This window comes from Crassostrea angulata, chromosome 1 (genome assembly GCF_025612915.1).
Source record: "Crassostrea angulata isolate pt1a10 chromosome 1, ASM2561291v2, whole genome shotgun sequence".
Classification (NCBI taxonomy): domain Eukaryota; kingdom Metazoa; phylum Mollusca; class Bivalvia; order Ostreida; family Ostreidae; genus Magallana; species Magallana angulata.
In genome coordinates, this window is record NC_069111.1 from 42,824,644 (window position 1) to 42,947,733 (window position 123,090).

At 33.4% G+C, this 123,090-nt stretch overlaps 8 protein-coding genes and 2 pseudogenes across 11 annotated transcripts; 6 read left to right on the forward strand and 4 right to left on the reverse strand.

Annotated features, from left to right (window-relative positions):
* Window positions 1-3,336: 3,336 nt before the first annotated feature.
* LOC128182056 (phosphatidylserine synthase 1-like) lies at window positions 3,337-30,306 on the reverse strand. 2 transcript variants are annotated; one of them, XM_052850682.1, is made up of 16 exons: window positions 30,175-30,306; window positions 28,858-28,929; window positions 28,550-28,688; window positions 28,207-28,456; window positions 26,986-27,077; window positions 20,887-20,931; window positions 20,438-20,556; window positions 17,980-18,138; window positions 11,778-11,929; window positions 11,504-11,563; window positions 6,584-6,778; window positions 6,102-6,167; window positions 5,740-5,839; window positions 5,149-5,211; window positions 4,904-4,962; window positions 4,602-4,739 (listed from the first exon to the last, which is right to left on the reverse strand). In XM_052850682.1, the coding sequence occupies exons 4-15, from the start codon at window positions 28,365-28,367 to the stop codon at window positions 4,948-4,950; spliced, it is 1,227 nt and encodes a 408-aa protein (XP_052706642.1). In that variant the 5' UTR covers window positions 28,368-28,456; window positions 28,550-28,688; window positions 28,858-28,929; window positions 30,175-30,306; the 3' UTR covers window positions 4,602-4,739; window positions 4,904-4,947. The 2 variants fall into 2 exon arrangements, with proteins under 2 accessions (XP_052706632.1, XP_052706642.1); XM_052850672.1 differs by lacking the exon at window positions 4,904-4,962 and having other exon boundaries at window positions 3,337-4,739; window positions 30,175-30,299.
* A 1,841-nt stretch (window positions 30,307-32,147) lies between these two features.
* LOC128188704 (uncharacterized) lies at window positions 32,148-36,034 on the forward strand. The gene is made up of 3 exons (XM_052859927.1): window positions 32,148-32,222; window positions 33,498-35,487; window positions 35,623-36,034. The coding sequence occupies exons 1-3, from the start codon at window positions 32,199-32,201 to the stop codon at window positions 35,973-35,975; spliced, it is 2,367 nt and encodes a 788-aa protein (XP_052715887.1). The 5' UTR covers window positions 32,148-32,198; the 3' UTR covers window positions 35,976-36,034.
* A 4,690-nt stretch (window positions 36,035-40,724) lies between these two features.
* Window positions 40,725-54,595, reverse strand: LOC128183790 (tetratricopeptide repeat protein 39C-like). Its single transcript, XM_052852944.1, has 14 exons — window positions 54,333-54,595; window positions 53,622-53,670; window positions 52,667-52,804; window positions 51,997-52,510; window positions 51,613-51,710; window positions 51,114-51,207; window positions 50,254-50,308; window positions 50,093-50,145; window positions 49,425-49,534; window positions 48,857-48,980; window positions 46,874-46,971; window positions 45,831-45,935; window positions 45,461-45,499; window positions 40,725-44,488 (listed from the first exon to the last, which is right to left on the reverse strand). The coding sequence occupies exons 1-14, from the start codon at window positions 54,482-54,484 to the stop codon at window positions 44,396-44,398; spliced, it is 1,722 nt and encodes a 573-aa protein (XP_052708904.1). The 5' UTR covers window positions 54,485-54,595; the 3' UTR covers window positions 40,725-44,395.
* A 387-nt stretch (window positions 54,596-54,982) lies between these two features.
* LOC128166799 (snRNA-activating protein complex subunit 5-like) lies at window positions 54,983-59,050 on the forward strand. 2 transcript variants are annotated; one of them, XM_052832186.1, is made up of 3 exons: window positions 54,983-55,144; window positions 56,981-57,295; window positions 58,216-58,355. In XM_052832186.1, the coding sequence occupies exons 1-2, from the start codon at window positions 54,994-54,996 to the stop codon at window positions 57,262-57,264; spliced, it is 435 nt and encodes a 144-aa protein (XP_052688146.1). In that variant the 5' UTR covers window positions 54,983-54,993; the 3' UTR covers window positions 57,265-57,295; window positions 58,216-58,355. The 2 variants fall into 2 exon arrangements, with proteins under 2 accessions (XP_052688146.1, XP_052688154.1); XM_052832194.1 differs by lacking the exon at window positions 54,983-55,144 and adding an exon at window positions 58,570-59,050 and having other exon boundaries at window positions 57,156-57,295; window positions 58,216-58,455.
* Window positions 59,051-64,121: 5,071 nt separating this feature from the next.
* On the forward strand, window positions 64,122-84,351 carry LOC128158892 (aquaporin-1-like). Of its 2 annotated transcripts, XM_052821878.1 has the most exons (8): window positions 64,122-64,413; window positions 68,709-68,768; window positions 75,532-75,770; window positions 78,014-78,201; window positions 79,381-79,585; window positions 80,882-80,962; window positions 81,313-81,424; window positions 83,628-84,351. In XM_052821878.1, exons 3-8 carry the CDS (start codon window positions 75,567-75,569, stop codon window positions 83,723-83,725), a joined length of 888 nt encoding a protein of 295 aa, XP_052677838.1. In that variant the 5' UTR covers window positions 64,122-64,413; window positions 68,709-68,768; window positions 75,532-75,566; the 3' UTR covers window positions 83,726-84,351. The 2 variants fall into 2 exon arrangements, with proteins under 2 accessions (XP_052677838.1, XP_052677829.1); XM_052821869.1 differs by lacking the exon at window positions 68,709-68,768 and having other exon boundaries at window positions 64,123-64,413.
* On the reverse strand, window positions 70,469-72,370 carry LOC128192500 (uncharacterized; annotated as a pseudogene).
* Window positions 84,352-88,721: 4,370 nt separating the features above from the next.
* Window positions 88,722-90,108, reverse strand: LOC128192503 (myb/SANT-like DNA-binding domain-containing protein 4; annotated as a pseudogene).
* A 1,473-nt stretch (window positions 90,109-91,581) lies between these two features.
* LOC128164686 (uncharacterized) lies at window positions 91,582-94,568 on the forward strand. The gene is made up of 4 exons (XM_052828671.1): window positions 91,582-91,643; window positions 92,083-93,377; window positions 93,494-93,728; window positions 93,958-94,568. The coding sequence occupies exons 1-4, from the start codon at window positions 91,586-91,588 to the stop codon at window positions 94,356-94,358; spliced, it is 1,989 nt and encodes a 662-aa protein (XP_052684631.1). The 5' UTR covers window positions 91,582-91,585; the 3' UTR covers window positions 94,359-94,568.
* Window positions 94,569-103,036: 8,468 nt separating this feature from the next.
* LOC128161504 (uncharacterized) lies at window positions 103,037-106,081 on the forward strand. The gene is made up of 4 exons (XM_052824798.1): window positions 103,037-103,235; window positions 103,669-104,963; window positions 105,074-105,308; window positions 105,530-106,081. Exons 1-4 carry the CDS (start codon window positions 103,178-103,180, stop codon window positions 105,928-105,930), a joined length of 1,989 nt encoding a protein of 662 aa, XP_052680758.1. The 5' UTR covers window positions 103,037-103,177; the 3' UTR covers window positions 105,931-106,081.
* Window positions 106,082-113,299: 7,218 nt separating this feature from the next.
* LOC128159351 (uncharacterized) lies at window positions 113,300-118,852 on the forward strand. Its single transcript, XM_052822415.1, has 4 exons — window positions 113,300-113,394; window positions 113,528-114,789; window positions 115,893-116,031; window positions 118,208-118,852. The coding sequence occupies exons 1-4, from the start codon at window positions 113,340-113,342 to the stop codon at window positions 118,663-118,665; spliced, it is 1,914 nt and encodes a 637-aa protein (XP_052678375.1). The 5' UTR covers window positions 113,300-113,339; the 3' UTR covers window positions 118,666-118,852.
* The last annotated feature ends 4,238 nt before the right edge of the window (window positions 118,853-123,090 follow it).

A 123,090-nucleotide genomic window follows, 5' to 3' on the forward strand; every position in this document is an offset into this window, starting at 1 on the left:
CAAGGTCTCCTGCATTAAACGTTTCGAACACTACACTTCTAAATTCATGGCTCATTTAACATTAAACCTGTCAGGTGCAACAGCATCACACGATGCATCACCCATGATATAAGTATTGTTTGGTTTCACTAAGTTTGTAGAAGATATCAGCAGTTACTTAGATGTGGCCAGGACATCTGCTCCAAACACTTTACCATCCTCCAAAAATTACCATTTGTAACTTCTGAAACTAGACATCGTTTTGATGGTGACCGTCTCGAAGGGCCGTGCTTAAATAATGAGAATTAGGATGAAAAGCATTTCAGAGGATTTTGCTTTTACTTAAACGTATGACAAAGAAATTTCCGCTTGGCATAGAACTTAAAATCCACAAGCATAGGCGTCGGAACCGGGGGGGGGGGGGGCTTAGCCCCCCCCCCCCCTCCCCACTTTTTTTGCCAATGATTGTATGGAAATCTACTATAGTCTTCACAATTAACCTAGAAACTTGGCTCAAAGTCTCTGCACATCCTTTACCAAAAAGCTAAGTTTGTGTGATTTGAGCCAAATAAGGATTAAGGAGAGTACATCTCCTCTGGACCAAGATTTTGTGTACATACATTTGAGTTTACTCTTATTCAAATTCCTGGTCCGTTTGCCCTTGACCTGAAAAAAATCATTCAAAGTCACTGCAAACCCTTTGACCTAAGGTAATCTTTTGCTGAGGTAAGAGTCATAATGGACCAGGGGGAGAGAATTTATGATAGGAACTAGAATTGTTCACATATTTTGCTTTAATCTTGACTTAGAAACTTCATTCAGTCACTGCACAGACTTTGACCAAAGGCATTCTTTGGGTGAAATATTCGCAAGTATGGTTTGAGGGTTGAAAACATATGCTCCGGACAAGAATTGTTTTTACCTTAACCTTTGACCTAAAAACTAGGTTCAATGTCACTTGACACCCTCTACCTAAAGGCACTCGTTTAGTGAAGTATAAGCCAGATTGGATAAAGGGGAGAGAAGATATGCTCCGGCCAAGTGATCTCAAAACACGGAGGGATTGACAGACTGATCACTAAAGGTCACTTTTAAAGCGTATCCCCATACGCATCATTAATCAAGGGATAAATTAAGTCCACACAAGGAGTATAATAGTATTTAAAACTAGCGGAGGTGTAAGTATTGAAAAGATCAAACAAAGAAAGACCTAAAATAAAAAGAAAAAAGAAAATTTGATCAATTCTTTTATTGTTAAAATGACAGTCCAAATAATGAATGAGGATGAATCAAGCACAATCTAACAAATGCATCATCAGTAAAGCTATGGCAAGATGTGATCACAAATGACACACTAGTACAGTACATGTAAATTATAACAGTCGTGAGTCCAGTAGTCACTGGGACAAATATTCAGTATATAAAGCTTGGGACAGTAACTGGGAGACTGACAATTATAGGACCAATGGCTGATAATTAAGTCAGATCATTTAGGCATCTGCTTGAGGTGGCCCAATACACCTTGTAGAGTCTCATAGAATAGCTCAAGTTACTTGATTATGATAGATAGCATGATGCCTAAAATGTATACAAGTGAAATAGGTGAAAAAATTCTGCACTTTTGGGATAAAAAAAATAATAATTTTTAAAAAGTTAATTCAGTAAATATGAACAAAAGCCCCAGACAGGTTCAAACTCAAAATCTACTGTTTAATACAAGCCTGATAGTGTAACCACTAAGCTATAAAGATATGTAAAGAAATCAAATGATACAAACAATTTAGTAAAAAAAATTCTTGTGACGTAGTGTCATAAAGAGTATAAGTCTTAATGTAGTGAGGTACCTTAAAATAGTTCAAACATGTACAAATTGTATGTGCCTTATATATAATATAATAAGCACAAATACAGTATAATATAAAAACACTGAATGATGAAAATACTGCTGTGTGGAGATACACATAGAAATAGCAGCTGTTTGTTAAACCAAGGGTAGTTTTGTTAATAATTTACTGTCTTTAAAAATGCATACAGTATGTAACTGATTTCTTTGTGTTATATCTTTAATCGTTGTTGCATGCATAAAAACAAAAATATGAAAAATCATTAACTTTGCACCACATTATTTTGGTCCTTTGCCAACATATTAACCTGCATATACAATCAACATGTACAGTTAACAGTTTATAAATACAGTACCCAGGAATGTTCAAAATATCGTACAAGTTCTGACAAATAATTGTGACTTCAAAATAACAAATCTCTGTCATTTATGACTTAACTGGATAATAACAAATAAAAGTTAATATAGCCCCATGATCAATCCATTTCTTATGTAAACAATACTGAACACATCATATAGAGGACTGTAGAAAACAAGTGACTACTGTACATGTATTTGGCAAAATGTACTTTGGCAAATAATAATTAGATAACTGTGCATATTAAAAATGCGATAACAAAAAAAGCCACATTCTACTGGATTATTAGCTATATAAGATCCATTTATTTGTGTGCAAGTGTTCTTGTTTACCAATTAAAATTCATTCAGTAAAAAAAGATATAAATGCTGAATAAGATATCAGAATTTTACTACATGGTCTTAGATCATTTTCTTTTGTATAAATGAATAGCAATGACCTTGACCTTCATCAAATTTAACCTTGGATCAGAGTAATGAGCATTTGAAACAAGTTTGAGCTGTCAATGTTTCTTTTGAAATAAGTGGACCAGATATGATTTTTGAATGCATGACATAATTATATGACCTTCATAAGAAGACTCCGTCAGATTTAAACAGAACAACAACAAGTCTATGGGAAAAAAAATAGACTTGCAGGAAATGTTAAAGCCAAATTCAAACAAAAGAAGCAGCATTTTAAGTGAGTATATATACATGGTAAATAAAATACAAAATTGTGACTAGAGAAAGCATTAAAACATTGTTTATAAAAAAAAAAGAGACTCTAACACCTGTTTGACAACATGACAACATCCATAATTACAGAATGCCACTAAGCTGGACATCTCTCTGCATGTGCAATATGTACCAGACTCCAATGCAAGAGAAGGGTGTTTTGTTTCCACTCAGATTATCGGATGAACTGTTCAGTTAACCTATATCAATCACATTCACAATTTTTTTTAAAGTAGAGAGTTCAACTTCTAATATGTTTTTAAAAACATTTATCAACAGTTCATTTTTGAAATAGAAAATGTCAACAACAAAATTTGAATTAAAGAAATACTCTGCACAACAAAAGATTTTATATATATATAGAAAACATCTTTTCATTCTTTGTATAACTTTTTGTTTTACAAAAAATATAAAGATTTATTTATTCAAGTCATATAAAACCAATATAAATGTAACAAAATGCAAAAAGAACTCCAAAAATTTGTTATGAGGATTACAAATCAAGAAAAACAAACAAACACATACATAAAATATTCATCAAATACTGCACAACATGTTAGATCTTTCTACACTGAGCAAACAAATGCTGTTAGAATTCCAGTAAATTTTGATTTATGTTCTAGTGCATGAAGCAAGGAACACTACAAAATGAACACAAACATATTCCATACACATCAAAATCACACACATCCAATCAAAACTCGGGGAACTGCTACAAAGAGAGAGAGAGTGAGAGAGGCCTACAAATACTAGTACACAGAAGATGAGATGGGTTATCATTTACACTGCTAAATGCTTGCACTCTCTAGTGTATAATATATATGTACATAAATAGATACTAATATAGTATCCAACACAAAAAGTTTGGTAAATAAATAACACCATATATAACAACTTTCTTTTCAGATTGGATAACTATGTTCTTTAACATACTTGGTACACCAGTTCATTCTTGTCAACAAATGGCCACTTTTTGGCATGCCTTATTAGTTGTAAATTAGTTGTAAATAAACAACACAATAAAACACTGATTATGTTCCCATTGCTCACTACTATGGTGCTTCTACATCAGTGTCCTAAAAGCAAAAGATCTTCTGTAGAATTTTCACTAGAAATACTATGTGTGTAAAGAGCTTAACACTTTAACTGTTATGTCCTTCACTGGCCCTATCATAAAATCATGATTATCAAAGAGAAGACAAAAAATGACTAGAAAAATCACATATTACACAAAGGTTCTTACAATACAAAAAGGCTTCAATTCCTCAACAAGTCAGCACCAAAAAAGCCTAATGTATATGGTACATGCATTAAAAACAATCATTAGCAGAATTATCAGTATCTATTATATTTCTACATTTCAAACAGTTCAAACCACAGTAAATCAGTCTGTTATTAGGTTAATTTAAAATATCATTACAAAATTTATAACAAAAAAGGACTTACAAACTCAGTACAGAATTATTAAATAATATCAAATATTAAAGTTATTCATATCGGTAGGTACATGTTTACTAGTACACATGCACTGAACTCTCGTACCCTCGAAATAAAAAAAATCCTGAGTCTCTCACAAATATGATCAAGAAGCTGATGTACAATATCAGAAAAAACTGTTTGATTTTGATTCTTAGTGCACATGTCCATTTCTGACCACTTTCTGATTGCGGTTCCGCAGATTGTAGGGCATTTCACTTTGCGAGAACCCATTCACTTTGGCTGTGGTGTGGGTGCCATTCTGTAAAACAGGTACAGTTCCATTGTCTATGTGGTCAGCCATTTTATTGGCTAGTCTTTCTTCCTCTTTTTCGGCTTCTGTCATAAAAAAGCCATCCTCCAGAGTCTACAACAAAGAAGTTGTAAATCTTAATTAACAGCGGACAACACGAATTAATGACTGAGGAGAGAGGAAAGGGATAAAATAGTACTTTAATGATTCACTTCCATGAAAATCCAATCAAAATCATTCTCATTTCTAGTTGAACAAAGCTAATCAATATGATTTACCTTAGACTGTCTTGAATCGAAAAATCTGCATGGCAATATCTAAATCACATGCTTTTATCCTTAATAATTAGAAACAACTATTAGAGGGCTTATGAAAACTGGCCTTACTCATGTTATTTTTTTTTTTATAATAAAACATGCAAGCAGACAGATGTAGTTTTAGCACAAGCTAAAAAATATTTTGTGAGTGAATAATTGTACATATAGATGAAGAGTCCTCTGTATAAGGACATTAGACTACTTACAGTCCATTTCCAGTTTCTGGCGTAGACTGCACAGAGGTATACACAAAGTATACTCCCCACAAACTACAAAATTAAAAGCAAAGATTAAATGTTAGATAATGTCCTGACATGAAAAGGCATATTTAAAAGGATATCTAACTTCAAAACATTATGTGGCATAAGTAACTTTTTGTAAAAAAAGAGTACTCAAATTATCCATAAACCTACAATTGTGTATTTTATAGAATGTGACATATGGAAAGACATTTAAATGAGTGCAAAATCTAAATGTTCTTTTGAATATCAAGATTTTAATGAATAGAAACAAAGTGACCAAAAAAAAATTTCCTTACAACAAACAGATGTCTTTAGGTCACTTTACTTTTAACTATCATAAACGCTTAAATTTGTAATCCAGCCATATTATGCATTGTAATAATGTTATGCAAATTTGTAATGCATATAAATACTGTTAGGATGTTAATACGAGACCAGAGGAACATTCAATAAAGCTTTTGAGTGATCTCCATTATTTTCTATTCCTGTAAAACAAATTTTTGCAAGCACATGTGACTGCCTGGTCTGCCGATCAGCCACAGATATATCATGTACCTGAATAGACAACCACATCACAATGTAAGAAACTTCTGTCTTCTTGAACAGTTCTAGTCCAAACTTCACACATATGATAGCTTCAGTGAAGGTCACAATGCTGCCAGCACAAAAAAAAAACGACGGAGATTAGTTACCGGTACATGAAATATAAATACTTCTGGCTTTTACTTGGAGAATGCTAAATTGGCTTTAAAATTATCATATATCTGCATAAATTACTATATATACAGATGCTCAGAATATTCTTAGATCTCAAATGACAAAATTATTTAGATAATTTTCTTCACTGTCCTTAATCAAACTTCTATGTAATGAGTATCATTCAAAAAGTTAGTTTCAATATCCTGATTTGTACTCACATAAATATCCAGCACTGTGTGCCCACTCGTCTACACTGGGTGTCAGTTACATACACATAAAACTGCCTAAAAGTATCATTAAAAACCTTTTATACATGATAGCTAAAGAGTAAAAATAAAAAAATGAAAATTCAACGATGAAGAAACAACTATATACAATAATTTCAGACTTCAATTTTAGCAATTCTAGTAAATGCATTTGGATGTGAAATTAGAATGCATTAAAGTCCTTAATCAGATACTGTATATAAGGAATTTTCGCCCCTTTGGCCCTTGTTGTCAACAGGCAAATCTAAGATTTGGCAAATGTCTCAAATTATCTCCCTTTAAACATAACTGTGTCTGGGCGAATTCAAGACAAGGCAAAACTGTTTGCAAGTGGAGAAGGGCGAATATTACACGAGGCAAAAATAACCCTGTATACAGTAAACCAAAAACTGATACAAGCAGCCATTAATTACTCTTTAACTGCTTCAGTTTACCTGATTGAGGGGGCAGAGATCAAGCTGATGAGGACCAGTCTCCATACATTGATCTGGTGGGAAGGAGGAACCTCAAAGATCTGCTTCAGGAAGAAGGTGTTCAGTTCAGACAACTGCCACACAATGATCAGGAGGGAGACGGCCACTACCCTCATAGTGGAGGAGTGGGGGTCCAACCAACGGACATTGTACCAGCTACAACATAACAAATATATGTAACATAGCATACGGATATTGTACCAGCTACAACATATCATATTTATATGTAATATAACTAATGGACATTGTACCAGCTACAAAATAACAAAGATATGTAACATTACAACCAGCAAGCACAAATTGCACCAAACATCACACTGCATACAAATGTAACAAGATAATCAGCCAGTGCATATTGTACAAACTATAACATATACAAATGTAAGATGGTACGACATAACGTACAAATGTTACAGGTTCACCGGCCAGCATGCAAGTTGTACCAACTACACCATTACGGTGTTTATCAACCTAGCTTCAACATTAGATACAAATGTAAAATGACTGTGGCAACCAGTTTGATAAACATTTTTTTTTTTTTTTTTTTTTTTTTTTTCTAAGTCATAATTTAAATACAATTTACGAATAAGCATGTAATAGGAATTGACAATTGTGAATATAGAGAATATAAAATGCGGTACTATGCGGTAGGACTTGCTTCTACAGTCACAGTTCTTTTTGTCCTATACCGCATAAAAGTACGAGAGCCAGGTCGCCCTCTAGTTCATTATATTCTATTACTAATAATACAACATTATTATTATTACTATTTCATATTTTACAATTTACAGCATTTCAGAAAGAGTTCTAAGTATACAGTAATCAAAATTGACAGTTTGTGCTTGCTGATTTACAAGGAAAAAGCTTGCAAGCGATGACCTTAAAAATAAAATTAGGCCTTCATTTGTGACATTGTCTTCTATCAATTTACATTTCATTTTGTATTTAAAAATTTTACATGCAATGAAGGATATTACATTGTTTAAAACTACATTGCTTTGGTTTCCATTATAAATGAAACCCAAAACAAGATGTTTCCAAGCAATATTAATTTTAAGTATAGCAGAAACCTTTTTCCAGATGTTTTTTACAAGTATACAGTCGAAAACCATATGTTTTGTATTTTCAATTTCTCGACAATACGTACAAAATTTATCAATATTTTTATTCCATTTGCTAAGGTATAGATTATTTGGCAACAGATTGTGCAATAATTTAAAATTAAATTCAGCAATGCTTTTATCATTAATTTTTACAATTTTTTCATCATATATTTTTCGCCAACACAATGAGTTTATGTCGCTAAATTCATTTTTCCATTTACTCTCCATGATAGGTTTTTTGGATTTGTCATCAAGTAGTATTTTATAGAAGAAGCCAGATTTCGTTTTACCGATATCTTTTATTTCTCCTTGTAATTTAAAATGAAATTCATTTTGGATATTTATATATCTCCTCCTGCTTGTATCATTATGTATTTTAGAGTGAAAAACGTTTTTTAGTGTTAGATATTCACAAAGATAATTTCTTTTCGATTTTAATATAGTAGCTATTTCATTGAGCGATTTAAAACCATTATCATTCACAAGGTCTTTCACATAACGAAAGCCGCTTTCGAACCAGTTCTGAAAATATAAAACTTTTCCCTTGTATTTAAAGTTTACGTTAAACCAAATATTCTGCCGTAATATTTCTTCCACAGTATCAATGCTTTTTGGATTTTTGCATTCATTAAATGCAGTAAATACCTCTTTGTAGAATTGTGGCAGTCCTTTCAGACTATTAAAATCAGAAGTGTTTGTTACATTTGATTCTAGAATATATTCGATTTTCATCTTATGATTTGCTAGACATGCATTTAAAAATTTACTTAAATTACTCTTATTTTGTGTAAGTTTTGAAATCCAAGCTGCTTTAGTAGCTTTAATTTTGATTTCTGGGTCAATTATTCCTATACCCCCCTCTTTTATCTCGCGAATTAATGTGTGCCTTTTGATGCGTTCACGATTGCTCCATAAAAATGAAAAAATTAGTTTATTTAATTTTTTAAAGTAATCATTTCCCGGATTTTCTAAAACCGTTGCAGTGAAAACGATTTTTGATAGAATAATCGAGTTTACAATTTGACATTTACCGAAGATGGTAAGCTTTCGACATCTCCACGAATCCAGTATCTTTTCAAATTCCTTTAATTTACATATCCAATTTTTTTCGTTACATATATTTTTGTTCAGTCCAACATATATACCTAAGCATTTTAAAGTATCTTTATTTATTCTTACTTGATATACGTGTGTTTGGCGATCTAATCTTTCTCTAAGAGGTCCTAAAATGATGCATTCCGTTTTAGTCATATTTAAATTTGTGCCCGACATTTTGCCAAATTTTTTTAAAATGTTTAGCGCATTTTCCAATGATAATTGATCTTCCAATGTAAATGTACTATCATCAGCATGTTGTATACATTTAATTTCTTTTTCTAACGAACTAATTTTGAACCCTTTTATATCTCCACAATTCTGTATTTTTAGATTCAATATTTCCATTACGAATAAAAATAATAAGGCTGATACTGGACAACCCTGTCTTATTCCACGTTCCATTCTACATTTCCGTGACAGCCAGCCATTATTTTTTACATAAAAACATGGGTTTTTATAAAGTATTTGTATCCATTTTATAAAGTTCGGCCCGAAATTGAATTTTTGTAGTGTTTTAAATAGGAAGTTCCATTCAACCGAATCGAAGGCTTTTTGAAAATCAGCGAAAAGTAATATGCCATCTTTGTTATTATTTTCACAGTACTCTAGAATATCTAATATAAGTCTAGAATTATTACCTATAAATCTACCTTTGATATACCCTGTTTGGTTTTCATTTATTATATTATCCATTACTTTTTGTAGTCTTTTAGCAAAGACACAAGCTATGATCTTGTAATCTATATTAGTTAAACTGATCGGTCTGTAGTTTTCTATTTTTTCTAGAGAACCCTTTTTATATATAAGTGATAAAATTGAGCATTTTTGTGTTGTGGAAAGTTCACATTCTTCGAAAGAATGCTTCAGAGCATTGTAAAAATATGTTTTTAAGTGTTTCCAAAACATTTTATAAAATTCTACTGGTATACCGTCATTGCCTGGAGATTTATTTTGTTTCATATTGTAAACTGCCTCGGCACATTCTTTTAAAGTGGGAAAAATTTCAATTATTTCTTTTTCTTTATCTGATATTTTGTTTTCAGGATTTATTTCACTTAAGTAGTTTTCAATATGCGCATCTGGGACGCGTCTGCTCGAATAGAGATCATCATAAAATATGTAAAGTTGTTTCAAGATTTCATCCGTTTTAGTGTATATATGTCCATTATTATCTACCTTATTGATTACATTATGAGATTGGTGTTTATTTTCAAGCCTAAGAAAGTAGGACGTATTTCTTTCCCCTTCATCGATCCACTTTGCTCTCGATCTGATCTGTGCGCCTTTCGCTTTATGTTTGTATAATTCGTCTAACTCGTTTTCTAATTCTCTCTTCTTTTTGACATTAATTTGTGCATAATCAGAACTTTCAATTTTTTCAATTTCCTTTTCAATCGATTGAATTTTATTTCTTATTGTTTTACCTTTTTGTTTACAAAAATTTATACTTAAATTTCTTATCTGTATCTTAATTAAATCCCATTTGATATGCGGATTGATCTCATTTTCTATTTCATCTTGTACCAGCTACAACATAACAAATATATGTAACATAGCATACGGATATTGTACCAGCTACAACATATCATATTTATATGTAATATAACTAACGGACATTGTACCAGCTACAAAATAACAAAGATATGTAACATTACAACCAGCAAGCACAAATTGCACCAAACATCACACTGCATACAAATGTAACAAGATAATCAGCCAGTGCATATTGTACAAACTATAACATATACAAATGTAAGATGGTACGACATAACGTACAAATGTTACAGGTTCACCGGCCAGCATGCAAGTTGTACCAACTACACCATTACGGTGTTTATCAACCTAGCTTCAACATTAGATACAAATGTAAAATGACTGTGGCAACCAGTTTGATAAACATTTTTAATAGTTCCTGCAGAGTTCTATTGGTGGTAAGCACTTGTAAACACAACAATTACGGAAGTTTTCATGGGTTCACAAATCAAAATACTTTTTCAGAGGGGAGCGGGGTTGGACATGAAATTGTCTACATCACTTTTTTTTTCAAACAAAATAAAGTGCAAAAAATGGACAATGAGTTACAAAATAACAAAGATATTTTTTCAGAGGGGAGCGGGGTTGGACATGAAATTGTCTACATCACTTTTTTTTTCAAACAAAATAAAGTGCAAAAAATGGACAATGAGTTATGGCAACAGAATTTCTTGCCATTTCGCATATAAAAACACATTCCCTAAAAAAGCTACGAAAGTGCAAGTTGTGCATGTCAAAGAGCACTGAACTCATAATTAATCATGCCATTGCAGCACTAAAGCATGTTTAACCATTAAAACTGACACATTTATAAATTTTCCTGTTCCATCTTAATGAATTCAAGGTTCAAAAACGTGCACTTAACGTGACACATTAGCTCCACATTTTACATATCAGCATTTCTCTGACTTTAATACATTGGAGAGGTTTCACTAATGAGGGTGTTGGGTACAGTTTTGAGTAAATTTCATGCAGAATTAAAGGGTTTTGATCATAATAATAACTTATTGTTACTTCATAATTGTGTATGTAAACAAAAATGTAATCTTAGAATTCAATATAAAATCAAGCATAAAGTAAACAAAAATATGGGGGATCCACATTTAATCTTAGTGGATCACATCCTCTTTTTGTTGGAAAATATTACCTGACAGGGGTAAACTGTAGAACAGCTCGTCTGATTTTCCCAGTTGTAGAGTGAATGTCTCTAAAATATCAAATTAAAAAACTCATTGATTTATAAAATTCATGTAAACATGTGTAAAAAATAGTTTTTTTTATTTGATTATTGTCAAGAGAAAAATTAGAAAGTTTAGGTGTTGAGGCAGAGGAATATTCAATGTATAGATAATATTAACCACCAATCCTGTATAAATGCTAGTGGATTTTTCTGTTTATGATATTAGTGTCCTTTAACTCACTTGATGCTTTCCCAGTGGTAGTTGCGCATCTCCAGTTTGCGACAGACATACATTCCCAGCCAGATTCCTAAACCATTACAGATCAGGACATCCAAAACCCAGGCATCCCACCAACACTCCGCAAAATTAGGCAGCAAGTGCGAAAACGCCATCTACAATATATACACACACACACATACAGTCATCATTCTAACATAGAATACTGTATACAGGGTTATTTTCGCCCTGTGTTACTTTCCCCCTCCTTCACTTGGAAACAGTTTGCTCAGTCTTGAATTTGCCGAGACACAGTTGTTTAAAGAGAAATAATTTGAAACATTAGAAATCGCCTAGTCTTAAATTCGCCCACTGACAGGGAAGGCGAAAGGGGCGAAAATAAAACGGGGGCAAAAATTTCCCTATATACAGTAAATTAGAAGTTCTGACCATACTGATTTTATTAAAAAGCATTTTTTTTGTAGTTTTCATTACGTGTTTAACACAATACATTGCATTACTGGTATTTGATTGCTGCAGATTTGTAGCCCTATGGCCTGTCAACCAGGATTTTTGTTTATATTAATATTTTGAGCTACAGATCAACAGCTATAACAACTAGCTGGTACATTTGATGAGATATAGGGGGATGAGTTTATTCATACATGTACTATGTATAGGGTGCTTTAATTGTATTTAATGCCAGATTCTGACAAGGAGACCTACATGTACCGGTACTACTCAATAACTTCCTGTAATTCATGATGAAGTGGTTAGTATCATAGTTAAACCTGTCTAACCCGAACAAGTATCGTCAAAATGCCACCAACCACACATTAAACAGGAACACCACTAATAAATAGCCAAATGCCACATAAGTCTTCCCATTTCCATATATCCATATTATTCCATATTACATTAATATCTGTACATGGGTATATACACTTTTTGTTAATTTTGTTTCCTGTTAGCCAACTGGAGCTCTTACTTATCAGTATTTCTTATGTTGTCTTATTGTTTACATTTTAATTTGTTCTTTTTACATTCATTTTCTTTTATCATGTAATGCACTGATCTGTGCAGTTGAAGATACTTCTACCTAACATTGTATACCGGTGTTATATAGTGCCTTTTCCCCCTAGCCATCTTTCCCCCCGGAAAAATGGCTATATAGCAGTTCTTCCCCCCGGAAAAATGGCTATATAGCAGTTTTTCCCCCACGGAAAGCTGACTATATAGTGGGATTTCCCCCTTTTTATAGCCAGATTACCCCCACGGAAAACCTACTATATAGTGGATTTTCCCCTATTTTTACTTTCCGGCCATGTTTATTGCGGACCATTCGTGACAATAATTTGCAATAACTGATATGATATTAATTTCTTACAAAAAAGGATAATTATGGCATTTATTAATACAAAGAATAAAATACATGGTTTTTCAACCACAAATATGAACTAAGGCATGCGCCTTCATAACATGCATGTGTCATCATCGTTTATTTCACCTGTTCTCACACCTTTTTGGAACGCCTTTTACACGGATTTCGGAATGCCTTGAATCTTTTTCATCTAATCGATGCTTATCTACAGTTTTGACTTCGTCGTTATGAACACGTGAGAACACATTTGAGTGAAAATACGCCGGTTTGGAAATTTAATTTTCCAATGTATTACCATCAATGTATAAGCTTCTCCCAGGGAACTAACTGACCAATCTTGACTTAATTTTGTAGAGGAAGGGAATAAAAAATGGAGATGTATTACTCCCTTCGTCCAAAAGGCTATCAATTTTAAATTAATACAGTTAGAATTGACGATCTTAAAAACAATTATATATTTCTTCTTCTAAATATCAAACGGGAGACAAGATGCAATAATATGATGAGAAACTGAAATGTTTTAGTTTTACTTTGATTGATGGGGTTCTAAATCGTGGTTAAGGGGTATTTTAATTATGTATTAAAAGCATGTGTAAAGTTAGTGTTTACCACTTCGTTTTAAAGTTACGCATATTCATATTTTAAGCACATTTCTACGAAACACGAGATATTATGATGTAAACATTTAAAAAAAACAATGAAATGTCTTCACAACCAGAACAATGTCGGTATCTTTGCTGGTTACTTTGGAAAATGTGAAATGGAGCCTGAACTAACTTTATGTTTATATTGTCACTCACTATTTGCTAATTTTTCCACTCTTAAGTTTACAACGGGATTTATAAATATACAATTTTGAAAACGATGCTATATAAATCAAGATATACGATTCAATTACCTAAAAAATTATACTATTTGTTTCATATTTTTGCAATAAAGATTTACTTGTGTACCATATTATTTCTTCGAACAATTAAACAAGTCTTTAGGGTGATTAAAAAAACAAAACAAAAACAAAAAAACAACAAACACATGTACATATATTGTGATGAGCTGACTTTTTTTTTAAAATATAAGCTTGTTCTTCTAATCAACTAACAAGTAAAAAAGTCGTATATGCGCTGAGGTTGGTTATTTATTTTTGATTTTCGGTTTCTCCTTTTATGAATAAAAGTTCATTGATTTATTTATCTAATTATTTATTATATCGTTAGTCATCATGAATTGATTAAATGTTTGAATTGATTAAATGTTTTGAAGAATAATGAATTTTACCCGCGTACCTTTTTAAAAAATTTTGTTCGTAAATTAAAAAAAAAGCAGCAGAATTAAACGTTTTGATAAAGAAATATATGAGTGATTGTGTATTTTTACTTTTAAATGACCGTAAAAAGATGTTCATGTGGTCATCTATAGTTTTTGAGATATGGGGCCCTAAAAGTACATATTCTTTATAATTGGATTTCAAACATCGGGCTTGAAAACAACAAAGGCTCCTACCCTGCATGGGGGCTTAAATTTTCGGTGTCATCTACTAGTGGTATACCACTATCACTGTGAAAATATGGTTAATTGGTCATCTCTAGAATTTGATATTCGGGTCCCTACTTATAGAACACTATTCAATCATTATAATGGTGTTTTAATCATCGGGCCCTTCAAGTGGTAAACCACTGCCACTATAAAAATATGGTGATATGGTCATCTCTAGTTTATGAGACATTGGACCCTAAAGAATATGCACTATAATTATTATAATAGAATTTTAAAAATCGGGCTTTGAAACATCGGAAACAAAATTTCTCTAAAACAGAGAAATTTTCACAAACAGACAAACAGTCTGATAAATTTATCAAGAAATTCTTAAAACATTCTCGTTTAATACAATTTCAATACACAGAATTATGCATATAAATGTATAACTTGTAAAACTTTTTTCATTAGATTACCTAAATTAAGTTCTATGTGTAATTCCATTACACACATGTTCAACTTTCAGCATTGTCTATAAAAATAATAAATCGGCAAAAAACGAAACTTAACCTGTACAGATGAATGCAGATATACATGTAAGCAACCTGGGAGTGTAGAAACATTGATTTTAATCCTTACTGGATTTCCATAAATGTTTTTTATAAAATCTGAACCAAAAACGTGAGGGAGAAACCCTACTATGGGGGAAAAGCTACTATATAGTAGCTTTCCCCCCCGGGGGGAAATGCTACTATATAGTAGCTTTTCCGGGGGGAAAAGCTACTATGGGGGAAAAACTGCTATACAACACCGGTAGTTGCATATATGTGATTATATTATTAAAACAAGCAAAGGCTTGCAGAGTTTTCTTTAACTCTGACTTTTGTCTTGGTTTATGAAGAGTCCTTTAAATAGTACATGTACATAATATACCTGGTAATTCAAGCTAGATAATTTACAGGTTGATATTTAACTTACTGAAATCCTACTCATCTGTATTCCTACATCAACATCCCTCAATTCCCCACCCCCTAAATCTTCTTTCCCATCTTCTTCCCATAAGACATGCAGGATTTCATAAGTTTTTAAGAATTATCCTAAATCAGACTGGGGATCTACATCTTTTAATTTATTAGGTTTCCAATTTTACGTTGAACATTCTGAAATTGTTGATATTAATTTTTATATTTTTATCTTTTATAATTTTTTGAATAAAAATGAGGCTATTCCAACCTCAATCAGCAAGTGGGAGGCAGAGCTTATGCCATATGGAGTAGACACAATATCAGTGCAAGATGTTTTTAAAATTTGTTATAAAACCACTAGTGATTCTTCTGCCCAGTGGTTACAATTTCGAATTTTGCATAGAATTGTTCATGTTTGAAACAACCTTAAGAAAATTAACATTAAAACTTCTGATTGTTGTGGTTTTTGTATGGAAAATGTTGAAACAATAATACATGTTTTCATTGCTTGTGATAAAGTATAAACACTCTGGAGTGATTTAAGTCTTCATATATACAGAGAGACCACTGAAAGAGTTGGTTTTAATGTTTCGAATGTTATTCTTGGTGAGCTACCATTGTCAAACAATAACAGGGTTATAAACTTCATAATTCTATATGTTAAACAATATAATTTTATATCCTTAATGCAAAATAAAATGCCAAATTTTCTTGGATTACTCAGTCATTTAAGAATAAAAGATCATGTAGAAAAATATGCTGCTATCCAAAATCAAAAGCTGCGAAATTTTGAAAAATTGTGGCTTACATGGAAAAACATTTTAGATTAGTTTAGGAAATTATGATTATTACTATTCGTATTATTATTTGCTTTTTGTTTTTTTGTTTTTTATTTTTTGGGGCTTTTTTTGGAAGCAAAGTAACCATTTACCACTAATATTGAAAAATGTATGTAAATATACTTGTGTGTGAGTGAGTATGCATGTGTATAAAATTTATAAAAACTGAATTTATTAATGTCAACATTAGTATGTATGGAACAAAAACAATAAATTATAAAAAAGAAAAAAAAAGAAAAAAAGAATTATCCTAACTTTTTTTTAAGGAGAGCATGCATTTTGGCGCACAGGCAGAACTACAATTGAGGCCTTTATATCACAGGGGGTGTCTAGCAAGATGCTCCACTCTGCGAATGGTCAATGACCATTCCCTTCCTTATTCCTCATTTAAAGTTAACATCATGACATTATATGACCTTGAACTATAGACTCAATCACTGCTAATTAATTATATAACACAGAACTATTTTGGGTGGACACAGATATGTATAGAACCTGGATATAGATTAATCAATGTTACTCCTTTCCCACTTCCATCCGCCTTCTCCCTACCCAGCCAGCCACAGGGACAGACTGTATGTAACGTTGATGGATGCAGCACCTGTGGTCAAGTGGCATCTATACATCACTGTTATACCCGCTGACAATTACATAGCCACCTTACCGGTCAATGATGGACAATCATTGACAGACACAGTGAGAGACGTCAACAAGACAGTGTCGTACAACATGTGGTAAGTGTTACAGGAATGATGGGCACCCAAGGTACCACCATAACCAGGTAATGTACACCACAGGTGGGTTGTTTTTCAACTAGGTTAAACACAGGGGAGCTTCCTGTGTTATTATGAGTTTCTGGCATTGTTATATCTTGACGTGCGTTCTCTGTGTGATATTTAAAATATAGAACAGTATATTTCCAGGACTGTCAGCAATGTAATTTCCCTTTAGATTTAAGCTAATCTGTCATCCTTTTAATATGTCAAGATATTTGACAAAAGTGTCTTTCCTGACATTAGGATATGCAGAAACGTTGACATCTGCATAACAATTAAATGACTGTTTATTTATAGAAACACTTAAGACACAATTATGAAACAAAAATTTCAAGAGCTTAAATGCAGTCTTCAAAATGATATTGTATAACAGCAGAGATATTTAGATCCTTAAGTCCCATTATTACGCCAATATGTGCCAATGATGTTTATAATACTATCCATGGCATACGAGATTATATCTTTGCTTGTTCTTGCTTTATATTTTGCGATGCTTTAAGTTTTGAATGAGTAAAAAGACTCAGTTTTTGTTAGTTATACATATATATATGTGTGTCTTGTATATCCTTTGTTTACTCAATAAATGACCTTTTTACCTTTGTTGGTGAGTTGTAGTATTTTTTTTTTTGGGGGGGGGGGGCATGCTGACATAAATAATATTGTATAACAGCAGAGATATTTAAACCCATGATAAGGAAGAAATTATGACTTTTGACAGGAGAATTAAGATAAAATAGTGGTGGGACTGAATCATCTTTTAAGAGCTAATTAAAAGAACCAGGGTGACCATACCTCAGTTATTTCCCATGTTATGCTGATGGTCCACAAAATGCCGTGGTGGCGGATCAGCAGAGCCTTGAAGAACCACCCCAGGAGGTGGGCTGCCGCAAAGCAGTCAAACAGGCTGTAGAACCGTGCCCAGTCCATCGTTGAACAGTTCACCGCATACTCCTACAAATCAAATCATCGGGTATACTCTTCAAACAGTTATCTAATATGGTTAATTACACATTTGGACTTCCACATCTTAAACATATTGGTATCTTATATTACCATAGGTAAGTAGGAAGTCCCTACCACTACTAGCTGTTTATTTTTTTTTTATACACATAACAGTATTTGACTTTTTCTCTGTCTTGAATCTGAAAACCTCAACAGTTTTACTTGGTTTAATAAGTTTTAGAAAACTACTGAGTTTGACTGTATATGTCATATATGAATGCATACAATCATGATGACAGGTAGTTGTATAGCATACAACAAATTCTTGAGGATCTTATACAGAATTCTATCAAATAAACAATGGGGAAAAGTTGTCCAGATGAATTGTGCTCTACATATTGTGAACAAACATATGCTACTCATTCTATATAATGACAGAATACAGATGTCTGTGTAATAATATGTGGCCCAGATTTTATCCCATCAAAATTACAAAAGCTAGGATCTTTTCCATTTCCCCCAAAATTGTAGAGAACTGTAGAGATATGGTATATTGTATTATCAATAAATTGTACAATTTAAAATACATTTCATCCTGATATAAATTATCCTATAATATATGTATATAAATACTAGCAGGCTATAAACTTGACACCCCCCCCCCCCCCCCCTCCATTAAGGTTGAAATAGATTGCATCGATAAAACATGCACCCAGAGGAAACCAGCTAGTTTACCAGTGCAAACACAATGAGATACAAGTAAACCCAGCAAGGGGCCCTTGTAACAAAGAGATCAGTTCCTTTTGATTGATTAATGGTCAATTCTACACGACTGCAGCTGGGTACACAGGAATGAACTCTGTATAAAACAGCAGTCTACACAGAGAGACTGAGGGCAGCAGATTGATTCATCAATGATTCATCCCTGAAGATGACGTCCCATTCCTGACAGATACATTGGACAGGGGATTACAAAAAACTTCATCAAGTCTATTCCAATGTGACTATCTTACTGAGCTAACCTGGGCTACCTCAAATCAGATGTAATCACAATTTCCTTATTAAATATTCATTTCTGATTTACAATTTATTCAATTTACATAGAAGGCCAAAATACTATACATGGGAGTCAAATGTTGTCAATCAAGGTATAACCAAGATTACTTTCCTTGACATAATATAGTCACAGCTTCATGTGACTTAACACCACAGAAAGCTTCCCTGTTCAAACATCCAGTCACAGCATGATCAATCAAACCAACTAAGGGGACTGAGAGAAATTCCACAAGCTATCCAACATGGCTATATTTAGCCATTCATTTCAACAAGCTTCCTGCAGCCAATTGCAGATGTTATAATTACCATATTTTTCCTTTCTGTTGTATTTTTTTTTAGAATTGAAAAAAATATTTAGTTTGCATTTATGAATATCCTTAAGTTTTCATACAGTTATGAAGGATCAGAAAATATCATTTTAGACCAACAGCAAGTGTGTGTGGTATTATGGTAAAAGTTTGGAGATCTCTCTCTCTCTCTCTCTCCAACCCTCCATCGTGTGTTAATTTATTGATTCCAAATAGTAAGATGTTCCACTACTTGCTGTTTTGGTCTGCCTTTTAGAGGACTAGATCAATACCCACTGTATCTGGATGCTGAAATCTGACACCACCAATAGTTACATGGATGTATTGGACCATAAGCCTTTAAATCCTACATCTGCAACCTTCAGTCTGTTCTAGGCCACTATGCTAAAACTAGCTCAATAATTAAAAAGATTTGACCTTTTTCACTTAATTAAAAGTTCTTGTAGACATAATGCTTTATAGGTGCCCAGCTCCTTTATTTGATGCAAATTACATGCCTTCTTTGTTTTATTTTATTCATCACTTGTCCTGGGTTATTAATAATTGCAAAAAAGGCAACCTTTTACATGTAGATTTGGTTTTAATGAAGAAAAAAAATCACAAATAAAGGAAGCTTCAATGATTTTGTTATATATTATAATATATCAGTGTAACATACTATGTATGAAAATGACAGACATCTGGTAAACTTTTGGAAAAATACAGTCAAACTTCAATATTCAAAACTCAATATCACTGAGAAAAAAACTTGTTAATAAGGGTAATAGATAAAAAAGAAAACTGAGGTAAAAACGCATAAAGAAACTGTAGCTTAGGACTTTCAAATAAAAACTGTAGCACAGGACTTTCAAATCACTTCAATAAACCCATTGTATTCTACCGGTAGATATCAATGTTTAAGATAGCAGAGTTTGAATGAAGAAGACCAGAGTAGATATCGTTACCTTGTCCTCTGGAGACACACCCTTCAGATCAGGGAAAATCCATTCTATCATCAGGCGAACATCTTTCCGATTTTGAAACAGCAGAAAAACTAAGACCATGAAGTATAACACACTTAGTCCTGAAAAGGAAATAACAATGCATACATATTGACATCATTCCAAAACATTTTAACTCTTGACAAAGTCTTGTTAATATCTTGTTCAAAAGTAATTAATAAATTCAATTCATTCACGTGCTTTGTTTGTTTTTTGGTGGGGGAGGGGGTGTAGGAGAAATCACCGTAAAATAGTTACTCAATTGTTCTTATAAAGAGTGTATCTCTGATTAAACATATAAAAAACAGGCAAATAAAATTATGCTGTGGAACAAACAAAAAGTTTTTTCTCTCCATTAAAAAAGAAATGAATAAACAAGGGAAGTAATGATGACTGATAGTTGGATACTCTACCAAACACTATCCTCCATATTCCCGGGTGAGGGCGGGTGAAAGGACCTGGAAACGAATGTAAAGATAAATAATCATCAACGCAAAATCTCATCAATAACAGCATCAACAAAAGTTTAATATATACTTCTAGATTTTCATATAATATTTTGAACCCCGCGATATATTGAACCCGGGTTCAAAATATCGCTGCGATATATTGAACCCCCCCATAAAATATTAAACCCAGGTTCAATATTTTATGGCCGCGATATTTTGAACCCCCCTCTACTTTTCATTGGTATTGGAGAGGGGGTTCAAAATATTATGGCTGCGATATATTGAACCCCCTACTTATTTCCAATTCCCATTGGAGAGGGGGTTCAAAATATTATGGCTGCGATATATTGAACCCCCAACATTTTTCCAATTCCTATTGGAGAGGGGGTTCAAAATATTATGGCCGCGATATTTTGAACCCCCCTCTATTTTTCATTGGTATTGGAGAGGGGGTTCAAAATATTATGGCCGCAATATTTTGAACCCCCCTCTATTTTTCATTGGTATTGGAGAGGGGGTTCAAAATATTATGGCTGCGATATATTGAACCCCCAACCTTTTTCCAATTCCTATTGGAGAGGGGGTTCAAAATATTATGGCCGCGATATTTTGAACCCCCCTCTATTTTTCATTGGTATTGGAGAGGGGGTTCATAATATTATGGCCGCAATATTTTGAACCCCCTACTTATTTCTAATTCCCATTGGAGAGGGGGTTCAAAATATTATTTCTACTGATCAATTCATTTGTGACCGCATCGGACATGGACTTGGAAGAGTACCATGATAAGAAGGGTTTTCAATATATCGCAGCCATAATATTATGAACCCCCTCTCCAATGGGAATTGGAAATAGGTATGGGGTTCAAAATATCGCTGCCATAATATTTTGAACCCCCTCTCCAAAGGGAATTGGAAATAAGTAGGGGGTTCAATATATCGCTGCCATAATATTTTGAACCCCCTCTCCAATACCAATGAAAAATAGAGGGGGGTTCAAAATATCGCGGCCATAATATTTTGAACCCCCTCTCCAATGGGAATTGGAAATAGGTAGGGGGTTCAAAATATCGCAGCCATAATATTTTGAACCCCCTCTCCAATGGGAATTGGAAATAAGTAGGGGGTTCAAAATATTGCAGCCATAATATTTTGAACCCCCTCTCCAATAGCAAAAAAAAATAGAGGGGGGTTCAAAATATCGCGGCCATAATATTTTAACCCCCTCTCCAATGGGAATTGAAAATAGGTAGGGGGTTCAAAATATCGCAGCCATAATATTTTGAACCCTCTCTCCAATGGGAATTGGAAATAAGTAGGGGGTTCAAAATATCGCAGTCATAATATTTTGAACCCCCTCTCCAATAGCAAAAAAAAATAGAGGGGGATTCAAAATATCACGGCCATAATATTTTGAACCCCCTCTCCAATGGGAATTGGAAATAAGTAGGGGGTTCAAAATATCGCAGCCATAATATTTTGAACCCCCTCTCCAATAGCAAAAAAAAATAGAGGGGGATTCAAAATATCGCGGCCATAATATTTTGAGCCCCTCGGCAATGGGAAAAGGAAATAGGTAGGGGGTTCAAAATATCGCAGCCATAATATTTTGAACCCCATCTCCAATGGGAATTGGAAATAAGTAGGGGGTTCAAAATATCGCAGCCATAATATTTTGAACCCCCTCTCCAATAGCAAAAAAAAATAGAGGGGGATTCAAAATATCGCGGCCATAATATTTTGAACCCCCTCTCCAATGGGAGTTGGAAATAGGTAGGGGGTTCAAAATATCGCAGCCATAATATTTTGAACCCCCTCTCCAATGGGAATTGGAAATAAGTAGGGGGTTCAAAATATCGCAGCCATAATATTTTGAACCCCCTCTCCAATGGGAATTGGAAATAGGTAGGGGGTTCAAAATATCGCAGCCATAATATTTTGAACCCCCTCTCCAATGGGAATTGGAAATAGGTAGGGGGTTCAATATATCGCGGCCATAATATTTTGAACCCCCTCTCCAATGGGAATTGGAAATAGGTAGGGGGTTCAATATATCGCAGCCATAATATTTTGAACCCCCTCTCCAAAGGAAATTGGAAACAGTAGGGGGTTCAATATATCACAGCCATAATATTTTGAACCCCCTCTCCAAAAGCAATGAAAATTCGATAGGGTTTCAAAATATCGCGGCCATAATATTTTGAACCCAGGGTTCAATATTTTATGGGGGGGGTTCAATATATCGCAGCGATATTTTGAACCCGGGTTCATAATATCGCATAATATATTGAACCCGGGTTCAATATTTGGCGGTATCAAAATATTATATGACACCTGTCACACCGGCAGCTACAAAATGCATTATTAGTACTTTGTAAACTTTCATTATTATTTTTTAAAAACCATGCAACAGTGACAGTGACTTATTTTTCTTTCTTCTTTCCACTTGCACTGTGTCACAGAGGTGAGAATTAGATTATACATACAAAGGTACCCATAAAATTCACATGACAATAACCATGAACCTAGATTATTTTCTCTGTGAATGATGTTTGAACTGCTTTTCTTCCTACTTGACAAAAACCAGCACTAATTCTTGTATAAATTGAACAGAAGAGCCAAAGAGAATAATAATATCTGCATCCTGCTGTTTTTTGATAAGGCAGTTGCAATATGTAGTGTCTCACTTTCTGGCACAAATCTTATCAAGTGCACATGCACTTAATATACAATATACCTATAAGCAAGTAAAAATGTGTACACAGGTTTTGATATTTTTTAGGTTTGGTTATTTTTTTTTACCTGTATATGTTTTTATGGGGGTAATATATTTTTTACCCTGCAAATTTTAGCTAACATTTTTTTTTGTTGGTAATAAATGAACTAAAATGTAAGATTGTTAGTAATTAAGCTTAATCATTGAGGCTATAAAATAGAAAATTTTTTACGGTTATCCAATGTTTCACACAAAATGCTCATGGAGAAAAAAGTTGTACTCTGTAACATACATGTATATAATCATAAAAAAGGAAAAATCATTGTAGGCTTGCCATAATTGTAAGGTATATATTCATTTATTTACTCGATCAAGCTATTTCCCTCTTTCAACATATTCCCAAAAATATTTCCTTTCTGAACACATAAAAGTGCAAACCTTTTAAAAATATGAACTCTTCACTATTTCCCTTTGGTTTTCAGAAAAAAATTCTTTTATTGTATCCAGTTTAGTCAAATTTCATTTTTGTCATTTGCCAAGGTATATAGTCTTTTTGTTTATCTTACAAAAGGAAAAGTTATCCTCTCTCTCTCTCAGAGAGAGAGAGAGAGAGAGAGAGAAAGAGAGAAAGAGAAAAGAGATTGAGAGACATCTTCGCTAGCCAAGGGTTTAGATCCACTCTGCTCCTCTACAACTGTTGTAGAGGAGCAGAGTGGATCATAAACCCTTGGCTAGCGAAGATGAGTGAGAGACAGAAATGGGTGAATGAATATTTCTAGGGCCTGTACACATGATAAGGTTTGCCTTACAAGTCTAAACCTTACGTTTTTTCAAGCCTTACGTCTCTAGTGTACACACACTTAGGCAAACCTTACATGATTATAATCATCATTTCCAAAATCTCCATTTTTTTGTTGTTTTTAAACATTACAAAAATGGAGGACAATATCATTACTGTAGCAGAGTTATTTTATTGGCTACAGCAATTAATTAATCAAACTAATTAAAAAGAGGAAAAGTGTTAACAGACGCTTATGGTCATATGGAGAGCTGTGCACACAATATACTGCTGCATGAATTGTGCCTAAAAGACCCTAGCACCTTTAACAATTTTGTATGGATGGACTAGCAATGCTTTGCAGAGTTAACAAGTCTTTTAACTCCTAGCAGTCACATAGCATGTGGTCACTTAAATCTACCTACATGTCCGATTTGATATACTAGTAAATAGATTGACATTAGGGTAAATGATTTTCATTGGCTACAATACAAAGGTCAGCTAAGTCTTGTATTAGGAAATAGAGCAGTGCTCTATTACTAAGTTTGACTTGTAAGGCTACCAAAAACATGTATTAAGGGTGTACATACGGCAAGCCAAGAACTTAAGTTGTAAGACTTGTAAGGCAAGCCTTATTGTGTGTACCGGCCCTTAGAGAGTCCTGTCGCTTTTCCCTTTGTGATTTTGTATCCAGTGTAAAGTATTGTACAGAACCAGTTTATTGAAAAACAATTATACATCATAAATTCTTCTTACCTCTGAACTGATTGATAAAATAGATAATCATATATAAACAAGAGGCCCATGGGGCCAGATCGCTCACATGAGCAACAATGGTTGCACGATTATGTAGAGATCGTACAGAATTACCAATAGAATGTATAGTATTTAAATAATATAATATGTTGTTAGTGCATCAGATTTTGCTCATTTTGCACGATAAACAATTAATTGTCTAATTTACTGATGTCTTTATTTGATTCGATACGTAAAAATTCCAAAATACAGGCAATATTTCCCCTCAAGTTAAAAAGCATAAATGAAATTCAAAACAATGTAAAACCACAGTCACGAGTGAAAATGTCAACGCATTGAAAGATTTAACCTCAATTCACTTCACGAAATTGGCACAAATATGTTTAGCATATCATGTTTCAAGTATCCCTTCGCACGTAAACTGTTGCACAACAAGCAAATTCATCTTTGTCAGTTTGACCCGTTTGTCATGCGTCAACATTCAAACATGGCTGCTTTATACAAAGAACTTTTGTTTTCAATATTGAATACCGAACCTGAAGTTATAAACTGATTGACTGTTTATTACTCAAATTTAAAACAGAATTCGCCGATAATTTTTGCAATTAATAATTTCCTTTCCAAAAGGATTATTCATGCAAAATTATGTTGAATTTGACACAGTAGTTTTTGAGAAGAAGATTTTTTAAAATGCGACCCCCTTTTTCTACAGTTTCGAGGTTTTCTCCCCTTTGAATAAAGATCGGTCTTTCATTTCTGCAATTTATAATCACCTTTCTATGGGGATGCTTTGTGCCAAATTTGGTTGAAATTGGCCCAGTGGTTTTAGAGAAGAAGTTCAAAATTTGAAAAGTTTACAGATGGACAACGGACAAAATGTGATCAGAATAGCTCACTTGAGCTAAAAAACTGCTACAACCATTGTCATTGATAGCCATTAACAGCTAACTGTGTCCCAGCAGCCAATAAGTGTTATAATTATTATTAAGGAGGTGGGTTCATTATTTACGCTTGACACAGCAGTCAAAATTGAACCTGACCCAGTAGCCAAACTCACACTAAAAAGGAAATAATGGTATCCCAAGATTTACCATCACTCCAATTTGTCTCCAAGTTTAGTTTAAATAATATTTAATTAAGGCACATTCTACATAAAGGTGAACTTTGTTAAAACTTTGACTTCTTCATACAAGTCAAATTCAGCATCTAAAGCATATCGCTGGTATTGTTTCTTCATAAATTCATCATTCCATGCATGAATACTTGGAAATGAGACCTGCATGATTTCTGATCTATTCATTCATTCTGAGACCTCAAGCATGTTCTGTATAAAACACCTCCATATGCATTATCCATGCAAATATGGTCTATGAAAGTTGATCTACATGCCTTAACTATAATTTACTTGTCCAGAAAATGAACCAAAAGTAATATAATTTAAAAGCAATTGTACATTGCTAGTATAATGTATCTTTTAGATGTATCATCTATCAAAGACCTGCTCCAAATATTTAAAACTGAAATAAATATACCAACATAGAAAGCAAGTCTGATGAAATGTACATTGTATAAAAAAATTATAAATACCAGCCCTTCCGTGTGAAATGGTTGATATACGCTTAAAAATGGTTAGAATTAATAAATACATACCAGTATATTATTGATTTCACATTTTGCTTTGGTTGGTAAATTTATCTATTAACATTCTCTCTCTCTCTCTCTCTCTCTCTCTCTCTCTCTCTCTCTCTCTCTCTCTCATCCAATATGCATAATATGACTTATGGGTTTTAAAGTTGATTAACTTGAGGTCTTACCATTGGGGAAAGCTAGCACACTGACAACAAGAAAGAAGAAAATGATCCAGCAGAGGCCAATCCATAAGTTGTTATCTTTATCATCATCATTCCTGAAATATTCAAGACAATCAATATTGAAGTCATCAGGGCACCATTGTACCTTGAAATGGACACTCTCCTCAGCATCAATCACAATGCTGCCAATTATCAATAGTTCCCTTGAGTCACATTATCTCAAAATATATTTTCATAAATTGTTGTGTGATATATATGTATATAACACACACATATATATATATATATATATATATATATATATATATATATATATATATATATATATATATATATATATATATATATATATATATATATATATATATATATATATATATATATATATATATATATATATATATATATATATATATATATATATATATATATATATATAATATGGAACATACTATTGTAGGTCTGTCTCATGAACATAACAATTATAACCTTTTTAGCATTTTTGAAATTATTAAACAAAAAAAAACCCCAAAACAGAACAAATATGCTGTTTGGGTCAATAAACATAGTCAAAATTATTTTCTTTTATCTAAGAGATTGTGATACAAGTTTATCAGATTGCATTGAATGCATACATCCTGTATGACGTTGACTAACATACTAGGTATTAAAACTGGTATAAAAGAAAAATGAAGGATAACTTGTTCTATATTAAATTATGCTGGTAAGATATATAATATTGATTGGTTTTCAAGATTGCTATAAATATACTTTGTTCTCAATGCAAACCCTTAACTTATCATGAAAGATATTATAATTTATATATCTTTGCCTCAGGTCATTGTAACTTTGTACACTGTAAAACCACATGCAGTGACCGTTCGATAGTTTGATCTATTTGCTCTTTAGAAAACAACATCTCTTTTTAAAATTAAAATAAGAATTGAACATTTTTTTTCGTTCATGATACAGAAGCAGTCAACAGTTAAATAATCGATGTGACTTTCAAATTACGCGTATTATTAGAATCTTACGTAACAACAATCTGCGCTTTCATAAACCTTATACTAGGAAATTTTATGAAGTATTTAAACAAACCAGAGTAAAAATTATAAAATTCCATATCTAAAGATCGAAATTCATTAACATAAATAAAATGTCATCGACATCCTAGTCACGTGTAGAATATAAACAAAATGTAGGAGCAGCCGACACAAGACTTACCTTGTGAACGCTGAATAAAGTAGTCCTAAAACACAAACAGATAACAGAGTCAGTGTATGAGGCTTGTAAAAGAATGCCAGAGATACATCGTCCACAGATTTCTCGTTTATAGAACGAAAATGTTCCATTTCTTCAGCAAGGTCATTTCTTCGTCCATCCATATTGCAGGAGAGGTGTGTTTTCAATTTGAAATATTTGGAATTCCGAGCCCGATGTGCAACTTGACTTCATGATGGTAGAAGTTCGATCCCTATTCACAAGAAATTAAATACTGTATTATGGACTAAAAAAACAGAATGACAAAAAGATCATATCAGATAAGCTATCAGTTACTATATCTTACAATTCTGATCTAAGTCCATCAGCTAAACGAATCCTCTTCCTTCTGCGCCGGATCAGTACTCTTAAGTACACAAAAGCTTATGCACTATACAATGAATATATAGGTTCACTCCGTCGATCGATGATCCTCATTGGCACCACTTATTGAGGTACAAGGAAATAGGATAAGTAATTATACATAGAAAAACTCATTCTCTCTAAAGTCGACAAACCGCGGGTAAGTTAATCATTGGATAAATTTATAACCATTTCTCGTTCTTACCAAAAATCGTGGAACACTTTTCAGCTTATAATTAAAGAAAAACGAACCTTTACTGGGATGTCTTTTCTTGGGTGACATAAATAATGCAACTTCAGTGTTTTGGAACGGTAAATTCTCCTCTGAAAAATTTAAATCAAAGCTAAAGATTGCAAATCGTTAAATTAGTATGCACAAACACGTGTCTACACAGTCTCTACCACCGACACCCCATAGATCCCCTCAAACTGCACGGCTTTATGCATGTATATATACTTAATACTAAACTTAACATGTGAAGACACGTGTAGAACTCGAATCTCCAGCAAGTCCATCGTGTACATGTTCATAATTCTGCGTGCAATTTCCTAATGCATTAGCTGCAGAACTGTAGCTCTCCGGGAAAAAAAATTATTGACAGACAACATTTTTTTTCCGGAGAGCTACAGTTCTGCAGCTACTAATGCATGTTATGTGAATTTAAATTTTGACTATAGAGAATTAAAAATACATATACAAGCAGCAGATATACTTACGTGTTATAAAAAAAATTGTCCTTGAATTTCACCAAATGCACGTAATGTCGTTTTATACAATAAAGACGAGAGTTCCGTTTGGTTATGTCAACAATTAAATTTCAAATCTAGATGGAATTTCTGCATGAGTGAAATGTTTTACATGCATGTGTACTACTGTAAGCTAGGTTCCATGCACGTTAATACAAAGACAGTATTCTAATTAAGTACAGTATATTAGATTGCTCCCTAACATTTACTTTTTCCATCAAATTCATCAAAATATGCATATTACGTGTTCATGGTTTAGAATAAATCCAGAGAGCTTAGCTATAATACAAAACCTAATTAATTTGCAGGCTGACCTAAATCAAATACCTGTTCCCATGACCCATGTTCTAATTATGGCATTCGTTTATTAAGAGAGGCACGCACTCTATTCTAGTGACAGAAGGGAACCAATAACGAAGCAGGAGAACGTTGCACCCCCCCCCCCCCCTCCATCCCCTCATCGCGAGAAATTCTCTGTATGATACACGTATAATAAACTAGTATCTTACATGCATTGCAATTCTTGTAATATACCTGGTATAACATCACGTTTGGACTTTAAAGGCAGTTTAATTAAATCTCTGTGATATAGCTTTAATAATTTTCCCCATTGCTCTTTACTAAAACTAGAGATAATTAGGGAAGTTATAAATAATTGCAGTAAAATCTCTTCCTACAGTTGGTACTATCTTAATTATAGAAAACTAACAATGATAGCTTGCATACAAAAATTCTATCCCCCTAATCTAAAAAAACAAAAACAAAACATACGTAAATCATGTTTTAGTTGAATTTACTTTAACAGGACTTACATGTACTTACATTACGCCTTGGGACACATACGACATGTATAGCAACTACATCAGCTTTGGTCTTGTCTCTATATGGTGACAAAGGCAGAAGATAATCCCTGCCCGGCTATCCAGATACACCTAGTTGACGACCACGTTGACCCGGCGAGGAAAAATCCGGATGTTGTGGACAGGACATTAGATCTCTGCTGTATTTGCCATATATGGAACGTTGTATAATAGTAACGTTATAAACGATACACAAGAGAGAGAGAGAGAGAGAGAGAGAGAGAGAGAGAGAGAGAGAGAGAGAGAGAGAGAGAGAGAGAGAGAGAGAGAGAGATGAGTGAATGAATATTTTCAGGGCCTGTACACACGATAAGAGAGAGAGAGCTCCCATGTATTTGTCCAATTTGAAAGTGAATGACTACATTGAGCTTACATGCAAAATGTATAGGCTATAGCACTGATTTGCAAAAAAAGCAGCCGCATTTGATTTTTTTCCCTTTAAAATTTGTAGAGATGAATGTATGTTTGATCTTCGAAATAGCATAGGAAATAAAGCAACATCATGCAGCATGCGTGAGGACAAGTTTTATCGTAATAGTAACACAATATAAAAGCATGCCATCATATTATCACCTCTATCATATGGATATTTCGAACGCGGAGAACACTGCCGAACACGGAGCAGTAGCTATTTACCACAAAAAAGGGATGGTTTTTAAATTTCCTTTAAACTCTCCTATATAAAATTACCACTTAAACGCAATTAAAAAGTTTACAAATCTGTCGAAATCATTGATCTACAATGTATTTAATTTTCCAGTGATCATCTTAAATATATTTATTAAATTATAAGCGTTTTAACGGAACACGATCGATTGATTATGACAGATTTGGATTCTTTTTACAAATACAAGTGCAGAAAAGTCATTACAAGGTCATGCCCAATACACCGTCAGGCCGAAAAAAAATATAGTTACCCCAAAATTACTCTTTTGCAACTGATTTTAATAAAGTTTTGCCATATGTTTGTGTGTAGATACATATCAAATACATACGTCACAAACAACTGAAAGACTTTTAAATGCCCAACCCTTTTATTCTATTAAATTAATGAAGAAAAGGTGCGACAAAGATGTGGCACTGTTTAATTGGACCAATATGATAATTCGAAGGCATCTTGATCCTTTATGATACATAAGATTAACAAAATTGGAAAAATGATAAATTTCATCAGAACATTTTTGCGTACAATGGAATACATAAAGTAAACAGTTTTTGTAAAATAATGTTTATAAGTTGAATTTGATTTCAACCTCTAGATACTTTTCTATACAAAATTCTTAGTGGAGATTTATCAACCAATTTTTTTTTTCTTTTCTTTTTTTTTGGGGGGGGGGGGGTGGTCATTTTAAAGGAACAATATGATTTTTGCAATAGAAAATTCTGACATGAAAAATGCAATTCATTTATTTGAAATAAACATACAATTTAAAATAAAAAAACACAAACTCGACAGAAAGAAAATAAAAATGGGGGAAAAAGAAATGAGAGAAAAGTACGAAAAAAGAAAAAAATTTTGTTCACTCATAGTTACATGTATAAAGCTTCTCCTTTTCCGAATTCTACGTCGAGAGTAGAATGTATGCATAAAATCAAATACTTTATGAACCAATTTCCTGTTTCAAAATATGTTTGCAGAATATATATGTACAATTTTTTAAACCATGCTTTGGTTTTTTTATGTGTGTGATTATCTATAAAAAAAATAATTAACAGAACTTAAAATATTTAAATCTTTCTTAAATGAAATGCCATCCAGTCCATTTGTAGTTACATGTATATATAGGGATTATATATAACCATAAGACGCGGAAAATATGGGCCCAGAAGGTTTCTATCCCCTCTCTATGACCTTCGGGACGAAAATAGACAGTGTGAAAATACAGTGGCGAAACTCTGCGCAACCGTTTGTAATTGAACTTATTTAGGAGAAATGATTCCTACCCGAGACCCAGTGTGGTGTTCGCGCCCATTCCGTCAACAGTCATGTGGAAAGCTTTACATTCAAAGGTATACTCCATATATATTTCAAATCAGAGTTAATTATCAGTATCTAAGTTTTATATTTATAAAATTATTTTTGACAATGATATAGTCATGATATATCTGAATATTTGTCGGTAAAATTTTTAAAATTAGCGTTATTTTTTTTATATGATCTGCATAGATGGAAATTGATGTATTACATAAAAGTTATAATAAAATTTTAATTGTAAGTATAATGAACAGTAATATATACAAACATCATGGGTCGGTGTCTTCAAAAATATACGATGAAGTCAGTCTAAAAAACGGCAATGCAATATGTTGATTATCAACATATGATAGTCAATGAAATAAATGAAATATATCTTGTATTGATCTTATTTACATGCATTTATAAATATCACATTTTCAAACTCTTTCCAATATCTTATGAACTTTCATATAAGCCGATTTGTTCTAAACAACAATGTATTTTGATCTCCGATTTGCAAATACGTATACAGTACAATTAACAAATTCTTTTGAAAAATCTTTAATTTATCTAATATATATACAACGATTAATACTAATTTTCCAAATTTTTTTCATTTTTTTTTTTATCAAATTCCATAAGTCAATTTGCTACATGTACCTGTTTATAATTGCAATTTTTTTTTAGATTGTACAGGTATCAACATTATGCACACAGAATATTTTCGTGACGTCACGTATTGTGTCTATACACATATTCGCAACATCACATTTAAAATGTATACAATTGCTCATTCTTGACTTTGTGTTAAACATTTTACCAGAATAGTATTATCTGCTTAAGGTGGTATGGGACATCTGTCGATATGAATGTTGATTAAAGTACTAGTACATTATAAATGATAGACTTTCATCGGTTTAGAATTAAACAAAAAAAAAGCTTTAAAAATATTTGGAGAGGTAAAAATTGTAAAACCCCGAGCGGAAATCGGACTTACGGCTAACAGAATCGTAGTAAACCAACTAACCGACTGCGCTACGCTGTTAGGTGACAATATCGGGAAAGAAACTACTTACATGTATAAAATTACACTTCATTTTATTGTTTATTTTGATAAACAGTATGTCACAACATGCTAGTGTCCCATACCACCTTTATTTTTTTCAAAATGAAAAATGTCTATTCTGTTGACAAAAATCTAAAACATTCATATTTTATTCAGCTATTTAGTGTTTCAAACGATTAAAATTAGACCATTTCAATGCTGTAAACTAAATAAATGTTGAAATAAGTTGCATATTTCATAGTTTGTTTTCTTTTTTTTCCAGATACTAAAGGTTTTGTGGACCCTACTCATATGTAACTCTTTTATACCTTGTCGGTCACAGGACGTTTTTTCACCAACAGCTTTTACCCAAGGTCTATCTTCTTTCAATACTGGTTTTTCAAACTTTGGTAATGCTATAAATGGATTTTCTACTGGAACAGGAGGTGCGGACGGAGCTTTCTTAGCCAGTGGCGGAGTTCCCACGATCGGAGGACCCGGAACGGGTGGGGGTTTCACTTTCGGGGCTGGAGCCGGTCCAGGTTTCTTTGACGGCGGCGCTGGAGCCGTAGGCGCGGGTGGTGGCGTGCCTGTTGTCGGCGGGGGCACTGGCGGTTTTACTGGAGCCGGTGCAACACCATTCACTTTTGGAGGAACCGGTTTTGGGGCTCCTGGCGGAGTAACATTTGGTGGCGGAGGAGGCGCTGGATTTGTTGGTGGTGGCGGTGGGATACCTGTCGCCGGTGGAGGGGTCGGGTTTGGAGGACCAGGAGTCGGATTTGGAGGACAAGTGGGCGGAGTTGGAGGAGGACCAGCGTTTGGTGACGGAGGAGTCGGATTTATAGGAGACGGATTTGGAGGGCCAGGGGGCGGATTTGGCGGCGGCGGAGGACCAGGGTTTGGTGATGGAGGAGGCGGATTTGGCGGCGGCGGAGGACCAGTGTTTGGTGATGGAGGAGGTGGATTTGGCGGCGGAGGACCAGGGTTTGGCGATGGAGGAGGCGGATTTGGCGGCGGAGGACCAGGGTTTGGTGACGGAGGAGGCGGATTTGGCGGCGGAGGGCCAGCGTTTGGTGACGGAGGAGATGGATTTGGAGGGGGCGGAGGAGTAACAATTATAAACGGTGGTGCAGGAGGAATACTAGGAGGTGGCGGAGGAATACCAATCGCTCTTGGAGGTGGAGGAGGACTCGGGGGAACGGGTGGAGTTACAATTGTGGACGGCGGAACAGGAGTTGGAGGATTGGGTGTAACTGGACCTGGAGGTGTCACAATGCTGGGCGGAGGAGGAACAGGACTTGGAACTGGGGGGGCCTTTGTTGGACCAGATCCTTTAGGTCCTGGCAGTGGAGTTTTTGTTGGTCCTGGAACAGGTACAGGAACTGGTGGGGCTATTACTCTTGGAGGAGGAGTAAGTGGTGGTCTTCCATTCGGTAGCTTTGTTGGCCCAGAACCAGCAATTCCGACAACAGGATTTGGTGGAACGACAGTAATAACTTCCCCTGTCTCAGTTTCTCCTGCTGTGCCATCTATAGGACTATACCCTGGAGGGGGTGGTATTAGTGGTGGACTTGGAGGTTTAGATGGTGGATTTGGTGGATTTGGCAGTGGTGGGGTTGGTGGTTTTGGTGGTATAGATGGAGGACTTGATGTATTTGGCGGCGGGGGTCTAAGCGGTGGTGGTGGATTTGGCAGTTTTGGTGGTGGCGGACTTGGGGATGGCGGTTTTGGCAGCGGCGGACTTGGGAGTGGCGGTTTTGGCAGCGGCGGACTTGGGAGTGGCGGCGGACTTGGCGGCGGCGGTTTTGGCAGCAACGGACTTGGGGGTGGCGGACTTGGCGGCGGCGGACTTGGCGGCGGCGGTTTTAGCAGCGGCGGACTTGGGGGTGGCGGTCTTGGCGGCGGTGGACTTGGTGGTGGTGGTGGACTTGGAGGATTTGGCAGCGGCGGACTTGGGGGTGGCGGTCTTGGCGGCGGTGGACTTGGAGGATTTGGCAGCGGCGGACTTGGGGGTGGCGGTCTTGGCGGCGGTGGACTTGGAGGATTTGGCAGCGGCGGACTTGGGGGTGGCGGTCTTGGCGGCGGTGGACTTGGGGGATTTGGCAGTGGCTTTGGTGGAAGTGGTTTTGGAAGTTTAGGGGGTGGAGGTCTAGGGGGATGGGGATTACAAGGAGGATTAGGCAGTGCATATGGTTTTGGAGGAAGTGGAAGCTGGTGGTCTTCATTTTCACAAAGTGGCATATTCCCATGGGCATTAGCAGCAGGAACTATCGGTAGGAGCTTTGAAAAATTAATAAATGGAATATAATCATACAACTCAGGAAATATTAGAAAAAAGGATAATAATTTGTATACATTATAAGTTTATATGCGATCATAATATAAATAGATCTGTTTACTAATTTCAGCTCTAGCATCATCGTTGAATGGGGGAGGAGGAGGGCTTTTTGGGTTTTTTGGCGGAGGTAGTAGCAGTGGGAGCAGCGGTGGGACCGTGGCAGCGGCTTCCGGTTCTGGTACCGGTTTCGGCTTTGTGGCTCCTACAACACCAGCTACAAGCAGTCTTTGTCCAACTCGTAAAAATCCAACGGCATGTTCATGGTGTTACGCAGCTGCTAAAACAAAAACGGCTTGTGACGCAGTTGCGACCGGAAAGAACGGCACGGATGATCCCCAGAACACTACTACGGACGCTTCAGGGGACGACTGTCTGTGGTATAGTGACACAAACGTATGTCTGAACGACGAGGGAGCGGCTTAATAGACTCGTGTTATTTGTTATAATTCGTAAAATTGAATTGATAAAGCTATTAAAATGCGTTTTTTTTGTTGTTTTCTGAATTGCACCCGAAACACTCACCACGTCGATAAATGTTAGACCATGTTATTAGCACCGGGTCATTGTTAAAAAATGTTCATTTTCACAAGTGTATGCTTACTGTTGTTTCTGAAGTTGAAGTGTCTTCATTTCTCTTATAACCTCTTTTGAATTTACAGTGATTATATTGAAAATTTACGTCATTCAAATGTAAACTTCCGTTGCTTTCGATAAGTTTGCCGAGTACTAGTATCTATTACATTTCGACACAATGCGTTTGTTACATTAAAAGTTTGGACTTTATCAAGTTAAACTTATCTATAACAGACTGTTATAGATAAGTTTAACTTGATAAAGTCTAAACTTTTAATGTCTGTTATAGATAAGTTTAACTTGATAAAGTCTAAACTTTTAATGTAACACGTTTATTCTGCGGCACACAGATGTAGTCAGACGATAGGGATAAATTATTTGATCATTTTCAAACCTACAGTACAGCTCACGAGTATCCCGACAAAAACACCGACCACCGTGTTTGAAAGTCCACGCTGATCGTGGAAGTGTCGGTACCTTTGATCTATTGTGCTCTGTTACGGCCACGAAACGAGAAAAAACACGGTGCGACACGGTGCAACGCGATGCAACACGGACAGTAACACGGTGTAACACGCGGTATTTACCTGTGAAAAAAGGGGGATTTAGGAATAAAACTTGTAAAGTATAAAATATTTATTGATGCACGTAAGAGAATTAAAGAAAAAGACACACAAAAAAATAGAAATAAATAAATAAAATTTTTAGGCACGCAATTTTCAGACGTATGCAATTGTTACGGTTGATTTTTGTTGAACAAGAACAAAAAAAAAAATCGATATCGCCCACATAAAGGTTTGATCAATTAAAACACTAACACTTTCTTTTCCTTTTTAAAATTCAAATACACGGTTCCATACGTTTTTGTTTCAGTCCGTTTTTAAACGTAGTAGTAATCGTAGTTACTGTAGTTTGGCAGTTTCAATAGTGCATACAATCATAACTGTGATCTTCTCTCACTTATACTCTATTCAACGATAACAAATCTAACGGGTGGTTGAAAACAACTGTACTTTCTCTAAATATATAATTATACGGCTTTATATTTCATATATTTTCAAATTTACTTTCTTTTAGACATGTGTGATGCACTTGTCCATGTAGTACCGCACAGTACATATTCATAGCGCTTAGAGTCCAAGGATCGGTACTTGATAAATTTTTTTATTTCATCTTTATAAGCAACTTGGGTTTAGAAATTATTTGTGTTCCAAGAAACTACTCAGTATGGCAATAATTACTGTTTGATTGTTTAATGATCGTCATATGAGAGAGAGAGAGAGAGAGAGAGAGAGAGAGAGAGAGAGAGAGAGAGAGATACCGGTATGAGTTTAATTTTAAGTACATTTTACTTGTAATTCAGTTTAATAAGTTAGATTTATAGTTTCCATTATATTGAACCCTTTTCCCTAAAATTGTGATAGAATCTATGCAGGCAGAGTCCACGTGCTATCCCTGTCAATCAAATCAGCCCGCGAGATAGACCACGTGCTCCTTCCATGATAAGGAAAAAATGTCGTTCTATTGTTTTTTTTAAGTCCGCAAAATAGAAAAATGTTTAGCAATGAAGTATTTAGTGTTTGAAATGTTTAGTTTCTTCCTTCTTATATTGCATGTATGGAGTTGGAATATAGCATTGTAGAATCTCTCTCTCTCTCTCTCTCTCTCTCTCTCTCTCTCTCTCTCTCTCTCTCTCTCTCTCTCTCTCTCAGTGTGTACTTTTGTGCAATCATTTTTGAATTATAAGAGTTCTATTTGTATAAATTTAATTCATTTATTTTAGATCCATAATTTTAATAACGATTTTAACACAATGACTAAAAGTTTGTAAAGTACACGATGTAATAAGATTTTTCGTTAAAATTTCGACGCTATTTCACATCACACATATTAGATTGATTATAAAGTAAATAAAGTTGTGTTAACTGTTTAAAATGCTTGCAAAAAGTTACCGGTATTATCTCATTCATCTTTATAATCAATCAAGTTTTTTCGTACATACATGTATGTGTACCCGGTAAATAATTTCTTATCGCAAGTTAATACTTTGTGAAATTCCCGCATTTATAGAGTTGCTGAATTGTTCTCCGGATCCACGCGCCGATAGTCTTACGTGTAGTTGTTTGTGTACATATCTACAGACAATTTTTTTGTTTGTTAGAGATTAGAAAAAATCATGGAACTAACAAAGTAGAAAAAAGATATATTCAGACCATACACACGACGGGTTGTGATGAGTTACCAAACAGGTGTCCGTGGAAAGGTGTGAATAACGGCATCTCGAGTACACCTGTTCAGACGTTCAAATATACACACAGTTAGTTTTAAATTACAATGACACCTAACAAGACAGACAATAACACCTGTTGTGTATAGTACCCAAGATGAAAGACAATGTTGTGTATCTGATCAGCTTCCGTTCAGGTGTATCGCACGAGTGATTTTTCATGTGAAATCACGAGGCCATTACCCGCTATACGGAAATAAAGTTGAAAGTTATTTTGTGAAATGCGGGTATATTTTTAGTACCTGTACAATGCTTGAATATAATTCAACAAGAGTTTGTACATGTATTTATCTATAATCTATAATGTAAAAGTGATTTTTTGTTTATTTATTGCTACATAAATAGCTGAAGTCCAAATTATTCGAGTCACCGGTAACTACAGCACATCAACGTGTTTTTAAAAACACATGATCTGAAATGTTTTCATTTTTCATTTTTAATTGGTTTATATTAAGACTGTAAATTAATTAATAAATCAGAAAGTTTTCAGATAATAGAAAATAAGACGTTTAAGCTCCCGACATTTTAATCGGATGGTCAGTTACAACATCACGTGTGTTTAGAAAAAAAAACACGATTAAATTGATTTGAATTTTGATTATATATCAACTGATTATTAAATATATTTGGTGAATTTATTTCAATTTATTTAAGAACAAATGAATTAAAAGGCACCCATTTACGTCGAGTTTTCAGATCACAAAAACTTAACTTCACGTTGACAGCCCCGACAATTTTCTAGGTCCATGCAACGTAAGTCGATATTTTTTTTTAAATATGAAAAGGATCTATATGTTTCAAACCTTGTTTAGCCATAATTTATTTATTTCTAAACATACGCTATTTCTATCAAAGTCTCAGGTAACTATATCCACGGAGTAACACAGTGGCCACGGAGTTACACAGGCGGCCACGGTGCGACACGGTGCTTTTTCTTGAATTATCCAATACACATACACGGTGTCACACCGTGTGCACGGTGCGACACAGACCGTTTTCCACCGTGTTTTTTACACGGTGGGTGTCGGGATACTCGTGAGCTGTACTGTAGCTTGTCAAAAATCGTTGGAAATAGTGTGAACCGTGGACCCCCTATAAATCCACGACGAGTGTCGTAACTTTACTTTTTTATGTCACCCGAGTCATAGAGGCTATTGTCTTCGTCCGTAGTCGTATGTCGTCGCCGTGCATTAAGAATCTTTACTTCTTGAAAACTACTAGGCCAATTGTTACGATGTTTGGCATCTCTATGGTAAAAAGAATCAAAATTGTGAAATTCATGGCTATACCACCCCCAGGGTATCACAGGTTGGACCAAATATTAAAAAAGCCAAATTTTTAAAAATCTTCTTCTCTATTCCCACAAATGTGGGGAAAAACTAAATGCATGATTATGATGTCCATTATGATATCAAAATTGTGAAATTCTTGACCCCCTGGGTCAGGGGCGCAGGCCCTAGGGCGGGGCCAATATGACCATACAGTAAAAATGTATTAAATCTAAAAAGAAAAAACTTCTCTACTCTCATACATGTTTTTTTAAACTTATTGCTTTGTTTTGATGTCCATGAAATCCTGTACCTAAATTGTGAAATTCATAGCACCTTGGTCATTAATTCAAGCCCTGGGGGAGGACCAATATGGGCATGTAGTAAAAACATATTAAACCTGAAACAATCTTCTTCTCTACTCCCATACTAGTATACGCTGTGTCCATGAAGTCCCCTACCTAAACTGTGAAATTTATTACCTCTGGATCAGGCGTTCAGGCCCTAAGGAGTGGCCAATATGGCCGAATAGTGATAATGTATTAATATTTTTTCTTTACTATCACAATCATGAGAGATAAAGTGGTGCACTGTTACAATGTTCTGATGTTAAATTGTGAAATTCACTACCCAGGACATGGGGCAGCAGTTGATGCTTTTTAAATGGGGAGGGGGGGGGACGTCACATTGAAAACTATTTGGTATATTGTCTCTTGGCAATATTAAATTAAATATAATTATGTTATATATAGGAAATCTACTTTAATATCCTGATATATACAATGTAATAAGATTGACCACTAAAGGCCTGCAGGTCTCTTATTACCAAACATTTTTGTCCCTGAAGATAAGGTATCGATAATCCAACTCTTAAACCCCAAATCCCCCTTTTTATGAATGAATATTTTTCAAACATCAGAAAATAAAAGCAGGGTAACAGAGGAGTCTCAGATTATGGTTTAGACTTTTACTTGGTAGATGTAAATATAGAAAATTGAACGTCGCAGATTTCCAATGCAAACATAGGGGGAAATATACACTGAATGTAAATATTGTTACAATTTATTACATACTTAGTAATAAATACAGGTTTTTTGCATTTGTGATACAGATGACATTACAAAACTCGTATCAGCCCCCGGGGCTGATACAGGTTATCAGCCGATACAGATCCGTATCACACCCCTTGCGGAATTCCTCTGTCTTCTTTCGCTCCGGCATTTGTGCATGTATACAAACGAAAAATAAAACAAACATTTGTTACAGCAGAGACATAAATAATATTATTAATGTCTCGATCTGGTTACAGTCGACATTTGTAAAATTTATTTTATACATGCACAGACTACTTTCAAATGATATTTAAAATCACATTTGTTTAAGTTGATGTTTTTTTCTTCAAAATTTTATTACTAAGTATGTAATAAACATATTAACAGATACCCTTTTTCCATATCACAGCCTGTATCAGCCCTTGACCAATATCAACCCGAGGGCCGAAGGAGTCTGGGGCTAACACTGGCTGTGATATAGAAAAGGGTATGCATTATTCTCTATATTGCAATTAGTCCAAAGAATCCCAATTACAAAGAACACAATGTACCTTAATTGTATTATTTTGTGAAAAAAGTGATTCTTTGAGTAATACGTGAAATTAAAAGATATCATTAGAACAATAATTTATTTTTTCTTGATAAACCTGATTCTTCTTTTTTCTTTTCTTCAAACCAAGTAAATGCATAATGAAATACAATATTATAACTTTGAAAACAAAAAACCCTACAACAGGCACGTAGCATCGGGGGGTGGGGGGAGGAAGGGCCCCCTCACCTTTTAACAGCAATCACTTTTCTTATATTTATTTATAGGAAAACTAAATTTTGAGATGTTCTTCCCCTTTTTTGAGAGTAAATAACTTTTTTGGAAAGATAATGAAAACACTGCTACCCTCAATTTGATGATTGGCAGCAAATTAGTTTCTTGGGTTCAAGATTACCGATGAGCCTGTCCCCTCTCAGCTTTCAAACTTGTTACGTGCCTGAACAATGAATCAAAAAGAATGAAAGACAAACATGTATATGACTCTTAAATTTACAAACAAAATTTTCAAATGAAGTTTCCTATATAATATGATTTAAAAAGGTTTATGCATGACTTGATCTCATATTCCATTCATTTCTTTAATTATTAAAATTTGTATAAATTAAAAAATTCATAGATCAAGAAAAAAATCAAGAAAACTAGAGACACAACAAAGAAAAATTTCTTATAAGTAAATCTATACTTTAAAAGGTGAACATTCTGCAAATAGACCTTTAACATATAATGGTACAATTCTTAAATGAACTTGAAGAATGATAGTGTTGTAATAATAATTGCTTTAAACGATAACTAAAAAATACAGGCATAAATTTAAAGTTCATTTCTTGAGTAAAACAAAAAATCGTTTTCACTTTTATAACATCACATTTTAAAGTCTTAAATCAAAACAACATTCAGAAGCACTAACAATCTACAGCAAATAAGATTCTTTGGTTTTTGGTTCATCCTTAATCAAAACTTTATTACCCGGTAATTAAAAATCATTTTCTTTTATAAATGGTTCCTTATAGGAAAGGAAAAACTCAATTCTGATTTTGAGGTACTTTTGTGCAAATGATGATTTGCACTTTGGTGCAACAAAAATTATCTGCAATATTCATGGTATGAAATTATTTGTAATCAATTTTAAGCTTTTAAACATTAAATTACATAAACTTTGAGTGTAATTTTCAAATTCAAATATGCATACATAATTCTTAAATTCTTTTGTCTCTGATTTTTTTTTTACTGGGGAATAATGGCCTGGTTCCTATGTTCAAAATTTTAGTAGACCTTGTGGTAACAAAGCAATAAAATTATATTTTAGAATATTTAATTTTATAAAATATGAATCTGTTAGTTCATAAATTCTACAAAAATAAATAATTAGTTACCACACAACTTCTTTATATTATGCAATACAAAACTATCTAATAATGATCATAAATTATCTAAATATGAGCTCTGTTTGGCACAACTCATGATCTACTCTACAAACTCTCAACAACATATTGTATCTGTGATCAAAAAGGGGGTACACAAAAAGAATGACCATGCATGATTTCAAACTCATAAAAGAGAACACCACGATACATGAAAAGTAGGGTTTTTCTTTTTTTTTACATACAAGTAGCACTGTCATGGAGTTTTAATTTTTTTTTTTTTATCAATTTATGTATCATCGATAAAAACACTGATGAAAAAATACACAATCACATTACTGTTGATCAACAAATTCCTAACACAAATTATTATCAATCATAAGACATACCCTCAAACCTTGAAAATTAGCCGGATTTAATCATAAGTCGGTTTTGAAAAAAAGCTAGTCATAAAAAAGCATAATATTCAGCCAAAACAAGAATTTCTTATCGAGGCTTCAAAGTCAATCGATGTGCATGTGTTGATAATGTACAGTAATAAAATCACGTTGAAGTAATAACGTTAAACTTTGTGAACCTAAACCAAAATAATTTATAATTAGGCCAAATAAATTTATTTGATTGTTATTAAATACACATTGTGAAGAAATGTCTGTAATTGTATCATCATTATCAAGTTCTACAAATGATCGGTCTATTTTTAACAGTGTCAATCAGTATGCAAATCAATTACTGCAGAACGGGACATTAAGTAAATAAGTCTTAAGGTGGAATAACACACCTGGAAAAAGTCACTCAAATTAACAGGAATTTTTTTCATAATGAAAGATATAATGACAAATAATCTGTACAAATGTCAAATAAACAAAAAATTTGCAGTTTGAAGATAAAAAATGAATATCTAAAATAATTATTCCAGTAAGCAACAACAAAAGCCCCTGCGGGATTCAAACTCGGGATGTACGGATCACAAGTCCGACACTTTATCCACTCCGCTATGGAGTAAGTTACATGTTTCAGTCCATAAAATCCTTTTATTAAAAGGAAATGTCGTTTCGATCAGCGCTCAGCCATTTTGTGATGATGTGTTATTCCACCTTAAATCAAATCATAATTATTGCTTATCTTCCTGCAATCAAACAAACTGAAGTCCGACAGGAGATAGGTGCATGCTTTACCGGACACTGTTAAACAAATACTGGACAATTGAGAAGTCAATAGGTGGCTGGTTACGTAATGGTGAATTAACTGAAGAGAACTTGCTTGATACAAGGTACAATGGTCTGGGTGGATAAATATTCTAAAACATGGGGGAAAAAAATTAAATACCACATGAGCACTAGAAGAAAAAAACCAAGCACCGGTAGTTTACAATTGATCGATTATAATATATTGTTTCCATAATAAGCTGTGATTATGCCTGCATCGCTTACAGGTTTTTTGATTGGAAAATAAGCCATAATTTGAAAATAAGACGGTTTTGAAAATAAGCCTCTATTTTCTTACCAAAACTTAAAATAAGCCACTGCTTATTTTCAAGGTTTTAGGGTATTCATTTGATATGAGGTTAAGGTATTTGGCTTTCCTGAATCTGAGGGTGCAGAAAATGCAGACACCTGGGTATGATGAATGCCCTTTATTCATTAGGTGTTCCCTTTGGATTTCCTGATCTGTGTAAATGTGGCTAATGGGAGTGGAAGGGGGATGAGGTGCCAGGAGAATTCTAAAAGCTGGCTGCCTCACTTCACCAACTCATCCAACTTTGGCACTGAGTTTTAATGCTTTCAGGGCATTGTTTACTCTCACTGTCAGTCTGTTCTCAAAATCATAGTCCTTGTAATTGTCCTGCAAAAAAAAAATAATTTTTTTCTTTATATATAAAGGCTTAGAAAAACTGCTTGCTTAAAGCTGTTCACTACTCAAATAAGCTGTGGACCTTTCAGCAGAAGTATTTTGCTGTAGAGGTATTGCCTGTGTGGATATACAGGTACATCTTATTCTCGCATTATCACTGGTGTGAGATCGGTTTGTCCAGTGTGAGACAGCAGTGTGAGATTTTTCTGTCTTACACTGTGTATTACTACGCCGTTTCAAAACGTAAACAAACGTTGTCTGCTGTAGGGAAATGCAAAATGGTGCATTGAGATTATCCATTAAGTAATTGTGTTTCTTAATTAATTACAATTTATCATATTTTTGATTAAAAAACTGTTGAATGCTCTCAATTTGACTTGCACTATTTGAAGCACGCGGAGGGATAAATCGAACGTAATCTTTTGAACGTCATAACAGAAAGTTGTCAAACATCATTTTTTAAGGTAATATAATGCGAGAAAAATAATCATTCATTATATACTCGTGTGGGATAGTGAAATTCCACCTCGGGGCCAAGATTCACGGTCTAGGACTCGGCAAAGCCTCGTCCTAGACCGTGAATCTTGTCCCCTCGGTGGAATTTCACTATCCCACACTCGTAATAATGAATGATTCTATTACTCTCTCACAATGAAATTGACAATGGTTTACGCACTATTTCTAAGTCAGGAGAATACTAACATCAAATATACAGGTTAATGCACTATTTATGAACAGAAAATATACATAAAACATGATATAAATGCATAAAAAATAAGGAATACTACATGTCGGCTACAAGTTTCAGGTGTGCAATCGGGGTGTGACAAAAATGTTTATATAGCTGTGTGACAGTGCCTCTTTATGAGCGGTGTTCAGCTTTAAATATGACTGAATTGAAATCAATCAATTGGATAAGACTCTAAAAACACTTAAATTATTTTATGTCAAAATATTACTTACTTTTATCTGTTGAAGCAGTTGCTTTGCTTTTCCAGCAGTCTGAAAATTTCAATTTAATAGATGTAAAGCAATGTCTTTTTTTAAAAGAATACATTGTATACAGTATGCACTGCAATATGTTCAAAAATGTTGAACTACATTCAGTATCAAGATTTGGATAAAAATAATCACGTCTTCTTTTTTTTATAAATGTAGATTCCTTATTTTACGCAAGCACTGAATTCTGTGAGTCTGTTATTTTGAATTAAATAGTGGGAATATGAAATCATGAGCACAAACTTTGGATTAAACTTCTTCTCACCATTTAATGCAGATATTAATTCCTCATGTTCAATTAGAAATTTGCAGTACCATAGGTAGAAATAAATACCTCTGGTTTTCTCATGTAAATGGAAGCAAGCTCAAAGCTGGCAAAAGCTGAGACATGGTGGTCCTCTTTCATTCCTTGTTGCCGTGCAATAGCTTCCTCTAGAAACTGAAGAATAAAATATAGCAATATTTCCATCAGAAAGATGGCTATTAACATGAATTTAGCAATGCAACTCTACAGCCAAATGTCAAAGATGCTAAAAAAGGATTTCATGCCAACATGCAAAGTTATCAAAGATAATTTTACACAGCAAACTGAAAAACTCTGTTCCCTACCATAAATGCGCATCTTTAGATACAAGTTATAAATTCAAAATAAACTTCTGCGAAAATCCTTTTGATATATTTTTTAAAACAACACTTCTTCTACAATTTAGTAGCAAAAACACAGGTACATCCAGCAAGGCTTTTTTACATCGAAGTTACACGTGTGCTTGAAAAGCATAGGGCCACAAGCCAAGAACTTATCACCCGTCTTCCCATAAAAAACAACACACATCACAAAAATGACCTAGCTTAAGAAAGTATGCTACATTGCAGCAAAACTTCATGATCTATTATACATCTCTACTGTAGATTCCTAATTAAAGGTGAGGAATTAATATCCGCGTTAAATCGTGAAAAGCACATCTCACCTTTATTTTTTAGACACATCAGATGATAACAAATAAAAGAAACTATGATACAAATTTGCACTCATGATTTGATATTCTTGCAATTTGATGCCAAAAGGTTGAATTGCAGAATTAAGTACTGGCGTAAACTAGGAGTCTACAGTTTATGTGGTATTAAAAAACCCTCCTATTTAGAAAGCAATGAAATCTAAAAATACGTCTGGTAGAGGTAAAAAGATCATTGTGATTGTATTATGTAGTGTTGACACCAGCAATGAGAAGAATAGAGTGGGTAATACACATTTTAAAATCAAAAATTGTGTACAGGTATTTCAATATTTTCATAAAGAATATATCAAAAGGAAGTACAGAAAGTTTGAGCTGTACAGGAGACAGGTAAGGCCCTCAGCGACAGGGTTCAGACACCTACCTGTACTGCCATCTCTAGTTCTCCAAGCTCTTTATACACTGCTCCCTCTATCAGGCATTTGATATGAAAGACTTTGGGATCTGTCTGCATGTCACAAACTGAAAACAATAAAACAGCAAGCTGAATTCAAAGTTAAATTTTTCTTCCAATGGAAAGAGCAAATATAGGCTACTTTGCAAGCTTTTTAATTTATATTCACTGTATACACATGTGCATGCATGTACTTATGCATATACACGTATATACATATGCATATATATAATAAATGTATATGAGTGTATTATGAATAAAATACTTCTTATTCTAAATTTAAATTTTTCTTACCCTTTTCTACCAAAAATAAGATGGCAGAATAAGACAAATCCTTTTCTATTAAATCTTTCATTTAGTCTAGCAAAGAACTATATGAAATAAGGTCTAATTTCTGCCCTTGTATTTTATAAATTTGAGAAAAACATCATATCATATATATTTTGATAAAACATAAAACTGAATATGCTAGTTACAGAAATCTAAAAGGTTTTTAAATTCGATCATTCCTTGTGCTTCTATGACATCAGGTAAATGGGCCATTTCCTGCATTTTCTCAAAACAGGGAAATTTCCTCAGTTTTTCTTCATATTCAAGAGTAGGAGGTAAAGAGCGTAATGTTGCTCCAAACCATTTTCACATGTTATTGTTCATATTTTTTTGGCATATCATATTAAAGAATGGTGTTAGAGCAAGCATGCGCTTGATGTATCCTTTTCAAAAAACTGATAGGAAATCCGTTATTTTTGGCTAAAATACATACTTTTTGTGAAATAAGCTCATTATTGACGTATCATATTTCTTTTATGACTTCAATAAGACAATTTATCTTTATAAACCTGAACTAGATATATAATAACCTATCTTTTAGCAAATTTATAAAGCTCTATTCATAACTTTGAGATTTGGGGCATAAAAACACTTTATTCCGCACATAGTGTTTTTTACTGTTCATCTTGGAGATATGGCTGTGGGAATCTATATGTCATTTTTTAGTTCATTGTTAAATATAACTGAAAGACTGATTACTAAGTTTTTTTCATGTGTAATATGGCTATTTGGATGATTCTGTAAGTTCATTGTTCACCTGCCATATATAATTGTAGATTTATATTGTAAGCTTTCTATCTTTCAGATATGGCTGTGGAAGAATTCTGTGAGTTAACTTTATTTTTGTGGGATATTTTCCGAGTTGACTTCCTATGAGATACAATAAATTGTCTGGTGACTTAATGTTTTCTTGCAAAATATGACTGCAAGTGGGTACTATGAAGATTTTCAGTTTGCATGTACCAGTGAGATTTGACTAAAGGCTACAATTGTAGGTCAATAAGTTTCCTTCCAAATGCGAGATGTGACAGCATAGTATAAAGATGATTTTGTGTAAGTTAACAGTTTGGTATGGCTGTAGATAGATTTTATGTCTTTCAACTTCACCTGTGAAATGTGACTGTAGGATGAGTTTTATAAGTTGCGAGATGCGACTTTTTAAAGATGGATATACATGTATTATGATTTTTAAGATTTTCCTTTGTAATTGTGAGATATATGACAGTGTAAAGCTGATCTAATTTGCATGTTAACTTTTCACCTGTGAGATTTGATTTGGATGTTAACTTTTTACCAGTGAGGTACCATACTCTGTATGGCTATAAGATGATTTGTGTTCCTTGTTTATATTTTGCTTACTGTAAACGAACTTTTATTTGCAACAACTTAATTTCTCTATTCAACAGACATAAACTGGTTCAAAGCAACTCATTAGCAAGCCGTATCAACATCAGTTTTATTACAACAACCATATGACAATAATTGGCTCGCAGCGAGAAATGATTGCGAAGACGAGGCTGAAGATGAGGCTCTCGTGAACCTCGCAAAATTTTTTGCAAACAAATAAAAGTTGTTTTACAGTATATGACAGTATAAAGATGAAGTTGTGATCTAGCCATTTACCTGTAAGGTAAGGCTGCAGCTCCTCAGCAGTACAGGTGGGTAGGGCATGCCACAGAAAGATAAGCTCCAAACACAGCAGGCGACAGTATTCCTGACTGGGGGCAGCCTTCTTCATCTTCTCTGCCTGTTGGACAAGAAACAGTTCAAATTGGAAGGAACACATACCGGTACTGTCAGAATGCTTTATCTTTACCTCTATGTCTTTTTTCTCAATTGTGAGATGTTTTACTTTCAAAAAAACATTTTTTTAAGGAAAGATGAAATAAATCCATCTTTGTTCCAAATTTAAACTAATCTTAATTTGTTTCAAAATACAGTCATACAAAGCAGGATTAAAAATATTACTTGATTAGATTGTATAGATGGTCCTTGCCCATTTAGATAACTTAAAACATGAAAAGAATTAAAGGTTTTCCATAAAGATTATATTTCATATACATGTACTTGAACATATCTTCAAAATTAAAAACTACAGTAGCATTGAATAATAGGAAATACTTTGCTATTATCAAATACTTCTCTTGACAAAACTATAAGTGTTATAAGCCATTTATTCTTAAGAACTTACCCTTCTAGACACATAAGCCTCGATTTGATTATTTTTCTTCTTCAGCAGTCCGGGCACTTCCTTCAAAATCTCATAGCCCCCTTTCACGTCTCCCAGGGCTCCAAGGGACACTGTTTACAAAGAATAAGAAAACTCAACTTAACATGTAAAAATCTAAGTAAAATATATATTATTCAGGTTACTTGCTTCTATTTAAGTCGAATTTGAAACTTAAAATTGTACTTATTTCCATTGAATATTTATGTTTTCTCTTCATTTGTCACAGCTACATGTGGTCTTAATTATGCTCATATGTTATTATGAAACGTGAAAAGTGTTTGGGGTACCAGGTACATGTGATACTATCTAAAAATTATTTGTCTATATCCATGTACAATCATAACCAATAAAGTATTTGAATTTGAGCATGCCATCCCTCAGAATATAAGGTGTGCATTGGATGTTCAGGATTTTATCATTTAGATATTTCCATCATGCTAAAATATCATTGTTTAATTTCTTTGAAAAAAAAACTAACAATATACACTGTACATGTAGTAAAATATTTGAGTTTTTAAAAGTTTCTTTTCAAAATAGGTACTGGTATTTTAAAGCTACACATAGCAGTTTGTCAAAGAACATCATCAGTAGAGTTAAGAGGAAATATGTACAGGTATCAGTTTACACACCTCCCATAAGATAGGTATAGTAACACTTGGACCATTTGGTTTCTTCTTTCAACCTGTAATACAAGGGATAAAAGAGAATCAATGATAAGAAGTATACCAAGTGTTACATAACTGTGACAGTTATTGGTCGTTAACACCTGCCGCAAGTGTGTGGATCTTACCTGGTGAAAGCCTGTAAACTTTCTCTCCATTGTAGCTTCATCAGATTGACCCAGCCTATTACAAAAAGAAGATATAAAAATTTATATACAATGTACACAACATAGAACCCCTTTTCATTGATTTACAGTTGTTCATTGCATGTATCCACATATATTTACATCCACTAAGTAAGATTCAATCCCTCTATTTCTTACAGAAATGGATTGTAATTATTAGTTCTGTTGAAACTGACAGAAGTGAAATCTACATGCTCAGTTTATCAATTGGTTGAAAACTTTGACATCTTGAAAACTGATTTCTCGAATACAATGGATATGTCGAGGCGATATTTAAGTCCCAACCACCTATTTTTATAGTATTTTACCCTCGATATCTCGAATATTTGGATTTCTGGAAGTTTTACAACAGCCCCATCTAGTTTGAGATAACGAAGTTTGACTATACATACACATTCAGGGTAGCCCTCATTACTCAGGAACTACTTGACTGCATGACAACTAAACATATGTACCAAAAGATCTTATTTACAGTAAACAAGTAATAAAAGAGAAATCAGTTCTACCTGTATCTACCTGTTACCAATAAATGTTACCTAATCTAACAATTAAGCATTAAGCCTTTATAAGCACTATGTCCTGTACTTCAATTAGAGTTGAGATGAATTATTAAATGTTCTATTTTTATTATTCTTAAATTTTTTTTCCATCCAAAAAAAAAGGAAAAACCCTATATTCTACCGCCATTTAAAAATTTAATTTAGTTTTTGCCTTCCAAAGCTTAATGATACATTTTCATAAGCCTTCTATGTAATTATACAGTACAAAAATGCACTGACTTTTACTTCGGTACGGTACATTACCGAGTTCATATTGGCACATGAGTTCCACTTCTCGCTGCCCCTTTGCTGCCTCTAATGCTTTCTGGTAGAACTCCAAAGATTTGTCAGTTTGTTTCTGTTCATACAAAATAATCCGTAACAGAATAAACACTTCAGCTTTAAAATGACTGACTTTTTTGTTTTATGTGTACAGGCACATGTAGTAATGCAATAATTCTAGAACAAAACCTTTAAAAGTTTACATACCGATAACTTATAATTTATATATACATTCAAATGTGTATATGTACACATCTGGTATACACTGGTAGGTTTTTTTCTCATTGTGGAATAGTGAATCTCAAATGCAAAATCGGAATCACCATGTAAAATTCCTAACATATATAACTTCATTAAATTTTTACTATCCCCCACATGTATTTAGTCTTGCAATATCAATCGAAATGCGGATTAAGAAGGTACATGTAACAATAATCTATATCATTTAAAACATGGATTAAGAAGGTTACAATAATCTTACTCTTAGTCTGTGGATCCTTCCTCGGAAGAACAGGAATAAAGGTGACTGTTGGAACTCCGCCTCCTTCTCCTCAATTATCCTCTCTGCATCAGTAGTACCTACAACAAAGTTAGTGTCCTTCATTAAAACTGCTCATGGCAGATTTGATAAAGAAATTAATATTACTGTGAAATAGCTAGATATAGTTCCTTGAAAAGCAATGGAAATGAAGCAATAATAAAGTCACTGTAAATTATTTTAAGGTCAAGAAATAAAGCTATCATTTTTATGCTTAATTTAATTTATATACTTCAAACACTAAACTTGTTGTAAATATTAAGTAAAAAAATCATCTTTGCTATGAATTATCTTTTCTTCATGTATTTTAATAACTTTCACATTTACCAGCACTATAATCATTGGCTCCATCCAATGCAAAGAAAGGTCTCAATATTGTATGGTACCACAACAGTCCTAATGTGGCAAGAGGGGCTTTCATGTCCTTACTGTGACTAGAGTAATCTAATGCTGCCAACCCTGCATCCCGATCGCCCTCGAACCCAAACAGCTCTATCAGCTTCAGAATCTTAGGGGGAACCATGGATATACAAATCTGAAATGTTCCATATCCAAAACTAACTGCTCCCTGAAGCCGGTCAAGAAGCTCTTGTGGCATTTCGTTGTCATTGCCGTCCACTGGTCCATTTTCTGACTGCCGTAACTTGGCATTTTTCATTTGAAGCTGCATGACATCTTTATACAATTTTTCATAGATTTTCCAAGCTTTGCGGAGATACCAACCACCCTTGATGTAGCTAGGAATGTCTTGATTGGTGAACACTAGTATCGCCTGATATAGTAATGAATCAGCCACTATCACCTGTCTTTGAATCTTTTCATCAATGCTGATTTGTCCCCCCTAAGAAAGATATGTGAAATTGTTAAAGCAAGTTATTTCTAGGAAAATTGATAATTTAATTATTAGGAACAAAACGATAAACTTTTTTATTTAATGACAGCTGTCTGTAGTTGGCAAAGAGAATCATAATTAGTAAGTGTGAGAAAATCAAATAACCTCTCTTTTTTTCTTGGATTTAAATCTATTCTTTATAGACTTTAACACTCCAGCATCTGTGTCACTCAATTTTTCTGTCTCTTGCAAAACTTTCATGGCTTCCTCTAATTTTTCATCTTCAAAGGACATCAATGCTTGCTACAAAGAATCACAAGTTTTATATTAATGTAATCAAAATGTCAAGTGTGTATTTCATTTTACATGCAAGAAGCTACACTAAGTGTTTGTTATGATGCATAGGGCATGGCATTGTCTCTCACATACTTGTTTATTAGTCCTCCTTCAGATTACAAAAAATTATATAAAGGCTGCAGAACATTAACTGGCAAGATTGGAAATATACAGCTTATGTCAATATCACCTGTTACAATCAAAACATTTGAAATGGGCGGGGATAAATTGATGCGGACATCTGAAAAAACTTGCTCTATAAGTTAAATAATTCTCTGAAGTCATTTGACAATTAATGCTTTACCTTGCGTATAATCTCTCCCGAATTGAGATCTTCTCATATAATATACTTCCATGTATTGATGAAATAAAATGTTTTTCAATCGCTTTGCTGATACTAAATAAAATGTTTTTCAATTGCTTTAACTTATATAGTAAGTTAGAAATGCTGAGGCGGATTGAAAATACACTTTTTTTAAATACAGTTTCAATACAATGTTTTCTCAGATGTCAGCGGCAATTTGTCCCTGCCCATTTCATTTGTTTTGACTGTATCAGGTGAAATTGACGTAATTTTCTCAGATGTCAGTGGCAATTTGTCCCTGCCCATTTCATTTGTTTTCACTGTATCAGGTGAAATCGACGTAAGCTTTATATTGCCAGTTAATATTCTGCGGTCTTACTTCATCCATCTTCTGCACTCTCAAATAAAATTTTTGTAATTTTAAAATTTTTACATTTAAATGACCGCACAATAGGAATGTCAGTTCTTTACTATACTTACCATAAAGAACACAAAACTGTGACCTGCATTCATCAAGAAACTGTCATTCCTGTATATAAAATAAGCAGAAATTGTTAAATTGAGCTTAGATGATCCAATTTATTGTCATGTTCATCATGATAATAATGGAAAAATTACATATTCCATGACATTTTATGATATCAAAAATGAGTTGCAAAATTCAAATAACCTTTTTTTCCTAGTCTCAGCATAATTAGGACATACATATTTAGCAGATTCAGACACATTTTTAGAGGATATTGATATTCATATAAATATTGATTGATTTGCCACTGTTCTCATTTTTAAAAAGAAGAATTAATTCAAGTATCATCGGGCCATAATTTGGAATAAATTATTGAAAAAAACTGTTAATACAACTGCTTTTAATTATGTGAATATATCTGTTTTTTTAGTCCTAACAAAAAACTTGCAACTTATCTTTTTTTAACATCATACTTAAAAACTGCTGATAGAACAGTGTTAGTAGTTTAACAAGTTTACATGTCAATAATATTCTAATCTGTAAATCAATTGCATGTTCTATTAAATTACACTTACTGTACAAATATATAAAATATACACTGTAGAACGTGACATGTCATTCAATAAATTAATAAATACAAATTACGCAATAAAATCCAATATAAAATAATGTTCCTACAGAGTGTCTATTTTCATCCAATTAAAACACTGCCTCAAGCAACATACTTGTATTTTTCGAATAAAAGTCTCGCTTCTTCAAACCCGTTATTCAATAACATTGAAATTCCTCCCAGGGCCATCTCAGAGTCGTCTAGCCCGACGAGCGTGTCCTCGCTCTCAGAAGTAGACATTTCAGTCATCGTGGAGTTTGTTGCCATTTTTTAAGCTCTTACAGACAATAAAATTATCGATCTTTCATTTTATTCAAACTGAACTCTGACTTCTGTTTGGGGTTGCCACCGATCTTACGAACTTCCGGCTAGACTATTAGGTAACACTCATATCGAGCCCGATTCGAAATTATCATCATTCATTTACCGTTTCTTTCATTACAAAACTCTTAAAATTTTCTTAAATTTAATAAATGAAATTATAAAGTAATGTTTTTAAGTATTTTATCGTTACTTTGGGTCTTTTTATAATTTTAGATAACTTCAAGGTTAATTAGGTATCTTTAAGTTTCTTTTGGGTAAATCGACGCACCGTGTTTGTGAAAACGAAAGTAGAACAAGTGCACGACTACTGAACGTAAAATTTACTCCGAGAGACTGGTTCAAACGAATGAATAGGAGTGTAAGTTTAAACATTTACCTAATACAATTTGATAATAATTGCAAAAACTATTCCTTTTGATCAATGATGTAAAACAGTAAACTTGGATGAATGTATGAAGCAACGGTTTTCAAGTTCTGCATATCTTCAACCTCTTACAATCTTTACCTTCTTTGTTTCAATACTTTTATGTACGTACGTGTCACTTTTAAAGCAGAGTTACATGTACATGTCAGGGTTACGGTACGGGGGTCACAGAAAGATTGGCAAGTATACCTTAATCAGCTTTACAATGTCGTTGAATAATAAAAATTTATAAAAATTTAATAAAAATAACACAACGTTCAATTCTGTCTCAGAGTTTTTCCATTTGTAAAAAAAAAATATTGTCAGTTCACTTTGGCATTTAAGGTGTTACAGTGGTGTCTGGTAAGACTTTTCTGAGAATCAAGAGTCACAAATTACCGAAATATGCAGAAATCACTGGAGTCCTCTCATAATATATTATATAGATGTGAACATTCATTCAGATGAGTGCAAGTTACAGTTGTTTCCTATCTCTGAAGAAATGTCCTCATTGGTTAGCTTTTGCAAGATTTTGAGACTGGCAGATTTTTGTTGTTCAATTTACAGTCATTACAGTTAGAGTTATTTCCCCTGATTCAAAGTGCTAATGATATCAGAGTTCACGTCGGTTATCTAGCTTTTTAAACACTTCCTGGAGGATTAAAATTACGAGAAGTATGTTGATTTATTTACCTAAAAAGCATGATGTTCTTGAGGTTATACATTTTTTCTGGTTCTCAAAAGTTTTACTTTGATTCAAACTTGGCATTGCATTGTGAGTTGAAATTTACTGATGCCTGGAAAATCTGACTAATCAGTTTGCAAACCATTGTGACGTCACTCGATTGTATTTTGAATGAAAGTGTGCCAAGGACCAAGGTTAGAGGTTGGGTGTTGCGGGAAGATTGTGTCAGCAGTATATTTACCTAGTCATTAATTATCTTTATCTATGCATTTGGTTAGAATTTACTCTTCACACTGCCACATACCTTGCCTGTAGAGCTTGCTTTTCACTTGCAAGCTGTACACTGCACCAGTGAGCTGCGCACTCTAAAAATGATATACAAATGTATTCATTTCAGTGACTATGTATTTAGTTTTATGAGGTTAAATAGTAGATGCATAGAATTTTTTGGCAGGCGTAAGAGTCATCTCTCTTTGGAGCACACTCTTGCTGACACACTCTCTTGCGAATCGTGTGTAGAAATGAAAAATAAAGTCCAATATTTATTTCTATAATGCTTTTTTTGATGAGTGTTCTCAAATAATAGAAAAATATGATCCCCTAATGGTTAACTGTAAGCATAAAGAAGATTTTCCACAGGTGTTATATGATTGTACCTCACAATGTAAAAGTTCCTGGAAGATTAACAAACGTATCAAATTTTCTAACATAATTTTAATGTGATAAATTCAGATATTAATTTATACTGTGATTTTTTTGGGGTTGAAAAAAAAAAGTAATTGAACAGTTAAAATAATGTATTACGAATTGAGGTAACCTCTAGAGGCAAATATATTTTTTGGCAGGCATGGTTTCCTGACAGGCATTTGCAGGCATTTCACTTTTAATTTATCGACCAATCAAGGGCTGTCGGGGGGCATCAGGAGGTCTTACAATAAACACTTTGTACCGTAAAACACTTTTTGAATATGACCCTATCAGTACAGTACCCATGCATGTCTTGATCTTCTGAAACAGCTCTGTAACCTTTGTAATCCTGTACGTAATAGAAGAGACAAAGCTACTGATTCAAGAGAATGTAAATTTTGTAAACCTGTTTTAGAGGAGACATTGGTTGTAATATTTACAGTGCTTTGTTATCATTGTATCTCTTGTTGCCTGTTTTTGAAGAGACATCATTCATGGATATTGATGTAAATATTGTTGCAATCTTTTGGTTGACTCTTTCTTACAAAAGGTTTATTTTTCTTGCAGTTGTAAATTTATGATTTCTCAAAAATGTTTGATGATCAAAGAAAACCAAATCAGTATTAAAATAAACATTTTTTAATTATTTTTTTTTTGTTTTCAGGAAACAGATATTTCATGGAAGCTGACACTGTAAAGCAGGAACAGCGGACGGTTCTACGCGAGCGGTTTCTTCGTATGTGTGCAGCCATCACAGGACAATCGGCCAACATTTGTATGCAGGAGAAGACTAATGTCCAGTGTATCTTGGGACACATAGACATTGATGTTCAACACGTACAAGTCAAAGATCTTCTGACTCCGATGGGAAAAGTTCCCCACGCTGTGCTCCGTCTCAATGATGTAATCTCTATCCAGATTCCAGACCTCAAACACAAAGAATACTGAATCCTGCATTTGAAGTGTTTCAAACATATCAGTAAGTTAATATTTGTGTTTCAATCAATTTAAGTACCCACCCACCAGTCTACAACAACTGCAAGTTTTTCAGCTGAGAAAAATGAATTATAAAAAAGATCTTCTTGCAATATATTTCACTGACAAATACATGTCTCTTTGTGTAATACTTCACACTGTGTGGGATGACTAAATAACACTTGTATCGTGTATATTGCTTATTGATCTTGTTTCTCAAAATTGGATAAACCTCACCAAAGATAAGAAAACTATATTAGAATTCTTATTTGGAAGCTCTGATTTTGTAAAGAAGCAATTCAAAGTGAAAAGTTGTATAGTACATGTACCTGATCATCTTGCTTTCATAAACAGCTTACACAATTATATGTTATTGACGTGAAGAAAAACTTAATCTCCGCTCTCATTTCCTTATGTTCTTTGCAATATTAATTGAAGTCGCTTATGTTGAAATATATGCTATTTTAAAATTGATAATAGATCTTCTGAGCTGATAGTGGCTATTTAAAGACAGTTACATTTAAAACATTCTCTTAACATGTTCATTTTCACTTATATTTTGAGCTTAGGATCTATTTAAAAGAATTGTACCTGTACAAGTTTTCAAAACCTAAATTATTTTTAAACAATCTATGAAATAAAATAAAAGGTATTTGATGTTGGTATAATAAAATTATATTGGCATAATATAGGAGCAATCATTCAAAAGGGTTTTTAATTAGATTCATCATTGCTTTTGGTAAACAAGAGAGATGTATTTTCTTAGATAGTCCTTGATGTATGCATAGCGAAACCCATGTTGACTAATAGATTTAAGGAAACTAGCCAATTATGGATATAGCGAAGTAAATCCACTAGTTCCTGGGACTTTGCTATAACCAAATTTTACTGTAGAATAAATGCACACTTTCTCTGTACATTTAGTTTTTAGAGAAGTAAAATTTGCAGAGAAGTTAAACAAAGATGACTGAATTAAAGGAATTAAAGCGACTGAAGGATGAAGAGAAAAGCCTGATGAATATTGCCAGTAAACTGAGCGATCAGCTGAATCGTCTTAAGGTAGAAGAGCTGGCCCTGCTGAGTATGCTACACAAGGAGGGACTTCCAGTGAACACAATGGAGGACACTGATGTAGGGACAGAAGAACAACAATCGGACAGTCAGGTACAGATACTGGACACATTATACATGTGTAGTTTGTTAGAGTCCTTATCAACAGTAGTTAGACCGAACTAGGTATTAAACATTGATTGTATTTACTTGTATTTCAATTTGAAGCCATCATCCTCACAAGAAGTTGTTGAAAGGAGAGTGGAGTTGGTTCCCTTGGATCTCCATGTAAAAAACAACCAAGAGGATGAAGAATTTGAAGAGGAGGAAGAAGAAGAGGAAGATGATGATCTCAATATGATGATGTCACATTTTAATGATGGATGATTTTACAGTGATGTCATCAGTGATGAACAGTTTCCTCACATTGTAGCATTCATTAGGTTATTGTTTATCTTAACTAGCAAGTAAACTTATTAAAAACTTGCTGCATGGACAATAAATCTAAATCTGATATATAAAAAATATGGATTTTTAGAGATTTATTAGAAGAATGTTTAAATATCAAGAAACCATATTTTTGTATCATTTCCAGTTGCCTGTCATTTGGAAGTTCATTAACTAAGAACTAAAGACAATGCAGAAGCAAATTAGTTTTGTATACTATGATTACCAGTATTTGTTTTTTTAATAAACCAACAAAATCTGAGGCAGTCTCTTAACTTGTAACTGATGAAGCATTCATTTGCATGTACAATGCAAGATACCAGCTGGCGAATATTACACTGGCAATTATTAACGTTTAATCTCCCAAGAATGAAAAATCATTGAAGATAAGTTGTACTTGTTGATGTCTAAAGTCATGTCTATTGTCAGCAAAATTATAGAAAGACATGTTTTTAATTCTTTTTATGAGTATTTGAATACGAACAACCTTTTAATTGAACAACAATCTGGTTTTAGACCTAAGCACTCATGTGAAACTGCATTACATAACATCATTGACAAATGGTTAAACAACATAGATGATGGCAAATTAACTGGCGTTCTTTTTATTGATCTTAGCAAAGCTTTTGACACTGTTAATCATGAAGTATTATTACACAAACTTTTATCTTTTGGTATATGTAACAATTCTTTTAAGTGGTTTCAGTCGTATCTTCATGGAAGAACACAAAGTGTTAGATGGAAAGGTGTATTTTCTGATGAAAAAGATGTTACAATTGGTGTTCCGCAAGGGTCTATCTTGGGGCCTTTGTTTTTTATTTTATTTGTAAATGACTATCCAAAGTGTTTTAAACATTCAAATGTTAATATTTATGCAGACGATACAACACAAGATGTTTCACATAAATCTATTGATGTTATTGAACAAAAATTGTATGAGGATCTTTTATGTTCTGTAAATTGGATGAACAGAAACAAGTTGACTATGAACTTAGAGAAAACTCAGTGTATGTTGATTGGTACAAAACAAAAATTATCGAAGTGTAAAAAATTGTATATCAAAGTTGGTGATGTTGTTTTAAACACTGTAGAAAAGGCTAAACTTCTTGGTGTAACCATAGATGAATACCTTACTTGGTCAGATCACATTGACTTTTTAAGCAAAAAACTTGCTCAAAAAATAGGTATTTTACGTCGTCTTCGTGTTTTTATGTCAAATGCTGCTTTATTAAAAATTTATAATACTATTATTTTCCCACATTTTAACTACTGTTGTACAGTTTGGTGTTCAGCCAAAAATAATGGCCAAATTGAGAAAATATTTAAATTACAGAAAAGGGCAGCTAGAATTATACTGAATGTTAAAACTACTCAAACTTCCACTGTTGATATTTTTAGAGTTCTACAATGGATGCCTATTCAGGATAATTTTATATACAGAAAACTTTTGTTAGCTTTTAAAATCCTAAAGGGCATGACACCAGAATACATGAATGTTTTAAGATATGTAAACCAAGTAAGTTCTAGAGAAACAAGAAGTAGTGTTAGTGGATTGTTATATGTACCAAAATCAAGGACTGGATATTATAAGCGCTCTTTTAGAATATCAACAGCCATTTTATGGAATCAACTGCCAGATTGTGTTCGAACATGTAATATCATGTCTTCTTTTAAAACAATGTATTTACAGCAATATTACCTAGAGAAGTAAATTTTATTGATTATGATATCAAATCAATGCAAACATATTTATTTATTGATGAGTGTGTATATTTTATCTGCATTATTTATCTATGTGTCTTATACTTATTGTTGTACATATGTTTTATACAGGACCACAATGTAAACTAGTACTTTGTCACTAATTGTGCTATCCTGTCTAAATAAAAGACTTTATTATTTATTATGTCATCGGAGGGGAGATGTCTTACTGGATTGTTTAAATAAAACTCACAAGCACTGATATATTTTAATGTCCTCTGTAATGAAAAAAAAATCCCTCCGACCAATGCATGTAATAATAAATTGCTAAATGAAGAACCCGGATTCTGATGCCTATGCGAAATCGAGCTTATTTAAACCAACATTTTTTTTATGAATGCATGCATTTCGAAGTTTGGGAGTTAATTTTAAATTATGTACGCTTATTTGTCCTCACAAGATTATTTTTTTTACACGATGGGATGATTTGTCCAAAAGAATCACCAAAGTCATAAATTTTAGGCGCGGATCCTGTATTTTTAACGCTGTTATCCATACGAAAGAGGAGAACCAGTCCAAATTTTTGAAATTGCCAAAAAAGCCTCATCCGATAACCTATTAGTTAGGGGTTGGTTCAAAATATGTCTGTTACTAACGATATGGATTCTGTAAACAGTGGTAAACTAAACGCCCACACCTCTCCAGACTCTCGCTTTAATAAAAAGCAAATGTTACATCAAATATTAAATCAACAATTTTAAGAAGGAAAACGGACTGAAATTGCAGCTATTCTAGCTATAAAAAAAAGAAGAAAGAAAGATAGCAGAAAAGGGACTTTTGCCGTCGCTTCTTCGCTCAGCTCTACGCACAACTTGCCCATCTTCGCTCTACACATGATAGAGCGAATGGCCCAAAGTATCACCAAAGGAATGCCACATTACGATACTGTCGCTATGATTAGATGAGAAGTGTTAGGAGTAGGAACTATTTAATCGCACTATGATTTTTTTTTAAAGAATATTGACGAATCAACTGTCATCAACATGAGGTTTATTTTGTCATAAAAAATCCACAATTTACACTCGATTCATTTTTATTGAATTTCAAGTTATTTCTTTTTACTGAACTAAGACTTTACTGCAACATACGGTTCCTTTCGTGAGTATTGATTATTTGTCTAACGAGATTTTAGTGTAGTAATTAATTTCTTGTGTACAGGGCATCATTATCCTCTTTTAAGACCCCACAAGGTGAAATGTTATTGCAGATCTTACTATCGAGAAGCCAGTCGACAATTGCGGGGAGATATGAAATATAATACCGTTTATTGTTCTATGGCAAGATTTTATTCCCAAAACATAATGAACACATTCTGCTACACATTAGTCTTGTATTGATTTCTATTTTGATTCTGACTAAACGGTCATTTACAAACCATGTAAAACTTGATGTACGGGTTAAGTACTTTGTATTAGACCACACCAATAAAACGCTGCTGTGTAAATGCTCTCATAACTGCCAAATTCCTTTGATCAAATTTTACCTGCAACTATGTTCCATAAAATCAGTGGGCAGTCCCCCTCAGTACTAAATCTCGATTGGCAGCATTTTTCCGATCTCTGACGGAAAGACAAGAAACAGAATCATTTCTCAGAACTTATAGCAAATACATTGATATGCTACATATAAGTCAGCAATCTTGCGCAATGAGTAAACATTTCGATAAAATCTGGTCATACATCTTTCAGTAAACTGCTGGCCTTTTTTCTTTTCCTGAATAGATGTGCCTCTAGACACGGTTCCATGAAAAATGGTTTTAGACATTTTGAAATCGCCATACTTTTCCGCCGCAGAGAAAATTGTCAGCATGGTTTTTGTCATGCAAACACCGTGTCATGGAGATCCCTCTTGTTCTAGAAATATTGTCCTTTCCTCCATTTTATATAAATTCAAAGGTGACTTTCACATATACCACGGCGAAGTACTATTCATGGCACTTCAAAGTCATACTTTCCTTTATAGGAATGCATGCACATAATGTTAATCATGCACATAAAGGGGGGTTGGGGGGGGGGGTTAGCTGGCGTTTTAAAATATTACACATTACCATGTTTTAAAGATTTATATCGACAAAAAAAAAATTCAATACAAGACGAGCTCCCCCTCTTATAATGGATTCGGATTTTGATTTTTTTGGTTGCTTTTTAAGGTATAGGTTTACTCCCTCCCCACTGTAAAAACCCGATGCTTGTAACCTGCAAAAATTTCGGCAAACTCTCAACTACATGTATGTGCCTAAATAGTCCAAACACCAGGGACCACTCCTACAACCAATAACAAACAAAGCATATATGAATGGACAACATTATCGTGAACTAGTAATGGTTCTGTGCTGAAAGTGGCTGAATTCGCTTTTCCAAAAAATCCCAAATCATTATAGTTACCTGCACGCGATGTTCAAGGAATATTATCTACTTAATAATGAAATTTGGGTACCCGTCGATGAGTTTTAAGGAAAGTACAGGGCTCACAATTCTTCGTCATGTAAACAAGGCTCGTGCCCTGTTTTTGTTTACATAGGTTCAATATACCAGTAAAAAATCTTTTTCAAGCTGATTTGTCTTTTTATTTATTTTTTAGCATAAATAAACAGTTCCCAACGCTTAACACATTCAGTTTAGGTTTACAACTGGAATTTTCACTTCAACATTCAAAATTTAAACAAAAGCTTTGTTTACATAGCGAGGAATTGTAAGCTCTATAACCAATCTAATTAAAATTAGATCATTCACGCTCTCGTATTTGATATGTCAATTAAAATTAGATCCTTCACGCTCTCGTATTTGATATGTCGCTACATATCAAATACGAGAGCGTGAATGATCTAATTTTAATTAGATTGCTCTATAACTCGCTTATAACTCAACAAATGACACTAAAATTTTGGTTGCCTATTAAAAATGCCTTACTGAAGCATTGTAAACATTAAAATCGAAAAAATAATTTTTAACCAAAATCGTGGCCATGCCCCTTTAATGTTTTTTTTTTTCGACTTACCGGCCAGTTTTTGGGAATAAGACTTGAAAATTAAGCAATAAAATAAGCTTTATGTATATAATATTTGTCATTTAAATACATGTAGCTCTGTTATAAATTTCAACTACCACCCTCTTGAATTCTACTATTTATTAGTTTTTCTCGGACCCACTTTACCTTTATAGATAGTGTGTGATTTACAAACTTTAAGACAGGACACATGACATATATACAATAAATACGCTTATATTAATAGTTCTGTTTCAACCATCACCTTTCATTTCTAATACAGCAAAATAACACTTATCATTTTTAACACATACCCGATTTTCACAAAAAAACCCCCCAAAAAACAAAAAAAAAACAAAAAACAAAAAAACTGTGCATGAAGCTTAAGACATTGGTCCTGGCATGTACATTTTTTTGCAATCGCACTCGTTGCTTTTAAGCGCTAATACGACATTGTATTTCCTCACAGAAGATGACCAACCGTTCCAACAACATGTATTAAGCGTAGTGGTGGGGACCTACATTGCCTCCACAATAGCACCTATCAGCTAATGCGGTATCTCTGCAAGTGTTACATGCCCAATCGTCTATTATTGATCACCAAAGAGACTGAAATCTAAATTTAAGCAATTTAGCCAGATGAATGGAGACGATGAGTGTATCGACAGACAGACCCTCGGTAGAGATGTGAGGCCTGATTGTATAGACCCACCTCTATCTATCAGGGACAGGCTGTGGGATTTATCATCAGTGTACCGATTTATGGCCCTGTCGTATTTACTTCTTCAGGATTAAAATCCCCGTAAATTATAGTACTTCTGGCTCTGAGCATCAGTCGAGTGCCTTCCCTCACCAGTTTATCGGACTTCTGTACTTCAGGTCAGTGGATATTGTTCTATAGTCTTTCCCATCCCGAAATATGAATAACCTATAATTAAAGTACATGTATGTTCATTTTTTTATTATGAAACAATTGATATATTAATGGTTAAATCTTTATGCAAAAATATTGCAATCAAAATTAAATAAAGGGACCCTGGGAGTTTTATATTTCTTCGTAGTATCAAATCAGTTGATAGGAATATTATTTACAGGTTCTTAACGCATACTTTAATATTTCGTTGCAAAGGTCATGATCGACGGAATGCATAACAAATCATAACATCCTTTGAAGGCAGAAAAAAAATATTATTCATTGAACACATAGTTGGATTTAATAAAAAAGCACATCTAATAACTCCAACTCTACGATATCCGACCTAATAACTTCTCTGTTTGCTGACCATAAACTTCGGTTATTCAACATCCTTAAAATATTAAATGATATTCATAACCTGATAAAACTAAACCCTAAATATTAACAAATCCGATTACTGGTGTCTTATCCCGGTATATTGCAATCGAGTCTGGTTGCATCAACTGAAAATGGTCAGCTTTCCAAAAATGCACATACATATGTATTTAATCTCAGCATATGTTGAATAACAATGTAATCTTATATTCTGTGGCATGGCGTGTTAAATATTTCGAGAATAATTAAACTAAACAATCAGAATAACTGTTGCAGTCGAACTTGAAGAATATCGTAAAACGCATCTGATCATCATGTATATGTACTGTTATGAATGTGTAACCGTTACTTGCCCAATTAATCTGTTTAAGAAGTAAATCGCCCACCATTTTAGCAATATCACACCCATACCCATATACATCAAAGAACCCTTACAATGATATTCAAATGATTTTTCCCTTATCATTGTACAGACCTTACATGTATATTGAAATTTTCAAATCACACCTCTCAAATGTATTAACAATGTACAGTAATTGACTGAGAGGCATCAAGACAACATCGTACATGTACATGCACGTCAAAGAAGCATACACTTTCTGTTGTTTTCCTTTCTCACTGGTTTTATTCTTAAGAATGTCAATAAAAATATAGTCTCTTTTTCGAATCAAACATATCTGTTACAAGCTCATATTAAATGATTTACACTAGCACACACTAGCACACTGATAATTGTATTTTTAAAAAAAAAAGCGGTATATGAAAACAGAATAACCAATAAAACTCAAACGCAGCAAAACCTGTCAAAGGCATATATGTAATTTACTTCTTGAGTTCTTGTAATTAAGGATTAAATAAGACACCTCAGAGAAAAAAAGAAGTGCTTTGAATGAGATCCGGATTACACTTTACCAAGTCAAGGAGTGATAAAGATTGATCAAAAATCACGCAATATCAAAATTAGTTCGGAATCACAGTGGAAAACATTTAATCGGCTTTTTCTGACTTAATCGATGGAGTAGCTTTTCTGAGGACGGTGTACATTTTAATGACACCATTTCCTCTCCACGGGAAAATAAGATGACAAATACTCCGTAAATCAGCTAGGTATCTGTCGGCATTTCCTTTTGTTTGGTTCACCTTTACCAATAATTCTTGTACTTGTTTATTTGAGGTTATTTGTTTATTGTTTTACGTCCTCTCAAAAAGTCGTTATCAGTACATTTAGGTTAATATTTAGACGTTTACTCTGTGTGTGTGTGTGTGTGTGTGTGTGTGTGGGTGGGGGGGGGGGGGGGTCTATTTTAGTGGTTGCTCCGAAGTTTGTCGAAGAGGCCCGGCAACATGCGGATATCAGTAACAGATCAATCGTTAAAATAGTGCATTTAGAATTGAACTAATAAAATGGGCATTTGCACGTGTGTAGTGTAAAGACAGCAAAACAATTCTTTTTATTAAAGAATATTTAAAATAAAGGTTCATATGTGTCAAATTGGGACCATTTGCTGCAATATGAAATTAACCTCTGCCAGTACTTTTAGTTCTTTGATTCTATTTGTAAATAATTAAAATCTTTGAAAAAGAGTCAACATTCAATTTTCATTAAAAGAAAAACTCGTGAAAAAAAAATGATTTTGCATATGTTCATTATTCAAACCAATTGTTTATTAAATACCATAATTATGTTAATTTCCATATCAAATAAGTTAAATTTAGGATAGAAGTGCTTAACAGGTTTATGAACTTTATAAGATAAATCGTATACATGTACCTGAATTTGAAATCAATCGTCATGATCGTGTGTGTGTGTCAGGTTTAGGTCTTTGTGTAGTGTCAACGTTCTTATGGAGTGTTGACCAGGAACTGTTATGTATACTGCCATTAAGTACTAACCAGCCAGAAGTTTTATACATTATCCGTCCCATAGTCTACAAATGTTATATACAGTTACAGGTTACAGGGAGAATCTTTTAACTAAATCTAAACATTTGATATATATATATATATATATATATATATATATATATATATATATATATATATATATATATATATATATATATATATATATATATATATATATATATATATATATAATTTAATTCTGTTTGTAACGCGCCCACTGATTGGCTAAAAAAATTGTTTTATATCGTATAAAGAATGTTGCCTACGACATAGTAAGACTTACGTCAAAAATGTATCAATACGCCTGACGTTACGTTTGAATTTTGTACAATTTTACGTCATTTTAAAGGTCAAATGACCGTTTTTATCTACAATCAAGAGTAGAAAATTAAATTATAAGCAATGAATTCAATATTTATTTGTTTTATACGATATAAAATGGTTTGGGACAGTTTACGCTTTTTTATAAACCGCTTCGCGGTTTATAAAGCGTAAACTGTCCCAAACCATTTTATATCGTATAAAACAAATAAATATTGAATTCATTCCTTAAATACATATATATATATATATATATATATATATATATATATATATATATATATATAGACATGCCATAGTGTCTGTTTCATACGTTCTAAATTTTCACAGAACTTAGAAGTAAGTGAGAGAATTTAAATAAAATACAAGATGAATAAAGGTATGCAATTCTGGAATCTGTGCAGAGGATAATTTATTTACTCCAATTACATGTAGAACTTGTTGAAAGCTTTCAAAGTCATAACCATTCTGAGATACGTACCTTACATATAACACAAATATATACTACATGTATCATGGTCCCCAGAGACCATGACAATGGACTGCGGAAATTTGATCTGCGCTTTACAGGTTGCCATATCCAAAGGATGTAATGTACCTTATGATATGGTACCCAAAACAAATCCACCATCAAAACGCATTTCATAGAAGAAAAAAAACATTTTAGAATTATGATTTATCATTTGTGAGTTTAATTGAAACGCCAACAAATAATTTAATGCTTGCCTTGAAGGCTTCATGCATTTGTATAGACTATTCGTTGCATTAATGATACACTATAAATGACAACGATGTGGATGTTTTATTTATATCTGCTCTACTGTTAATCTAATACATTAGTAGGATTTAGTATAGCGTTGTGTCTGATTCAATTTATCAACAAGTTAATAGATTTATATGACTTTTCTCGTCGATTATAAAAATAATCCACTCTATCAGCAGAGTTACTGGGTTATGTATCTATGAATGGGTGGACAATGGTTGACGTTACACACAGGGGCTGTCTTGAAATGTAATGAATACCATGGTACAGAGAAAATTATGTGTCTGAGTATCAATTGTAAGCTTTGGCAAACTATTATGATCCGATCTTCTCGTGCGTTAATTTGAGCATGCGCATTTCCAGAAAAGGGATATAAATAGCACTCAGCTCAATTCAGAAATAAAACCCTTTTTTCCTATGACAATCTTAAATCTGAACCTGCTAGTTTGCCCCCCCCCCCCAAAAAAAAGATGACCGAAAAGAACAAAATTAATCCACTAAAAACAACAAACAGAAGAAGCAACCCTATATGGATCAAATTGATATAAATCAAGTTTTATCATTATTATAACAATATCTAAATTCAAAAAATCGAAGTGCGCAATCTCACTTTTAACTACAATCTCATCGGGGCAATGATTCACATCTTGTAGGTGAAGGTATATACTCAGTAAATCCTAATTCTCCAAACATATCATACGATCAGAATATAAAAACAACATTGTTGTGAGAAAATATCATATATATCATTGTGTATAATTGAAGCCCTGATATGTTTTATCGTAAATTATATCCGTATTTTGGACGTTCGGTTTTTTAGTCCTATCTTTGATTATGACGTAATCATTAACGGGTATTTTTATCACATGCCTAACGGGTTTTGTTTAAAAACAGGAACACGGACGTTTCTCTGCAAATTACCCATCCTCCTTCCTTCGTCAACCCTTCTTCAATGTAAGTTGTAAGCATCTTCTTAATCTCAATTGCCATAAATATTTGTTGAAATGTATTTTTTATGTTAATAGCAATTTCTTAATTTTGAGCACAAATATATTTATTGTATGATGTTGACCATTTTACCATGATTTAATGATTATCGGGGGATATTTATGTGATGCATTTAGTTCGAAATATGGTTTTTGTGATTTACATTTTATGCAATGTTTATTCTTTTTACATATTTTTTATAGTGTATAACTTTTGTCATTTCAATAAATGGCCGGGGCAATATATGAAAACACTTCAATAAAAGTAAAATCAGGTAGAATTCTTACGGTCGGAGGAATATCACAAGTGACCGTTTGATGTTGGGGATATTTTGGAAATGAACTTTGCACAAAATTAAATTCGTGAATTCTTTGTTGAGCTGAGAAAATTTCGGCTGTTTTCAATTACTTTCTTAAATTTTGGTTTGTTTCTTCATATAACAAAACAAATGTTGACTGCGTTTTCGGGCAACATTGATTATATTAGCCCCCGAGGGACGAAATATTGCCCGACGCGAAGCGTAAATTTCATCAGTTGTTCTACTTCACAGTATTTCGCAAATCCTTATATATCCGTTATGATAGCAAACCGTCGCATTGCGCGTCCGTTGTTTACTTGCCTTGACTGACTGCCTATTATGACGTCACCTTGTTTTGGAGTCGCGAAGAGTTATTTACGTCACCGTTTACGAATCAACAAATCAGAAGCGATAAATTGAAATAGAGGGAATATTCTCTAGATATTATTCCGAGCCGGTCAATATATATTTGTTTTCCCTTGGACTGAAATGTCACATTTTCATTGGTACTCCATATATCACACTATTGTTTTGATCTCGGCCCTGGTATCAGCCCGATCGGTTGGTATCAGCCCAAGCCCGAAGGGCGCGGGCTGATACCATCCGAGGGCTGATATCAGGGACGAGATCAAAACAACAGTGTGATGTTGTTTATATCATATATTTAAAAAAAAAAAGACTATTATTCAAATTCCATATAAGGAATATCCTCGTGTGCCCAGTAGTCGCGCGCTTAAGAAATAATCTGATTTATTGAGCGGTGAAATTAAATTAAGGATTATTTGTCACGATAATTAAACTTACTGAACTGTATTCTGATTTTCTGTGTATCTAAAATACATTAAAGTGCTTTAAACAGCTTATTATTGAGGCCGAAACGAAGCGAGGATTCATTGTCGGCCATCTTTGTTTGGAACCAGTAGTCGTGCACCCGGATATGTAAGCACGAATTAGGCCAAGAAAAGTAAAATTTGTGTGGTTTGTAACTTTTTCATTTGGATATCACAAATAACATATCAAATATATTCACAAATATCAACACATTCCAACAAATGCTATGAAAACTTAACAATAAGTTAATAAACTATGTTTCATAATCTTGGTGAATTTCATCATTTCACAACTTATGATACAGTTATTTACAGGGTAACTTGTGTTTCAAGATAACAGATATTTGATACTACCTTAAGAATCACATTAATTAATCAACATCAAGGTATACACAAATTTGAAACTCAAATTCTACTCTATTTACAGTGAGGGCATAGATAGTGATCCCTTATCCGGACTACTCTGATGTCAGTGCAGTAATTTAAGTGCACCCAATGTCTACATTTGTCACACTGTACCCACTTTAAAAAAGTAAGGGATGTGCTATTTCGAACAGCATGTGGTGTGAACATTTTACAAATACAACACAATTCTTCCTCAGAAATAGAGACATCCTCAGAGTCTTCGATAGGAAGTATTGTCTTGAAGATGTGTTGTCAATTGGCTGCACATGGGAGGGTCCAGGTTCCTGTGAATGACCTTTTGTTTGAGCTGATGTTTTCCTCTTCTTGTTTCAACACTTTGGACTTTTACCATTCTTCGTAGAGGTGGTAGGGAGCGTCTGATTTTTTATGTTTTTTCTCTGTTTTGGGGCCGCTGTTGCTGAAACATGCTCCATAATTTTTGCTGATACCTCCGGCTCAGTAATTGCTCTGCCTGATGTAATCTTGCTCAAGGTTTTGCGTTCTTTTTTGGCCTTTAATCCCTCGGATTTTATAAGAACAAGCTCTCTAGTTCGCTCTGCAAAAAAATCCTGACTGTTGTTGTTTTCATCTGCATCCAAATCAGAGTCGCTCTTGTCTTCTTCCTCGTTCCTTTGAGTCAATACCGAAGAAGGGGCAAGAGCTTCAGCTGGCACCACATCAGCATTAAAAGGATAAATTCCACACTTGCGGATGGCAGACTGAAGATTTTGAGCTGATAAAGCTTTGCTGTATGCCTGGCATGCTAGGGCACAAACATCCTGTTTGGTGATTACTGTTGATGTTGCTCCCATCTTTTGGTGGCACAAATTGTTATAAATTTTCTGTAAAGGGCCATAGCAACCAACATCCATGGGCTGAAGAATATGACTAGTGTGCGCTGGCAAAACATGCAACACGATATTGTGTTCCTTTGCCCATTCAACAGCTGCAACTGAAACGTGAGACCTATGCCCATCTAATAGCAGCAAAACTGGTTCATCGAGTCCACCAGAAACATAATGAACAAAGTGGCTCTGTAAATACTGAAGAAATATAACAGAGTTTGACCATCCACTCTCTGTGACATCACCAGCTGCTCCAGGTGTTGAGCCTTCCATCAACTCGGACCTCATCCGCATACCAGGAAAGACAAAATATGGTGGAATGGCAACTCCAGAGGCACTACCACATCCCAGAATGGTAACCGTAGAGGATTTTCCTGTTGTTACAGCTTGTGGCGTGTCTCCAGTGCCGGATACCACATGAGGAGGTGCATGGTTGAGTGTGATCCCCTTCTCGTCCACATTAAAAATTCTTTGGGGCGTATCAAATAAGTTGTACTTTGTGAGGATCGACGACAGTTCAACAAAGTATCGTTGTACATTTCCTGGATTCGATGATTTTGCGCGTTGATACTCCAATGCCCGTGGCTTAACAACCTTCAGATCTGGCCAACGCTTCATGAACCCTCTAAACCATTTTAATGTGAGAGGTTTCTGCTGCTTGGTTCTCTTGCGTAGCTGAATGGCATAGTCAGATGCCATATTGGTCACCTCTTTTCGGGTATACCCATAACCAAATGAGGCCATTGCTTTCAAATGCGAAACAAGCATAGCCTCCTCTTCTTGTAGAAGCAATGGTGCTGGCCCCATAGTTACCTTCTCCAGGTCTACCTTCCCTTTGACCCGGTCGTGAAGAGTTTGGGTTGGGACATTATACTGCTTTGCAGCTTTGCGAACACTTTTCCCTTTTTCTTTGACAGCTAGATATGCATTTATAAGTCGAGTTGGACTGTACTGTGGGGTCGGTAAAGTCCATAGAAGGCGAGGCGGAGCCGAGCCTTCTATGGACTTTACCGATCCCACAAATTTCTTTACACAGTCAGTAACAAACCTAATAAGTGTTTTGTTTTGTCGAGGACCTAAAGTTTGATATGTAAACAAACAGAAGATAATACATAATATTAAAATTCATAGCTTAATTCTCTAATTTTTTACCTTTCTCTTCAGTCGTCTGTGCAAACCTGGATGCCACATTGTAGGATCATGATATTACGTCACGGGCAAAGGGGGGGGGTCACTCTAAATATTTTGGGGCTTAAAAAATCAAAGGTATGGTTGAACATTTGCGTAAAAAATTAGCTTAAATAACGTTACGTCCGCCATGTTGCCGTATAAATTTTGACGCTCGCCGTGTAAAGAAATTTATAAGGCAATCACGTGACGCTATTCATCCAATGACGTCGAGACATTCCAGTCCGAGGCAAAACAAAGAAAAATATCAGCCCCGAGGGCGATACAGCTCAAGCTGTTGGTTGCTGTCTCACCTAGTCCAAGACACGTGTATCAGGGCTGATACACTACTAGGTATATGATATCAAAAAAATATTGACCGGTCAATATTTTTCGGACGAGCTTATATTACAATTATTGACTATTCGTCTATATAGAGTTATATATAATGAGAATATACTACTGAATATAACAATTGCAAATATAACGTTATATATTGTTAAACTGTAAGACGATATAGTTTAAACACGTAGATGATATAATTATTGTAATATGAATAAGTTTCAATTCCATAGAAATATATTGTTAGGATTTTTCATCGTTTGCGATATATACCATATTTTATTTTAAATAGATTCTTTACTTTTCAAAAGAAAATTAAAAGAAAACAATAAATAATTTAATTAGAAAATTATATATACACTAATCGAGTCCTATAATTGTGAAGCAATGCTTTTATTAATGTAAAAGTTCATCTGTACTCCGAAGATAAAAAAATCCAACCTATTTTTTGGGCGAACCCTTTTTAAGTGTTTGATCTTATCTCGCCATCTTAAGGATGTTTTCTTAATGTAATGTTCATATGCATGTCATTTTAATAGTTTTGATTTAAATAGCATTTTGTATGCGAGTTTTCATCCACATCTTTATTCTGAAGAAAAAATCGCCTTATTTTTCGATGAACCCTTTTTTTTTTTAGTTTTTGATCTAATATCGCCATTTTAAAGGATGTTTTAATGTAATTTCATATGCATTTCATTCTAATAGTTTTTATTTGAATATTGCCAGATTGTATTACAGTTATCATTCACAAAAAATGACTGTTATTTGAGCATTGAATCGTGGTTGTTTGAAAGATAAGTCCAACAACTGCAACACTGTGAGCATACAAATTAAGTAACGCGCGTCAGCATAGAAAAACATCCTTTTCTACTATTGGCAGCGTCATTCTCCTCCATTTGAATCATTCCGAATTAGCTAAAACAGGATACAGTTTATATTTAATATGATCATTAAATGCATACTTGAATCATGTATCTGGTACTTTTTGTTTGAACAGAAATGGGTCAGTTATATTCATAAATAGTTCTAGTGGCGAAAACAATTAATTCTTCAAAGATTTGCGTAAACCTACATATGCAGAGTCACTGACACTAAGGGTTTGAAGTTGACCCCTCTTAGAATGTTTGTGTAAAGTCCCAGTCTTTCTAAGGACCGTATTAGTCAAAGAAAGCCGAGTCTGTCACTAATTATAAGGACAGGATGTAAACTGAAACTTAACTAGTATATTTTCAAAACAAGCATTGTGATCCCACGAAAACTAGGCGGCCAGTAGATGCTGGCACGTATCCCTGCAAATCATTATGTAATCTTGGAAGCATACTAGTAGTCTATAGTTTGAATGCGTATGTAAATGGGATTAATGTTGGCGGTTTTTTTTGTTTTGTTTTTGTTTTGTTTTTTTTTTGCATTAGCATTTTTACACTCACTACGACAAAAAAAGTAAATAAGGGGAGCTTTTTGAAAGATTAAACATAAAACATCATTTTTGCAAATATAATTTTTCACTAAACCAAAAGAATTTTTTATCGAATCTTTTGATTCAACATCTATTGCAACTATAACAAATCGTTATGATATAAAAAAAAAACTGTATATGAGCTTGGTCAAAATCGGGTTAAAAATCTGAATAAAAAACATTCCTAAAAAACCCAAACCAAACAAAAAAAATAAAACAAAAAACAAAAAAAGAACATCCCCCCCCTCCAAACCCCCCCCCCCCCCACAAAAAAAAAACAAAAACAAAAACAAAACAAAACCCAACGCTCTTTAAGATTTTGAGAGACCATGCACAGATTTGTGAAGTACTCAAAACAGGATGTCTAAGGTGTGGTCAAAAGACTCGAGAATAACATTGTGTTGTCAAGAGAACTTAGTCTAGATTACCATCAAATGAATAGAACCGTGCCACCTTGTGCCACCTTGGTTGTGCGCTAAATGGATTCAGATTTTACCTTTACGAACACCTTAAAGTGAGTTATACCTCCTGCTTCCATAACAAGGATACACCGACCTATCACTCGTCTTTTGATAGATGTGGAAAACACATTAACCTGTATAAATGAATGTACTTCGATGAATTTCTCTACCAAGGATTTAAAAAATTGTGAGCCCACTAACCGTTCTCAAGAGTTAATAGGTCAGCTGTAAATCAAATCAATACATTCTTTTAAAAAATTTGAAAAGTGTTGACAATGAAATAGAAAAAATATTCTTATATAAAGTAAAACAATCACGTATTTATAAAAAATCTTCTTACATACGTATATCCATATATTATGTAGTACATTTTATCCAGTTTTTGCACTCGGCAGTGATCTTTATAGCAAGGTTTATTGAAGGCGATGGGAAATCTGCCAATCTACATGTAACATTAGTACCAGTAATCAAACTCTTTCAGTTTGTTACATTCCTTGTAAAAAAAAGGTTCTTGCTTCTTCCATGTTGATGTTCCACGCTACAAATCTAAAAATGTTAATGAAGTATAATTTTTCATTAGTTGTTGGATGATCCGAAATTCAAATATTATGAATTAGGATATGCAATTAAACAATTTTCTTTTAATATCTTATTACGCGATAGTTACGGGATGTTGCAAGCGAAAAATCACGAATTTGAACTGCATCTCGGAACGCCCCCTTTGGGGGTCATTGTGCACGCCAAAATGACAGAAGAAAACACTTAACGCTATCATTTAGTTCTCTATCGGGATGCTGTCAATACGTATATAGTGTCATTATCGGAACGAAATAAACGGCAGAAAACAAACTAATATTGTTTCGGACTAGTGCTTATAATATCCAGAAATTACTATTGAAATATCAGGAACTATTTTTCTATTGTAGAATTATTGTGTGTGGTCGAGTAAAGGTCGTCGAAAATGGAGGGCTACTTCATGCACGTTTCTAAAAAAGTTGCAGAAGCAAGGTTTGGGAAAGAACAAGAGGAGGAGAAAGTTTACTCGGTGCGGGAGCTGAAGAGCTGGAAATTTTGGCGGGCGGTGATGGCAGAGTTCGTGGGTACCTTGTTGTTTGTGTTCCTGGGCTGTGCCTCGACTTTGACCAATCCAGTCAACCCCGTCAGGGTAAGTTCACTATTGGAAATGACTTTAACAAGCGCCAACTTGCATCCACCTTCAATTCAAATTGAAAAAAAAAATTAAATAAATTTTATAAATGAAGATATGGAATTAATAAATAAATTAACCTAGTAAAATATAAATCATCAGTCGGTTAGGGTTCTGTTCTGTTTACTGAAATTGGAATGTTCAGGGGTCGTTAGTCGTACTTGTAAAACACTTAGATAAATATAGCAATTTATCAACACATCATTCGCAGTGTACTTAATGTGTAACGTAAGCATATTTTTCAATCAATAGACCTTTAGGTACCATAGCATGCCCCTCATACAGGTTTAAAAATACAAATCATCAATTGTTTAGATTTCTGAAATAACCATTGAAAAATTCATTGCATTGCAATTTTAAAGTAAATTTTTTAATTTAAGTTTAAAAAGTTTTTGTGTGTGCATGAACAATTTGTAAAATTCAATGAGAAAGCAATGTTAATTTTTTCTTGCTATGATAAACCAATTTCTAAAGTTTAGTTTAATGTAAATATTTGAAATAACCATTGAAGCTTGCCGAATAGTAAAATAATATGTACCAAAAGTCATGTAAAATGGGGCCAATTATTCATACAATTATAGACGCCTATTCAGATTGATATATCAAGAATTCATAACACGGTTCATGAGATAAAAGAAGAGGTGCGCTTGTGTGACATTAGATGCTGCGGATATATTTTACATACCCTTACCGTGCTGTCACATGTTTTAAGTTAATTTCTTCAGAGTTGCTGTTCTTTACCTTTTTGTCTTGTCCTTGCATGGGATTACAATATAGCAGTTTTAATGTGATACTTACACATCTTGATTATAAATATCTTCCATTAAATTCAATAATACATTGCACAATGTCCAAAGGGTAATATTCTCATTCTGTCCAAACCATATCTTGAATGGAAACTACTATTATGACAGCTAATAAATCACTCCACCACTCTGGTTTTTTTTTTTTTTTGAGCGACATACCATCCTTTGATTTCTTTCCTTTGCATTATTTTGCTCCAACAGACTACCGCTTTGATACATAAATGACCAGCTTGATATTCTAACTTCAACGATATTGCTTTCGGTTATTTAAGGTAGCTCGCCGGTCTGCTGACGTCACAGTAGTAATCGGCGTTTATCGTATAGACATCATACAATTTTTAAATATTACAAATAATCTTTAGAATTATTATAAGAAATGTGTCCGTTTGAACTGCTCTGTCTATAAAATCATGTTTATGGAACTAATCGAATTGAAACTTATTCTACGTCGCTACTTTTCCAATAAGTTCTGTATTCTCAAACAATGATCTAAAGATCAAATTAGTATAGGAAATTATCAAATACATGTACGATATTATGCCGATGGATGTGTGGCCATCACTTCTGCACCGATTGTGTTACATGAAAAAATGATCAGATTTCCTCTCTTCGCAGACTTACATTAGTTGCATATGTGCATTCATTATCAATCTTAAAATTCACAATAGTGTAAAATAAATTATTTTATTTTCTTATTCTCAGACGTAATAAAATGATGACGTCACGCTACCGTGAAACTTCAAATTGAAGATATAAGTTTATAAAATCTTTTAAAACTGTAAAGTTGACTTGCCAAAAAAATTGGCCAAAAACTCATATTGATTAAATTTAATGAATCGGTTCCAAATTATCTCTTCTTCTGTTATTGGGTTGAGTAAAATTAAATTCTTCTGGTTTAGTTTTGAAATGCGTTTTCTTATCAAAATGTACATTTCACTATATATTTCATTGAAATGACGTTGCTTGCTTTGATAAACAATGCTGTGTTTGAAACTCGATAACATTATAACCACGCAGACGGATTTGAAATAAACTTCAGAAGTAAAACTTAAGGAAGAAAACCACGATTTAACGAACAAATTATTAGGTTTTCTCACAAGCAGTAAACGTACAAACTACCTTGATTTGAAAGTGATCACAATATACCTAAATTTTATTTTGTTTATCAGCTACATATTTGTAGAGCTCGAGTTACTGAAAATAAAACGTTGCAATTTAAGGCACACAAAGCTTGCGCTGGTTTTAAACAAACATTCTGTGGATGGTACATATATATCTTGCTTAATTAGTCATTCAAATAAAATGTATGTTTTTTATTGCCAAAATGAAAATGTGCCCAAAGGACAATTTATAGCACAATACGTGTTGTACATGAACATTCTGTTCCATTGATAGGTGGCGCTCGCCTTTGGACTTGCCATCATGGCCCTGATTCAGATGTTCGGGCACATTTCGGGTGGTCATTTCAACCCCGCCGTTTCCTTGGGGTTATTGGCCAGTTTTCAGATTACCATATTTAGAGCACTGTTTTATACAATAGCGCAGACAATCGGTGCCATCGTGGGAGGCATGATTCTGAAGGGGTAAGTGATAAACTGCTGTTCTTTATAAAACATATCAAGCAAACTTTATATAGAAGTGCTGATGGATTGTGTAGGAAATATTTTTGACACGCATGTATTTCTAGGATCATATTGTATACTCATAACAAAGGCACGATGTTATAATGTATGCAAGAAAAAAAAAGAAGATGGGTGGATAAGGCGTGTAAAATACCCATACAAGGTTGGACAAGCTACTGAAAAAATAAAATATCAATAAATCTGATATTGTTTTAAAAAATCATTTAAAACAATAAATATTTAACATATCATTGATTTTTAACCTATAAATATGTTCAATACTTGGAATATGTTTACTCAAACAGACGTATACGTATCAAAACCTGCAAATACTGTCATTTTTTAGAACTTCAAGGCATTTTCTTTTACAGAGTGGGTCTGTGCTCCATTTTTTTCTCATGGTCTAAATAAGGTCTAATGGAAAACAAGCCAATATCAATCAACAAAAACATGGAGAGATGACCCACTATGCATTCAAAATATCATTTTGTATACCAACAATTGAACGTTTTGATAAAATAATACAAGTCCGTAAATTCGTGGCCAAAGTCACACATAACATTTAAACAGCCTATTTTGTTGTGTCTGAATGGCTCAGTGGTTAGAGTACCTGGCATAAGTTGACCTTATATATCTAAGGTTTTATGTTATTGATTCGATACCACCAAAATTTCTGGCAATATTTGTTTTTCTTATCTTTTTTTAGATAAAAAAAACTGAATATAATTAGAAATTGTGCTTTTACAAACTTGTGTTATAATATATTTGAATAGATTTAATTGGAAAAAAAAATAAATTCAAAATTGTATTTTACGACTAAACTGAATGGGCAGTTGCGCCATCTTATTCCCCCATCTTCTTTGGTCTTATGAATGTTAAAATAAATTGCATGTTTCAACGTTTATTTTACAAAAATTCAAAGATCTCTCCATTATGCCATTTCAAATAAATTTGAAATCTTTCTGGTAACTAAACAAACTCCCCATACTAGCTTCCTGTATGAAAGAATGCCATTTAAATGCAAAAACCCCAAGGACTGTCCAATAGATCCATGTAACTATCTTGCAAGCTTTGTTTTATAAAGTGTGAAGTAATGCCGCCTTGGTAGAATTAAATAAAAATTATTCATCATTATTTTAGGGCGACTCCTGGGTCTTTTCATGCTAATCTTGGAGTGACAAAAGTTGCCAATGGTTACACTCTTGTGCAAGGAGTTGGCATCGAATTGATTCTGACATTTTGCCTTGTTTTCGTCATTGTTGCGACCACGGACGGCAATCGTACCGATTTTGGAAGCATCTCTCTCAAGATCGGTCTCACTGTTGCAATGCTCCATTTTTCTTGCGTAAGTGGAACATTACATATTGTCACTTTCCTCAAAACATACAATAGTAATACAAAACCTAAGACAAACATAATATTTCAATACAAACATTATTTTTAAGTTGAAGAAAAAATTACGTATCAGCAGTCTAGTGTTAAAAGGGAAATCACTAAAAAAAGTAAACACATACGTTGCATTTTAAAATTCCATTAAATTCTACGTAATGCTCGAAAAAATAAATGTAATACAGTATTAAGACGATCAAAGGAATTGAAATGTAATTAAATAGAAAGATTTGAAATTGGCAGCACATTAAGCTATAAAGGTACATGAACCATTTCTTGTGATGCACGGATTAGCATGAAATGGACAAGATCGATTGCATCTGTACATAATGGTTGACTGGTAATGTCTCTAGACAGAGAATAAGTGGCTTATTTATGACCATAAAAACAAAAAAAAAAATGTACAGAAGTTTTAAAGACATTTAGGGAGTGACAGAACATTTAAATGTTATATTTTGGGGTGAAATAAATTTGGTCACCGTTTACTTCTCTTCAAACCTGCACTAAAAATCGATGCATTCAGAATGCTGTACTCCCAACCTTTTTAAAGTTGAAGCTTTCTATATATATACAAATAATTTTTTATGTATTTAAAAAAGAGTTGAAAGTAAAATCAGATTTAAAAAAATGTGCAGTTTCAGCAATGGGAGATAAAACTGTAAGCTAAATGTAGTATTTAATGCTAAAAATGTAGTAATCCAATACGTTTCTTAATTTCACACATTGTTTCCTCAGTCTAATTGGTATTTATTATGTTATATTCAATAGTTCGACAATATAGTAATTAATAATTAAATCATATAGAACTCATGTACACATCGGAACAAAGGGTCCATGGTTTTTTTTTGGCAAGAATCGGGAGGCATCTACTATTCGCATTTCATAACAAATTAAACATGTTTCGTTGCGTGCAAAAAATCTATGAAGAATGAAAACGATTATTTTGTAACCATTGTACATGAATAATAAAACGGTTTTTATGGTGTATTCCACAGAGAGCAATTATATAAACTTGGAACTATGTGACCCCCCCCCCCCCCAAAAAAAAAAAAACCAAAAAAAACCAGCGTAGTTGAGTGAGGTAGAGAAAAAGTATAAACATTAGGCCGTGTGGACGTATTTTCTTTTATTTCATAGACTGCTTATTCTTCGTGACTAATCACAATATCAAACATATCATAATTGTTTTAAAATAAAGGATTGTAAAGTGTTGTTATATAATTAATCATTTTCCTACTTTTTATCCTCACAGATCACGTTGACTGGCTCTAGTATGAACCCCGCCCGTTCTTTGGGGAGTGCCGTGGCCTCTGGGGACTATGACACACATTGGGTAAGGGTTTTGTACATTGCAGAGCCCACCACCATACGGTACCTTTGACAACGACCAAAGCAGTAGAATCTTAATAAATCAATTGGTTTCAAAATTTTAAAAACCAAAACACTAACCTTGTACCTTGCAATTTATCGCGTTACCACATTATGAATGTTTTACTTATCCCTTTTTTTCAAGATTAAGATTATGCTATTGTTAAATAGAGGTCGATACTTCTGGCACATTATATATTTTTTTAAAATAATACTTTGTGAGTGTAAATGCAATTTACATGTCGCCATATTTCCTTAAAAATAAAAAAAGTACAATGTGACACTTTCATCATATCAAAACTCCGTATTTTACAGGTATATTGGGTTGGGCCTATACTTGGGGGTTGTATTGCTACCTTGCTATACAAATTCCTTTTCATGCCTCATAGAGGAGCAATATCAAACGAAGAGGCTACACACAAATTACGTATGTATCCATTTTATATATGAAAATATAGTCATTGAATGATTCATTTGCTATTTATTTCATATATCATAATTGTCACGTCAAAATTCATTCAATTTCGAAGGCACCTTTTTATCAAATATTAATGTTTTTTTTCTATTAACAAACTGAACTCTTATTAAGGTATCCATATTAGGACAACATTTTGGCAACTGTTATAACGGTTTTTCCTGTGAACTCGCTTTGCTGAGGTACCGGGGAATAAAGGATCTGTTCGGGGACTTCGAAATAAAACCAAATATTAAAATAAGGCAAAAATATAAAGTTTATTTATTTAGATTGCAAATGTCAAAAGGTGTAAATTCACAATAGAACAGTTCTTAAAATCGACAAAGAAAAATAACATTTAATGAAAATATACGAGAATTTACCTTCGAAAAAAACCAAATATTAAAATAAAGCCAAAATATAAAGTTTATTTATTTAGATTGCAAAAGTCAAAAGGTGACAATATGCGTTTGGCTTTTGGTTTTATTTCGTCGATTATTACAAAGTCACGCCCATAAAGTTAATCCCTAAACATAAAATATAATTGGTTATTTAATTACTTATGGGCGTGGATAAAAATGAAACGAACTGGTAACAATCATTATAATTAGCGTTAATAACCACTGTTCAAATTATGTAATTAAAACGCTCACAGGTGCCAGGTAAGATGTCAAAACAGGTTGAATTATGTAATTAAAATATTAAGCGGTCCTGTGAGGCTTATTTAATAATTGACGTTAATTTGAAAATTAAAGAAATACGTATCTAAAGATTTCGACATAAAAAGTAATATTAGCTAATTATTAAGTTAAATAATTATTGCGACATTTATGGTCACATTTCTTTTTGTTTTGTTTTTTTTCTGGGTTTTTTTTTCTATTTTCTTAAACGTATATATAATAATGCTTAATATAAAAAGAATATATACAAAACATATAAATGTTACATAGAACAATAAAATTATTACAAAATATGTACATGGAGCATAAAATGCTGTAACACAACCATGTATTTATTACTTTGATATTTATTTAAAGCATTTAAGAGTAGGAAAAAATATATTTATCGAGAGAAATTTTCAAAAATGTTATTAACTAAGCAGTTTTTAATTAATGAAGATTGCATTAAGGTCTATGGAGAGAAGCACTTTTATTAAAATAAAAAAAGTAATTACAAAGAATATCAAAAAATGCTTTAGTCGAAAGATGTATTTTATCATTAGGAATACAAAAACTATTGAAAATAAATTTTATAAAGTGTTTTTTAGAATTAATTTTTATAGAATAAAAGCAAAGGGGGGGGGGGGGGAACTATTCAAAAAAAGGAAAAGGTCATTAATTAGGACACATTCCACTCTTACATATTGATACTTTTAAAACAGGAAAATTATGTCCAATTATACTGAGTATTAAAGCTGCTTGGTCCGATTTTTTTGTAATTACATTATAAAAATTTTTTCCATACAAATCATTTATCTTAGAAAGTTATGGGCTTTCTCCTATTTACACCAGCAGAATCAGTCTCCTTTCAAAGTTAGAAATATTCAAAGTAAATAAAAATAATTTCTCTTTGGGCAAACGAAAAAACAAACCAAAATGCATCACGGGAATGTTTACAAAAGGAAACCGCTTGGTTTCGTCCCCCGAATGATTGGGGTTATTCAACCCGCATGCTATGCATCGATGGTAAAGATAGCAGACTTTGGAAATATTAACAAACAAAACGTACACATGTTTATTTGTTTGTCTGATCATTTCGACCTTTATTTAAAGCAATGTCAAAGTCGTAATACAACCATATCCGTCTCGTCGTCAGGGGTGAAATTTAACATGAGGCGAAATAACGCGGTACCCTTTAATGTCGTTTGTTTTGTTAGCAAATTTTGTACGTATTTTCACACTTTTATTCCATATGTATTGGACGGGTAAAACTACTGCAATGTCTATTATTATACATATTCTAAGCATAGCCATCGTTTCAAAGCGTGCATAAAATTTTATATAAAATCGGACCAAGCAGCTTTAAGCCCATACATATCTGTTATGCACCCAGATTCATTAAATCTGAGGCTAGTATGGATCGGATACCTTAATATAATTTTGTTATACTGATCATAATTTTAACTTTTGATAGAGTACATTTTCCATTTTGATATAAACAAATAATTATTTTGTAGTTGCAGAAGGAGATATGATAGCTATTCCGAGAGATTATTTTACCGGAAGTTCAGAGGCGTCCTCTAACGGCAAAAAGCAAGAGACATTCAAATTGTAAGAAAAGGATTTAGAAGTGACACACATTAAGCGTATAGGATACAAAAACGTGTAATACTGTTATTAAGGGAAGATCTTGAAACAATAAGAGAATCATTAGACTTACAATATACATGAGTAACAGTAAACTACTCTTCATGCGTAAAGTTGCAATAATTATTAGTATGTACGGGTATTGCTTTAATTTTTAAAGTAAGGTCAGATTTGAAAGTTTGTTATTAATTTATAAGTGACCTAAAAGGTATGTGCCACATAATTATTACGTTCATCATCGAAGTTTTCCTTAACAACTGACCTCAACCCGCTTCCGTGTAAAATATGTGCATATATTTTAGACATGTTAAGAATCATTTGTTACTACATACATTACACTTTAGCGTAAAAGTTTTTAAAAGTATTTTCTTAATTGAAATAATTATTAGAAATGCCCCAAAAATGTATAATTATAGGGGCCTAGTTAAAATAAATATATAAATATATTTACTTTTATTTTGCTTTCAAAATACATTTGTATGCTTATATGATAGTAATGAACTCAAATGGCAAGAGAGAAGTTGTTGATCTTGTAATTTTTTTTTTTAATACAAATTTGTGAATTTTTTATATAATGAACATGTTTGTGTTTTGTTTTACTGTTCATCAATTTCTTGTTGATAGCAAGAATTTATTTTTTTTTTTTTTAAATTTGAATCTATTACAATAAAGCGATTTATAAAAATACAAAATACTGCATTTTTCCCAAATAACTTAAGGATGACGTTTACTCAGAATGAAAAACAATTCCACTGATGATGATGAAAAATCAACTATTGTGTGTTATAGGCCTTTAGTGGTAGTGTTATTCTTCACTTTCCAAAAAGTAGGTCAATGACTTACTTTTTGAGTTAATGGTCATTAAATATGTAAGAAATATCCCTAAAATTTTTACACTATGATTGAGATTTTTTAATTGTGAAAATAATACAAAATGCTAAACTCTTTGACAAATGAAATACAATTGATGAATGGCAGTAACATTAAATAGATACAAAGCATTAAGTTTTTAATCACAATTTTTATAGATATTCAAGTCCGAATTTCATCTATCAGTTTCAAATCCCTGCCCGTTTTTGATTCAATATAACCAAAAAAACTGAATGATGATAATGCTAAAACATTTATGGTATTAAACTAAGTATATCGACCTTTCTCTGCTGGCATAAAATTTATATGAGGTCAATGATCAAAATTGTGAGATATGGTGTTAATTTTGAAGCATTTTTTAATAATTTTGTAGTGTGTGGCGTACGATAATCTAAACGAAAAAGCGAGTTTAAACCAACAGAAAATATGCAAATAAAGTTGACTAACAAATAAAATCTTATAGTACTACCAAAAATTTTTCAGTGGAAAGCAAGATCTGAAAAATTTTGTCCGAATTTCCTTTGTTTTGCAAAAAGTCAAACTTTGTTTGAACCTAATCCCACAATATAGTATAAATATCATGTTATGTCAACAATAATTCATTACATAGATAATTTTTGTGTTAAGAACAAAATTTACTCATGACATTGATCTTTTTAACAATCTGGATTTGAGAACTCAAACCCTGAGTAAGCAACGTCCTTAAGGTAAAGTTGTAATAAATGAAAAATAGCTACATGTCTATGAAATTCATGATATAAATTCTTTCAATGATGCTTCATAGCAATAGCTCCGTTTGATAGGCTGTATTGGGGCTTAAATTTAGAAAAGAAAAGCAATGAAAAATCATGTTTTTAACTGTCAATTTCTATTTAATATGAAGAAAATAAGTAACCATCTCGGAGATTCGTCCACCTTTGCATTATAAAGTACGGGTATATATACAATGCCTACAGTCTCTCCAAATACGGCATTAAAAAAGCCCTTGACATCCCCTTAAAAATGATGTCAAATTGAATATAGGTATCGGAATTACTTTTCCTATGATTCAATGTTAAGAAACAGTTACTTTCTACATAATTCGTTCAAAGCGTTAAAGGGGCATGGTCACGATTTTAGTCAAATTTTGTTTTTATGTTTTTATTATTTACAATGCTTTAGAAATGCATTTCTAATGAGCAAATTAAATTTGAGAGTCATTTGTAGAGTTCTAAGCAAGATACAGGGCTCACAATGTTTTGTCATGTAAACAAGGCTCGTGGCCTCTTTTTGTTTACATAGGATCAATTTACCAGTAAAAAATCTTTTTCCAGCTTATTTGTCTATCTTTTTATTTATTTTAAGCATAAATATGTAAACAAGCGCTTCGTTTAAATAGCGAAGAATTTCAAGCTCTGTAATTCGCTTAAAACTCAACAAATGATACTCAAATTTCGGTTGCCTATTTAAAATGCCTTTCTGAAGCACTGTAAATATTAAAATCGGAAAAATAATTTTTGACCAAACTCGTGACCATGCCCCTTTAAGTACAGGAAAAAAATTTAACAAATCAATTAGGACGCCATAATGGTTCTAGCACCAAAATGACACTTTAGAAACATTTACTAGATCTGGCTTTAAAATATATTTTCAAAACAAAATACTAGTTTGTGCAATAGTGTGACGTTATAATACATAGCGAAACCAACGCTTAAATACGCGGGGGTGTTAAGGAAGCATATGGGCAATTTAGCGTCTTATTTTGACTGTTATATTTAAAATCGTGAAATTCAATAACTATTTTGAATACGATCAAAAACTTAGTATTATCCTTTGAAATAGATGTAAGTGCAATAAAATCGGGTAGTACATTACTGCCACATTGGTGCATTATCACGTGACAACTATAAATAGCTCACGTATATTCCTTAACATAAAATGAGATAGAACAACACTACCCCGCGGTTTCCAAAATAAAATAAACATACCAAGTGAAGGCAAAACATCTCAGTTTAATCAAAACTGCTGCTAGAATCCTATGTTTTTCTTAATTCAATAGTTATTCATCCAGTTCTCGTAAAACCTTCCCAACTTTTATAAAGTTTGCACGGAAAACGACAAGTTGCATCAAAACAACACACAACATGGGATTCTAGCAGCACTCTTCATTTTAAGCATTGATCAAACTAACGATACATATAAAATTCAAAGCTCAATATATGCGGGGTAGTGTTGTTCTAGTCGGATTTTTATATCGTAAACAACGACAGAGGAAAGCCTGGCCGAGAAATAAAAGCAAATTTACATACCTTTTAGCGAATGATTGATAAAACTATCATCTCTCCTAGTATTCTTATGTCCCATTCTCAATAAATCACACCACAATATTTTATTAGAGTTCTTAGATTAGTTATGTTTTGAATATGTTTACAATGCTTTCCGATCAAATTCACACGACATTCAACTTTTAGTCATGACGTCATCAATGTATAAATCTACGTAATACAAACTAATTTCTGAAAAAAAATTGACTTCAGTATTTTTATTTGCTATTGGTCTACGTTTCGTTGCTTAGATAATTGAATATGTACAAAATAACTAAGATTTGTGATATCACGAAATTACATGTAACTCAGAATCCATATGCTTCCTTAACACCCCCGCGTATAATCAATTACACATTTACTGTGTTACATACCCTTTTAGAGACTAACAATTAATATTCGATATATGATAAATCAATTATAGCCTTGTGATATCGGTTATTAAAAGGTTTTATGGACCTGCAGGCATGCTTATGAAGGTATCTTAAGACTAAGACATATCTTAAGATGAACTTAAGCAACGTCTTATTCTTAAGTCAGTCCATCGATGATGTCTCAACTTAAGAGCCTTCTTAAGAAATATCTTAAATTTAAGACAAACAAGGGCTTGACTTAAGATATATCTTTGTTTAATACAAAACAAAAATGGCTGCTGCCTTATGGTTTTTTCAACTAAGGGGACGTAGACGGCGAGACAGAATATTCAGAGACCGAGACAATCCGTAAGATTACGAGACAGAAGAAGCTATTGTTAGCAAGTATAGGCTGCCGAGACATATTATCATTCAGCTGTGTCAACAGTTCAAACACGAACTCAAACGACCTACATTGAGGTCATGTGCACTCACAGTTTCTTTACAAATCATGGTAGCATTGAGATTTTTCGCCACTGGAAGTTTTCAGGCAGAAGTTGGTGACATTCATAACATTTCTCGTCAGAGTGTATCGTATGTACTCAGTGATGTAATTGAATGCCTTGTAAGAGTAGCCAACACTTACATATTTATGCCAACAAATCAAGGTGCCCTGATTGAAATTAAACGTGGGTTTCATGAGATAGCGGGATTCCCCAACACAATCGGCGCAATAGATGGTACTCACATCAAAATAAAAACCCCATCTACCGACAAACACCTTTATCTTAACAGGAAACATTTTCATTCCATCAATGTACAATGCGTATGTGATTCTAAACTGAAATGTTTGAACATTGTTGCCAAATGGCCATGTGGCAATCATGATTCGTTCATTTGGAACAATTCATCTTTAAAACTTATTTTTGACAATGGCACTATTTCAGACGGGTGGCTCCTTGGTGATAGTGCCTATCCACTCCGACCATGGTTACTGACCCCAGTGTTAAACCCTATCACTCCATCAGAAAACAGATACAATTCTTCCCATGTAAAAACGAGAAACACAATAGAGAGGGCCTTTGAAGTTCTCAAATCAAGATTCAGATGCATCGATTCCAGTGGGGGAACTCTTCTCTACACACCAACAAAGGCATGCAGAATTGCAGTGGCAGTTGCAGTTCTGCATAATTTATGTGTGGACAACAATGTGCCATAACCAGATGGATACGACCCAGTTGATCATGGCCACATCAGAGGAACACACTACCAAGGCAACTTTATGAATGACGGAGCGAGGACCAAAGAAATGCTTATAAACGGACGTTTTTCACACTGACTTGTCTGTTAACATATGACGCTTAATTATCATTATAATAAAATTTCTTTTCATATTCATATCAAAAATTTATTAAAATGCTATCATTTTATAATTGAATCAAAAAAACAATTGTTATACAAATCTAACTTGTTTAATTTCAATAATAAGTGATTCTTCAATTTTCAGTCACTTCAAAGGTAACTCCTCTCTGCGCCAAGTACACTGTGTGCCTCTGTTGTTCGATTAAGAGACGCTGCTGCTCAATGGCAAGTCGTTGTCTCGCAACGTCCAGTCTCTCAGTTTCAATGCGTAGTCTTTCTCTTTGTACCTCCAGTTTCTGTCCTTCGATCTTTAGTAGATGTTCTTCATAATCTTCTTTTCCCGTAAATCGTAGCCTCTTCATTGGTCGACTCGGAGTTTCGACTGCTAAGGGGGAAGAAGTTTCAGCCATCTCTGTGGAAAAGCGAAAATATATTATATTATGAGAGCATCCCAATTTTTCTCATTTTTAAATAGAAAAAATAGATTGAATGTAATCAATATAATAGATATATACTTAAAACATAGAGAATATTAAAATCGACTAAAACACTTAAAAATGCTATTTAAATTTAAATTTAACCCTTTGAAACAACGCATAATTTTAATAAATTATAATACCGGGGTGGTCTGTATTGTATGCATCTCTGCACGAGGACAATGAAGACGACATAGAGGATGAGGATGTATGGATGTATTTCCGCAGACTTCTAGGCCACCTTCTATCCCGTCAATGGGAGTGTTCCCAAAAATCCCCGAAACTTTTTCCTGGAGGGGCGTCAGCTCTTATGGGGGTGCCATCCCTCCCCCTGTCCTTGCAGCCTCTCTCCTGCTGTCGGCGATTTTCTTTTTTGTCTCGCTTGTATATGTGGAACATTTCTTTCGAACTTCTTCCACGGTCCTGACATGGCGACTTGTGTTCACAGCGTTTACTTTATCACATATACTTTCCCAAACTCTTTTTTTCTGTATGAACTATATCACAGACTAAACAGCCTTTATATATGGTTTCTAAACAATGGAATTGGTACACGGGTGTCTTGATCTTAGGACTACTGAGTACTGTTTATTACAAATAAGGAGTGGATCAAAAATTTAGTTTTATTTGAGAGAGAGAGAGAGAGAGAGAGATGTTCTGAAAACGATGAAATATTGCTGAAAATTAGTTCATATCATTGATTGTTTTTTTTATTCTCTATTAGATTATAATAAAACAAGTTTTTGGCCATTGGTATTGACCGCTTATTTATAAAGGTCTCGTTTCTCCATTATCATTTAAAATTGTAGACGTAAGACAGCGGCAAACTCGTTTGTTTTGTACATGAAAAAAATTAAGATGAAACTTAAGACATCTTAACCTAAAACATTTCTAAGACGCTTTCGTTTTACATCCTAAGAGATGTCATAAGAATGTCCTAAGATACGTCCTAAGACATACCCTAAGATATCTCTTAGGACGTATCATAAGAAATGAAATTTTCATAAGCATGCCTACTGCTGAGTTTAAATGATCGGATTTTTGGGCTACATGAATATATTTTCTCATTACCTCTCGTTCAATTTAATTTCTTTTACCGATTATGATTACAATATAATAAAATACTTGCAATTTCACATTGTTTTCCTTTTGTCTCCGGACTTTAATGCACATATGTCATCAGTGACGATTTGGACGTCCGATTCAACAGTTGTAGAGCATTAGATAGTCGTCACCGAATATTGTTTTAAAACCAAACTTTAAAATGTGATTTTTTGAAACACCTTACCTGACAAAGGACTATGTGCGGTATGGTCAATTATCTGCCCCCGATTTCAACCAATTTTTAAATATTATCGTATAAAAATAAAATCTTCACAAATCATTGTATAGAGGATGCTTATAACTTTACTCTTGATTTTAGTCACCATTTCTCATTCGCTGTTTATCTATGACGTCACTTAAATGACCTAATTCCCGCAAATTTGCAAAAAAATGAAAATATTCTAATTTTTTCTCCATATTTTTCATTCGGAAGTATAGAGCGCAGGTCTGCTCAAGTGCAATTTTAACATATGTTTTTTGTCAGATAGTTATACACATTGTATTAAAAGATGGTACTTGAGCAAGCCAGCGCTCGACGTTTCCCAGTCGAAAAACCATAGGAATATACCCATATTTTGCCTCAAAACATCAATTTATCAAAATAATGCAATCTTCATGACGTCATTTCTACATTATGACCTCACTGTGGTGATAACCCTTCACACCTTTATTTCCAATATGATTTTAACTGTCTTTCACCTTATTTTTAAAACTCTTTCTAAAACTTTGATTTTGGGGGCAAAAAATGCATAAAACTGCACATAGTCCTTTATGGTTCATTCTTTGGAAATAAATATAATGGTTTTGGGGAAATTGGAAATGAAAATTGATGTTTTTTAGAACTTCAATATAACTTTAGTATAACATTAATTTAGGCCCTATACAAAAAGGTCAAGCTTTACTAGGGTATTCACTGCGCATTTTCTTACGACAAAAAAAGATAACTCTATCTGAAAAATGAGTTTTTTGGCAATCCTTAGATCGATTTTCTCTCTTTCTTTAGCATACACCGACCTTGAGCGAACGTAAACTTTGTAATAACAGAAATTGAAGAACGAATACACTTTGTTGACACAATTTACGCATTATTAAAGGACAGATAAGGAAGAGAAAAATATTATGACATATCTTCAGGAATTGTATTTGCGTGCTACGGTATGTCCTAAAGACACGATTAAAAAGTCTCTATCAGAAGATTTATTATACTCAAGAGAATGCATGTTACATAGACCTAATCAATTATTAATTCGTTATGATAAAACTTCATACGCAGATTAATTTCTGACAATATAAACAGTTATATTTGAGACCAACGCTGGAAAATAAAAAACAGAAGACTTCGGATAAATTTTGACACACAATGGAACATTTCTATGTTTCCATTTTCATACTATGCTGCTCTCAGACTGTAATTACAGGTATGAACTAAACTACTCGTAGATAAAAGTAATATTTTCTTACAAGGTAATCATAACCTGTCAAAATAGCTTTTTTTTAAAAAATATTTACCTACTCACAAATTTTACTGTATCTGTTTCTTTAACCTTTTTAAATTTCCTCACCGTTTCTTTTTATACATTGTTAATGAATGGTACAATTCTGTAAGTAAATGACTTGGTTACAATATTTCTAATTATTAAGAAAATCTGTTTCAAGTACATCAAATTACAGTCGTCTAGTCTGAAACTGAAAATTTATTTATAAATTTATATGATATGCATCGAAATTATTGTCAACTAAAGATTACTCAAAATTCATTGATAATGCGATTTTTTTTTTTACAGAAACGTTCAATTGTGCATTTCATTTGTATTTACTTACTTTAATTCATGACTATAGAATGCCTTTTTGTTTTAGCAAATTCAAGCGACCACACAGGTACGCAGTTCGTGGTAGCATTCTTTAGAAACCTTGAGCTGTCAAAGTTGCAGGACGTATTCTTGATCATTGCCGCCGTGGACAACGTGAACACTACAATACAAATAAGGTATAACCACAATAACGAGGACCGCATCTACTTCCATCACCTAACACCAGGGCTGACGGAGCAGATTAGTTTAAAAAAAGAGTTCGGAACCATAAAGATGCCCTTCCCTGTTGTTAGAATCAATTCAACGCATCCGATTAGCGTCACAACGTTTGTAGATGGGTCCGTGTCAGCAGGGTCGTATCTAGCGTTCCCAATTGAAGTTGCAGGCGTAGAGTACAGGATGCTTCCATACTGCAATACAACGGACAACGGCATTTGTGTGTGCGCCATTGTTAACCTGTACAGAAACACCACTGTCAGCCTAGTGAATGAGGAAAATGGAAACATATCTATCTACATTGCAAACCTTACAGTAGGAGAAAACACCATTAACTCTATGTCCCTTCCGCACAGCAAACGTACTTTCAGAATTGACGAGGCGTACAGTCATGTTTCACTGGAGAGCCCGGACGACTTCACCGGTCTTCTTCTGGTTGCCAGCCACCCTGTACAAGTATTTTGCGGCGGTACAAAAGAGAAAGCAACGATGTCAATGGAGCAGATTCCTTCTGTCATGTACTTTGGGCGATCCTTCTATACGTTTCCCATAACCGTTAACGATATGTCACCCTCTAAACTTCGATTCATTTCTCACTACAACTGCACAAAAATTGAAATATCTAATTCTGATGTCAATTTGAAACTAAATGCTGGACAGTATCAACAAATTTCTACCAGAGAAGTTATTTCAAGTCAAATAACTTCCAATAAACCTATCGCGATAATGCACATCTTCTCCGGCCTCAAGCCAGGTAGCAGAAACCCGTATTATCAGGAAGGAATCCTATTTTTGCCATCTGTTAACAGTTATGTATCTTCTGTAGTTATTCCTCGACGAAAGAAGAAAGATGAGTCGATGACAACTATGTCAATGTATGTAGGTCTAATCACACGAGTCCACTATATATTCCAGCATTTTTCCGGAAATACTAAACCACCTAAAATGTTTCTAAGCTATGGCATTTTAATAGAGAAAGACGACGATGGACATTTATTAAGGTTATCACGAGACTGCAGCTGTAAAAGCTGTAAAAATGAATTTGGGGGATATCTAATACGTAAAAATGTTATTGCAACTAAGGATTCGTTTAGTTTAATTGGATATACATTTATTTCTACTGAGGTTAGTATGCGTTTTTGAAACAATTTATTAAAGTCATTTATGCATGAACTTACCACTCACTTAACAGTTCTATCAAGTCTATTACATCTATGAAATTCTACGTTTTGCAATTGTAGAACGAAACTTTTCAATATCGTTCGGAGTCTTGTGAAAAACAGAAAGATATTGTCGACAAAAGTACAACTGCAATGGACACACCTGTAACTGAAATACCAGCGTCACAATCTGTCAACTGGTCAACGCTGGATGGAACCACTCCATCTGATACAAGTCAGATGAATTTAAAGACTACATCTCAATCCAGTCCAAACCCTAATGAGTACACGCATTCCTGGATTTCAGAGGCTGAAGGTTGGACGTGTAATGGTTAAACATAATACATGCATTTTTAATCTTTTTTCATAAACAAAAAATCACGTTATTATTGAAAAGCAAAATGATTGCATTTTAGTTCAGATAGGATCATTGAAAACTGAATCAAATTATCATTTATTTCTTGCTCCGAGAAAAAATGCAATTTTCCCAATCCTCTTAAACTTACCTGTTGTAAGTGTCATGTTGATATAAATTTATAATTCAGATGGTTCAACGGTCAGAGCCTTGAAGAGTGAAACTAATGCCGTTTCTTCAGAATCCATTATTTCTCAGTGTCCAAAGTGTCCATGTCATCAAGAATCAACTCCAAAGTACACCGTACACACAGAGGAAGACCTGGACAAGAGGATCAGAGAGATCAAGAAGGAACTCACCATCAAAAAAGCAGACTTGTCTGCTTATCGGCGGATGAAGACCAGCGCGGAGGATGGTCGCATATCCGCTAAAGGCATAGGGTTTGTTGGGGTCATTATTCTTTGTTCAGTCGCTTCTTTTATCATCATCATGGACTTCCCAATTCTCGCTCATCAGACCGTTGTACTCTGGAGAAATACATGTGGAAGAAGTGTGCGCGTTGTTCGCAGGTGTGTGCGAGGGGATCCTTGATTGAGACACTTGGCACCAAGCATAAGTGTACAAACATTGGGTTAGAAAAAAGGATGTAGATTATTACGTTGTTTTTTTTTTTTTTAATTTCGTTTCGAAAAATAGGTGCTAAGCTCTATAAAAGAGAATGAATAAATAAACCTTCATTTCGATTATTAGAAACGCGCTTATGTGATATTATTTTAATGTTGTGGATACATTAAAATCGTTACATATCATAACCGTTTTGTCACATGTTTAAGTTAATTCCTCGAGAGTTGCTTTTCTTTATCTTTTTGTCTTGTCCTTAGAATTACAATATCTTATTTTTCCTGCTGTTAAGGTTTCCTAACAACAAAGCTTTATGATTAACGCGATGACTTCAATTTTTCTATAGTCAACTTTCCTTACTTGTATAGCAATATAACTTCAACACCTGCATATGGTGTTTTTGTCTCTCATTTGATTCGATACGCAATGGCATGCTCTTCGTATGAACAGTTTTTAAGGCGAAGCAAGCTACTGACAAACAAGTTGAAAAAACATGACTATCAACAGTCTCGATTGAATTCATCTCGAGAGAGATTTCGAAAGTTCTATGGTCAAACGACCTTGTCAGCAAATACAATCTTTCACTTGGTCGCATGCTGACTGACGTTTTTCATACTAATTGTTAGACCATAATTAAACACCTAATTGTCTACGGGCTTTTCCGATTTTTTTCACCGATAACGACAAAGAGCACACTGCGGGTGTGGCCGGTCAGCAGAGGATGCTCAATCCTCCTAGGCGCCTGATCATACCTCTATCTATTTAGAGGTCCGTGTTGTTCTGCTTTGAATTTGTATTTCGTTTTATGGATTTGTGAGATGGTTCACGGTTTGTTATTGTCATTTTTTCATACTTATAATTATCAATGTCTCCTTTTAAATTGAATATTGCATTGCACAGTGCCCAAAGGGTAAAATTCCCTGCCTTCAAATTATATCTTGAATGGAAACTAATAATATGACAACAAACAACTTATTCTATCACATTGGCTTTTATTTTGTTTTCGAGCGCCGTAACGTCATTCAATAAACCGCTTTGATACATACATGTATGATCACCTTAATCGTCCAACTGGAATGTCATTGCTTTTGGTTTTTTTAATTTGAAAAGTGTCATAATATAAATATATTTTATTTTGAAATTTCTAGTTCTGCATTCAAACAAGCTGCAGAGCTTGGGTTTCTAAAGGCAGAACGCTGCAATTTACGGCACTCATGCTTGCTCTAGTTTTATAATTAAATGAATAAAAGTGAAACATTCTGTGGCAAGATTTGTGTATCTCGCTTTTATGGTCATACAAGTATGTAATGTACCTTTTTATTGTCAACATGACAAAATGTCCTAAGGACCAATTATAGCACAATGAACTTGGTACCACCGGAAGCCTTTGCTCACCATTGGACTTGCCATCATGGCTCTAATTCAGATGGTCGTCATTTCAACCTCTTCGTTTCCTTCGGGTAAACAGCTAGTTTTTAGATTACCATATTGGGAGCTCTGTTTTTTATGCAATAGCTCAGATATTCGGTGCCATCTTTGGCGGCATGATTCTAAAGGGTTAAATAATAACCTTGATGATAAATGGTATTGATGTTCTTTATAAAACATATCATGCAAAATTCGAATACAAGTACTCGAGATGGATTCTTGCTTCTTCTAAGAAATACCTGAGTTTTAATGCTAAAAACAATGGCATAATGGAGAGATTTTGTATTTTTGTAAAAAAAAAAAAGTTCAATTCTGCATTTTATTATATTATCATTCATTAAACAAAGCATTTATTTTTTGTCGCATACATTACATCTTCGTGAATTTAGGTATTCGTTATCAGTATGTACAATATGACCTTAGAAATGTGTTAAAACTTTTTCCTACACATGATATAAATTTGAAATTCTGATTACGGGCCACCAGAAGGCGGTCCGTTATTTGATATACATTTAAATATTGCAACTGCGTTTCTTCGGGATAGTTCTTTTTTGATAGAATTAATATTATGCTTATTTTTATGAATTAAAAGTAAATTTGTATGTAGAAATATGTTTTAAGCCTTTTAAAAAATATCACATATTTTTGTTATACTCGCAAATGTAAAGTTGGTCATACTTAGTAGATTTTCGTGTTTGGCGCGTGATTTTCGAGACGGTAATGTAATCGGAAAATTTCGGAGTACTTCAATCTTTTCAAAACAACGCATCGGGATCGGTATACGGGACATACTAAATTCCTGAAATACTAAAGACCTGAATTACATTAAATTTTATATAAATGATATATTTGAATTTTTATGTGCTGTGTCAAATAAAATGTCTTTGTGTGTGTATTTATTATATTTCCATATAAAATGTGGTAGAAAAATATCACGAAATGACACCCTTATCAATTATTTACGCAAAAATATGAAAGGACTTGAAAATGGACAAGATTGAAAACAGCAGCCATATGTTAAAAGGCAAATCAAACAACGAAAATAGATATATACACATGTACGTTGCATTTTAAAATTTTATTAAAATTCTGTGTAATGCTTTAAAAACAAATGTAACATTAAGATGAACAAGGTAATTGAAATATAATTAGATAGAGAAATCATTAAAATGAAAAAAATTATTGAGAGCATATTAAGGTAAGGTTTGCAGCTTGCATAGGAATTGTACCAAAGTAAATACCATTTTGTTCACTTTACTTAAGCCTTTTTTTTCTCATAAAATTCAAATAATTTTGCCGGATCCGTAACTACAAAAGGTCAAAGTTCATTATTTCATATTTTCATTGATGAAATGCAAATAATTTTATGACTATTTTGGGTGGCTACTTATGCTTAAATGGTAAAAAAATAATGTCACTATTTATTTATTTTTTAAATCATTATGAACTCTAAAAAATATGCAACAAAAGTTTTAATTTTTGACTACTGTTATATAAACGAAAAATCTTATTTGAAACCTTTCCAAGTCCACCGATTTCAGGAAAAAACGTTTTTTTAGAATATGTGTAATCTGGTGTTTCCAAAACACTATTCAAAATAATATTATGCGGACTTCGTTTTTGTGGAAATTGATAAAATATTTGTGTTCTGTTCCATGAATCAACAAAACCCCGGGAAATAACGAAAACCTTACACCAATTATGATGTCATATAAATTTTGACGTCATAGATGAAATAAAGGTTAGTTGGTGTTACATTGCAATGAAAATCTGTGAGTTATCTCCCTGTCACCGCAAACCTTACTTAAAGTAAATTGAAGTAACATCCCACTAGATACCATTTCTTGTGATGCAATGTATCGCGTGTAAATGGACAAGATTGGTTGCATCTGTACAATTAATTTAGAACACCTGTAGTTTATCCAAAAAAAAACCCCAAGCTCTTGACCTCCTCTTAAAAATGATGTCAAATTAAATATAGGTATCTGGATTATTATTCCTCACGATTTAACGAGGCCGAGTACAGAACGAGTACGCACGCTTTCGCGCAGCGTTTTATTTGTATTGTGACGTCATCTTTTTGCTTCGTTGACGCCATGGCGTGATAGTTTCAACTGCAGATATTCAGCAACATTTGTTGAAAATAGCTCGTTAGATGCGTAAAATTTATATTATATTGTGGAATAAACATAAATGTCTCGAAGTATAAGCTATATTTGGGCTCGGGTCGAAAACGTGAAGAGAGTTCAGCAAGCCTAGTCCTCTGTCACGTTTTCTTAACCCCCTAAGTATATAGCTTAATCCATATATTTTAAGACAGTAACCATGTATTTTATATTAATGACTCTTAATATGTGATGTTATATATATTCATTTATTACTTAAATATGTCTGAATGTTTTAATAATACTATAAAGATCACCATTTCAGCCTTCGTCAAATAAAAAATAGCCATTATCTGACAAATGTTGGAATTTGGGCATACATAAAACAACTTTGATAAGACCCTGGGACAAACCAGGAGGTAAAAGGTGTTTTTTTATTTGACCATTTGATGCTTTTTAGCAATAATTTTCATCGGTAGAACAGAAAAAGAAATCCCTAGGGCAGAAGTTTTAAAAAAATGTAAAAAATGTGCAAAATTGATACATTTCAAGCAAAATCCCTTAGGGTCCTATGTAAAAAATTAACAAACTTTAAGATGACCCCTTAAACAAACGATGTGGTAAATGTCTTATTTTTTTTATTTTAAAATAATAATTATATCCGTACAAATTCATGTAAAAATTTTCATTAAAAAATCTAGGACAGAACAAATTAGACTCGGTCTCGTTAAAATTGAATGTCAAGATACTGCTTCATTTTGTACATAGTTCTACAAAATAAAAACGTACAGAACGGGTAAACAGATTTAGAAAATCAATTAGTTTTTAGCAAGAACTGTGAGACATCCATTATTCGCAATTCATAACAAAATACTTCAAGCATTTCGGAGATTGAATACAGTAGTTTTGAAACCCTTTTTTCTGTGATATTCCAAAAAAGAGAATTTATTAACTTGGAAATTTGTACGCTTGTAAAAAAATGTGTAGTTAATTGAAGTGGAGAAAATCGTATCACCATTAGCATAATGCCATAAGGACTTCTTTTGTTTAATTTCCTAGACTGTTAATTCTTCGTGACATCATAATATGCAACATAACATTACTTTTTTAAATCAAGGAGACAGTTTGTGAAATAGAGTTTTGGACTAAATCATTTTCCTGATTTCACACCCTCTGATCACATTGACTGGATTTAGTAAGACACCCCCCCACCACCACGGGGGGAGTGACATGGCCTTTAGGGACGGTGACGCACATTAGGTAAGACTGCTAGACAAAGCTTTAGGACATGATAGAATTAACCACCTTCTGCCATATCAAATTTTTGTGACCGGCATAAGAGGCATCCGGCAAATTGTTCTATTTGCGCACGCCTTGCACTACTCTATTTACAATGCAATGAAAACCTCATTTAAATCTTTAATTACACATAGATGACTAAAAAAACGTCTCTCTTATCCGTTTTTCTTGAAAATAAAACATTTATACCGTTACATACATAACGATTCACATGTGCACAAGACTATTTGTCGGAAATAAAATTCGCCTACTAAAAATAAAGCTTATATATTCAAGCCTAGCTATTTTTGAAATCAACAAAACGATGCTTCATATAGTTTAATGCATAAACTGACAAGGAATACAGTTTCAGTTTACTTTATGAGTGTAAATGCAATTTACATATTGTTATACTTTCATGTTAAATACTGAAACGCAGTTCATAATCTGTTCTATTACCCTAAGCGTTTGCAACGCACTTAGCAACGGGTAACATTAAAAATTGTTACATGCGCGAAAATCATGCGCGTACGGTTCGCCGTAGAATTCACGTTATTCCTATGTAAAACAGTGAAGTTTTCTTTAAAATTAAGACATTCAGTATACAAAATAAATAGTGCCTGTTTGGGAGGTAACCGTTGAAATTGACACCCCTCGAAAACCATTGTCAACCTCCGCTTCGCGTCGGTTGACAATGGTTTTCTCGGGGTGTCAATTTCAACAGTTACCCTCCCAAACAGGCACTATTCATATAATGTCATATTGCAAATTAATTTGTTTCACATTCACAAATTAACATGACACTTTCTAGAATCATATCAAAACTGCGTTTATTAAATTAAAACTATACTTGGGGCTTGTTTTGCTACCCTGTTATATGAATTCCTTTTTATGTCTCACAGAGGAGCAAATACATATACAAATCCAATATTTCCGTTGATATTATATTATATATCATAATTATCACTCATTCATTTTCATTAAAATTCATTTAATTTCGAAGGCACATATCCATTAAAATATCAATGCTGTTTTCTGTTCATAAACTGAATTTTTAAAATTTAAATATTGCAATGATGATCACATAATCTTTACACACAAAAATTCTTGAAATAAGTTGAGATTTAAATGAAAGGTATGTGTCACACATTGTTCACCATCTATTTATTTTTATAATTGCTGACGTCAAATCGCTTCTGTTTTAAATAAATCAATGATTGGACGCATTTATTTGAGACATGTTACTACATACTTTAAATAATAACGTAATCTTTTTAAAAAGTACCTTCTTATCTGAAATAGTTATTAGAAACAACCCTAAGCGTTTTTTATCGAAACCTGCACATTAATTATGTTTTACATCTTCATAACCACATTGTTGTTTAATTGTAAATAAGATAAATATATTTCTATACTGAATTTGCTTTTCAACTATTTCGAATTTTATATAAGTTTGTTTGATTATCATGTTATTTTATAATATACAAGTATAGCTTTTTGGTGAGGTCAATACATGATTTTATAGACCTGATGAGAGTAGTGAGAGGTTGATATACTCTCATTAGGTCTAGAAAACCATATATTTGGCCAATGTCAAAAGACTTTTTATAACTATTTTATTATAAATAATGAAAACCTGATTCTTTTGAAGATAATAACAGTTCAATATTTGGTTGATATTGTATAGGCGTTGAGTATTTTGACCTTACAATGTCGTACATGCCAAAACCATTTTTTTCTATTTCTGCTGAAGCTAGGTTTATAACAGAACACATAGCACATACATTGTAATGTGACATCAATCGACCATTCATATGCTTGGAAATAATACGATATTATAATAATATTGTTAGTGAACTCAAAATTGCAAGAGACGAGTTGTTAATCTTGTATTTGTTTTCGGAATCTGTGGATTCGAAATACTAGTATAAGGAACATGCTTGTGTTTTGTTGTACTTTCCTTCAATTTTTGCCGATAGCAGGAATTTATATTAATACTGTTTTATATTTTAATTAATTACAGCAAATTATTATAAAATCGTATTTTTGCTAAGCATATGGTTGGTCGATTGTAAATTGTCACATGATCGTGCCATAAATTCTGACCTCGGTCGATCTTCTCTCATCAGGTGTATAAATCCATGTTTCAAAAGACTACATATACAATTGTCTTTATTAAAGTGTCTTATTTTTGCAACATTTTATTAATCGATTGCTGTCACATGACCACGCTATAAATTCTGTTGTTTCCCTTACTATAATAAAAATGGATTTTCGTGACAAAATACTGGTTTTGGCATGTAAGACAGTGTGTCGTCTTAAAAGTAAAATCAACACATATGCATTGTGAACCAAAAAAATTTACAGTTATACCCTTGAAAGGAATTCGTATTTAATCTATTAAAATAAAACAAGTATAGCCTTTTGATATTGGCCAATACATTGTTCTTACATCTGATGAGGGTAAAGCAACCCCGAACTTTGTCCTTAGTCAAATTTTTTCATCAGATAAATAAAACAATGAGATCATCAAAGGGCTATAGTTGCATAATGATATTATTGTAGCAAGTGTTTGTTTTATTTTTAGTAGCGCAATCCTATGTGATCGGATTTTTTGGTCTCTAACAAACTAGAAGATTTCACGCTTCAAACTATAATATGATGAAAAAATAATTATATGTTTTTTCATAACCTCTCGTTCATTTTTTTTTTTACCGATTATGATTACAATATAATAGAAATACCCTCAACTTCATCTTGATTATCACTTCGGCTATCTCTGAATTCCGATGCATCCATGTCACCAGTGACGATTGCGACGTGAGATTCAGCAGACGTAGTTCATTAGATAGTCGTCACCTAATATTGATAGAATCAAACTGTAACGTGATTTTTTGACACACCTGAACTGACAAATTTTATGGTTTACTCAGGCTTTATAAAGGAATGTGATGGGTTTTTTTTCGAATATGGAAATGTAAAATTAATGTTTATTGTCACTTTAATATAACTTGGTCATATCTATAGACTTGCATTGAAAGCACACGTTTAGTATTAGCTAAAGGGTCTTCGGCCCTATACAAATAGGCCAGGCTTTACTTGGTATTCACTTAAAAAATAAACAGCAATTTAAAATGTTCACCGAGATATAAAGTTGGTTGGTCACGTGATCATATCCTGTGAAGCCCAAAGGGCTTCTCAGTAAATTTGAGCACGTGCCAACCAACTTCATATCCCGGTGAACTTTTTGGCATTGCTGTTTATAACTTATATTTACGTTTGAAAAGACAAATCGTTCAGAATTGTTAAAATTACCGAGCTTTTCAGTTTAAAATAATCCAAGCGACAAGCGATAAGCGCGTGCTATAATCATTGTGACGTCACGAAAACGTTCATACAGAATTGAACGTTTTCGCTATTCTAAGGAATATAAGGAAGCATATTTGCAAATGTAAATATTGAACATTCTCTTACGACAACAAAAATGAGTTTTTATTGGCAATCCTTACATCGATCTTCTCTCTTCTTAAGCATACACAGAACAAAATTTATAACCATTCTGTGTATAGATTTGAATTATGAAAATAAGTGAAACAAATGCATTAGAATTACTGTGAAGCGACCTCGAAGAGAATGTAAACTTTGTGATTACAGAAATTAAAACTTTATTTTTTAAAATCGAAATCTAAATATTTTCACTTTGTTGACACAATTTACTTAATATTCAAGGACAGTTAGGGAAGAGAAAATCATTATGAACAATCCCCTGGAATTGCATTTGCGTTCCATGGTATCCTCATGACAGGAATAAAATATCTCTAGAGAATGTATGTTACATGGACCTAATCAATTAGTAATTCGTTGACATAAAACATCCATACGCAGATTAATTTCTGACAATATAAACAGAGTTATTTGAGACCACAACGCAGCAACATAAATAAAATACAGAAGACTTCGGATAAATTTGGCCACACAATGGAATATTTCTATGTTTCCATTTTTATACTATGCTGCTCTCAGACTGTAATTACAGGTATGAACTAATCTATTTGTAGATATAAATAATATATATTAAAACGTGTATTTTATAATCCGTCAAAATAGCTTTCTTTTAAATTTTAACCTACTCACAAACTTTACTGTTGTTGATTTATCCTTTTCAATTTTCTTCATCGTTTTTTTTTTTACATCTATATCTGACTTTATAATATAAATCTGAAAATAAATGACTATGATAAAATATAAATTCTAATTTCTAAAAAAAATCTGTTTCAAGTACATCAAATTAAAATCTTTAAGATACATCATAGATTTATATTATATGCATTTAAATTATTGTTGAAAAGTTTAATCAAATAAAATATCCAATTTTTGATATAATAACCTTGCATTTTATTTATGGTTACTATAGTCATTTTACATCGACTCGCTTTTATTCATGACTATGGAATGCCTTTTTGTTTTAGCAAAATCAAGCGACCACACAGGTACGCAGTTCGTGGTAGCATTCTATAGAAACCTTGAGCTGTCAACGCGGCAGGACGTATTCTTGATCATTGCCGCCGTGGGCAACGAGAACACTACAATAGACATAAAGTATAACCACAATAACGAGGACCGCATCTACTTCCATCACCTCACACCAGGGCTGGCGAAGCAAATTAGTTTAAAAAAAGAGTTCGGAACCATAAAGATGCCCTTCCCTGTTGTTAGAATCAATTCAACACATCCAGTTAGCATCACAACATTTGTAGAGGGCTCCTTGTCAGCAGGGTCGTATCTAGCGTTCCCAATTGAAGTTGCAGGCGTAGAGTACAGGATGCTTCCATACTGCAATACAACGGACAACGGCATTTGTGTGTGCGCCATTGTTAACCTGTACAGAAACACCACTGTCAGCCTAGTGAACGAGAATCATGGCAATATATCCATCTACACCGTACAACATACAGTAGGGGAAAACACCATTGACTCTATGTCCTTTCCGCACAGCAATCGTACTTTCAGAATTGACGAGGCGTACAGTCATGTTTCACTGGAGAGCCCGGACGACTTCACCGGTCTTCTTCTGGTTGCCAGCCACCCTGTACAAGTAGTTTGCGGCGGTACAAAAGAGAAAGCAACGATGTCCATGGAGCAAATTCCTTCTATCCTATACTTTGAGCGATCCTTCTATACGTTTCCCATAACCGTTAACGACATGGCACCCTCTAAACTTCGATTCATTTCTCACTACAACTGCACAAAAATTGAAATATCTAATTCTGGTGTCAATTTTACACTGAATGCTGGACAGTATCAACAAATTTCTACTAGTGAAGTTATTTCAAGTCAAATAACTTCCAATAAACCTATCGCGATAATGCACATCTTCTCCGGCCTCAAGCCAGGTAGCAGAAACCCGTATTATCAGGAAGGAATCCTATTTTTGCCATCTGTTAACAGTTATGTATCTTCTGTAGTTATTCCTCGACGAAAGAAGAAAGATGAGTCGATGAAAACTATGTCAATGTATGTAGGTCTAATCACACGAGTCCACTATACATTCCAGCATTTTTCCGGAAATACTAAACCCCCCAAAATGTTTCTAAGCTATGACATTTTAATAGAGAAAGACGACGATGGACAATTATTAAGGCTATCACGAGACTGCAGCTGTAAAAGCTATATAAATGAATTTGGGGGATATCTAATACGTAAAAACGTTATTGCAACCAAGGATTTGTTTAGTTTAATTGGATATACATTTATTTCTACAGAGGTTAGTATGCGTTTTTGAAACTATTTATTTAAAGGATTTATGCATGAACTTACCACTTACTTTCTATCAAGTCAGTTACATTTATGAGATTTTACGTTTTGCAATTGTAGAACGAAACTTCTCAATATCGTTCGGAGTCTTGTGAAAAACAGAAAGATATTGTCTATAAAAGTACAACTGCAATGGACACACCTGTAACTGAAATACCAGCATCACAATCTGTCAACTGGTCAACGCTGGATGGAACCACTTCATATGATACAAGCCAGATGAATTTAAAGACTACATCTCAATCCAGTCCAAACCCTAATGAGTACACGCGTTCCTGGATTTCAGAGGCTCAAGGTGGGGCGTGTAATGCATAAACAGAATACATGCATTTTAATACTTTTTCATAAACAAAATAATCACGTGATTATTGAATAGCAAAATAATTGCATTTTAGTTCAGATAGGATCTGAAATCTGAATCAAATTTTCATATCTTTCTGGGTTAGAGAGAAAAAAATGCAATTTCCCCAATCCTCTTAAACTTACCTGTTCATGATAATAAAATTTATAATTCAGATGGTTCAAGAGTCACAGCCATGAAGAGTGAAACTAATGCCGTTTCTTCAGAATCCATTATTTCTCAGTGTCCAAAGTGTCCATGTCATCAAGAATCAACTCCAAAGTACACCGTACACACAGAGGAAGACCTGGACAAGAGGATCAGAGAGATCAAGAAGGAACTCACCATCAAAAAAGCAGACTTGTCCGCTTATCGGCGGATGAAGACCAGCGCGGAGGATGGTCGCATATCCGCTAAAGGCATAGGGTTTGTTGGGATCATTATTCTTTGTTCAGTCGCTTCTTTTATCATCATCATGGACTTCCCGACTCTCGCTCACCAGACCGTTGTACTTTGGAGAAATACATTTGGAAGAAGTGTGCGCGTTGTTCGCAGGTGTTTGCGAGGGGATCCTTGATTGAGACACTTTGCAACAAGCACAAATATACAAGCACTGGGTTAGAAACAATGATATGGATTATTTTCACCGTTAGTCTGTTATATGCAATTTAATATTTTAGTTTTTATTTATATAATATAACATATCAAAATATACGTATATCTTTATTAAAAAGGAATTAAATAATATATAAATGATATAATATAAAATAAAAATAAAAATATAATATTTGAGACTACTGTACTTTTTATCACCTTCTGTGTGTGTGTGTGTGTATATATATATATATATATATATATATATATATATATATATATATATATATATATATATATATATATGGGGGTGTCAAATCGGTCAATTTTTAGTACTCGGTTACTCGGACGTTTTTCCGATCGGGTACTCGGTAAAAGTGTAAATAAATATGAACAAGTACATTGTAACTTTTTATTGCGTTTGACGTCCAAGTATCAGTCGTCAGAGCTACAGTATCAACTCTATCAAGTTCTCCTAACAAAGCGGATCTACAATCTTCAAGTACACTTTTTCGATCCTAGATTTTATAGTATTACGGGACGGCATGTTGTAGTTTGGTGCGACGATGGACATCAGTTTTTTAAAAAGCTTTTTGCCTTCGACCATTTGTAACGGCATGTAATCAAACACAACCATATCAACAATCGCACATGTAATATCATCTGTCTCTTTTCCCGAGAATTTACGGCTTCTTGAAGAATTGACAAAATTCGATAAAGTCGGTTGTTTTTCTGGAGTTTCTGGCCTGTCAAATTTCTCGAATGTGATTTAACATGTTTGTCGTTCCCCCGTATAGTATAAGTTTACTTCGCACAGCTGACATTTTACGTTTTTTGAATCTTCAGTTCTTTTAAAATATTTCCAGACCTTTGAAGTCGGTGGCGGCATTTTAGGTCTGTTCAATTTCTCTACTGTGTGCTATCTAATTTATATAATAGACTATATAAACGATGTTCAGTGAAAACAAATAATTAAAGTAAGCTAAAAATAAGGGTAGAAAACAGCCAAAGGTGAGAAAAGCTAGGTAACAGGTGTTTGGTCACGATAATTACAGTAACTATATAAACACTCAAGCTATTGAATGAAAAATGAAAATGTTTTGCTTAATATTGCGTCAAGCGCTATCGGTTTTGTAAATAAAATATGTTGTGTAATATTTCCAAAAAAATATTGATTACAAGATTGTTATAACTGAAAATGATGATTGTCAATGCAATGTGTGAGATAGTTACCTCGTCATAATGAAACCATGGGTAGGATTTGAACCACGAAGGGTTAAAAGAACATAGTTCTGGATTTTTCTTGCCGAATGAACGCTTAGGAAACTTAAAATGGACAGGTTGATTAATACATGTTAATCCCTCCATTTTTGAAATTAGAATGCAGAATTTGAAATTACATGTTATTGAAAATTATAATTGATTGTTGAAAATATAGAGAAGTTATCTATTTTTAGTACTATGTACTAATTCAAATGCTCATACATTGTAATTTTCTCCGATAATTGTTTAATTACTTTCATCTTGCAATCATCAAAGCTGGAGAACATCGATATTTCTTTAATGCTGAACCTATCTAATTAATGCCCTGTTAATTGTCAACACGCGCCTAGAACAGGTAACTGTATCCCGGTTTTGCTTGTGTAAACAATAGAGTTCACACTTCGCCGCTCCATTGAACACAGATCGCCGTTATGATCGCCGCTCCAATTAACACAGAACGCCGTTACAAAATTTTATTTCAATTTTTTTTTTTACAAAATTATTGGGGCGGCGAGCGCCGCCACTGCCGCCCCTGTTTCCGACGCCCTTGCACTGCCACAAGCGATAACGGTCATTTAGCATATTTAGAGGCGTAGGAAATCCTTATTACTGTATGCACAAGTGCAATGGACATTTTAAGTTTTAAAACCGATGCTTTAATGCATTATTAAATAAACTTAGAAATATTTAAATTATACATCCGAGTAACCGAGTACCGATTTTAGTATTCGATTCTCGGACGTTCGATCGAGTACCCGGTTAACCGGGTACTCGTAAATTAAGGTCAGACGAGACGTTCCTCGAGAATCTTTTTTGTATCTCCTCGTAATGAAGAGTTCCAATAAAAAAATACTTATTTTACAATTACTTTAAAAATGATCAAAATTTACGTGGCTTGGTTAGATGTCTAGATGGCCGAGTGGTTAGAATCGTGTCCGCTCAATGTCAGAAGCGTATAGGTTCTTGAGGTCGTGAGTTCAAAGCCCCCCCCCCCCCCCCCCCCCCGGCGGAGATATAGTTCTAATATAGTGAATTTAGCTGTGCTGTAGATGCTTTTATTTTTTAATAGCAGCAATTCAAGTGTATTTTCAAGAAGATTATATGGGAAATTGCATACTCTGGTATTTTGCAGAAATGCCTGGTAAGGTACCCTAATTTTTTGCAAGAAAGCTTGTCAAAGTAGTAGTTAACCATTAACAAATTCCTGGAAAAAGTTATCTAAAATTGAGGAACGTGTCGTCTGACCTTAATTTAAGAAGTATTTTATTAAAGTATATAGATACATTGAAATGGATTGAACAGCAGGCATAATGCCTATCTATGTTCTCTCCGGGTACTCGTTGACATCCCTAATATATATATATATATATATATATATATATATATATATATATATATATATATATATATATATATATATATATATATATAAACGAAAAAAATCAATCATTTAAAAGCTTACAAATTAAGAAAACGATTTGAATTAATTAAAACAGTGTAAATTACAACACATAGTTTCTTGCAAATTAATTCATGCAATCAATAGTTGGGTGATATTCGGAACGGCTTTTTCTCGACATAGAATTATCATTGATCCAATCTCCAAGCCTGTTTACTCAAACTCCATTTACATATTGAATGTAATTTGAATATTTAAATGCAATTTTCTCGAGATCTAATTTGTACTTTCTCTCGAGGCAGTAGCCATTTCATTTCGTGAGACACTTCGATGTTAGTGTAAATATTTGTTATGACTAATGAAGCAGAAACATAAAATTTGCTGACAAAGTTATCCATATTAATTCCAAACCAGGTTCTTGAAATATGACTAGATACTCGATTAGAAGTTGAATTAGAAGATTTTGAGAAAATGCTAACTCATGAAACTAAAAAATTTTTATTTTAAATGGTTCCTAGTGACGCCTTTTCTTTCGCTGATTAGAACATTCATTCATTAATTAAATCGTTATTGTCGTACATGTATGCACAGCATGCGTTTGGTCGTGCATGTGATCGACAGCCAAAGATACGCTAAATTGTTGACGAATTGATTTATATATGTATTTAATTTTTTTTATTATAATTTGTGGATAAAATAAAATGCTATAATATAATTTGAACATTAATTAATTATAACATGTTAAATTCCCGTAGTAATAAGGTTTATAAATAAATACAAAATAAAATCATCACTTTCATTTTATAAGTTATGAACGGTCTTAAACGCTATGAGAAATAAAGTGAAGGAATGAAAGAATTTTTTTTAATAAAGTTTAAATTGTACTGAGTTTTTACACAACATATTATACAATTTTCCCAAACATAATTTAACGAGGCCGAGTACAGATCGAGTACGCACGCTTTCGCGCAGCGTTTTATTTGTATTGTGACGTCATCTTTTTGCTTGGTTGACGCCATGGCGTGATAGTTTCAACTGCAGATATTCAGCAAAATGTGTTGAAAATAGCTCCTTTCATGCGTAAAATTGATATTACATTGTGGAATAAACTTAAATGTCTCGAAGTATAAGCTATATTTGGCCTCGGGTCGAAAACATGAAGAGGGCTCAGCAAGCTTAGCCTTCTGTTACTTTTTCTTAACCCGCATAAATATAGCTTAATTCATATATTTCAAGACAGAAACCATGTATTTTATATTGATGACTCTTAGTATGTGATGTTATATATTTATTCATTACTTAAATATGTCTGAATGTTTTACTAATACTATAAAGATCACCATTTCCGCCTTTGTCAAATAAACAATAGCCATTATCTGACAAATCTGGGAATTTGGGCATACAAAAAACAACTTTGATAAGACCCCTGGAACAAACCAGGAGGTAAAAGGTTTTTTTTATTTGACCATTTGATGCCTTTTAGCATTAACTTTAATATGTAGAACAGAAAAAGAAATCCCTAGAGCAGAAGTTTTAAAAAAAATGTAAAAAATGTGCAAAATTGATATATTTCAAGCAAAATCCCATAGGGACCTATGTTAAAAATTAACAAACTTTGAGATGACCCCTTAAACAAACGATGTGGTAAATGACTTATTTTTTTTTTATCTTAAAATAATAATTATATCAGTAGAAATTCATGTAAAAATTTTCATTAAAAAATCGAGGGCAGAACAAATTAGACCCGGCCTCGTTAAATGGAATAACCTTGTCAAATGTGAAAAAGCAAATGAACAATCTATTAAACAAATACAAATCCTATCAAATAAACCTTTATAGACTCAAATTAAAGTTCTACATGTTCTCAAAACTGACGAGCTAAAAAGACCACCTATATTTCGATGGAATTGGTTAAATACACACGGCACACTTCACTTACAAATTCACGGGTTTTTTTTTTACACGTTATCGCGAGTGCGCTGTTGGGAAAAAGATAACATCATATAACAAAAGTTGATGTAAAGTTGCTGTAATGTCACAATGATCGAAAGAGGCAAAGAGTTAAATATATGCCGTGATAAGATGAGTCGTGTTGCTTTTAAAAATGTATTGATAAATAATACTACTTTTTGTCCATTCCTTTGGAAGGGACGCTTGTTTTTATTTGATACTGCAATCAATGAGTTAGCTGAAAGCTGTTCTTGTAAATATTATATCTTTTGAATGTTGAACATGTTTTAAAATTGTTTTGTCATATTTATATAAAGCATAGAAAAAAAATCACGACACTTGGCATCTTCAAAGTGTTGGATGAAATATATACGAGGGTTGTTCGGAAATTATTGAGACATTTACTCTTACTCCCTTAGGAAAAAAGACATATCATATCACCAGAAAATAATCCAGGATACCTTTTAACGTGAAAATTTTGAATTTAATGGCAAATTTGTTCATTCCTGATAAGCTAACAAACTTGCCTACATCTTTTGACCCGGAGCAACCACAAACTCACTGCAAGGTCATTTTAACGTTTCTCCTTGCTCCTCTGATTTGAGCACCTTACATAGGAACGGAAACATGAGCTATTCTTCATTTTTCATCTTTTCTTTTTAATTAAAAATTGCAACAGATACATATTCTCTCCATTCTTGATTTTCTTTAAAAAATCGAGTTATTTCTTACCAAAAGTCAACTTACTGTAAAACCTCTCTTACATTTTTTCTGTATGTATATTAGACCTGTTGAAATCAGTTTGTGTGTAAAAAATACCTGATATTTAGCCCCTCTGTTTTAATTATAATTCAGCAATCGGTAAATAAACCCCCATTAGATGAAGCATTTGACCCCTTTCCATCGTATAGTTTTTGATTAAGCAATTTCTTGGTCAGAAAGGGCCCTGGTCCGAGATTTCCACCAATTTGATGTATTTTTTTTCCTGCACCGCCTTGACGTCAAAATTCAATAAACCGATTTCTATCGCTCGGTACATTTTTTAACCATCTCTGTATATCAAAATGAACACTAGTGAAACTTGCATAAAAGTAAGTCACAATAAATAGTAAAATGAACAAATAAAATTCAATTTCTTTTTTCATTAATTGTAGGTCTACCAACACCTAAAATGTAGATGTTTTAGTTTTTTTAAACTCCAAGTTTATGCCTGCGCCGGGCACTCTGACCATATACTTTTTTGCGTACCTTCGTAATCAAATTATTAATTGTTTCGTAATATTACTTTGCTCGATGTTTTGATTAGGTTTCTTCAACGTTTATGCCATTTTTCACTAAACTTCGTCACTTAGAAAGGGAAATATTTATGTTGTCTCAATAATTTCTGAACAACCCTTGTAGATACTAAGCCAGTAAACTGAATATATAAAGCACTGTAAAATGGCTAACGACATGAACAAAGGAAATCATCAGATTTTCGGGACAACCGTCCCTTCTTCAGGACAAAAAAGATGAATTACATGGGTAAGATCAAAGAAAATAAAATCTAGCACGACAACTAACACTACTAAAGAAACTATGTACAGAACAACAACTTAGAAAAGGTGTTGGCAATACGACCGATCGCTCTAAAGACTGGTCTTTTTTGTTATTACCCATGTAATTTATTTTAAAAAATCCGAAAATTTGACAATTTCAATGTCTTTATATATATATATATATATATATATATATATATATATATATATATATATATATATATATATATATATATATATATAGCGAAAGGGTGCCTTTGTGACAAAAATGTTGGAAAATTTTTCATGGATATTGCAAAATTTTATTCAGACAGTTTTACCCATAATGGCGATTTTTCCTCTTTTTGCTAGAGAAGGAAATTGGTGGTCGCAATATTTTTACTGATATAATCTCGGTAAGTGCTGCTTATATTAATTCTTGGTTGGTGTAATCTGATAAGAATAGAATGGCTGATGTTTTTTTTAACTTTGTCCATATGTCTTTGAGTGGAGTTTTTATGTACTGCAAAAACTTTCCTGAAAAAAAGTTTGTAGACGTTCTTTTGACACTTGCCTCTAATTTTTCTTCTTGTTTCCATCCGATCAGCTTTTCTTTCATGACTTATGCAAACAACAATAACTCAGACTAAGAATCCACCATGTCTTTGTTCATTATATATTACACAGAAAAGAAACATGCGTTCGAATTACCGCTAAGATTTCGACAGCAGTGTTTTCATTGCCTTTTTTAAAGGTCGCTCTCAGATGACCCCGAACGGTATGCTGATAGACCTTACACAGCTTTTGATACGGTTTTATAAATCTAACTTTAATTTTGATTGGATATTTACCTAGCAACCTATAACTAAACGTAGCCATTGTCCAGAACTTCGAGGTAGAACTAGTCCTTCATAGCAATTGGCCTTTACCATCAAATATATGAGTCGCTACATCGTTTAAAACATCAACAAATGTTAAGCCACATCATACCGTAAAATGCGAGCATTGACTTTGCAAAAAATATATTGTATCTATGGCCGTTGGGTCGGAGCAATGATGTTGTGTTGCATTTGCTTGACATAGTCTGATTAACAAACAAGGCAGTGTTTAATTAACAACTTGGGGGTACTTCATCACATGAAATGTTTATTTAATAGATTAAATTCTAAATATTTAAGTTTCCCTCCAAACCCTTTCTCCAGTACAGATCAACTTTTGCAGTGCAGAAGGCCAACATTCTAAAGAAAGTTTTAAAATAGTATTATGGGTTACCAAAGTGTTCTCGTAACTGTTGCTTGCCTAGTTATCGCTACAACAGGTATGGAAACTATTGATTTTATTATTTTTTGTAATTAGAACTGAATTTTTGAAAATAACATCTGTTGTTGAGGAATAATTTTTTTTTATAAAATGAATTACTAATATATGAATATCTTTTTTTCGATCAACAGGACATTCCCAAGATCATTCTGGAAAGCATTTTATTGTTGCCTTCTTTCGAAACCTTGACCTGAGGAATTTTGACGCATACATTCTGATCACACCTACCACAGATGCAAACACAACAGCGAGTATTCAATTCGAACAATTCAATGTGCCCTTAACTCTCACTTCAGGGCATACTGAACAGATAAGTTTGCGCGAACAGTTTAAAAACTTGAATAGATATACGAATATAGAAAATCCAGTTTTTGAACTTACTACATCAAATCCCGTGACCGTCACTGCTCTTGTTAAGGGCCCGGACTCTATTTCATCATACCTTGTTTATCCGTGTACAGAGGCAGGTCGAGAATTCCGAATGGTTCCATTTTGCAATGCAAAAATGAATGGTGAGTGCGTTTGTTCCATAGTTACTCTTCGTGAAAATACTACGATTACTTTAGAAAACAATAACAACGGCAACATCACCGTCTTCCATGAGCACCATGTTGGTGGGGAAACCATTGATTCTTTGTCCTTATCCAACACTAATCCATTTATAGTGCAAAATAACAAATCCAGATACATTGCATTACAGAGCTCTGATGACTTTAGCGGGCTTCTTTTGAAAACGACATTTAAAGTTGTGGTATTCTGTGGTGGTATGATAAAAGGTGCAACAACGTCCATGGAACAAATTCTTCCAATTAAGCAGTATGGTAAAGCTTTTTATTCATTTCCAATTAACACAGAGATTATGCCACTGTCTAAACTTCGTTTTGTAGCGCATTTCAACTTGACTACTGTGGCAATTAATGACAAAGAAAGCTGGATGATTGACGCTGGGAAATTTAAAGATGAACTCATCCAAGATTCAGATATATACCGAATTACCTCTAACAAGCCGATAGGGTTATATCAAATATTCTCAGGGAACAATCCATCTAGAAGCGACAAATACGATGAAGGCTTGGTATTAGTACCATCGAAAGAACAGTATATACCATCTGTTATAATTCCTCGACGGAGACAAAATGACCCTACAGCGTTTTATGTTGGGTTGGTTTCTCAAGTAAACTATACCTATCAAACATATGAAGGCAACACGGACAAAATCACTATTATCAAAGACTTAATTCGAGAATCTGACAACGATGGGCGAGTTCTTAATATATCGATGACTATTTGCAAATCTGTTGAAGATAGCTATAATATGAGTGTGTACATTTACCGTATCACTGACGGGGGGTCTTCCTTCAGCATTGCTGGTCTCAAGTTCAATTCTGAAATAGTAAGAATGAACCTTTCACTTTTCAAGCTTTTTGATGACTTAATCTTACTTTACCGACATTATATATAAAGGACACATACACAGTGTGTATATATATATATATATATATATATATATATATATATATATATATATATATATATATATATATATATATATATATATATATATATATAACACGGAAAATTGACTTTATTATATTGTAACATGAACCAATCAAGAAATGTCTTACATGGTTTTGTGTTACACAGCAGACAACTGATACCAACTATCATGTTTAATTCTGTTGTTTTGGTTTCAATCTTCAGAATTAAGTTTGTCGTTTATTGGCAATGTAAATTATTTACGTATACATTAACTAATTTATTGTACTCTATATCCATATAAAGGTACGTATAGTTCCATCTTGAATTGAAATCTGCGCACAACCATCTTTCACATTTACATCTCTCATACTTGGGGAGGCAGCTATATTTTAACTATTACATAATAACATACAATATAATATCTTATTATTTTCTCTCAACTATGGAGAGTTAATCGCCTAATAATGAGATCAGGTGCTTGTTGTATAATTGGAAGAAAATAGTCTACTGTGGTTTCATTAATATTCAAGGGCATCAATATTCGTGGATAAAGTAAAAATTACAGTTTCAAGGATATGTAAATTCGTGGCCAATGACCCTATCAATACAAAATGTTAATAAAAATTGCACTTCAATGAACATTTAATTTCGTGGATCAACTTAACAACGAAATCCACGAAAATTGGTATTCAACGAATATTGATGAAACCACAGTATCTTACATAAGCATTTTAGATAGGATTCATAAGTTGCGTACTCCATATGTATCAAGCTGCTAGTGGACATGTTACAGATAGGCAAGCAGATCTTGCCCTCAGATGGGTTGTATTTAGCAATTGTTTCACATTGTCAAATCTCCCTCAGCTATCAGATATCTTAAAGGATGCAAACTGCAACAATTAATATGTTACCAGTATTTGGTTTTGATGCTGAGATGGACATCGTTATCACTGCATGTTTTACTGTGTAATGTTTTGAAAAACAATATTGGTATTTTAATTTTCTTATTTTTTCTAGACGGAGGGTAGCGAACGTCGGGTAAATTCTTGCGAAATTACTGCCACGTCCACCACCATTGACTATGGTACTTATGAAAGCGACGTCACGACTGATATCACAACTAACCTGGATGTCCCTAAAACGTCTACAATAAAAAGTAATGGTTTTGTTTTTGGTAATTATTGCTAGTCAATGATTTCTAAGGTTGAATTTTGGATTCTTTAAAATCTAGTAAGTTCATTTTCTGAATAAAATCAGAAACTCAATATGTAACCTAAAATATTCAATTATTAAAGGTATATGTGGCGTATTTGGAGTAAAATTTTTGACATAAGTTTGAGTAAAAATATACATCGTGCTTCCTATAATTAGACGTTTCACAAACTCTAGGCCCGTAAAACATGTTCTTTCTTTGGTTGTTTGTCCCTAAACTTTGCTACACGTCTGATGAGTATTAATGTGATCCGCCATTTGTAACGCCACTGCGCATGAGTGCGGGAAAACCTAGCATTGAAAACACGATGGAAGAACAGTTTTGTTACAAATTAGAATCACGTTTTTCATGTCTTAAATTAGATAATTCTTATATCAGAGGATACCTGAAGCAATATTATTCCGTTATTCATTAATGTAGAACGATATAAATTGCTAATTATGTGTAGTAAAGATGAAACACGATTTTATCATCAACGACACGGTAAAATGAGTGAATACCCCCTCTTCCTGAAGGATGCAAGTACTAAGAGTGTTTATTTATTCTTTACTAAAAAATTCCTCTACTTGTGGTTTATAACTTATAAAGTAGAGACATGGAACACATGGAGTCTGTACGAACCTGACTGGCAAAACCCCTAAAACTTCATGATAAACTTAAGTTTATTTCGGCTTTGATTCCTATTCCATCAATCTACATGGTCTCCGATGACAATCTTCCCTTTGTTCCTATCCTTGTCAGTCTGTCTCTTTTTTCGTTTTTTGCCAAATCTGTCGAACTTAACAGTATATATATATATCTTTCCTGTCGTCGCCATTGTTGTTGTGATAGACTAAGCGTGGTATCGCATGACCGATTTAAAGCGGGGTTAATTCAAATGCTGGATTTACTATCGACTCCACAATAATTTTAAAAATTTATTTATTTCTTTATCTTTTTAACCCGAATGATATAAACTGCGTAATTTATTGTGAAGATATATCTTAAAGCTGCTTGGTCCGATTTTTTTGTTATTACAGTATCAAAATTTTGTCCATACAAATCATTTATCTTAGAAAGTTATGAACTTTCTCCTATTTACACCAGCAGAATCAGTCTCCTTTCAAAGTTAGAAATATTCAAAGTAAATAAAAATAATTTCCTTTTGGGCAAACGAAAAAACAAACCAAAATGCAGGAATGTTTAGAAAATGAAACCGTTTGTTTTCGTCCCCCGAATGATTGGGGTTACTCATGCTATGCATCGATTGTAAAGAAAGCAGACTTCAGAAACATTAGCGAACAAAACGTACACATGTTTATTTGTAATTTGTCTGATCATTTCAACCTTTATTTAAAGCGATGTCAAATTCGTAATACAACCATACCCGTCTCGTCCTCAGCTAGGGGTGAAATTTAACATGAGGCGAAATAACGCGGTACCTTTTAATGTCGTTTGCTTTGTTAGCAAATTTTGAACGTATTTTTCACCAATGAAATTTGGTATAATTGACGGGTAAAACTATTGCAATGTCTATTATTATACATATACTAAACAGAGCCATTGTTTAAAAGCGTGCATAAAATTTGATATAGAATCGGACCAAGCAGCTTTAATATAACTTATTTAAATAAATAAATAAATCAAATATTTCTTAGTATGAAAAAATACGCCACATATACCTTTAAATTCAGACAAAAGTATATATACTACAATTTTTTTTGCATTGAAATAAAATGTCACAATAACATTGGATAGAATGCGTCACGATATTGTCGTTTACATTTTTATAGTTGGTAAGTTGCAACAGTAACATTGTCGTACTTACGGTTTTTTTTCCACATTATTTCTTTCATCCTTTTATTGATGTTCAAAATATGTGGGTCCCCGACAAAACAAAACAAATAAAGTTCGCCTCACCATCTGAGGACTAAGTGAAAACCCGACATAATTCTGTAGGCGGTAAGCAACAAATTAAACCTAAGAAGCTAAAGTATATGGAGTTTCTCTAACAACAGAGGTTGGCTCAATCTATCTAATGAGCCATTACGATGCATTCATGTATGCATCAAAACAAATCCTAATATTTTAATAATATTTTGGTTCGAATAACTAACTTGTATATTTGTTATTCAATCAGATCAAGTAGACGAGGAAGTAACATCTCCACAAACCTCTCAACGTTCCATGTGTCAGCCATGTCAACCGAAGTCTGATATCACCACCACATACCCCGCCGCTACTACCACCGCTTATAAAACCACCTCAACCACAAACGCCGCCGCTACTACAACCGCCTATAAAACCACTTCTGTCAAAACAATGACTGAGGAACAACTTAAAGAAAAGATCAAAGAAATAAAAAAGGCACTTACCATTAACAAGAATGAACTCTCGTCCTATCGTCGAAAAAAGACCAGTGCAAACGATGATCGGTCGTCTGCGAAAGGGATTGGAGTGCTAGGCGCCTGTGTTATTTGTGCTGTTGTTTCTTTTATCATCATTTTGGACTTCAAAACTCTAGTCCACCAGGGGTCCATTTTATGGAAGAGGTCCGTCGGGTCATGCAAGCACTCTCAGTCTGCCCGCAAACGTTAGCAGGAAAAGCAAGGTTATCCATCGTTATGACTTTTAAAATAAAACCTGCATTTTAGTACGATTGCTACAGACTTCACTTTTTACAATTGAATAAGGAAACATTAAACGTCATTCTTTCCTTTGTTGAAATTTTACAGATGCCTTCCCAATACAACAAATACTTATACATCACCCTTATGTTTCTTTGTTGTACTAGACACAAATAAAAATACTTTAGCTTAACTTTTTTGAACACTCCTATTCAACTAAATGCCAGTAGTTGTATGCCAAAAAAATCAAGGTTTTGATAAAACTAACCCATATGTAGGACTGAGAGTAACCATGATATCGTCACAACCCAGGGTTTGTTCTGCGGTACGTTTCGAGATCGGCAAACTGTTTAAATTTTCATGCAATGTTTCTTCACATTCATGAAAATGCATCGTCTGAAGCCACGGTCGCAAGTCCGCATAGTTATCTTCTGGACCTCGGTCAGTTACCGGTATATTGGCTGTGGATTGCGACGAAGCTGAAAATGTACGATTTACATTTGTGTTCTTTATACATATATACAAGTGACAACGCTATTCAGTGACATGATGAACCATATTCCATTGAAACCCGCATTGATTTCTTTTAAGATTTCCATAGTAAATAGTTCCTTACACTTATATTAAATTTCGTGATATATACTTTAAGCGATCGAGCTCTATTAACAATTAGTAAATTTTGTACTTTATTTAACACAACAATATTAAATCAAAGTACTGAATAACTGATGGGAGTTGATTTTGTCGATGTTTATAAGTCCCCTACCAGTTTTCACCGGAGGGGACTATAGCTTATTTCTGCGTCCGTCAGTCCGTCTGTCCGTCTGTCCGTCCGTCTGCCTGTCCCATTTCAGTTTTCTAAACTTTTTTTCTTGATGCGTTTGAGGAATAATATGAAATTTCCTGAACAGCTTTAAAATGTCAAACTACAGATCAAGTTTACACTTTTGTAGCGTCTGGTTGACATATTTTCGAGAAAATTATTTTTTTATATTCCAATTTTTTAATGTTTGGGTTCGATATTCTGCATAACAGTGCATTGTTTTCACAATTTCCACAAACCGGTAGGGGACGTGTATTGCTTATGCAATACTCTCAGAATGCTTGTTTATTTTAAAATCAATGATATGTTATTTTCCATGACAAGTACATGTAGTTTCTAATTTGATTTGAATCACGCACATTTTTATAAATGAATTTTTGTACTTTTTCGACAAGAATGTCGAGAAACCCCCATATGAATCATGTTAAATAATATTTAAAGATAAAATTAATTCAATCAAACTATGTATCAGTAATAGAAATATTTCTCGAAAATTGCATGGATCCAAGCAATATTGAACTCTAGTCTCGTTCAACCAAACGCTCGGCTGACACCTAAACAAGGATTTACGGAGACAGCCGGGTGTCAAGTTGAACGAGACTATATTGAACTCTGGCGTAGGAATACATACGACTACAAAAAATATCTAAATTGTTCGTACCATTTAAAATCTGACTATTTTCAAGGTATTTATAAATAAGTTTCCTTGAAAAACAATGCTTTAGCATACATTACATCGAATTTATCAATTATTTTCAAGAACTAAGTCTTGTCAGCAGCAATGATTTATGCTGAGGTCCAAACACTGTTTCACTTTCGGTTGTCTGAGTAACTGCATAGGAGAGTTGATTAAAATCAACCCCCAAAAATGAGTATATTAGCATAGCATATCAATTAAGGTATGTACTTAGCCTTTGGCAAAAAAAAAAATGAATATATTAACATTCCACATATTTTTTGCTTGTAAAGTGTGTTGAAAGCTACGGCAGTTATAACACTGTAATGCACACACGGTACCTAAAGGTTAAAATGACGAGTTTTATTATGACGTCACAAACGTTGAACGCTGTTAACTGCAACGTCACCAAAATCAAAGTTCACGCTTGCGGCTGTTACTGTAGGATAAGATAGGAATTTTAAGGTATAAATCACATTTTCAGACAAGGCATGAAGTTAAAATAATGTAAATATACATGTAAGCATTAAATCAGGATATTTTGAAGTATACAGTCTCATAACTGCAGCGATGCTTGCATACAAATTTTCATAACGCGCCAACGCGCGTTACTTAATTTGTATGCACACATCGCTGCAGTTATGAGACTGTATACTTAAAAAAATCACGATTCAATGCTATAATATTAGCCTAGCATATCAATTAAGGTATATACTTAACATGTAACCTATGGCAAACGTACTATGCTATGCCAAATTACTATCCATCTAGATAAGATCATGCTTAAAACTTTGCTACACCTTCCAATTCACTTACAATATGAAATAAACAATACTTCCGTTTAAAGATTCGTATTAAGTAGCTATATGTTCTTACAATGTGATAAATACTTTAAGCCATCTCTTAATAAGTTTATACGAAAATTCACACTCTTTATTCTTTAAGTTACAAATAATCACATTTGTAAGGTTTATATAAAAATATAGCTGCAGGTCTGAGAGTCTTTTAAACACCATCACCAGCCCCGTATATTGAAGTGGTGCAATTTGTTTACATGTAAAAATTGCGACCCTCGATCTTAATGTAAAATTGACATACTTGATTTTTCGAGGTTGGTAGTGTGTTTCGGAGAAGGTCTCAGGCAAGTAAAGAGACGATATTAGTAGTAATTGCATGGAGAATTTAATGGTACTAATTGTTTATTATTTCAATAGATGGCACTGTAGCTCCCAGGTCGTCCTGGTTTAATTCAATTTACTTCAACATCTATTTTCTTTGAACGTCTACCTGCATGCCTCCTTTTTCGGATTAATAAATAAAAATTATCGACGATAATAAACTTCAGAATAAGCACGAATATAGTTAAACTCTGATATGTAAGGAAGAGTAAAAGTGCTACATCGACACTTTTGTTCTCCTTAATTTAATATATTTATAATTTATACTGTTAAAAAAATTTAATGTAGTGCTCAAAACTTGTAACAAAAAGGATTATTTTGTACCACGTACTAACGCATTGCTTGTGAAATGTTCAAAAGAATATAACATTTTTCAAGGAGCTTTTAATTATTTGAATAATAAACATGCCTGCATCAATAGCAGCGTTTCATTTTGTAATATTCTCATTCAGTGTTTATTTCCGTTTATGTTTGCATTGGAAATCTAGCTGCGACGTTTAATTTGCATTGAGTACACCCACTTAGCTAATTCATTCGCCATAGGCACAATTAAAAATTTCATATGCGTTTTAAGTATATTCATTTTTGCAAGATTAAATGAAACGTTCAATCTTACATGACAAATTTGATATCTAATCGTTAATAAAAATGATTTTTCACTACAAATTATCAATCTGCGAACTTGGTCAATTGTACTTCAGAATTTTTTTTCCAAGACTGAAATTTTACATTTTCCTTTACTCAGTTTTTAAAAAATGTGAACCAGTGAGAAGGCTATTTCATGTATTTTGTTAGATGATGATCTTTTTTCAAAGGGACTATTTCTTTTTAGGCACATGCATCATCTCCTTAGGAAGTGTGCAGTCTCTTTACATAAAAGCGAAAAACACGTGGTTTTTATGGTAGAACTGTTTGGAGCTCGATATTTTGAGAAAATGCCGCATCGTATGCCCTTTTTGGTGTCAACTGATGAGATAGGCAACAATTAATATTTCGTCTGAGTATTTTGTCAAGAGAAATACAAACTGATTTTTAAAAACTTTTCCCCTTCATAGTGTTATATAGTTAGATAAGCGATATTTCTACAGACAAGTTTGTTTTCCGGTGTATGGGGAGCGGAGTGGACAAGAAACCTTCAGCCTACGATGATTCATGAAAAAGAAAGACAGTATTTCACAGATATTTTAAAAGTGCAAAGTGATCTTATGCTATAGCTTAAATTCTTTAAGTGTGAAGTTTATTAAAAAGATACAGATTGAAATTTACTCATTCAAGAATGAATTTGACAGATTTATTTGGTAATTTCGCAGTCAAAAATGTAAAATTTAAAAATGAGATTTTTCCAGTAATAAATGTCCATTAACAATCGTTTTTAGGTACATCTCTTGTTTTGGTTCATTGATTTCAGTCGTTGCATGTATATGTATTTCCGTTAAAAGTCATGGAAATACACACATAGGATGGTAGCTTGGAATATTTTTGTAAGGGAAAAATATGTCAAAATTGATTACTTGTTTTAATTAAGCATATCTTAAAAACTATCTGATATTTATACAAGATAAAACAGTTCAAACAGTTTCTATCAAATCTTTTGCTTTTTAGGGATAAAGTACACACATGAAATAATGTTCAAGTCTGGGGATAATAAAAGATGGGATATAAAATAAACAACTACTGCGTAAATATGCATTCAGACTAGTTCTTATTATAATATAAAGA

Excerpts from the sequence above, each read along its gene's own strand:
- LOC128182056 (XM_052850672.1), bottom strand. The coding sequence starts at position 28,367 with ATGGATGGACGAAGAAATGACCTTGCTGAAGAAATGGAACATTTTCGT. Across the intron at positions 11,564-11,777 it reads TACCACTGGGAAAGCATCAA|AGACATTCACTCTACAACTG; the intron begins GTGAGTTAAAGG and ends TTGATATTTTAG. Across the intron at positions 5,840-6,101 it reads ACACAGTGCTGGATATTTAT|CATTGTGACCTTCACTGAAG; the intron begins GTGAGTACAAAT and ends TTGTGCTGGCAG.
- LOC128188704 (XM_052859927.1), top strand. The coding sequence starts at position 32,199 with ATGTGGAAAGCTTTACATTCAAAG. Across the intron at positions 32,223-33,497 it reads GGAAAGCTTTACATTCAAAG|ATACTAAAGGTTTTGTGGAC; the intron begins GTATACTCCATA and ends TTTTTTTTCCAG. Across the intron at positions 35,488-35,622 it reads ATTAGCAGCAGGAACTATCG|CTCTAGCATCATCGTTGAAT; the intron begins GTAGGAGCTTTG and ends TACTAATTTCAG.
- LOC128183790 (XM_052852944.1), bottom strand. The coding sequence starts at position 54,484 with ATGGCAACAAACTCCACGATGACTGAAATGTCTACTTCTGAGAGCGAG. Across the intron at positions 50,309-51,113 it reads CATGTGCCAATATGAACTCG|GCTGGGTCAATCTGATGAAG; the intron begins GTAATGTACCGT and ends TTTTTGTAATAG. Across the intron at positions 45,936-46,873 it reads AACTAGAGATGGCAGTACAG|TTTCTAGAGGAAGCTATTGC; the intron begins GTAGGTGTCTGA and ends TTTATTCTTCAG.
- LOC128166799 (XM_052832186.1), top strand. The coding sequence starts at position 54,994 with ATGAAGCAACGGTTTTCAAGTTCTGCATATCTTCAACCTCTTACAATC. Across the intron at positions 55,145-56,980 it reads CGGGGGTCACAGAAAGATTG|GAAACAGATATTTCATGGAA; the intron begins GCAAGTATACCT and ends TTTTGTTTTCAG.
- LOC128158892 (XM_052821878.1), top strand. The coding sequence starts at position 75,567 with ATGGAGGGCTACTTCATGCACGTTTCTAAAAAAGTTGCAGAAGCAAGG. Across the intron at positions 75,771-78,013 it reads ATCCAGTCAACCCCGTCAGG|GTGGCGCTCGCCTTTGGACT; the intron begins GTAAGTTCACTA and ends TTCCATTGATAG. Across the intron at positions 81,425-83,627 it reads AGAGGCTACACACAAATTAC|TTGCAGAAGGAGATATGATA; the intron begins GTATGTATCCAT and ends ATTATTTTGTAG.
- LOC128164686 (XM_052828671.1), top strand. The coding sequence starts at position 91,586 with ATGGAACATTTCTATGTTTCCATTTTCATACTATGCTGCTCTCAGACT. Across the intron at positions 93,378-93,493 it reads ATACATTTATTTCTACTGAG|AACGAAACTTTTCAATATCG; the intron begins GTTAGTATGCGT and ends TTGCAATTGTAG. Across the intron at positions 93,729-93,957 it reads CTGGATTTCAGAGGCTGAAG|ATGGTTCAACGGTCAGAGCC; the intron begins GTTGGACGTGTA and ends TTTATAATTCAG.
- LOC128161504 (XM_052824798.1), top strand. The coding sequence starts at position 103,178 with ATGGAATATTTCTATGTTTCCATTTTTATACTATGCTGCTCTCAGACT. Across the intron at positions 103,236-103,668 it reads CTCTCAGACTGTAATTACAG|CAAAATCAAGCGACCACACA; the intron begins GTATGAACTAAT and ends TTTTTGTTTTAG. Across the intron at positions 105,309-105,529 it reads CTGGATTTCAGAGGCTCAAG|ATGGTTCAAGAGTCACAGCC; the intron begins GTGGGGCGTGTA and ends TTTATAATTCAG.
- LOC128159351 (XM_052822415.1), top strand. The coding sequence starts at position 113,340 with ATGGGTTACCAAAGTGTTCTCGTAACTGTTGCTTGCCTAGTTATCGCT. Across the intron at positions 113,395-113,527 it reads CCTAGTTATCGCTACAACAG|GACATTCCCAAGATCATTCT; the intron begins GTATGGAAACTA and ends TTCGATCAACAG. Across the intron at positions 114,790-115,892 it reads TCAAGTTCAATTCTGAAATA|ACGGAGGGTAGCGAACGTCG; the intron begins GTAAGAATGAAC and ends TATTTTTTCTAG.